The 144,179-nt window shown below is 36.0% G+C and overlaps 29 pseudogenes; 10 read left to right on the forward strand and 19 right to left on the reverse strand.

Moving 5' to 3' along the window:
• Positions 1 to 19,119: 19,119 nt before the first annotated feature.
• LOC148267482 (5S ribosomal RNA) lies at positions 19,120 to 19,236 on the reverse strand (annotated as a pseudogene).
• An 804-nt stretch (positions 19,237 to 20,040) lies between these two features.
• LOC148267483 (5S ribosomal RNA) lies at positions 20,041 to 20,158 on the reverse strand (annotated as a pseudogene).
• A 435-nt stretch (positions 20,159 to 20,593) lies between these two features.
• Positions 20,594 to 20,712, reverse strand: LOC148267484 (5S ribosomal RNA; annotated as a pseudogene).
• Positions 20,713 to 21,921: 1,209 nt separating this feature from the next.
• On the reverse strand, positions 21,922 to 22,039 carry LOC148267485 (5S ribosomal RNA; annotated as a pseudogene).
• A 5,330-nt stretch (positions 22,040 to 27,369) lies between these two features.
• Positions 27,370 to 27,487, reverse strand: LOC148267486 (5S ribosomal RNA; annotated as a pseudogene).
• Positions 27,488 to 30,398: 2,911 nt separating this feature from the next.
• Positions 30,399 to 30,517, forward strand: LOC148267487 (5S ribosomal RNA; annotated as a pseudogene).
• Positions 30,518 to 31,304: 787 nt separating this feature from the next.
• Positions 31,305 to 31,423, forward strand: LOC148267488 (5S ribosomal RNA; annotated as a pseudogene).
• A 321-nt stretch (positions 31,424 to 31,744) lies between these two features.
• Positions 31,745 to 31,863, forward strand: LOC148267489 (5S ribosomal RNA; annotated as a pseudogene).
• Positions 31,864 to 34,075: 2,212 nt separating this feature from the next.
• On the forward strand, positions 34,076 to 34,194 carry LOC148267490 (5S ribosomal RNA; annotated as a pseudogene).
• Positions 34,195 to 34,544: 350 nt separating this feature from the next.
• On the forward strand, positions 34,545 to 34,663 carry LOC148267491 (5S ribosomal RNA; annotated as a pseudogene).
• Positions 34,664 to 35,942: 1,279 nt separating this feature from the next.
• On the forward strand, positions 35,943 to 36,059 carry LOC148267492 (5S ribosomal RNA; annotated as a pseudogene).
• A 4,088-nt stretch (positions 36,060 to 40,147) lies between these two features.
• On the forward strand, positions 40,148 to 40,266 carry LOC148267493 (5S ribosomal RNA; annotated as a pseudogene).
• A 3,051-nt stretch (positions 40,267 to 43,317) lies between these two features.
• Positions 43,318 to 43,436, forward strand: LOC148267494 (5S ribosomal RNA; annotated as a pseudogene).
• Positions 43,437 to 45,873: 2,437 nt separating this feature from the next.
• On the reverse strand, positions 45,874 to 45,992 carry LOC148267495 (5S ribosomal RNA; annotated as a pseudogene).
• A 2,117-nt stretch (positions 45,993 to 48,109) lies between these two features.
• Positions 48,110 to 48,227, reverse strand: LOC148267496 (5S ribosomal RNA; annotated as a pseudogene).
• Positions 48,228 to 49,879: 1,652 nt separating this feature from the next.
• On the reverse strand, positions 49,880 to 49,998 carry LOC148267497 (5S ribosomal RNA; annotated as a pseudogene).
• Positions 49,999 to 51,248: 1,250 nt separating this feature from the next.
• LOC148267498 (5S ribosomal RNA) lies at positions 51,249 to 51,367 on the reverse strand (annotated as a pseudogene).
• A 941-nt stretch (positions 51,368 to 52,308) lies between these two features.
• LOC148267499 (5S ribosomal RNA) lies at positions 52,309 to 52,427 on the reverse strand (annotated as a pseudogene).
• Positions 52,428 to 53,171: 744 nt separating this feature from the next.
• On the reverse strand, positions 53,172 to 53,289 carry LOC148267500 (5S ribosomal RNA; annotated as a pseudogene).
• An 816-nt stretch (positions 53,290 to 54,105) lies between these two features.
• On the reverse strand, positions 54,106 to 54,224 carry LOC148267501 (5S ribosomal RNA; annotated as a pseudogene).
• A 3,497-nt stretch (positions 54,225 to 57,721) lies between these two features.
• Positions 57,722 to 57,839, forward strand: LOC148267502 (5S ribosomal RNA; annotated as a pseudogene).
• Positions 57,840 to 59,578: 1,739 nt separating this feature from the next.
• LOC148267503 (5S ribosomal RNA) lies at positions 59,579 to 59,695 on the forward strand (annotated as a pseudogene).
• A 1,532-nt stretch (positions 59,696 to 61,227) lies between these two features.
• LOC148267504 (5S ribosomal RNA) lies at positions 61,228 to 61,346 on the reverse strand (annotated as a pseudogene).
• Positions 61,347 to 62,164: 818 nt separating this feature from the next.
• LOC148267505 (5S ribosomal RNA) lies at positions 62,165 to 62,283 on the reverse strand (annotated as a pseudogene).
• A 981-nt stretch (positions 62,284 to 63,264) lies between these two features.
• Positions 63,265 to 63,383, reverse strand: LOC148267506 (5S ribosomal RNA; annotated as a pseudogene).
• A 1,260-nt stretch (positions 63,384 to 64,643) lies between these two features.
• Positions 64,644 to 64,762, reverse strand: LOC148267507 (5S ribosomal RNA; annotated as a pseudogene).
• Positions 64,763 to 65,568: 806 nt separating this feature from the next.
• On the reverse strand, positions 65,569 to 65,687 carry LOC148267508 (5S ribosomal RNA; annotated as a pseudogene).
• A 1,747-nt stretch (positions 65,688 to 67,434) lies between these two features.
• On the reverse strand, positions 67,435 to 67,553 carry LOC148267509 (5S ribosomal RNA; annotated as a pseudogene).
• Positions 67,554 to 67,901: 348 nt separating this feature from the next.
• Positions 67,902 to 68,020, reverse strand: LOC148267510 (5S ribosomal RNA; annotated as a pseudogene).
• Positions 68,021 to 144,179: the final 76,159 nt, after the last annotated feature.

Genomic DNA, 144,179 nt, shown 5'->3' on the forward strand with positions numbered 1-144,179 from the left:
CTTCTCCAAAACCAAAATTCCAATCACAAATTTTCAAGACTAATCATCACCCATCATACAACAACAAGCACTTTTGATAAGAGCATCTAATGCATGGCAACCACAGAACCTGAACAAATGACAACTAGTTAGAGAGCCTTGTCATCCACTACCACCATGCCTAGAGCCTCTGCAGATACTGCCGCCAGCACTGTAAGAATTTGTGTACTATGTGGTGGAAGATGGGACGTGCATCTAGATTCCAATTGAAGGTGGTGATCAAGCTCGGTCTATTAATAAAAAATATGGTCATGCAGTCTGGATTTTACGTATAGTCAACATAAAGTATGAAAGATAAAACTTCCAATCTGCATAATCATTAAGCCATAATGATGAATAGGAGAGATTAGAGCTATGCATTCTGCATATAATTAATGCAGGTGTGGGACTAAAAGTCCCTAAAGCGACACTTGTAGCAACCAAAGCAGACACAAGAGTTGCATTATGCATCTTGGATCTCTTGTACACCCTTTACAAATTATGTGACTTGCCCTTTCATCATCAGTATCACAGTTTAGCCTTTATAAACATATATACACACATTACTTAGCATAAAATATAGTGGATTTGTACATGAATATATACACATACAACTAGAAAAATGATAAAGATTTACCTCTCAAAAGGTCAAGCGAGGCACCTCCACCTTTTATTCGCCAAAGCATCATGGTAGAGCCTTTAATCCCTACTATTGCAGAGGTGGAAGGGTCGGTCCTTTTTATACCTTGTGTAGGTAATGAACTCACCTCGATTGTAAAACCCAATAAAAATTTTAGTTTGTATTTTTACTTTTATTTTTTATTTTTTTAATAAATATAATTATTTATTTATTTAATTTAATTTAATTTAATAAAAAATGGGTAAAATTATTGAGGATTAAATTGAAAATAATTTTGGGAAAAAGGGGTGAAAATTTTGATTCTGGGGGTATTTTTGAAAGAAAAATCGAAAACCAGAGGGTCAAAATGTAATTTAGTAAAATTACGCCACGTAAGACGCCCGGTCAGCAGCCCAGACTAATCAGAACACGCCAAGTGGTAGAGGCACTGACATAGGAGGCCACATGGGGGGAGCCACGTGGGCGATCCGCGTCCGCACAATTGAATGGCTGAGGTCTGTTCTCGCATGCACGAACGACCCATATTAAATCGCGCACGGACGACCCTTATTGAATCGTGATGATCGGCCCAGATTCACTCCCTATTTAATTGCGATTGGACGGTCCAGATCAAAAGCGATGGACGGCCCAGATGAAAAGCGGATGGGTATAAAAAACCCCATCCACACCCAAACTCTAACCCTAGCCGTCAAAACCCCTCGCCCGAAAAGATAACTCAGCCACTGGGGAGTCGACCACCGCCACCTGCCGCCGCACTGGAACCTTTTCCGATTGGCAAAAAAATAAAAATTTTCCCTTTTGCACACAATTTAATTTTAAACCCACACATGGCCAAATTGGAGTGAAAGAATCAGCCAATTGTCTGAAAGGCACCGCCGAAGCCTGGCGGTGCTGTCGCGAGGAATTTCACAAACCGCCTCTGATGAGGCCCTTCCTGATTCCCGTTTTGTGTAATTTTTCTACCGTTGTGATCACTGTTTTCCTCTTTACAAGTTGACCAAAGCGAAACACCCAACCGCAATGTGAGCCGGAGGAGCCCCCGCACCAGAGAGCCCCGCCGCCGGTGAGTTTTAGTTTTTCGTATTTTCTCGGCCCACCGAGGCCCTTGAACATGTGTGCTCGCAGGAATCAATGTAAAATCGACCGAATTTGGTCAAAAACAGCCAAAAATGGTTGACTTGAGGCGATGAGTTTTTGTTTTCTACATTTTTTCTGCCAACCGAGGGCCCTAAGTGTATTTTCTCACAGGAACTGATGTAAATTTGACTGAATTTGGCCAAAAATGACCAAAAACAGCCAATCCGACGTGGACAGCCGCCGTGTCGAATTTTTAAAATTGGCTAAGTAGGCCCTGGGACTGATTTTTGGTTTATTTGGGATATTTGTAGGTACTGTAAGCGCATTTTAGTTCCCAAAAAAAAATTCAGAGAACCCAGGGACTGCCCGTAAGCGAGGTAAACCATTTAACTTTTCGGCGTCAAATCAGGTAAGGACCCCTCACCCTATTTCCTATCATAGATTTGAAGTTTGAATAAATAATAATACGGTCTTTTGTACAAATTAAATAGATGTACATAATTAATTACGAATTGCTAAAGGAGCCCAAACTGGATATTGTTCCCTGTTAATTTCTGTTGATTTATTTTATAGTTTAAAAGCATGATGGTATCTGGTTTATCTATTTTAAAGTTTGAATGCATGTGTTACTGTCTTACTTGACCACTGCTTGATTTTGAGATTTGAGACATGATTGCATTACCTGATGCATATTTATTTGTTTATGTGATAATATTTGATTTGGTAACGGAGACTAAGGGAAAACATGAAAGGGGTGTGATCTAATAAACTGATAAGATGACAGCCTCACTAGATATCCTAGGAGATGGTGGACGGACTGGATTCACAGAGAACTCTACCGTGAACGTTGTCTCATACCGGATGAGGTATGGAGACTTGGTAATTTGGTGCTCACACCGGACGGGGTATGGGGACGACCCACTTCACCCTCATACCAGATGGGGTATTGGGGTTTATTATCTTGGCGCTCATACTGGACGGGGTATGGGATCGGCTATGTAATTAAGACTATTAAGGGAAAGGGTTCACGTGTAGCAAGGACACTCCTATGAATCCCCATGGATACTAATAGGCTGGTGAAACGAGAAACGGTTACAATTTCGTTTATTATTAATAAATGTGAATTTATGATATGTCCTATGTTGCTGGTCGTGTATGAAGTTATGATCTGTATGATATTATTGCTTCTATAATTTGTTTTCATAAATTCTCCAATGGTAAGTAAAAGGGTAAATGACTTTATTTTAAATAAATGTATTGGTTTAAATCTAATGCTCCATTGGTTGTTTTTATTTTCTACCAACTTTTACTTCTATGCCGGTGATATAATGTGATGTCCTTACTGGACTAGTGTAGCTCACCCTTTATTTAACTATTTCAGATCAAAAGGACCTGGTTCCCGAGCCCGATCTGTAAGAAGATTGTGAGTAGATGCTAGATACTTTATATTTTTCTTTACTTTTTTCATTTCTCGTGTTTCTTTTAGAGGATTCATTCCGTGATGTTTGTTTAGTACTTTTAAGTTATTGTGTAAGGGATGTAAACTTTAACCTTTTATTTCGCTTCCGCACTTAAATTATTATATATTTCCTTTTGAATTTCTGGGGTCTTTACAAAAAGAACGAACTTGATATGTTTGTTCCTAATCCATACAAGATTAAGTTTAACATGTTATCGGTTACAAGTTCAATGAGCATGAAATATAGCTGGTGAAATTTTTTCTAAGGAAAACAATCAACTTGGGAATTTTATTCTTATAACTCCTAAGAAAAATGCTCTTAAAATTGATAATAATGTTGCATATTATTATTGCAAGCTTTTCTATTCCTCGAGAGGTTCTAGACAAGCACAAATATCTATTTATGAGCCTTCCAACAATACTGATCATCTGTTTATTTAAATTTTACATATAATTGTTTATTTACTATTTTTTTAATGAACTATGATAAATAAATTCAATAAACCTAGTTTAAGCATATTAGATTAAATTACTAATAAGAAGTATTAGTTCAATATTAGTCGTCCTATTAGAAGAAATATTTTTTAAAAGAGTGATAAGATGTTATAAAACAGAGATAGTTTTTAGTGATAAATAAGACTTTAGAGTAACTTCAATAAAATTTTGAAAAAATTTCTTCTACTTATTTTACTATTTATATAGGATAAATTAATTTTTGAGTCTGAGATGATCTTTAACCATTTACCATTCTTTTGTGGTGGCTTACTACCAATCGATTTAATCATTTTATCTTTTATCTCCCAAAAAAATTTAATGATCTCATTTTTGTAGAACTTAAGAATTTTGCGTATTAGGAAAAACATCCAATTCTTTAATAAACCATTATTTTTTAGGAAATAATATCTGTATATATTTAAAATAAAGTTAATAACATATCACAAGTTTTTACTAAATCAGATTCTTTATTTCATTTAAGGATTTTGGTAAAATTCTCTTAAATAATAGGATTGTGATAAACAAAAAATAAATTCAAGGATACCTCACACTTCTTTTAAATATACTTTATATGTACATATTTTAAAAATATAAATATGAGTACTTAAACAATATGCAATATTATTGTCAGAGAATTTTTTAAATAGAAAAAGAATATACATATATACATATATCTTTTATTGTCCTTTAGTTCTTGTCTTATTAATTCCAAAGAGTTGTTTTTCTCTTCTCTAAAACCCAAATTCCAAACACAAATTTTCAAGTCTAATCATCACCCATCATACAACAACAAGCTCTTTTGATAAGAGCATCTAATGCACAGCCACTACAGAACCTGAACAAACAACGACTAGTTAGAAAGCCTTGTCGTCCACCACCTTCATGCTAGAGCCTCTACAGATGGTGCCACTAGCACTATAGGGATTTATGTCCTATGTGGTCAAAAATGGCACGTGCATCTAGATTCCAATTAAAAGTGATGATCAAGCTTGGGCCATTAATTAAAAAATATGATCATCTAGTCTGGAGTTTGTGTATAATTGACATAAAGTCTGCATAATCATTAAGCCAAAGTGATGATTATGGGAGACTAGGGTTGTGTATTCTACATATAATAAATGCAGGTGTGGCCCTGATAGTCCCTAAAGTGACACTTGTAGTAACCAAAGGAGACACAAAAGGTGCATTCTGTATTTTGGATCTCTTGTACACCCTCTTCAAGTTTTGTGACTTACCATTTCTCAATTAGCATCACAATTTATCTTTTAGAAACACATATATACACATTACTCTGCATAACATATAGTGAATTTGCACATAAATGTATATATATACAACCAAAATAATGATAAAGATTTACCTCTCATAATGCCAATCGGGGCACCTCCACTTTTTATTAGCTAAAATATCATGGTAGAGCCTATAATCACTAGTAGTGCAGAGGTAGAATTGCTGCTTTTTTTTACACCCTGTGAAAGTAATAACTCATCCTGATGGAACTGCCGCTTTCCACCAATGAGTCTTGATATGTTGTTAAAGTTTACAGCAAGCTTGTAGTTTTTGATTTTGTACTTCTATATAAATAGAAAATCTTATAGGTACTCCTTCTGCCCATAAAAGTCGTGGGACAAATGAAAAATTGAGGGATTTATTGCTTATATACAAATAGGATATCTTATACGAATTCTTTGTACCTATAAAAGTCGTGGGACAAATGAAAAATTGAAGGATTTATTGCTTCTATACAAATGAGAGATACTCAAACAAGCAAAGTAAGTTACAATGTTATAAAAGTAATCAATATCTTAATAGTAGTTTATTTTATCACAAGACTTAACATTTTGAAATAATACACATTGAATTGATAATTGCAGCTCTATTCCACCAATCCCACCTACTTAATATTAATTGATAATTTCATCTTTTTTATATATATAAATATTTATATACATCATTCATACATAATCTTAGGAAAAAATTGATACTAAAAATTAGTTTTAAGGCTAAAAAATAAGGTGAAAATAAAGAGACAACATAATGTGAGGAAAAAATGTTAACTGTGAGGTAAGAGGATGAGAAAACAAATTGATTATTTGAATAGAAAAACTTTCAAGGAGGATGAAATTTTCATTTTTAAGCTCTAATAAACCATATGGTGGAATAAATTTTTTATGTATAATTATCTTTTAAAATTTAGTACAAGGTAAGTAATAAGATAAAGGAAATCAAAAAACCTACAAATGTATTACATTAATTAAACTTACAAGATCAGTAACATAACTAATAAAATCAAATTTCATAAGCATTTTATATAAATTAAGTAAAATATCCAATAAATATAATAATATCACGTCTAAAATAGCCAAGGATTCTTTATTTAAGAAATAACATTTTAAAATAGTCATAATTCTTTATTTAATTTAAATAGTTTATGATTCTTTATTTTAGTTTAAAGTTTTTATAAGTTATAGTATAAAATAAGAGTTACATTTTTCATAGCCTGCACAAAATAATCAGTCCTATACAATTATACTCTTTTCACATTGTAATTATTCTTCAATAATTAGTTAGTCCTCTTCATTGATGCAAAGAGGAAGCATCATTAAAAGTTAGTTACCTTCTCTATGTATTTTATATTATTATAGTTATCGACTTATATTTTTATATTACACTCTACTTTCAGTAGGATGTTAAAGGGTATTTTAAAATTTTCATTAACAATTAGATCATGTTTCTAAGGTTAATTATTAATCAATCTTTATATATTGGTATATAAATACATGATTTAAAGTTGACATTTTTGTGTAACGTTACTTTTTACCTCATGCGGGGTTATAAACTTCTATCATTACCTCAATATAATTGTCTTTTTTAACTTTTTAAAAAATAAATGACAAATAAGTTCTTTAGCGCATGCATTTAAATTCAAAAATTAATTTCAAAACAGTTTGCGACCATAGAATTAATCAAATTAATGTTTCTAATTATTTTATATATATTAAGTAAGGTATCACATAAATATAATCAAATTGCGTCTCAAATTACGATGGATTCTTCATTTAAGTTCAAGATTTTAAAAAATGAAACAACTTTCTAAATAATCGTAGATTATTTTTTTAAGTTCAAAGATTTTACAAGTTATAGTATGATAAAATCTAAATTTTCCACAACCTATATAAAATATTCAATCGTATGTCATTTATCTACCTATTACAATTCAATTATTCATCACAGTGTTCTTGACTGGTACAACAAAAAAGTATAGCAAAAAATTAGTTTTCCAAATCCAACGTAACCTCTCAAGAAATTTATTATAGATTAAATCTAAGGATACGCTCTTAATCTCCATTCATTCAAAGAAAGAAAAAACATACAAGTTTCTTTTCGTTCTTCTTAATCTTCAAAGATAAATATAAAATCTAAATGCTCGATGTTAATATTTTCTACAATATAAATATGAGGTCATAAGGTTTAAAGGACGAAGCTTTGGAGAAGATCTGTAGCAGCAAAATCTTACAGGTCCCAAGACTATGTTGCACTCGTTTCCACTCCGTAAGGCTTCCCCTATGCCATCCATACCAACACCCTTTTCCATTGTAGATGTGTTTTTGTTGAATGAGTTTCTTTATAATAAATTAATAATTATATGGATAAATTTAAAATTATTACTGTAGCTGAATGACTTCAATTTCCTTCACACATCTCACTGAAAGCTTCACTAGAATAATGAACTTGGTATGTTTGTTCCTGATCCATATAAGATTAAGTTTAACAAGATATCAGGTCACAAGTTTGATGAGGATGAAATAGAGCTGGTGAAGTTTTTTTTAGGAAAACAATCAACTTGGAAATTTGGTTCCTGTAACTCCTAAGAAAAATGTTCTTAAAATTAATCTTAATGTTGCATATTATTATTGCAAGCTTTTCTATTCCTCAAGAGCATCGAAACAAGCTCGAATATCTGTTTATGAGTCTTCCAACAATAGTGATAATCTATTGATTTAAATTTGATATATATATATATGTCTATTTACTATTTGTTAATGAATTATGATATATGGATCCAATACGCATATTTTAAGCATATTAGATTGAATTACTAATGAGATATATTACTTCAATATTATTCATCCCATCAAAAGATATATTTTGTTTTAAAGAGTGATAAGATGTTATATAACAGAGATAGTTTATAGTGATAGCTAAGACTTATAGTCACTTCAATACAACTTTGAGAAAATTTCTTCTGCTTGTTTCACAATTTATATGGGATATACTAATTTTTTAGGTTGAGATGATCTTTGACCATGTACCATTCTTTGGTGGTGGCTCACTACTCGTAACATCCCAAAAACTTTGCGCTTAAATTGTAATGTAAACTCCTATTTATTCGGGCCCTCAGGCCATTTAAACATGAAATGATTTATATACATGGTAAATATGTATTGTTATTGGCATGCATAATTCATAAAGTATTTTGTTAGACTTTTTATATCTAAGGGATTTATATTTCTCCCCCATCTAGTTTGAAAATATGTGAGAGGACTGCTCCTTGTGGATGACAGTGTACCCTCTGACAAGAGTGGTGATGCGATATGATTATAGTGGTCATCGTTGGCAAAGTACAATTGTGGCTATAGTTAACATGTAGGACCACTGTGATTGGCACAGCCGTGGTCATAGATCGTGTCATGGTGTGGCAAACTGTAAATGTATTGTTGGTTTGGCAAGCCGCAAATTGCTGTTATAAATGAAATAAATTGGTCATTCCACATGGGTAGTCGAGAATCCATATTGCCTTCAATAGATGGAAGTCGGAACGATTTCGCGAAGAATGACATGAAAAATAGTGCATATCACGATTTGTTTAATTTTTTCTATTTTTAGAATGATATATTTGATTGATATGATATGACTATGATATGATGGTTTAATGATTTCTTTAATAAAATAAATTATTTTTATAATTTAATAAAGAACCTTGACAGTACTCATGATGGTAAGTGGTGATGATATTTTAAATTACCTTTGAAATCTTATGATGTTATTTAAATATTATTTTTCTTACTGAGTATATGGAACTCACCCCTTTCCACACCCCCTCCCCCCTTGATGAGGAAGATAGTGAGGAATCGATCGCTAACCTACCTTTTGAAGTCTTTGAGGATCCCATGAATCCATAAATCTTTTTGAGTGCATGATTTGTCCCGTACTCTTATGAGTCCTCTTACATAATAATCAAAGTGGCCCTTTTGTATTTTGATATTTTATATTTTATTGCCACTTCTAGCCTAAGTTATATATGTAATTGGGAACTCATATACTTTGTAAGAGATTTGTAATAAATTACACCACTGTATACATTTCTGTATCTGGCACCCTCATGCCTTACTAGCATTTGGGATATCATACTACCAATCTATTTAATCATTTTATCTTTTATCTCTTAAAAAAATTTAATGATCTTATTTTTCTAGAACCCAAGAATTTTGAGTATTAGAAAAAGTATCCAATTCTTTAGTAAACAATTATTTTCAAATAAATAATATCTGCATATATTTTTAAAAAAGCTAATAACATATCACTAGTTTTTACTAAATTAGATTCTTTATTTTATTTAAGAATTTTAGTAAAATTCTGTTAAATAATAGGATTATGATAAATAAAAAATAAATTCAAGGATACCTCACACTTATTTTAACTATACTTTATATTCACATATTTTACAAATATAAATTTTTTTACTTAAACAATATATTGTTATATAATTTTTTATATAGAAAAAATATATATATATATATGTACATGTATATATATCCTCTATTATCTTTTAGTTCTTCTCTCATTAATTCCAAAGAGTTGTCTTTCTCTTCTCTAAAACCCAGATTCCAAATACAAATTTCAAGTCTAATCATCACCCATCATACTGCAACAAGCACTATTGATAAGAGCATCCAATGAACGGCCACCACAGAACCTAAACAAACGATGACTGTCGTCCACCACCACCACTCCTAGAGCCTCTACAAATGTAGCCGCTAGTACTGAAGGGATTTATGTACTATGCAGTTAAAGATGGCAATGTGCATCCATATTCAAATTAAAAATGGTGATCAAGTTTTGGTCCTTAATCAAAAAACATGATCATGCAGTCTACAGTCTATGTATAGTTGATATAAAGTCTTAAAAATGAAAATTTTAACCTACGTAATCATTAAACTAGAGTGATGATTAGGGGTGATTAAGGCTATGCATTCTGTATATAATAAATGCAAGTGCGAAATTGACAATCCCTAAAGCGATACTTGTAGCGACAAAAGGAGACACATGAGATGCATTTTGCATTTTGGATCTCTTTTACATCCTCTGCAAGTTTTGCGACTTGCCCTTTCTTAATCACCATCATAGTTTACTCTCCATAACACATATATACACATTACTCCCCATAATATGTAGTGGATTTGCACACAAATATATACATATACAACCAAAAAATGATAAAGCTTTACCTCCCATAAGGCCAGTTGGGGTACCTCCACCTTTCATTAGCCAAAGCTTAATGGTTGAGCCTATAATCTCTTGTTGTGCGGAGGCAAAAACATTGTTCCTTTTTACACCTTGTGCAGGTAATAACTCGCCCTGATGGAACTAATATTTTTCACCAATGAGCCTTAATATATTGTTTAGTTCTATAGCAAGTTGTAGTATTTGATTTTGTACTTCTATACAAATAAGAGATCTTGTACGTATTCCTTCTACCTATAAAAGTCATCTGACAAATGATAGATACTCAAACAAGTAAACTAAATAACAAAAGTTATAAAAGTCACCAGTATCGTAATAACAATTTATTTTATCACAAGATTTGATGTTTTAGAATAGTACATATTGAATTACTAATTGCATCTCAATGCCACCAATCCTACCTACTTAATATTATTTGATAATTCCATCTTATATATATATATATCCATTTATACATAATGTGAGGAAAAAATTGAGGTGAAAATGAAGAGACAATATAATGTGGAAAAAAATGTTGACTATGAGGTAAGACGAAGAGATAACAAATTGATTACTTGAATAGAAAAGCATCTAAGAATGATGAATTTTTTATTTTTAAGCTCAAATAGACTATGTGGTGGAATATATTCTTTATATATAATTATCTTTAAAATTTTGTATGATGTCAGTAATAAGTTAAAGGTAAGTCAAAAAACTTACAAATGTATCACATTAATTAAACTTACAAATGTATCAGTAAAAAATTAAGTTAATATTACAAAGTAAATTTTCTACGAGTATACAATCATTTAAAAAGATCACAATGTGCTAAATATTATGACCATATTAACCTTTAGTTTACATTTTAAAATATTATCATTATTGACTTAGTTTTATATTACACTATGTAGGCTGTTAAAAAGTATTTTAAAATTTTCATTAACAGTTAAATTATTTTTTGATGTTAAATTTTAACCAATTTTTATATATTAGTATATAAATATATGATTTAAACTAAAATATTGCATTAAAATAACTAATCACATTATTGTAAAGTATAGTAAATTTTTTAAAAGGAACAAACAAATGTATCACATTAATTAATAAAAACCACGCAATCAATGAAAAGAAACAAAGAGAATTTTGGGTTGAAATAAAAAATTTAGCATGTTGATTAAGCATTCAACTTAACAAAAAAAAAAAGAATTAATGATTACATATTTAATGAAGCCAAGACTTTTGAATATTAGGAAAAATATCTAATTGTTTAATAAACTATTTATGTACAGTATGCTAAAGAAATGTGAAGAGGGTAGACTTGGTTAACTGTTATTATTAAATTGATCTCCTAAGACAAAAATTACGAAATTAAAAAATAGTTAGCGAAAAATATTTAAAGCTATTTCCATCTATCTCATTTTCCTTAATTCACTTTTTTTTTTTAGCTTCGTTGTTCCAATAGTACTCACCATTTTCATCTAGAATTTTTAATTCTCATAAAACTCATTTTTTTAAAATTGAAAAAAAAATATTGTGAAACTAAATAAATTTGACAGTGCCTAAAAACGACAACTATCACTTTGGGGTTTTTAAACTCGATGGTACGCTATCTAATCTAAGTTATTTTTTTATGTTTTGTTGCAGTATAGAATATAAGGACAAAACAAGGAAAAACAACATGAAAAGAAGAAGAGTTCGTAAAAAGAATCATTAGCCCAAAAACAAGCCTTGGGAAAAGCTTGGGTCCTACCCCAGACAACTTAGCCTTGGGTAAGCCTAAGAGTCGTGCACAACTATAGATTTAGATTAAAACGTGTGCTTTTCAAATATGTAAATTATTCAAGCTAAGATCTGGAGCCAAAAATCAAGGGAAAAATTTTCTGGAAGGCTTGGGATAAGCCAAAAATCAAGGAAAAGGATGTCAAAGCAGAATCATCATCTCTCTTCCTCCTGACGCTGCACACGGTAGCTTCTGCTGCTTCTGTAATTCTTTTTCATCTTTCTTCTTTCTTTCACTCTCCAAAAACTCATTTGTGTTGAAAAGCCCATCATGAGTGGTTGATTTATTTTCTTTTTCCTAGTTGATAGATCGAGCAAACTCCAGCAATGTACGTGTGAGATCTAATCGAATTAATTTGAATTTTATTTTAGAGCTGGCATTTATTTACTTGCTGCACCTATATATATTTATTGTTTTGAATTTGTTTGAACATGGTCCATCGCGAGAAGAAAAATCACAAGCAGCTAGTCGAACCCCTCAAATCCATAATTGTTTGAGTGGTTTTGGCACCAAGTAGCGGTCAATGCCACACTGAGAAGGTAAGTAATCTAGTTGACTTGTTCACGCGGATGAATCCAACAACTTGAATTAGGTCCTTCTAGCTCCCAAGGTCGTTGACAAATTAAATCCTATGTACATTTTTAGGACTGCTTGACAACGAAGAACCAACTAATGAACGTTTCTTGTTGGTTTAAGAATAAGGAAGGATTGGTTGTTGGAACATTTTTGACAACTATAACTGATTTGCCATATTTTGGGTAAAACGAACCCTTGCATTTATGATCAATTACGTTATTGGAGCGCGCTAAATGTTGTGACCATATAAACCTTTAGTCTACAATTTAAAATGTTATCATTATCGACTTATATTTTTTTATATTACACTATATAGGATGTTAAAATGTATTTCAAAATTTTTATTAACAATTAGATCATGTTTTTTATATTAAATTTTAACAAATTTCTATATATTAGTATGTAAATATATGGTTTAAATTAAAATATTGTATTAAAATAACTAGTTATATTATTGTAAAGTGTAGTAAATTTTTCAAAAGAAACAAAAAATGTGTCATGTTAATTGATAAAAACTACACAATCAATCAAAAGAAACAATGAGAATTTGAGGATGAAATAAAAAATTTAGTATGTTAATCAAGCACTCATACTTAACAAAAAAAAGAATTAATGATCACATTTTTTATGAAGCCAAAACTTTTGAATATTAGGAAAAATATCTAATTTTTTAATAAACTATTATTTTTCAAAAAATAACAAACGCATTTAAAGACAAAATAATCCAGTTGCATATCACAAATTTCTATCGAATAAGAATCCTGTTATCTTGTAAGGATTTTGATTAAGTTCTCTTATATAATAATGTTATAACAAAATTAAAAAAATAAATTCAACTTTACCATATACTTTTTTGTATATCCCATATGTGTATATAAAAAATATTAAACATTAGTAGCTTTGAATTGAAAAAATTAGCTAATTTTTGTAAAGTATTTTTTATTCTTAAATCATTAATTTAAAATAAAAAATTATTAAGTGATTGTGATCAGTTAAGTTTTGTTTATATAATTTTTTAACAAAAATTTATGGTATTATACTTGTATGGTCGACAAATTTTTTTATATTCTAAAGAAATTAACACTTAATTATCTAATTTTAATTAATTATCAAGGTAATAACTCTACATACATATGTATATACAGTGTGGTAAAGAAATGTGAAGAGGATAGACTTAGTTAACCGTTATCATTAAATTGATCCTCTAATAAAAAAATTAGAAAATTAAAAAGTAGTTAGTAGAAAATATTCAAAGCTATTTCCATCTATCTTATTTTCCTTAATGCACTTTTCCTTTTGAGCTTCATTGTTCCAATAGCACTCACCATCTTCATCCAAAATTCCCAATTCCCATAAAACGCATCTTCCAAAAATTGGCAAAATGTTGTAAAACTATATAAATTGTTAGAGCAATTCTCATATTAAAAAGACTATATAAATTTGTTGCTTATAAGTCAAAAGAAATTGCGGCGTGATAAACTTTTAACATTATCTTAATAAAATTATTTCTTACCTTTTAAAGTAAATTGCTTATAACTTCTTCCGCACAAAGATTAAATTTAATAGTAAATTTTATTTGAAGTGACTCATTTTGTACTATAATGGTAGCAAAAAAACTAATAAAATTAATGTTAATGAGAATTTTATATAAATTAAGTAAAATATCCAATAAGTATAATAAAATCACATCTCAAATAGCCATGAATTCTTTATTTAAGAAATCACATTTTAAATAGCCATAATACTTTATTTAGTTTAAATAGTTTATGATTCTTTATTTCAACTCAAAGATTTCATAAATTATAGTATAAAATAATCAACCTTACACAATTATTCTCTTCTCACATTGTAATTGTTCTTCAATTATTAGTTAGTCATCTTTATTGATGCAAAGAAGAAGTATCATAGAAAGTTGGTTATCTTCTCTATATATTTTATATTATTATCGTTATTGATTTATATTTTTATATTATACTATACTTTGAGTAGGATGTTAAAGTGTATTTTAAAATTTTTATTAATAATTAGATCATATTTCTAAGGTTAATTACTAACCAATCTTTACATATTGATATATAAATACATGATTTAAAGTAAAGATATTCACAAAAATAACTAATCACATTATTCCTAGGAGTTTGGGCGTTAGAAATACCTTAGTTTTTATTATCATTAGCATCTTTTGGCTTGATTTTGTCATCTCTTTTGAATTGGACAGCCTTGTTATCTCCCCTCCAATTCGGTCTCCAATTGGGATTTTGGGTGCGAATGGGGTTATTTATACCCATCCGCTTTTGATCTGGGACGTCCATCGCTTTTAATCTGGGTCATCCATCATTTTTAATCTGGATCGTTCGATCACGATTAAATAGGAAATGAATCTAGACCGTTCATCGCGATTCAATCTTGGTCGTCCGTGTGCGATTCAATCTGGACCGTCCGTGCGCGATGCAATCTGGGCCGTCCATGCGTGTTTTTGATCTGGGTCATCAGTGCGAGCGGGAACGGATCTCAGCCGTTTGATCGCACGCACGCGGATCGCCCACATGGCTCCCCCTCGCGTGGCCTCCCGCATTAGTGCCGCTGCCACCTGGCGCGTCCTGGTTGGTTGGGGCTGCTGACCGGGTAGTTGATGTGGCGTAACTCTTCTAAATTGTGTTTTGACCCCTGGTTTCTGATTTTTCTTTCAAAAATACTCCCAGAACCCAAATTTTCACCACTTTTTTCCAAAATTATTTTTAATTAAATCCCTAACCAATTTTTTACCCTTATTATTATTATTTTCATTAACTCAAATTAAAATAAATTAAATTAAATTAAAATCATATAAATAATAATTATATTTAAAAATAATAATAATTAAATATTTGGTGTTACAACTCTCTCCCCCTTAAAAGAAATTTGATCCCTCAAATTTGCCTCTTACTCTCGATCAAACAGTTGTGGGTATTGGGCTCTAAAGTCTGATTTTAGCTCCCATGTGGCCTCTATTGGTGTGTGGTTCTACCATATGACCTTCACAAAGGATATCTCCCGATTGTGGAGTAATCTGCTCTTTCGATCCGCAATGCCGACTGGTACTTCCTCGTAGGATAAATCCTCCTAGAGTGGAAAAGGTTCGTGGGCCAATACATGAGAAGGGTTCAGCTTGTACTTGTGTAGTATGGACACATAAAACATATTGTGGACCTTAGAAAGTTCTAGAGGCACTGCTAGTCTGTAGGCGGCGGTACCAATCCTGTCTAAGACTTCAAATGGTCCAATAAATCGGGGATTCAGTTTTTTTCTCTTGCCGACTCTACTGATTCCCTTAAAAGGAGTGACCTTAAAGAACACCCAATCGCCTTCCTCAAACGCTAAATCTCTCCTCCAAGTGTCCACATGACTCTTCTGCCTGCTCTGAGCCGTCTGAATATTCTTCTTGATCTAAACTATTTTGGATGTAGTCTCCTCTACCAGCTCCGAGCTGAATAATTTTCTATCGCCCACTTCTTCCCAACAAATCAGCGATCTGCATGGGCGCGCATATAATGCCTCATACGGAGCCATGCCAATACTCGCTTAGTAGCTGTTGTTATAGGCGAACTCTATCAAGGATAAATGGTCGTTCCAATAGCCCCCGGAGTCAAGGACACAAGCTTAGAGCATATCCTCAAGTGTATGGATTGTCCTTTCTGGCTATCCATCAGTTTGAGGGTGAAATGTAGTACTGAGGGACAGCTTCGTTCCCATGGCTAGCTGAAAGCTACTCTAAAATTGAGAAGTGAACCTGGGGTCCCTGTCGGACACCACTGTCACTGGGACTCCATACAATCTGACTATTTCTCGGATATACATTCTTACTAACTTGTCCAAGGGATCGGTCATCCTGATGGCCAAGAAGTGGGAAGACTTGGTAAGCCGGTCAATAATTACCCATATGGCATCATGTCCTAAGTGTGCCTTAGGTAACCCTGCCACGAAGTCCATGGTGATATGTTCCCACTTCCATCCTGAGATCGGTAATGGCTGAAGTAACCCGCCTGGACGCTGATGCTCTACCTTGACCTGCTGACATACCAAGCATTTAGACACAAAGTTAGCTATGTCTCTTTTCATCCCGTTCCACCAAAACTGGGGTTACATACTTTGGTATATTTTAATGCTTCTGGGATGCATGGCAAACTTTGAGCTTTGGGCCTCTGTCATGATGTCTCTCTTTAACTCACTGTCACCTAGAACACACACTCTGTCCTGGAATTGGAGTAACCCATCGGCAGAGACTCAAAATTCTGAGTTAACTCCCTGTTCTGCATTGTTCTTGAGGGCTACTAGGGCGGGATCAGCTGACTGAGTTTTTCTTATTCTCTAGATTAACTCAGACTGGACAGTCAGATGACCCAAACATGTGACTCTCCTCGAGTCCTGAAGTCGAACCTGCTGTGTGGCCCCAATTTGCCTGCATTCTGAAACCATCAAATGGGCTAAGATACCTGCACTTTTTCTGCTGAGTGCATCGGCTACCACATTGCCTTTACCCGGATGGTACAAGATGTCGCAATCACAGTCCTTAAAAAGTTCTATCCACCTTCTCTGACGCATGTTGAGATCCTTTTGAGTGAATATGTGTTTCGAACCCTTGTGATCGGTATAGATCAGAAAGGTCTCTCCATATAAATAATGGCGCCAAGTCTTCAAGGTGTGTATGATTGCAGCAAGCTCTAAGTCATGGCGGGATAATTTTTCTCATGACTCTTTATTTGTCTAGACCCATAGGCTATGACTTTCCCATGCTGCATTAAAACACAACCCAGGCCTAGATAAGAGGCATCATTGTAAACTGTATATCCCCCCGATCTACTCGGTAAGGCCAGCACAGGTGCAGTAGTCAGCCACTCTTTAGTTATGAAAAACTTCTTTCATAGTCCTCATTCTACTCAAACTTGGCATTCTTCTTTATGAGTCAGGTTAGGGGAATAGCTAGACTAGAAAATCCTTCAACGAATCTGTGGTAATAGCCCGCCATTCCCAGAAAGCTACGAATTTCTTTAATTGATGTCATTTTCTCCCAGTCGAGCACTGCTTCAACCTTTTCAGGATTCACTGGTACTCCATCCTTTGATATGATGTGTCCTAGGAAGATGGTCTGCTCAAGCCAAAATCCACACTTACTCAAATTTGCATATAACTTCTTTCTTCTAAGAACCTGCAAAACCTGAGCTAGATGGTGAGCATGTTCCTCTCTGCTTTTTGAATAGACCAGGATGTTATCGATGAACATGATAACAAATTGATGTAAGAATTGTCTGAAGACCCTGTTCATCAAATCCATGAAGATGGCTGAGGCGTTGGTTAGCCCAAATTGCATGACCAGGAACTCATAGTTTTCACTATGCGTGCAAACATCACCTCTGCTTCTAGTTCTAATATCAAGCGAAATGCTTCGGTGCCTCAACTCATGCTCAAATAAATGGACCACCCGCTGCACCTTTGTTTTCATTGTTGTACTAATTAAGATACTCGTAATGACACTCTTATCATGTGGTGGACTATAAATGAATGCATGAAAAATATTAAACAAAATGCCTAGGCACTGCAACTCATGCTGGCGAATGAACCAGTGAATCATGGCTTCGGTCGCGTATAATGTTTAACACCCCGTTCGTAAAAAGGCGGGTGCAACATGAAGGCTTCTAAGGAGGTCACCCATCTTAGTATTACTCTCGCTACGCTTAGCTGCGAGTTTTGATAGGATCCGAAAGATTAGTTCTCGTATGATTGCACCCGTCCCATTTCGCACTGCAACTGCATGTGTCCCTTCTCCGTCCCTCCCCCGTCCCATCATTTATTTCAGTGTGCGCGCAGACCTCACCTCTACTTCTAATTCTAATATCAAGTGAAAGATCTTGAAGCCTCAACTCATGCTCAGATGAATGGACCACCCGCCACACCTCTATTTTCATTGTTCTACTAATTAAGATGCTCATAATGACACTCTTATCACGTGGTCGACTATAAAAGAATGTATAAAAAATATTAAGCAAAATACCCAGGCGTCGCGACTAAAGCAAGTGAATGAACCGGCAGAATGTGGCTCCGGCCGCGCGTAATGTTTAACGCCCCATTCGAAAAAAGATAGGTGCAACACGAAGAATTTTCAAGAAGTCATCCATCTTTGTACTATTCTCGCTTAAGATCGCTTCTTTGCGACTTCTGATTGGATTCGGTGCATTAGTTCTTGTATGATTGCACTTGTCCTATTTCGCGCTGCAAATGCATGTGCCCATTCTCCTTACCTCACCCCTCCCATCAGTTATTTCACTATGCGCGCACACCTCACCTGTGCTTCTACTTCTAATATGAACTGAAATGCCCTGCCACTTAGACTCATACCCAGATGAATGGACAGCCTGCCGTACCTCTGTTTTTGTTGTTCTATTAATTAAGATGCTCGTAATGACACTCTTATCATGTGGAGGATTATAAATGAATGCAAAAAAAATATTAATCAAAATGTCCCGGCGCCGTGTCTCACACTGGCGGACTATGGTCTAGTGTCGCATAATGTTTAATGCCCTGTCCGAAAAAAAAAGGGTGCAACACAAGGATTTCCCAGGAGGTCACCCATCCTAGTACTACTCTCGCCCAAGCACACAATTACAGAGTTTTGATAGGATCCGGTGCATTAGTGCTGGTATGGTCGCACTCCTTATTATTTGCACAACAAATACATATACCCGTGCTACTTCCCTCTCCCCTCCAATTATTTATTTCATTGTGCGCGCACACGGCACCTCTACTTTTAGTTCTAATAATAAGCGAAATGCCCCGGTCCTTTGACTCATGCCCAAATGAACGGACCACCTGCCGCTCCCCCTTTTTCACTGTTCTAATAAATAAGATGCTCGTAATGACACTCTTATCACGTGGTGGACTATAAATGATTCACAAAAAATATTAAGCAAAATACCCACGCACCGCGACTCACGTCAGCGAACTATGGCTCTATTCGTGTGTAACATTTACCTCCCCATTCCCAAAAAGATGGGTGGAACACAAGAACTTCCCAAGAGGTCACCAATCTTAGTACTACTCTCGCTCAAGCACGCTTAACTATGAAGTTAAGATGGGATACGGTGCATTATTGCTGGTATGATCACACGAGTGCCATTCTGTGCAGCAAATATATATACCCCTTCTCCTTCCCTCCCCCCTCCCATCATTGGATTCACTGTGCGCGCACAACGCACCTCTCCTTATAGTTCTAATATCAAGAGAAATGCTTTGGTGCCTCGACTCAAGCCCAGATAAACGGACCGTCTGCCACACCTTTGTTTTCGCTGTTTTACTATGCAAGATACTCGTAGTGACACTCTTATCACGTTGTAGGCTATAAATGAATGCATGAAAAATATTAAGTAAAATGCCCTGGCACTGCGACTCACGTTTGCGAATGAACTTATGGACCATGGCTCTAGTCCCTCGTAATGTTTAACACCCTGTCTAAAAAAAAAGGTACAACACGAGGACTTCCCAAGAGGTCACCATCCTAGTACTAGTCTTTCCCAAGCACGCTTAACTTCAGATTTCTGATGGGATCAAGTGAATTAGTGCTGGTATGATCGCACCAAATCATTTCTACACTGCAAACACATATATCCCTTATTCTTCCCTCCCCCCACCCATCATTTGTTTCATTGTGTGTACACACCATACCTTTGCTTCTAGTTCTAATATAGAGCGAAATTCTCCAGTGCCTCAACTCATGCCCAGATGAACGGACCGCCTGTCGCATGTTTGTTTTCATTATTATACTATGTAAGATACTCATAATAACACTTTTGTCTCGTTATGGACTATAAATGATTGTACGAAAAATATTAAGTAAAATGCCCCGACGCTGGGACTCACTTCAACCAATAAACTGGTAGACCGTGTCTCCGGTCGCACGTAACGTTTAATGCCGAGTCCGAAAAAATACAGGCGTCGCGACTCACTTTTTAAATGAACCTATGAACCGTAGCTTAGGTCGCACGTAACATTTAATGCCTCGTCTGCAAAATGATAGGTGCAACAAGGAGACTTCCCAAGAGGTCACCCATCCTAGTACTACTCTCGCCCAAGCACGTTTAACTGCGGAGTTTTGATGGGATCTGGTGCACTAGTTCTGGCATGATCGCACCCATCCCATTTTGTGCTGTAGATGCATATACCCCTTCTCCTTCCTTCCCCCCTCCCATTATTTGTTTCACTGTGCGCGTACACCTCACCTCCGCTTTAAATTCTAATATCAAGCGAAATGCTTTAGCGCCTCGACTCAAGCCCAAATAAACGGACTTCCCGCAGCTCCTTTATTTTCATTGTTAAACTATTTAAGATAATCAAAATGACACTCTTATCACATGGTGGACTATAAATGAATGCATAAAAAATATTAAATAAAATGCCACGACACCACAGCTCATGCTGGTGAATGAACCGCGGACCGTGGCCCTAGTCCCGCGTAATGTTTAACACCACGTCTACAAAAAGACGGGTGCAACATGAGGACTTCCCAAGAGGTCACCCATCCTAGTACTACTCTCGCACAAACACGTTTAATCGCAGAGTTTTGATGGGATCTCGTGCATTAATTTTGGTATGATCGCACTTGTACCATTTATGCTTCGAGTGCATGTGCCCATTCTCCTTCCCTTCCCCGTCCCATCATTTGTTTCACTGTGCATGCGCACCTCACCTTTACTTCTAGTTCTAATATCAAACAAATGCCTCAGCGCATGACTCACGCCCAGATGAACTGACCACTCGCTACACCTCTGTTTTCATTGTTCAACTATTTAATATGCTCGTAATGACACTCTTATAATATGGTGGACTATAAATGAATGCACAAAAAATAAAAAACAAAATGCCCATCGCCACGACTCACGCCAGCGAATGAACCGATGGACCGTGGCTTCGGTCGCGCGTAATGTTTAATGCCTCATCCACAATAAGACGGATGCAATAGAAGGAGTTCTCAGGAGGTCACACATCTTAGTACTACTCTTGCCCAAGCACGCTTAGGTGCAAGTTGTAATGGGATCCAGTGCATTAGTGTTGATATGATCGCACCCGTCCCATTCTGCGCTGCAAATGAATATGCCCCTTCTCCTTCCCTCCCCCCTCCTATTCTTTGTTTCACTATGTGCGCACACCTCACCTCTAGTTCTAATTCTAATATCAAGCAAAATGCCCCAGTACCTCGACTCAAGCCAAGATGAACAGACTGCCCGCAGCACCTCTGTTTTAATTATTCTACTAATTAAGATAATCATAATAACACTCTTATCACGTGGTGGACTATAAATGAATGCACGAAAAATATTAAGCAAATGCCCCAGCGCAAAAAGACATGTGCAACACGAGGACTTCCCAAGAGGTCACCCATCTTAGTACTACTCTCGCTCAAGCACACTTAGCTGTGAGTTTTGATGGGATTTAGTGCATTAATGCTGGTATGATCGCACCCATCTCATTTCGCGCTCAAATGCATGTACCTCTACTCCTTCCTTCCCCTCCCATTATTTGTTTCGATGTGCACCCACATTGCACCTCTATTTCTAGTTTTAATATCAAGCAAAATTTTCAGGCACCTCAACTCACGCCCAGATGAACAGATCGTTCGTCGTACCTATTTTTTTGTTGTTTTACTATGTAAGATGCTAGTAATAACACTCTTATCATGTAGTGGACTATAAATAAATGCACAAAAAATATTAAGCAAAATACCCCAGCATTGTGACTCACGTTGGCAAATAAACAGGTGGACTGTATCTCCGATCGTGTGTAATATTTAATGCCACGTCCGCGAAAAGACGGGTGCAACAGGAGGACCTCTTAGGAGGTCACTCATACTAGTATTACTCTCGCCCAAGCATGCTTAATAGCGGGGTTCTAATGGGATCCAATGCACTAATGCTAGTGTGATTGCACCCGTTTGATTTTGCGCTGCAAATACATATTTTCCTTCTTTTTCCCTCCCCCCTCCAATCATTTGTTTCGTTGTGCGCACACACCGCACCTCTACTTCTAGTTCTAATATCAAACGAAATGCCCCGATGCCTCGACTCACGCCCAGATGAATGGACCAGCCGCCGCACCTCATTTTTCGTTGTTCTACTTGTAAAATAATTGTAATGACAATCTTATCATGTCGTGGACTATAAATGAATGCACAAAAAATATTAAGTAAATGCCCCGGCGCCATGACTCATGTCGGCGGACTGTGGCTCCGGTCACGTGTAATGTTTAACACCCCATCCGCAAAAATACAAGTACAATAAGAGGACTTCTCAAGAGGTCACCCATTTTAGTGCTACTCTAGTCAAAACATGCTTAACTATAGAGTTCTGATGGGATCAGTGCATAAGTGCTAGTATGATCGCACACGTCCCATACCGCATTGCAAATACATTTACCCATTTTCCTTCCCTCTACCCTCCCTTCATTTATTTCGTTGTGTGTGCACACCGTACCTTTACTTTTAGTTCTAATCTAGAGTGAAATGCCCCGAAGCATCGACTCATGCCCAGATGAAAGGACCACCCGCCGCCCCTCTATTTTTGTTGTTCTACTATGTAAGATACTCGAAATGACACTCTTATCACGTGGTGGACTATAAATGAATGCATGAAAAAGATAAAGCAAAATGCTCTGGCACCGTAACTCACGTTGGCGAATGAATCGGCGGACCGTGGCTCCCGTCATGCGTGATGTTTAATGCCCCATCCGTAAAAAGATGGGGGCAACACTAACACTTCCCAGTAGGTAACCCCCATTCTAGTACTACTTTCTCTCAATCACGCTTAACTACAGAGTTCTACTGGGATCTAGTGCATTAGTGCTGGTATGATCGCACTTGTCCCATTTCGCACTGCAAAATACATGTACCCATTCTCGTTCCCTCCCCCCTCCCATCATTTGTTCGTTGTACGCGTACATCACACTGCTGCTTCTAGTTCTAATATTAAGCGAAATACCCCAGCCGCATGATTCACGCCCAGATGTATGGATTGCCCGTCGTACCTCATTTTTTGTTATTCTATTATATAATATGCTCATAATGACACACTTATCATGTGGAGGACTGTAAATGAATGTACGAAAAATATTATGCAAAATACCTCGACACCACAACTCAAGAGAGTGGACTATGGTTCTCGTCATGCGTAACATTTAACGCCCCGTCAGCAAGAAAAAGGGTTCAATAGGAGGATTTCCCAAAAGGTCACCCATCCTAGTTTACTCTCACCCAAGCACACTTCACTATGGAGTTTTGATAGGATCTGGTTCATTAATGCTCGTACAATCGCACCCGTACCATTTCGCGCTGCACATACATATACCCCTTCTCCTTCCCTTGCCCCTTCCATCATTTATTTCACTGTGTGCACACACCGCACCTCTGATTCAAGTTCTAATATAGAGAAAAATGCCCCGATGCCTTAACTCACGCCTAGATTAACGGATCGTCCGACGCACCTCTACTTTAATTTTTTTACTATGTAAGATACTCGTAATGATACTTTTATCTTGTGATGGATTATAAATTAAAGCACGAAAAATAATAAGCACAATGCCCCGGCGCCATGACTCATGCTGGCGAATGAACTGATAGACCGTGTCTTCGGTCGCGCGTAATGTTTAACGCCCCGTTCGCAAAAAGACAAGTGCAACACGAGGACTTCCTAGGAGGTCACACATCCTAGTACTACTCTCGCCCGAGCACGATTAACTGTGGAGTTCTAATGGGATCCGGTGCATTAGTCTTGTATGATCGCACCCGTTCCATTCCACGCTGTAAATACATATACCCCTTCTCCTTCCCTCCTCACTACCGTCATTTTTTTTGCTATACATGCACACTGCACCTCTGCTTCTAGTTCTAATATCAAGTGAAATGCCCCAGCACCTCAACTCATGCCCAGATGAATAGACAGCCCGTCGCACCTCTGTTTCGTTGTTCTACTATGAAAGATACTCGTAATAACACTCTTATCATGCGATGGACTATAAATGATTACACGAAAAATATTACGTAAAATTCTCTGGTGCCGCAACTCACTTTTACGAATCAACTGTCAGACCATGGCTCCGTTTTCATATAATGTTTAATGCCCTGTCTGCAAAAGAAGGGTGCTACACGAGAACTTCTGAGGAGGTCACCCGTCCTAGCAGTACTCTCATCCAAGCACGCTTAACTATGGAGTTCTAATGGGATTCAATGCATTAGTACTGGTATGATTACAGTTGTTCCATTTTGCGCTATAAATACATATACAACTTCTTCTTCCCTCCCCCCTTCCATTATTTGTTTCACTATACGCACACATCGCACCTCTGCTTTAAGTTCTAATATCAAGCAAAATGCCTCAGTACCTCTACTCATGCCTAGATGAACGGATTGCCTACTGTACCTTATTTTTCATTGTTCTAGTATGTAAGATACTCATAATGAAGCTCTTATCACATTGAAGACTATAAATAAATACACAAAAAATATTAAGCAAAATGCCCTAGGGCCGCGCCTCACGCTGGTAGATTGTGGCTCCGGTCATGCGTAACGTTTAACACCCCGTCTGCAAAAAGATGGGTGAAACACAAGAACTTCCCAGGGGGTCACCATCCTAGTACTCTTGCACAAGCACACTTAACTGCGAAGTTCTGATGGGATCTAGTGCATTAGTGCTAGTATGATCGCACTCTTACTATTTCGCACTGTAAATGCATGTGCCCCTTCTCCTTCTCTCCCTCCTCCCGTCATTTCTTTTGCTGTACATGTGCACCGCACCTCTCCTTCTAGTTCTTATATCAAACAAAATGCCTCGATGCCTCGACTCATGCCTAGATGAACGAATTGCCTGCCGCACCTCGTTTTTTATTTTTCTATTATGTAAGATATTCATAATGACACTCTTATTACATGGTGAACTATAAATGAATGCATGAAATATACTAAGCAAAATGCCCTAATGTCACAAATCACGTTGGTGAATAAACCGACAGAGCGTGGCTCCGGTCCCGCATAACATTTTACGCCTCGTTGTAAAAAGACGGATGAAACACAAGGACTTCCCAAGAGGTCAACCATCTTACTACTTCTCTCACCCAACCACGCTTAACTGTAGAGTTCTGATCAGATTTGCTGCATTAGTTCTGGTATGATCGCACCCGTACAATTTTGCACTACAAATGCAAGTGACCCTTCTCCTTCTCTCCCCTCTCCCATCATTTCTTTTGTTGTGCGCACACACTGCACCTTTGCTTCTAGTTCTAATATCAAGTGAAATGCCCCGATGCCTCGACTCATGCCCAGACGAACGAATTGCCTGCCACAACTCATTTTTTATTTTTCTACTATGTAAGATACTCGTAATAACACTCTTATTTCATGATGAACTATAAATAAATGCACGAAAAATATTAAAAAAAATTACCTGAGCTGCGACTCACACTAGCAGACTATAACTCCAGTCACGCGTAACGTTTAACGCCTTGTCTGCAAAAAGACGGGGCCAACAAGAGGACTTCCCAGGAGGTAACCCATCCTAGAACTACTCTTGCACAAGCACGCTTCACTGCGAAGTTTTGATGGGATCTAGTGCATTAGTGCTGGTATTATCTCACCAGTCCATTCTGCACTGCAAATACATTTATCCCTTCTCTTTTCCTCCCCCCTCCCATCATTTATTTCTCTGTACGCGCACACCGCACCTCTATTTCTAGTTCTAATATATAGCGAAATGCCCAAATGCCTCGACTAACGCCTAGATGAACGGACCGCCCACCACATCTCTATTTTCGTTGTCTACTATATAAGATACTCGTAATGACACTCTTATCTCATGATGGACTATAAATGAATGCACCAAAAAGTTTAAACAAAATGACCCTCGAACTATGGCTCCGGTCGCACGTAACATTTAATTCCCTATCTGCAAAAAGACAGGTGCAACAAGAGGTCTTCCTAGGAGGTAACCCATCCTAGTACTACTATTGCACAAGCACGCATCACTGCGGAGTTCTGATGGGATCCAGTGCATTAATGCTAGTATGATTGCACCAGTCCATTATGTGCTATAAATACATATACCCTTTCTCCTTCCCTCCCCCCTCCCGTCATTTATTTCTCTGTGCGCGTATACTGCACCTCTATTTCTAGTTCTAATATAATGTGAAATGCCTCGAGGCCTCGACTAATGCCCGGATGAACAGACCACCCGCCGTAATGGCACTTTTATCATGTGGTGGACTATAAATGAATGCACAAAAAATATTAAGCAAAATGCCCCAGTACCACGACTCACGCTAGCGAATGACCGGCAGACCATGGCTCCGATTGCGTGTAATACAAAGACTTCCCAGGAGGTCACCCATAGTACTACTCTCTCCCAAGCACGCTTAGCAGAGAGTTTTGATTCCGGTGCATTACTACTGGTATGATCGCACCCGTCCCATTTTGTGCTACAAATGCATATACTCGTTGTCCTTCCCTCCCCCCTCCCATCATTTATTTCCCTATGCACACGTACCTCACCTCTACTTCTAGTTCTAATATCAAGCGAAATCCTTGGCACCTCAATTGAAGCCCAAATAGACAGACTGCCCGCCGTACCTCTATTTTCGTTGTTCTACTAATTAAGATAATCGTAATGACACTCTTATCACGAGGTGGATTATAAATGAATGCACAAAAAATATTAAGCAAAATGCTCCGACGCCGTCACTCAAGCCGTCTAATGATATGGCGGACCGTGGCTCTAGTCTCGTATAACGTTTAACCCCCTATCCACAAAAATACTTGTTCAACACGAGGACCTCCCAGGAGGTCACCCATCTCAGTACTACTCTCGCCCAAGCATGCTTAGCTTCGAGTTCTGATGGGATCAAGTGCATTAGTGTTGGTATGATCACACCCGTCCTATTCCATGCTCAAATACATGTACCCCTACTCCTCCCCCCCCTCCCATCATTTGTTTTGATGTGCATGCACACTGCACCTCTACTTTTAGTTATAATATCAAGCAAAATACCCCAACACCTCAACTCAAGCCCAAAAGAACGGAGCGCCTGTCACACCTCTTTTTTTTGTTGTTCTACTATGTAAGATGCTTGTAATGACACTCTTATCACGCAATGGAATAAATGAATGCATGAAAAAGAAAAAGTAAAATGCCTTGGCGACGCGACTCACACTGGCGAATGAACCGATAGACCGTAGCCCCAATCGCGCGTAACGTTTAACGCCCCATCCACAAAAAGACGGATGCATCATGAGGACTTCCAAGGAGATCACCCATCCTAGTACTACTCTCTCCCAAATATGCTTAACTGTAGAGTTCTTATGGGATCCGGTGCACTAGTGCTGATGTTATCACACCCATTCTAATTCGTACTGCAAATACATACACCCCTTTTTTATTCCTTCCCCCTTCCATCATTTGTATCCCTATGCACGCACACAACACCTCTGTTTCTAGTTCTAATGTAGAGCGAAATGCCCCGGTGATTCGACTCATGCTCAGATGAACGGACCACTCCCTGCACCTCTGTGTTCGTTGTTCTACTATGTAAGATACTCGTAATGACACTTTTATCCTGTGACAGACTATAAATAAATACATGAAAAATATTAGGCAAAATGTCCCGGTGCTGTAACTCACGCTGATGAATGAACCGGCGGACCGCATCTCTTGTCACGCATAACGTTTAACGCCCCATCCGTAAAATGACAAGTTCAACATGAGGAATTCCTAAGAACACCCATCTTAGTACTACTCTCGCCCAAGTATGATTAACTGCAGAGTTCTGATAAAATTCGGTACATTACTGCTGGTATGATGGCACCCTTTCTATTTCGCGCATCAAATACATATATCCCTTCTCCTTCCCTCCCCACTCCCATCATTTATTTCACTGTGCGTGCACATCGCCCCTCTACTTCTAGTTTTAATATAGAGCAAAATATCCTAGTGCCTCGACTCACGCCCAGATGAATGGACCACCCGCCGCACCTTTATTTTCTTTGTTCTACTATGTAAGATACTCGTAATGGTACTCTTATCACGTGGTGGACTATAAATGAATGCACAAAAAATATTAAGCAAAATACCCCAGCGCAGCGACTCATGCATGTGGACTGTGGCTCCAGTCGCGCGTAACGTTTAATGCCCTGTTCGCAAAAAGACGGGTGCAAAATGAGGACTTTCCGTGAGGTCACACCCATGCAACTACTACTTTAGCCCCAACATGCTTAACTGTGGGGTTCTGATGGGATCCGGTGTATTAGTGTTGGTATGATCGCACCTGTTCTATTATGCGCTGCAAATACATATACCCCTTTTCTTTTTTTTCCCTCTCCCGTCATTTGGTTCATTGTGGGTGAAAACCGCACCTCTACTTCTTGTTCTAATATTAAGAAAAATATCCCAGTGACTCGACTTACCCCCAAGTGAACGGACCACCCACCAAACCTCATTTTCTCATTGTTCTACTATGTAAAATAATTCTAATTACACTCTTATCACGTGGTGGACTATAAATGAATGCACAAAAAATATTAAACAAAATGCCCCGGCGACGTTAGTCACCCTGGTAGATTGGGGCTTCGGTTGCACATAACGTTTAATGCCCCATCTGCAAAAAGACAGGTACAACACGAGGTCTTCCAAGGAGGTCACCCATCCTAGTACTACTCTAGTCGAAGCATGCTTAACTGTAGAGTTCATATGGGATCCAGTACATTAGTGTTGGTGTGATTGCACCCACCTTATTTTGCGCTGCAAATTCATCTACCCATTCTCCTTCCCTCCCCACTCCCACCATTTGTTTCGTTGTGCATGCACACCGCACCTCTACTTCTATTTCTAATATCAAGCAAAATGCCGCAGTGGCTCGACTCACGCCTAGATGAAGGGATCGTATGCCATACCTCATTTTTTGTTGTTCTACTATGTAAAATGCTCGTAAGAACATTGTTATCACATGGAGGACAATAAATGAATGCACAAAAAATACTAAGTAAAATACCCCGGCACCGCAACTCACATTTATGAATGAACTGGCAGACCGTGGCTCCGGTCGCGTGTAACGTCTAACGCCCCAGCGCCTCGACTCACGCTTAGATGAACGGCCCACCCGTCGTGTCTTTGTTTTTGTTGTTCTACTATGTAAGATACTCGTAATGATAGTCTTATAATGATAGTCTTATCACGTGGTGTGATATAATTGAATGCACAAAAAATATTAAGCAAAATGTCCTGGCGCCGTGATTCACATTTGCGAAAAAATCATTAAATGTTATCCAAGACTAAAGTGACAGTCCACCAATTTATTTACAAACGTGAGTCACGGCGCTGGGGTATTTTGCTTAATATTTTTCGTTCATTCAATTAAAGCCCATCACGTGATGAGTGTTATTACGAGTATCTTATATAGTAGGACAATGAAAATAAATGTGCGACGGGCGATCCGTTCATATGGGCATGAGTCGAGGCGCTGGAGCATTTCGCTTGATATTAGAACTAGAAGCAGAAGTGAGGTGTATGCGCACAATGAAACAAACAACAGGGGTGGGGGAGAGGGAGGGAAGGAGAAAGGGTATATGTATATGTGACACGAACTGGAACGGGTGCGATCATACTAGCATTAATTCACTGGATCTCGAGGTACGGCAGGCGATCCGTTCATATGGGCATTAGTTGAGGCACCTAGGTATTTCGCTTAATATTAGAACTAGAAGCAGAGGTGAGGTGCACGCACAGCGAAACAAATGATGAGAGGGTGAGGGAGGGAGAAGGGGAATATGTATTTGGGGCGCAAACAAAAATGAGTGTGATTATACCAGCACTAGTTCACCAGATCGCATCAGAACTCCGTAGTGAAGCGTGTTTGGGCGAGAGTAGTACTAGGATGGGTGAACTCCTTGGAATTCCTCGTGTTGCACCCTTCTTTTTGCAGATGTGGCATTAAACATTACGCAGGATCGGAGCGACGGTCCACTAGTTCATTTGTAAATGGAAGTCACAGCGTCAGAGTATTTTACTTAATATTTTTTGTGCATTCAATTAAAACCCATCATGTGATGAGAGTGTCATTACGAGCATCTTAAATAGTAGAACAACAAAAAATAAGCATTAGTTGAGGCACCGGGGCATTTCGCTTGATATTAGAACTAGAAGCAGACATAAGATGCGCGCACAGAATAACAAATGACAGAAGGGGAGATGGAAGGAGAAGGCGCATATGTATTTGCAACACAAACAAGAAAGGGTTCGATCATACCAACACTAGTTCACAGGATCCCATCAGAACTCTGCAGTTATGCGTGCTTGGGCGAGAGTGGTACTAGGATGGGTGACCTCCTGGAAAGTCTTCGTGTAGCACCAGTCTTTTTATAAACGGGACATTAAACGTTACGCTGGATCTAAGCGACGGTCTACGGGTTCATTTGCAAACGTGAGTCACAGTGCTGGGGCATTTTACTTAATATTTTTTTCAAATTCAACTAAAGCCCATCACGTGATGAGAGTGTCATTGCGAGCATTTTAAATAGTAGAACAACAAAAAAAAGGTGCGGTGGGTGATCAGTTAATATGGGCATTAGTCGAGGCACCGAGGTATTTCACTTGATATTAGAACTAGAAGCAGAGGTGAGGTGCGCGCACAGCAAAAAAAATGACGGGAGGGGAGAGGGAGCGAGAAGGGGAATATGTATTTATGGCACAAACAAAAATTAGTGCGATTATACCAGCACTAGTTCACTGGATCCCATCAGAACTCCGCAGTGAAGCATGTTTGGGCGAGAGGAGTACTAGGATGGGTGACCTCCTGGGAAGTCCTCGTGTTGCACCCTTCTTTTTGCAGACCAGGCATTAAATGTTACGCGGGACTGGAGCGATGCTCTGCCGGTTCATTCGCAAACATGAGTCACGGCGTCAGGGCATTTTGCTTAATTTTTTGTGTGTATTAAATTAAAGCCCATCACGTGATGAGAGTGTCATTGCGAGCATCTTAAATAGTAGAACAACGAAAAATGGGCATGAATCGAGGTGGCGGGGCATTTCGCTTGATATTAGAACTAGAAGTAGAGGTGAGGTGCACGCACCGCGAAATAAATGACAGGAGGGGAGAGGGAAAGAAAAGGCGCATATGTATTTGTGGCACAAACAAGAAAGGGTGCGATCATACCAGCACTAGTTCACCGGATCCCATCAGAACTCCGCAATTATGTGTGCTTGGGCGATAGTAGTACTAGGATGGGTGACCTCTTGGGAAGTTCTCGTGTTGCACCCGTCTTTTTACAAATGGAGCGTTAAACGTTACGCGGGACCGGAGTGACGGTTCGCCAGTTCATTCACAAACAAGAGTCACGACACCAAGGCATTTTGTTTAATATTTTTTGCTCATTCAACTAAAGCCCATCACATGATTAGAGTATCATTGCGAGGATCTTAAATAGTAGAACAATGAAAAACGAGGTATGGCGGGCGATCCGTTCATATGGGCATTAGTCGAGGTGCTAGGGTATTTCGCTTGATATTAAAACTAGAAGTAGAGGTGAAGTGCGCGCACAGCAAAATAAATGAGGGGAGGGGAGAGGGAGGGAGAAGGGGCATATGTATTTGCGGGGCAAACAAGAAAATGTTTGATCAGCACTAGTTCACCGGATCCCATCAAAACTTTACAGTTAAGCGTGTTTGGGCGAGAGTAGTACTAGGATGGGTGACCTCTTGGGAGGTCCTCGTGTTACACCATTCTTTTTACAGACGAGGCATTTTATATTACGCAGGACCGAAGCGACAGTTCGTCGGTTCATTCGCAAACGTGAGTCATAACACTGGGGTATTTTGCTTAATATTTTTTGCACATTCATTTAAAGCCCATCACATGATAAGAGTGTCATTGCGAGCATCTTAAATAGTAAAACAACGAAAAATGAGGTGTGGCGTGCAATCCGTTCATATGGGCATGACTCGAGGCGCCGGGGCATTTCGCTTGATATTAGAATTAGAAGCAAAGGTGCAAGGTGCGGGCACAGCAAAAAAAATGATGGGCGGGAGGAGGGAAGGAGAAAGGGTATATGTATTTGCAGCGTGAAATGGAACGGGTGCGATCATACTAGCACTAATTCACTAGATCCATCAGAACTTCGTAGTTAAGTGTTTTTTGGCGAGAGTAGTACTAAGATGGTTGGCCTCTTGGAAAGTACTCATGTTGTACCCTTCTTTTTGCACACGAGGTAATAAATGTTACGTGCAACTGGAACCATTGTCTATCAATTCATTCGCAAACGTGAGTTGCGGTGTCAGGGCATTTTACTTAATATTTTTTGTGCATTCATTTAAAACCCATCACATGATAAGAGCGTTATTACGAGTATCTTACATAGTAGAACAACGAAAACAGAGGTGCGATGGGCGATCCGTTAATATGGATATGAGTCGAGGCACCGGGGCATTTTGCTTGATATTAGAACTAGAAGTAGAGCTGAGGTGTGCACGCACAACAAAATAAATGACAAGAGGGGAGAGGGAAGGAGAAGGGGTATATGTATTTACGGCTCAAACCAGAACGTGTGCATCATACCAGCACCAGTTCAACAGATCCAATCAGAACTCTGCAGTCAAGCGGGCTCGGGCGAGAGTAGTACTAGGATGGGTAACCTTCTGGGAATTCCCCATGTTGCACCCTTCTTTTTACAGACGAGGCGTTAAATGTTACAGGGGACAAGAGCGACAGTCCGCCGGTTCATTCCCAAACGTGAGTCACGGTGCCGAGGCTTTTTGCTTAATATTTTTTGCGCATCCAAATAATGCCCATCACCTGATGAGAGTGTCATTGCGAGCATCTTAAATAATAGAACAACAAAAAACGAGGTGTGGCGGGCGATCGTACATATGGGCATGAGTCGAGGCGACGGGGCATTTCGCTTGATATTAGAACTAGAAACAAAGGTGAGGTATGCGCATAGCAAAACAAATGATAGGAAGGGAGAGGGAAGGAGAAGGAGTATATGTGTTTGCAGCGCAAACCAGAACGTGTGCGATCATACGAGCACTAATTCACCGGATCCCATAAGAACTACGCAGTTTAACGTGCTTGGGCAAGAGTAGTACTAGAATGGGTGACCTCTTGGGAAGTCCTCATGTTCCACCCATATTTTTGCAGACAGAGCGTTAAACGTTACGCTGGACCGGAGTTATGGTCAACCAGTTCATTTACAAACTTGAGTCACAGTAACGGGGCATTTTACTTAATATTTTTTGCGCATTCAAATAAAGCCCATCATGTAATGAGAGTGTCATTGCGAGCATCTTAGATAGTAGAACAACGAAAAATGAGTTGCAGCGAGCGATCCGTCCTTATGGGCATTAGTCGAGGCGACGGGGCATTTCGCTTGATATTAGAACTAAAAGCAGAGGTGAGGTGCGCGCACAGTGAAACAAATGATGGGAGAGGAGAGGGAAGGAGAAGGGGCATATGTATTTGCGGTGCAAACAAGAAAGGGTGCTATCATACCAGCACTAGTTCACTGAATCCAATTAGAAGTTCACAGCTAAGTGTGCTTGGGATAGAGAAGTACTAAGATGGGTGACCTCTTGGGAAGTCCTCATGTTGCACCCTTTTTTTTTTGCAGACGGGGCGTTAAATGTTATACTGGACAGGAGCGACGATCCATCGGTTAATTCGCAAACGTGAGTCACGACTTCAGGGCATTTTGCTTAATATTTTTCACACATTCAATTAAAGCCCATCACGTGATGAGAGTGTCATTGCGAGCATCTTACATAGTAGAATAATAAAAAAAGAGGTGCGGCGGGTGTTTCATTCATATGGGAATTAGTCGAGACACCGGGGCATTTCGCTCGATATTAGAACTAAAAGTAGAAGTGAGTTGCGCGCACAGCGAAACAACTGATGGGAAGGGAGAGGGAAGGGGAAGGGGTATATGTATTTGCAGTGCAAACCAGAACGGTTGCAATCATACCAGCACTAGTTCCCCATATCCCATCAGAACTCTGCAGTCAAGCGTGCTTGGGCGAGAGTAGTACTAGGATGGGTGACCTCTTAGGATGTTCTCATGTTGCACCCTTCTTTTTGAGACAAGGCGTTAAACATTACACGAGACTAGAGTGACGGTCTACTGGTTCATTTACAAACATGAGTCATGGTGCCGGGGTATTTTGCTTAATGTTTTTCGTGCATTTAATTAAAGCCCATCATATGATAACAGTGTCATTACGAGTATCTTATATAGCAGAACAACGAAAATAGAGGTGCAGCGGGCGATCTTTTCATATGGGCATGAGTCGAGGCGTCGGAGCATTTTGCTTGATATTAGAACTAGAAGCAAAAGTGAGGTGTGCGCGCACAGCGAAAGAAATGACGGGAGGGGGAAGTGAAGTAGAAGGGGTTTATGTATTTGCGGCGCGAACTAGAATGGGTGCGATCATGCGTGTGCGATCATAATGGCATTAGTTCACCAAATCCAATCAGGACTCTGTAGTTAAGCGTGCTCTAACGAGAGTAGTACTAGGATGAGTGACCTACTGGGAAGTACTCGTATTGCACTCTTCCTTTTGTAGACGAGGCGTTAAACGTTATGTACAACCAGAGCCACAGTCTGCCAGCGTGAGTAAGGGTGCTGGGGCATTTTTTCTAATATTTTTTATGCATTCATTTATAGTCCACCACGTGATAAGAGTGTAATTATGACTATTTTACATAGTAGAATAATGAAAAATGAGGTTCGACAGGCGGTCCATTCATTTGAGCGTGAGTCAAGTCACCGGGGCATTTCGCTTGATATTAGAACAAGAAGCAGAAGTGTGGTTTTTGCGCACAACAAAACAAACGACAAGAGGGGGAAGAAAAGAAGAAGGGGTATATGTATTTGTAGCACAGAATGGAACAAGTGCGACCATACCAGCATTAATGCACTGGATCCCATCAGAACTCCATAGTTAAGTGTGTTTAGGCTAGAGTAGTACTAGCATGGGTGTGACCTCCCTGAAATTCCTTGTTTTACACCCGTCTTTTTGCAAACAGGGCGTTCAATGTTACGTGCGACTAAAGCCACAGACCACCGGTGTGAGTTGCAACACCGGAGTATTTTCCTTAATATTTGTTGTGCATTCATTTATTGTCCACCACATAATAAGAGTGTCATTACGAGTATCATACATAGTAGAACAATGAAAAGAGAGGTGTGGAAGGCGGTCCGTTCATCTGGGCCTGAGTCGAGGTGCCAGAGTATTTCGCTCTATATTAGAAATAGAAGCAAAGATGCGGTGTGCGCGCACAGTGAAACAGATGATGGGATTGGGGAGGGAAGGAGAAGAGTTATATGTATTTGATGCATGAAATGGAACGAGTGCCATCATACCAACACTAATGCACCGGATCCTATCAGAACTCCGCAGTTAATTGTGTTTGGCCGAGAGAAGTACTAGGATGGATAATCTTGGGAATTTCTCGTGTTGCACTCGTCAGTTTGCAGATGGGGCATTAAAAGCTATGCGTGACCGGAGATACGGTTTGTTAGTTCATTTGCTGATGTAAGTCGCGGTGCCGGGGCATTTTACTTAATATTTTTTGTGCATTTATTTATAGTACATCATGGGATAAGAGTGTCATTACGAGTATCTTGCATAGTAGAACAATGAAAATAGAGGTGCGGTAGGCGGTCTGTTAATCTAGGCGTGAGTCGAGGCGCCAGGGCATTTCGCTCTATATTAGAACTAGAAGCAGAGGTGCGGTGTGCGCGCATCGAAAAATAAATGACAAGAGGGGGGAGGGATAGAAAAGGGGTGTATGTATTTGCAATGCAAAATAGAACGGGTGTGATCATATCAGCACTAGTGCACTAGATCTCATAAGAACTCTGCAGTTAAGTTTACTTCGTCGAGAGTAGTATTAGGATGGGTGATCTCCTTGGAAGTCCTCGTGATGCACCCCTTTTTTGGTAGATGTGGCGTTGAACGTTACGCACGACCAGAGCTATGCTCGATCGATTCATTCGAAGGCATGAGTTGCGTTGCTGAGGCATTTTGTTTTTCTTTTCTATACATTCATTTATAGTCCACCACGTGATAAGAGTGTCATTACGAGCATCTTACATAGTAGAACAACAAAAAAAGAGGTGCGACAGGTGCTCTGTTCTTTTGGACATGAGTTGAGGCGCTGGGACATTTCACTTGATATTAAAACTAGAAGTAGAGGTGGGGTGTGCATGCACATCAAAACAAATGATGGGAGGGTGGAGGGAAGGAGTAGGAGTACATGCATTTGAGTGCGGAATGGAACGGGTGTGATCATAGTAGCACTACTGCACTAGATCCCATAAGAACTCGAAACTAAGCGTGCTTAGGCAAGAGTAGTACTAAGATGGGTGACCTCCTGGGAGGTCCTCGTGTTGCACAAGTCTTTTGTGGGCAGGGGGTTAAACGTTATGCGAGATTGGAGCTGCGGTTCGTCGATCATTAGCCGCCATGAGTCACGGCGCAGGGGCATTTTGCTTAATATTTTTTGTGCATTCATTTATAGTTTACCACGTGATAAGAGTGTCATTACGATTATGTTAATTAGTAGAACAACAAAAACATAGGTGCAGCGGGCAGTCCGTTCATCTGGGCTTTAGTCGAGGTGCCGAGGCATTTCGCTTGATATTAGAACTAGAAAAAGAGGTGATGTGTCTGCGGACAGCATAACAAATGATAGGAGGGGGGAGGGAAGGAGTACGGGTATATGTATTTACAGCACAAAATGGGACAGGTGTGATCATACCAGCACTAATTCACCGAATCCCATCAGAACTTACAGCTAAGAATTCTTGGGTGAGAGTAGTACTATTGGTGACCTCCTGGGAAGTCCTTGTGTTGGATCCATCTTATTGTGGACAGGGCGTTAAACGTTACACGCAATCGGAGCCATGGTCCGCCGGTTCATTCATTGGCATAAGTCGTGGTGCTGGGGCATTTTGCTTAATATTTTTCGTGCATTCATTTATAGTCCACCATATGATGAAAGTGCTATTACAAGAATCTTAAATAGTAGAAAAATGAAAACAAAGTTGCGGCGGGTGGTCTGTTCATCTGGACGTGAGTCGAGGCATCAAGGCATTTCACTTGATATTAGAACTAGAAGCAGAGGTGAGGTGCGGGCGCATAACGAAACAAATGATAGAACGGGGGAGGGAAGCAGAAGGGTCACATGCATTCACAGTGCGGAATGATACAGGTGTGATAATACCAGAACCAATGCACTAGATCCCATCAGAACTCCGTAGTCATGCGTGCTTGGGCGAGAGTAGTACTAAGATGTGTGACCTCGTGGGAAGTCCTCATGTTGTACTTGTCTTTTTACGAACGAGGCGTTAAACGTTACGCGCAACTAGAGCTACGGTCTGTCGGTTCATTCACAGGCATGAGTCGCATCACCGAGACATTTTGCTTTTTCTTTTTCGTGCATTCATTTATAGTCCACCATGTGATAAGAGTGACATTATGAGCATCTTACTTAATAGAACAATAACAAAAGAGATGCAGCAGGCACTCTATTCTTTTAGGTATGAGTTGAGGCGCCGGGGCATTTCGCTTGATATTTGAACTAGAAGTAGAGGTGCGTTGTGCATGCACATCGAAACAAATGATGGGAGGGGGGAGGGAAGGAGTACGAGACATGAATTTGAGCACGAAATGGGACGGGTGTGATAATACCAGCACTAATGCACTAGATCCCATCAGAACTTGAAGCTAAATGTGCTTGGGCAAGAGTTGTACTAAGATGGGTGACCTCTTAGGAGGTCCTCGTGTTGCACAAGCCTTTTTTCGAACAGGGGGTTAAAAATTACGCGAGACTTGAGACATGGTCCGCCGGATCATTCGCCGACATGTGTCACAGCGCCAGGGCATTTTACTTAATATTTTTCATGCATTTATTTATAGTTCACCACGTGATAAGAGTGTCATTACGATTATCTTAATTAGTAGAACAACGAATACAGAGGTGCGGCGGGCAGTCCATTCATCTTGGCTTCAACGAGGTGCCAGGGCATTTCACTAAATATTAGAATTAGAAGCAAAGGTGAGGTGCACGTGCATAGTGAAACAAATGATGAGAGGGGGGAGGGAAGGAGAATGGGTATATGCATTTACAGTGCGAAATGGGACGGGTGCTATCATACCAATACTAATGCATCGAATCCTATCACAACTCGCAACTAAGTGTGCTTGGATGAGAGTAGTCCTATGAGTGACCTCCTGGGAAGTCCTTGTGTTGCATCTGTCTTATTTTGGACGGGGCGTTAAACGTTACAATCGATCAGAGCCACGGTCCATCAGTTCATTCGCTAGCGTGAGTCGTGGTGCTGGGGTGTTTTGCTTAATATTTTTCGTGCATTCATTTATAGTCAATCACATGATAAAAGTTCTATTACGACCATCTTAAATAGTAAACAAATGACAAAAAATGTTTGGCGAGCGGTTTGTTAATCTGGGCGTGAGTCGAGGTGTAAGGACATTTTGATTCATATTAGAACTAGAAGCAGAGGTGAGGTGCGTGCACACAACGAAGCAAATGATAGGATGGGGGAGGGAAGCAGAAGGGGCACATGAATTCGCAGCGCAAAATGATATAGGTGCGACCATACCAGGACTAATGCACTAGATCCAATCAGACTTTCGCAGTTATACGCGCTTGGGCGAGAGTAGTACTAGGATGGGTGACCTCTTGGGAAGTCTTTGTATTGCACCTGTCTTTTTGTGAACGGGGCGTTAAATGTTACGTGTGACTGGAGACATTATACGCTAGTTCATTCGCGGGTGTGAGTCACGACATCGGGGCATTTTGCTTACTATTTTTTGTGCAATCATTTATAGTCTATCAAGTGATTAGAGTATTATTACGAGTATCCTAAATATTAGAACAATGAAAAAAAAGATACGTCAGGTAGTCCGTTCATCTAGGCGTTAGTCGAGGTGCCGAGGCATTTTCCTTGATATTAGAACTAGAAACAAAGGTGAGGTGCACACCTACAGCGAAACAAATGACCGAAGGGGGCAAGGAATGAGAAGCGGTATATGTATATGCAGCACGGAATGGGATAGGTGCCATCATACCAGCACTAATGCACCGGATCCCATAAGAACTCTGCAGTTAAGTATGCTTGGGGAGAGTAGTACTAAAATGGGTGACCTCCTAGGAAGTTCTCGTGTTAGACCCGTCTTTTTATGGACGGGGTGGGGTGTTAAACGTTACACGCGATCGAAGACACAGTCTGCTGGTTCATTTGCCAGCATGAGTAGTGGTGCCAGGACATTTATCTTAATATTTTTCGCGTGTTCATTTATAGTCCACCACGTGATAAAAGTGCTATTACAACCATATTACATAATAGAACAACAAAAATGGAGGTGCGACGGGTGGTCCATTTATCTTGGCGTCAGTCGAGGCGCCGGGGCATTTCACTTTATATTAGAACTAGAAGCAAAGGTGAGGTGTGCGTGCACAGTGAAACAAATGATGGAGAACGGAGGGAAGGAGAAGGAGCACATGTATTTGTATCGCGAAATGGGATGGATACGATCATACCAGCACTAATGCACCAGATCCCACCAGAACTCCGTCGTGTACCGTGCTTGGGCGAGAGTAGTACTATGATGGGTGACCTCTTGGGAAGTCCTTGTGTTGTACTCGTCTTTTTCTGGACAAGACGTTAAACATTATTCATGACTAGAGATGCAGTCCGCTGGTTCATACGCCGACATGAGTCGCGGCGCCGGGATATTTTGTTTAATATTTTTCGTGCATTCATTTATACTCCATCACTAGATAAGAGTCTCATTACGAGCATCTTACATAATAGAACAATGAAAACTGAGGTACGGCAGGCAGTCCGTTAATTTGGGCATGAGATGAGGCGCCGAGGTAATTCGCTTGATATTAGAACTAGAAGCAAAGGTGAGGTGTGCGCACACAGTGAAACAAATGATGGGAGGGGGGAGGGAAGGAGAAAGGACACATGCATCTGTAGAGCGAAGTGAGATGGGTTTGATCGTACCAGCACTAATGCTTCGGGTCTTATCAGAACTTCGCAATTAAACGTGCTTGGACGAGGGTAGAACTAGGATGGGTGACCTCCCGGGAAGTCCTTGTGTTGCACCCGTCTTTTTGCAGACGGGGCATTAAACATTATGCGACCATAGCCACAATCTACTGGTTCATTTGCAAATATGAGTCATGGCGCCGGAGCATTTTGCTTAATATTTTTCGTGCATTCATTTATAGTCCATCACGTGATAAGATTATCATTACAAACATCTTACATAGTATAACAACGAAAAATAAGGTGCAGGGGGCAGTCCATTCATCTTGGTGTTGAGACACCGTGACATTTTACTTAATATTAGAACTAGAAGCAGAGTGCGGTTTGTGCACACAACAAAACAAATGATGGGGAGGGGGGAAGAGAGTAGGGGTACATGCATTTTAGCGCAAAATTGGAAGGGTGTTATCATACCAAAAGTAATGCGTTGTATGCCATCAAAACCCCCCAGTTAAACATGGTTGGGCGAGAGTGATACTAAGGTGAGTGACCTCCTAGGAAATCCTCATGTTGCACCCATCTTTTTAGAGAGGGGACGTTAAACATTATGCGTGACCGGAGCCACGGTCCGCTATTTCATTCCCCATGATAAAAGTGTCCTTACTAGCATTTTAAATAGTAGAACAAAAAAAATAGATGTACAGCGAGCTGTCCGTTCATCTGGGCGTGAGTCTTGGCGCCATGACATTTCACTTGATATTAGAACTAGAAGCAGAGATGCGGTGCGCGCGCACATCAAAATAAATAATGGGAGGGGGGAGGGAAGGAGTAGTGGTACATGTATTTGAGCGCAAGATTGGAAGGGTGCAATCATACCAAAAGTAATGCATCAGATCCCATCAGAATTCTCCAGTTAAGCGTGCTTGGGTGAGAGTAATATTAAGATGGGTGACCTCCTGGGAAACCCTCGTATTGCACCCATCTTTTTGGGGACGAGGCATTAAACGTTACACGCGACTAGAGGCACAGTTTGCCAGCGTGAGTAAAGGCACCGGGGTATTTTGCTTAGTATTTTACGTGCATTCTTATATAGTCCACCACGTGATCAGAGTATAATTACGATTATTTTACATTGTAATACAATGAAAAATGAGGTTCGGCGGGTGGTCCGTCGATTTGGGTGTGAGTTGAGTCGTCGAGGCATTTTACTTGATATTAGAACAAGAAGCAGAGGTGCAGTTTTTGCGCAAAGCGAAACAAATGACGGGAGGGGGAGGAATAGAGAAGGGGTATATTTATTTGCAGCACAGAATGGAACATGTGCAATCATACCAATACTAATGCACCGAATCCCATCAGAACCCCACAGTTAAACGTGTTTAAGCAAGAGTAGTACTAGCATGGGTGTGACCTCCTACAAAGTCCTCATTTTTCACCCGTTTTTTGCGAACAGGGCATTAAACGTTACGCGTGACTAGAGCCACAGTCCACCAGCGTGAGTCGCAGCGCTAGAGTATTTTGCTTAAAATTTTTCATGCATTCATTTATAGTCCACAACGTGAAAAGATTGTCATTACGAGTATCTTACATAGTAGAGCAATGAAAGCAGAGGTGCAGCAAGAATTCCGTTCATCTGGGTGTGAGTCGAGGCACTGGGATATTTTGCTATATATTAGAACTAAATGTAGAGGTGCGATGTGCACGCATCGCGAAACAAATGACAGTAGTGGGAGGGAAGGCGAAGGGTATATGTATTTGTAGCACGAAATGGAATGGGTGCGATCATACCAGCACTAATTTACCAAATCCCATCAGAACTCCGTAATTGAGCGTGTTTTGGCGAGAATAGTACTAGGATGGGTGACCTCCTAGAAAGTCCTTATGTTGCACCCTTCTTTTTGTAGACGGGGCATTAAACGTTATGCGGGACCAGAGCGACAGTTTGCCAATTCATTCGTAAATGTGAGTCATGGCACTGGAGCATTTTGCTTAATATTTTTCGTACATTTAATTATAGCCCACCACGTGATAAGAGTGTTATTACGAGTATCTTACATAGTAGAACAACGAAAATAGAAGGGCAGCATGCGATCCGTTCATATTGGCATGAGTCAAGGCATTTTGCTTTATATTAGAACTAGAAGCAGAGGTGAGGTGTGTGCACACAGCGAAGCAAATGATGGGAGGGAGGAGGGAAGGGAAAGGGGCACATGCATTTGTAGCATGGAATGGGACGGGTATGATTAAACCAGCACTAATGCATTTAATTCCATAAGAATTCTGCAGTTAAGTGTCCTTGGGTGAGAGTAGTACTAAGATTGTTGACCTCTCGAGAGGTCCTCGTGTTGCATCTATTTTTGTGCACACGAGGAATTAAACATTGCACACAATCGAAACCACAGACCGTCGATTTATTCGTAAACGTGAGTCGCTATGCCAAGGCATTTTTTTTAATATTCTTTGTCATTTATTTATCGTCCACCACGTGATAAAAGTGTCATTATGAGCATCTTACATAGTAGAAAAATGAAAAACGAGGTGTGGCGGAGGTCCGTTCATCTTGGCATGAGTTGAGCCACCGGGGTATTTCATTTGATATTAGAATTAGAAGTAGAGGTGTGGTGTGCGCGCATAGCGAAACAAATGATGTTAAGGGGGAGGGAAGGAGAAGGAGTATATGTATTTGCAGCATAAAATAGAACGGGTGCGATCATACCAGCACTAATTCACCAGATCTCATCAAAACTCCCTAGTGAAGCGTGTTTGGGCGAGAGTAGTACTAGGATGAGTGACTTCCTGGGAAGTCCTCGTGTTGCACTCTTCTTTTTATAGACGGAGCGTTAAACATTACGAGTGACCGTAGCGATGGTTCGCCTGTTCATTCGCAAACGTGAGTCACGGCGCCAGGGTATTTTGCTTAATATTTTTCATGTATTCAATTATAGTCTATCACAAGAAAAGAGTGTTATTATGAGTACCTTATATAGTAGAACAACAAAAACAGAGATGCGGCAGTCGATCCATTCACATGTGCATGAGTCGAGGCGCTGGGGCATTTCACTTGATATTAGGACTAGAAGCAGAGGTGAGGTGTGCGTGCACAGCAAAACAAATGACGAAGGGGGGGGGGGGGGGGGGAAGGAGAAGGGGTATATGTATTTGCAGTGGAAACTAGAATGGGTGCAATCATACGAGCACTAATTCACCAGATTCCATTAGAACTCCGTAGTTAAGCATGTTTTGTGCTAGAGTAGTACTAGAATGGGTGACTTCATGGAAGTCCATGTGTTGTACCATTTTTTTTGCAGACGAGGCGTTAAACGTTACGCGGGACTGAAGTGACGGTCTACCAGTTTATTTACAAATGTGAGTAATGTCGCCGGGGTATTTTGCTTAATATTTTTCGTGCATTCAAGTATAGCCCACCACGTGATAAGATACTCGCTCAAGCATGCATAACTGTAGAGTTCTGATGGAATTCAGTATGTTAGTGCTGGTATGATCACACCTCTTCCATTTCGCGCTGCAAATACATATACCCCTTGTCCTTCCCTGCCCTCTCCTATCATTTGTTTCGCTGTGTGCGCATACCGCACCTCTGCTTCTAGTTCTAATATAGAGCAAAATACCCCAGCGTCTCGACTCACGCCCAGATGAACGGACCACCTGCCGCACCTCTGTTTTCATTATTCTACTATGTAAGATACTCGTAATGATACTCTTATCTCGTGATAGACTATAAATGAATGCACGAAAAATATTAAGCATAATTCCCTTGCGCCGTGACTCATGCTTGCGACTGAACCGACAGACCGTGTCTCTGGCTGTGCGTAACATTTAATGCCCCATATACAAAAAGACAGGTGCAACACAAAGACTTCCTAGGACGTCATCCATCCTAGTACTACTCTCACACAAATACGTATAACAGTAGAGTTCTGGTAGGATCCGGTGCATTAGTGCTGGTGTGATCACACCCATCTAATTCTACGTTGCGAATACATATAGCCCTTGTCCTTCCTTCCCCCCTCCCGTCATTTATTTTGCTGTGTTTGCACACTGCACCTCTGATTATAGCTCTAATATTAAGTGAAATGCCCCAGTGCCTCGACTCACACCCACATTAACGAACCACTCGTCGCACCTCTGTTTTCATTGTTCTACTATGTAAGATACTCATAATGACACTTTTATCATGTGGTTGGCTTTAAATTAATGCACAAAAAATATTAAGCAAAATTCTCCGATGCCACGACTCACATTTGCGAATGAATAGGCAGACCGTGGCTCTGGTCCCGCGTAACATTTAATGCCCTGTAAGCAAAAAGAAGGGTGCAACATGAGGACTTCCCAAGAGGTCATCCAACCTAGTACTATTCCCGCCAAAGTACCCTTAACTGTGGAGTTCTGATGGGATACGGTGCATTTGTGCAGGTATGATCACACCTGTCCCATTTTTAGCTCAAATACATATACCCCTTTTCCTTCCCTCCACCCTCCCATCATTTGTTTCGTTGTGCGCACACACCGTAACTCTCTTTCTAGTTCTAATATCAAGCAAAATATCCCGACGCCTCGACTCACGGCCAGATGAATAGACCGCCCGCCGCACCTTTGCTTTTCTTGTTATATTATGTAAGATACTTGTAATGACAATCTTATCACGTGGTGGGCTATAAATAAATGCACAAAAAATGCTAAGTAAAATGGCTCGGTGCCATGACTTACGTTTGTGAAAGAACCGGCAGATCATGGTTCTAGTCGCGCGTAATGTTTAACGCTCTATCCACAAAAAAAGGGTGCAACACGAGGACTTTCGAGGAGGTCACCTGTTCTAGTACTACTTTTTCCCAAGAATGCTTAACTACATAGTTCTAATTGGATCCGGTGCATTAGTGCTGGTATGATCGATCTATCCCATTCTGCACTGTATATACCCCTTCTCCTTCCCTCTTTCCTCCCATCATTTGTTTTGCAGTGCGTGCACACCGCACCTCTGCTTCTAGTTCTAATATCAAGTGAAATGCCTCGGTGCCTCGACTTACGACCAGATTAATGGACTGCCTATCGCACCTCTATTTTCATTTTTTTACTATGTAAGATGCTCTTAATGACACTCTTATCACTTGGTAGACGATAAATAAATGGATGAAAAAGATAAAACAAAATATCCCGGCACTGCGACTCATATTTGCTAATGAACCGGCGAACAGTAGCTCCGATCATAAATAATGTTTAACACTCTATCTGCAAAAAGACAGATGCAACACGAGGACTTCCCAGGAGGTCACCCATCCTAGTACTACTTTTGCCCAAACATGCTTAATAGCAGAGTTCTGATGGGATCTGGTGGATTAGTGCTGGTATGATCGCACCCCTTCAATTCTGTGCTGCAAATAGATATACATCTTCTCCTTCCCTCCCCTCTCCCATCATTTTTTTTATTGTGCGCACACACTGCACATCTATTTTTAGTTATAATATCAAGTGAAATGCTCTGATCCTCGACTCACGCCAGATTAAAAGACCGCCCGCCGCACCTCATTTTTTGTTTTTCTACTATCTAAGATGCTCGTAATGACACTCTTATCACATGGTGGACAATAAATGAATGCACAAAAAATATTAAGCAAAATGTCCCGACACCACGACTCACTTAGGCGAATGAACAGGTGGACTATGACTCCGGTCGCACGTAACGTTTAACAACATCGTCTGCAAAAAGACGGGTGCAACATGAGGACTTCCTAGGAGGTCACTCATCCTAGTACTACTCTCACCCAAACACGCTTAACTGCAGAGTTATGATGAGATACGGTGCATTAGTGCTGGTATGATCCCACCCGTCCCATTCCACGCTGGTCTCCTTCCATCCCCCCTCCTATCATTTGTTTCGCTGTGCGTGCATATCATAACTCTACTTCTAGTTCTAATGTCAAGTGAAATGCCCCGCTGCCTCGACTCACGGGTAGATGAACGGACCACCCACTACACCTCTATTTTGGTTATTCTACTATTTAATGCACAAAAAATATTAAACGAAATGCCACGGTGCTGCGACTCACACTCGCGAATGAACTGGTAGACTGTGGCTCCGGTCGCACGTAATGTTTAACGCCCCGTCTGAAAAAAAGACAGATGCAATATGAGAACTTTCTAAGAGGTCACCCATTCTAGTATTACTCTCACCCAAGCACATTTAACTGTGGAGTTCTGATGGGATACGGTGCATTAGTGCTAGTATGATTCCACCTCCCCCATCATTTGTTTCGCTGTGCACGCACACCATACCTCTGCTTCTAGTTTGAATATCAAGTAAAATACTCTGACGCCACGAATCACGCCTAAATGAACAAACCACTCACCGTAAATCCATTTTCGTTGTTCTACTCTTTAAGATGCTCGTAATGACACTCTTATCACGTGGTGGACTAAAAATAAATGCATGAAAAATATTAAGCAAAATATCTCGGTGCCATGACTCATGCTAGGGAATGAACCAGCGGATCGTGGCTCCAGTCGCGCGTAACTTTTAATGCCCCGTCTGTAAAAAGACAGGTGCAAGACAGGGACTTCTAAGGAGGTCACCCATCCTAGTACTACTCTTGTCCAGACACGCCTAACTGTGGAGTTCTGATAGGATCTGGCATATTAGTGCTGGTATAATTGCACCAGTTTCATTCTGCACTGCAAATACATAAACTCTTTCTCCTTTGCTCCCCCCTCCCATCATTTGTTTCGCTATGCACTCACACTTCACCTCTATTTCTAGTTCTAATATTAAACGAAATGCCCCTACTCCTTAACTTATGCCCAGATGAACGGACCGCCCACCACACCTTGTTTTTTATTTTTCTACTATGTAATATGCTCGTAATGACACTCTTATCAGGTGGTGGACTATAAATAAATACACAAAAAAGATAAAGCAAAATGCTCTGGCACCACGACTCACACTGGCAAATGAACCGGCGGACCATGACTCCGGTCACGTGTAAAGTTTAACTCCCCATCCACAAAAAGACGGATGCAACACGAGGACTTTTCAAGAGGTCACCCATCCTGATACTACTCTCGCTCAAGCATGCATAATTGTGGAGTTCTGGTGGGATCGTGTGCATTAGTGCTGGTATGATCACAACCCGTTCCATTTTGTGCTACAAATACATATATTTGTTCACCTTCCCTTCCCTCACCCGTCATTTATTTCTTTGTGCCCGCACACCACACCTTTGCTTTTAGTTCTAATATAGAACGAAATACTCCGGTGCCTCGACTCAAACCCAGATGAACGGGCTGCCTACAGCACCTCTGTTTTTATTATTCTACTATGTAAGATACTCATAATAACACTCTTATCTCGTGATGGACTATAAATGAATGCCCAAAAAATATTAAGTAAAATGTCCCGGCACCGCGACTCACATTAGCGAATGAACCGACAGACGGTTGCTCTGGTCGCGCGTAACATTTAATGCCCCCTCCGTAAAAAAATGGGTACAACACGAAGACTTCTCAAGAGGTCACCCATCCTAGTACTACTCTTGCCCAAGCACGCTTAACTGCAGAGTTCGATGGGATCCGATGCATTAGTGCTGGTATGATCGCACCCCTCCCATTCTTTGCTTCAAATATATATATCTCTCTTCTCCTTCCCTCTTTTCTCCCATCATGTTTTTTGTTGTGCACGTACTTCGCACCTCTATTTCTAGTTCTAATATCAACAAAATGCCTCGGCGCCTCGACTCATGCCCAAAGTAAAGGACCACCTGCCGCACCTTATTTTTCGTTGTTCTACTATGTAAGATACTCGTAATGACTCTCTTATCACGTAGTGGACTATAAATTAATGCACGAAAAAAATTAAGCAAAATGCCCCAGCACCGCGACTCATGTTGGCGAATGAACCAGTGGACTATGGCACCAGTTGTGCGTAACGTTTAACGCCCCATCTGCAAAAAGACGGGTGCAATACGAGTACTTCCCAAGAGGTCACTCATCCTTGAACTACTCTCACCCAAATATGCTTAATAGCAGAGTTCTGATAGGAGCTGATGCAATAGTACTAGTATGATCACACCCGTCCCATTCCGCGCTGCAAATGCATTTGCCTTTTCTTCTTCCCTCCCCCCTCCCATAATTTGTTTCACTGTGCGTGCACACCTCACCTCTGTTTTTGTTGTTCTACTATGTAAGATGCTCATAATAACACTCATATCACGTGGTGGACTATAAATGAATGCACGAAACATATTAAGCGATCTGACGCTGTGAGTCACATTGGTGAACGTGGCTCCGGTAGTGCATAACATTTAACACCCCCTCCGTAAAAAGATGAGTGCAACATGAGCACTTTCCAAGAGAACACCCATCCTATTACTACTCTCGCCCAAACACACTGAACTACAGAGTTTTGATGGGATACGATGATTAGTGCCAATATGATCGCACCCATACCATTCCACGCTGCAAATACATATATCCCTTCTCCTTCCCTCCCCCTCTCATCATTTGTTTCGCTGAGTACGCACACCGCATCTCTACATCTATTTTTAATATCTAAAAAAATTTTCTAGCGCCTTGACTCACGTCCAGATGAATGGACTGCCCGTTGCACCTCTTTTTTCATTGTTATACTAAGTAAGATGCTTATAATGATACTCTTATCACGTGGTGGATTATAAATGAATGCACCAAAAATATTAAGATGAATGTCCCAGTGCCGCGACTAAGATTGGTGAATGAACCGGCAGATCGTGGCTCTAGTCGCGCGTAACATTTAACCCCCGTCTGCAAAAAGACGGGTGCAACACGAGAACTTCCCAAGAGGTCACGAATCCTCGTACTACTCTCACCCAAGCATGCTTAATTGTGGAGATTTGATAGGATTCGGTGCGATAGTGCTGGTATGATCGCAGTAGTTCCATTTTACTCTGTAAATACATATACCCCTTCTCCTTCCCTCCCTCCTCCCATTATTTGTTTTTCTGTGCGCACAAACTGCACCTCTCCTTCTAGTTATAATATGAAGTGAAATGTCTCGGTGCCTTGACTCATGCCTAGATAAACAAACTGCCCACCACACCTCTTTTTTGTTGTTTTACTATGTATGATACTCGTAATGACACTTTACGTCGTGAAATATAAATGAATGCACAAAAAATATTAAGCAAAATGTCCGGTACTATGACTCACATAAGTAAATAAACTTGCGGACCATGGTTCCGGTTGCGCGTAATGTTTAACGCTCCATCCGCAAAATGACAGGTGCAACAAAAGTACTTCCCAAAAGGTCACCCATACTAGTAGTACTCTCGCCCAAGCACGCTTGACTGCAGAGTTCTGATGGGATCCAGTGCATTAGAACTGGTATGATCGCACCAGTCCTTTTTGCACTGCCAACACATATTCCCCTTCCCCTTCCCTCCCCTCTCCTACCATTTGTTTTGCTGTTCGTGCACACCGCACCTCTGCTTCTAATTTTAATATAGAGCAAAATGTGTCAGTGCCTTGACTCATGCCCAGATGAATAGACCACCCGCTTCACCTCTGTTTTTATTGTTCTACTACGTAAGTTACTCGTAATGATACTCTTTTCTCGTGATGAACTATAAATGAATGCATAAAAAATATTAAGTAAAATGCCCCAGCACCGTGACTCATACTTGCGGACTGTTGCTCTGGTCATGCATAATGTATAATGCCCCATCTGTAAAAAAACTAGTGCAAAATGAGAACTTTCCAAGAGGTCACTCATCCTAGTACTACTCTCACCCAAGTAAGCTTAACTGTGGGGTTCTGATGGGATCTAATGCATTAGTGCTGGTATGATCGCACCCGTAACATTTCGCGAAGTAACTACATATACTCCTTCTCTTTCCCTCAACTCTCCCGTCATTTGTTTCACTGTGCGCGCACACCGCACCTCTGCTTCTAGTACTAATATCAAGCGAAATGTCCTGGTGCCTCGACTCACATCCAGATGAACGAACCACCCGCCACACCTCGTTTTTCATTATTCTACTATGTAAAATGCTCATAATGACACTCTTATCATGTTGTGGACTATAAATGAATGCACAAAAAATATTAAGCCGAATACCCTGGAACTGTGACTCACACTGGCGGACTATGTCTCTTGTCATGCGTAACGTTTAACACCCCGTCTCATAAAAGGCAGGTGTAACAAGAGGACTTCCCAGGAGGTCATCCATCCTAGTATTACCATCACCCAAGCATGCTTAACCACGAACTTATGATGGAATTTGGTGCATTAGTGCTAGTATGATCACACCTGAAACATTTGGCACTGTAAATACACGTGCCCCTTCTCTTTCCCACCCCCTCCTATCATTTATTTCGTTCTGCGCACACACCGCACCTCTGTTTCTAATTCTCATATAGAGCGAAATGTCCTAGCATCTCGACTCACACCCCGATAAAAGAACCACCCGCCGTACCTCTCTTTTCGTTGTTTTACTATGTAAGATACTCATAATGTCACTCTTATCTCGTAATGCACTATAAATGAATGCACGAAAAATATTAAGCAAAATGCCCCAATGCCACGACTCATGCTGGTGGACCATTTCTCCAGTCGCGCGAAACGTTTAACACCCAGTCCACAAAAACAAGGGTGCAACGCGAGGACTTCTAAGGAGGTCACCCATCCTAGTACTACTCTAGTCCATGCATGCTTAACTGTAGAGTTTTGACGGGATCCGGTGCATTAGTGCTAGTATGATCACACCCATCCCATTCCGCTCTACAAATGCATGTGCCTCTTCTTATTCCCTTCCCCCTCCCATTGTTTGTCTCACTGTGCACGCACACATCATCTCTTTTTCTAGTTCTAATATAGAGCAAAATACCTCGGTGCCTCAACTCAAGCCCAGAAGAACAGACTGCCTGTCGTACCTCTATTTTTGTTATTCTATTATTTAATATGCTCATAATGATACTCTTATCACGTGGTGGACTATAAATGGATGCACAAAAAATATTAAGCAAAATGCTCCGCTACCGCGACTCACGCCGATAAATGAATTGGAGGACCGCAGCTCTAATCACGCATAGTGTTTAACACCCAGCCTTTTTGTGGTGAACTATAAATGAATGCACAAAAACTATTAAGCAATCCGGCACCATGACTCACGCTAGTGAATGAACCAGCAAAACGTGGCTCCGATAGTGAGTAACATTTAACACCTCCGTCTGCAAAAAGATGGGTGTAACCCAAGAACTTCCCAGGAGGACACCCATCTTAATACTACTCTCACCCAAGCACACTTAATTGTGAAGTTTTGATGGGATACGGTGATTTGTGCTGGTATGATCGCACCCATATCATTCCGTGCTACAAATACATATATGCCTTCTCCTTCCATCCTCCCTTCCATCATTTATTTTACTATGCGTACACACAACACCTTTGCTTCTAGTTCTAATATCAAGCAAAATGTCCTAGTGTCTTGACTCACCCCAAGATGAACGTAACCCCTCCCGCACCTCTTTTTTCATTGTTATACTATGTAAGATGCTCGTAATGATACTTTTATCATGTGGTGGATTATAAATGAATGCATAAAAAATATTAAGATAAATGCCCCGGCGCTGCAACTCACACTGGTGAATGAACTGGCATACTGTGGCTTCGATCACATGTAACGTTTAACATCTTGTTTGTAAAAAAATGGGTGCAACACGAGGACTTCGCAGGAGGTCACCCATCTTAGTACTACTCTCATCCAAGCACGCTTAGCTGTTGAGTTCTGATAGAATCTGTTGCATTAATGCTGGTATGGTCGCACCTGTCCCTTTTGTCGCTGCAAATATATGTACCCATTCTCCTTCCCTCCCCCCTCCCATCATTTATTTCACTATGCATGCACACCGCACCTCTGCTTGTAGTTCTAATATTAAGTGAATTGCCCCGGTGCCTCAACTGATGCCCCGATGAATAGACTTCCCACTGTGCCTCTATTTTTGTTGTTCTAATTTATAAGATACTTGTAATCATACTCGTATAACGTGGTGGACTATAAATGAAAGCACAGAAAATATTAAACTAAATGCCCGGGAGCCATGACTCACGTTGCCGAATAAACCAACGGACCGTGGCCTCGGTCGCACGTAACGTTTAACGCCCCATCTGCAAGTATGCTTAACTGTGGAGTTTTGATAAGATCTGGTGCATTGTGGTGGTATCATCGCACCAGTACCATTTCGCATTGCAAATGCAAATAACCCTTCTATTTCCCTCCCCCTTCTTGTCATTTGTTTCGCTGTGAGTGCACACTGCACCTCTGCTTCTAGTTCTAATATCAAGCGAAATGCCCCGGTGCCTCAACTCATGTACAAATGAATGGACCGCCCGCCGTACCTTATTTTTTATTGTTCCACTATAAAGATGCTCGTAATGAAATTATCATCATGTGGCGGACTATAAATGAACTCATGAAAAATATTAAGTAAAATGTTCCAGCACTGCGACTTACTCTTGGAGACTGTGACTCCAGAGTCTTGCATAATGTTTAACGTCCCGTCCACAAAAGGATAAGTGGAACATGAGGACTTCCCAAGAGGTCACCCATCCTAGTACTACTCTCGTCCAAGAATGCTTAACTACGAAGTTTGATGGGATCCGGTGTATTAGTACTGGTATGATCACACCCCTTATATTCTTTGCTACATTCACATATACCACTTCTCCTTCCCTCCCCCTTCCTGTCATTTTTTTGTTGTACGTGCACACTGAAACTCTGCTTCTAGTTTTAATATAAAGCGAAATATCCTAGCGCCTCGACTCACACCGAGATGAATGGATAGTACACCGCACCTCTATGTTTTTTGTTTTACTATGTAAGATACTCGTAATTATACTCTTATCTTATGATAGACTATAATTGAATGCACGAAAAATATTAAGCAAAATACGCCGACGCTGCGACTCACATTGGTGAATGAACTTGTGGATCGTGTCTTCGGTCGCACGTAACGTTTAATGCCCCATATGAAAAAAGACGGGTGCAACACGAGAACTTCCTAGGAGGTCACCCATCCTAGTATTACTCTTTCCCAAACACGTTTAACTGCAGAGTTTGATGGGATGAAGTGCATTAGTGCTGGTATGATTGCACCCCTTCCATTCTGCGTTGCAAATACATGTACCACTTCTCCTTCCCTCTCTCCTCCCTTCATTTGTTTCGATGTGCGCACACACCGCACCTCTTTTTCTAGTTCTAATATCAAGCAAAATACACCACCACCTCAACTCATGCCCAGATGAACAGACCGCCCGCCGCACCTCATTTTTCGTTGTTCTACAATGTAAGTTGCCCATAATGACACTATTATCACATAGTGGACTATAAACGAATGCACGAAAAATATTAAGCAAAATGTCCCGGCGACATGATTCACGCCGGTGAACTGTGGCTCTTGTCGCGCATATCTCGCGCATAACGGTTAACACCCCGTCCGCAAAAAGACGGGTGCAACATGAGGACTTCCCAAGAGGTCACCCATCATAGTACTATTCCTGCCCAAGCAGGCTAAACTGTGGAGTTCTGATGAGATCTTGTGCATTAGTGCTGGTATGATCGCACCCTTCCCATTTTGTACTTGAAATACAAATACCCCTTTTCCTTCCTTCCCCACTCCTATCATTTGTTTCGTTGTGTGCACAAATACGCAACTATGTTTCTAGTTCTAATATCAAGTAAAATGCCACAGTGCTTCGACTCATGCCCAGATGAATGGACTACCTGCCATACCTCTGTTTTCGTTGTTCTATTATGTAAAATACTCGTAATGAGACCCTTATCACATGCTGGACTATAAATGAATGCATGAAAAATATTAACGAAAATAGCTCAACACTGAGACTCAAGTTTGCAAATAAACCAGTGGACCGTGGCTCTGGTCCCTCCTAGTGTTTCATACCCCATCTGCAAAAAGACGATTGCAACACGAGGAATTCCCAAGAGGTCATTAATCCTAATACTACTTTTGCCCAAGCATAGTTAACTACAGAGTTCTGATGGGATCTGGTGACTAAGTGCTGGTATGATCGAACGACTTCCATTATCCGCTGAAAATACATATACTCCTTCTCCTTCCCTTCCCCCTCCTATCATTTGTTTCGCTGTGCATGCACACCGCACCTCTGCTTCTAGTTCTAATATAGAGCAAAATGTCCTAGCGCCTCGTCTCACGCTCAGATGAATGGATCGCCCACCACACCTATATTGTTGTTGTTCTACTATGTAAGATACTCGTAATGACACTCTTATCTCGTGATAAACTATAAATGAATGCATAAAAAATATTAAGCAAAATGCCCCCACACCGCGACTTATGCCGGTAATTGAACCAGCGGACCGTGTCTTTGGTCGCACATAACATTTAACGCTCCGACCGTAAAAAATCGAGTGCAACACGAGCACTTCTCAGGAGGTCACCCATCCTAGTACTACTCTCGTCCAAGCACGATGGGATTCGGTGAATTTGTGTTGGTATGATCGCACCCCTTCCATTTTTTGCTGCAAATACATATACCACTTCTCCTCCCTTCCCCCCTCCTATCATTTGTTTCGTTGTGCACGCACACTGCACCTCTGTTTCTAGTTGATATATCCAGCAATATACCCCGGCATCTTGACTCACGCCCAGATGAACGGACTACCCACCATACCTCTATTTTTGTTCTTCTACTATGTAAGATACTCGTAATGATATTCTTATCTCATGATCGACTATAAATGAATGCACAAAAAATATTAAGTAAAATGCCTCAACACCGTGACTCACGCTGGAGAATGAACTGACAAACCGTATCTCTAGTCACACGTAACATGTACCGCCCCATCTGTAAAAACATGAGTACAAAACGAAGATTTCAAAAGAGGTCACCCATCCTAGTACTACTCTTGCCCAAACATGCTTAATTGCGGAGTTCGATGGAATCCGGTGCATTATTACTGGTATGATCGCACCCCTTCCCCTCCCCGCTACAAATACATATACCACTTCTTCTTCCCTCCCCCCTCTCGTCATTTGTTTCACTGTGGGCGCACACTGTACTTCTGTTTCTAGTATAAATATCAAGTGAAATGGCCCGGCACATCGACTCATGCCCAGATTAAAGGACCGCTCGCCACACCTCATTTTCCGTTGTTTTACTATTTAAGATCCTCGCAATGACACTCTTATTACGTGGTGGACTATAAATGAATGCATGAAAAATATTAAGCAAAATGTCCTGGTGCCCCGATTCACATCGGCGAATGAGCTAGTGGACCGTGGCTACGGTCGCGTGTAATATTAACACTCTATCTGCAAAAAGATGAGATGCATCACCAAGACTTCCTAAGAGGTCACCCATCCTATTACTACTCTTGCCCAAACACGCTTAGATATAAAGTTTTGATGGGATCCAGTGCATAAGTGCTGGTATGATCGTACCAGTTCCATTTCGCACTGCAAATACATACACCCTTTTTCATTCCCTCCCCCCTCCTGTCATTTGTTTCGTTGTGTGCGCATACCTCACCTCTACTTCTAGTTTTAATATCAAGCGAAATGACCCAGTGCCTCGACTCACACCCAGATGAACGGATCGCCTGCTACATCTCTGTTTTTGTTGTTCTACTAATTAAGATGCTCGTAATGACACTTTTATCACATGGTGGATTATAAATGAATGCGCAAAAAATATTAACCAAAATACCTCATCATCGTGACTCATGTGGTCGAATAAACCAGCAGACCGTGGCTTTGGTCATGCATAAAGTTTAACACCGTGTCTGCAAAATGACAGGGCAACACGAGAACTTCCAAATAGGTCACCCATCTAAGTACTACTCTTGTCCAAGCACGCTTAACTGTGGAGTTCTTATTGGATCTAGAGCGTTAGTGTTGGTATGATCGCAACCTTTCTATTTCGCGCTCAAATCCATGTACCCATAATCATTCAATCTCCCCTCCCATCATTTGTTTCAATTTGCGTACACACAGCACCTCAATTTCTAGTTTTGATATTAAGTGAAATGCCTCGGTGGCCCAACTCATGCCCAGATGAACAGATCACCCGTCGCAGCTCTTTTTTCATTTTTATGCTATATAAGATGCTCATAATGACAATCTTATCATGTGGTGGACTATATGCACGAAAGATAAAACAAAATGTTTTGGCGCCACAACTCACGTTTTTGAATGGACTGACGGACCGTGGCTCCTATCGCGTGTAACGTTTAATGCTCCGTCCGCAAAAAGACGGGTACAATAGGAGGACTTCCTTGAAGGTCACCCATCCTAGAATTACTCTCGCCCAAGCACGCTTAGCTGCTGAGTTCTGATGGGATCTAGTGCATTAGTGCTTGTATTATCACACCTGTCCCATTCCGCATTTCATAAAAATATACCCCTTCTCCTTCTGTCCACCCTCCCATCATTTGTTTCACTGTGCACGCACACCTCACCTCTGCTTCTAGTTCTAATATCAAGAGAAATGACCCAGTACATCGACTCACGCCCAGATGAATGGACCGCCCACATCTCTGATTTTGTTGTTATACTATGTAAGATACTCGTAATGACACTTTTATCACATGTGTATTTACAGTGGAAAATGGATTGGGTGCGATCATACCAGCACTAATTCACCAGATCCGATGAGAACTCCGCAGTTAAGCGTGCACGGGAAAAAGTAGTACTAGGATTGGTGAACTCCTGATAAGTCCTCGAGTTACACCCTTCCTTTTACAAACAGGGCGTTAAACGTTACGCGGGACAAGAGCGATGATCCGTCAGTTCATTCGCAAATGTGAATCGCGGCACTGGGGTATTTTGCTTAATATTTTTCGTGCATTCAATTATTGCCCACCACGTGATAAGAGTGTCATTACGAGTATCTTACATACAAGAACAATGAAAATAGAGGTGCGGCAGGCAGTTCATTTATCTAGGCATGAGTTGAGGTGCCAGAGCATTTTGCTTGATATTAGAACTAGAAAGAGAGGTGTGGTGTGCGCGCACAATAAAATAAATTATGCGAGGTGGGAGGGAAGGAGAAGGGGTATATGTATTTGGAGCACAGAATGTGACAGGTGAAATCATACCAACACTAATGCATCGGATCCCATCAGATCTCTGCAGTAAAGCGTGTTTGGGGAGAGTAGTACTAGGATAGGTGACCTCCTAGGAAGTCCTCGTGTTTCACCTATCATTTTACAGTTGCAGCATTAAACATTACCCATAAATAGAGCCATAGTCTGCCGGCGTGAGTCGTGGTGCCAACATTTTACTTAATATTTTTTGTGGATTCATTTATAGTCCATCACGTGATAGGAGTGTCATTATGAGTATCTTATGTAGTAGAAATATAAAAAGCGAGGTGCGGCGGGTGGTTCGTTCATCTGAACGTGAGTCGAGGCGCCAGGGCATTTGGCTTGATATTAAAACTAGAAGAAGAGGTACGGTGTATGTGCACGACGAAACCAATGTTGAGAGGAATGAGAGAAGGAAAAGGGGAATATGTATTTACAGCGTGGATTAGAAGGGGTAGATCATTCCAGCACTAATGCACCGAATCCCATATGAACTCTATAGTCAAGTGTGCTTAGGTTAGAGCAGTATTAAGATAGGTGACCTCCTAGGAAGTCCTCGTTTTGCACCCGTCTTTTTACGGATGGGGCATTAAACGTTACCCGCGATTAGAGACTTGGTCCACCGGTTCATTCTCCGACGCGAGTTGTGGTGCAAGGATATTTTGTTTAATATTTTTTATGAATTTATTTATAATCCATCACGAGATAAGAATGTCAATACAAGTATCTTACATAGTAGAACAACAAAAACAGAGGTGAGGCGGGTGGTCTGTTCATATGGGAATGAGTCAAGGCGCGGGGCATTTTACTCTATATTAGAACTAATATCAGAGGTGCAATGTGCGCACACAATGAAACAAATGATGGGAGGGGTTTAAGGCATGAAGAAGGGTATATGTATTTGCAACGCAAATTATTATGGGTGCGATCATACCAGCACAAATGCACTGGATCCCATCAGAACTCCACAATTAAGCATGTTTAGGCAAGAACGGTACTTAAATGGGTGACCTAATTGGAAGTCCTCATGTTGCACTCGTCTTTTTATAGACCGAGTATTAAATGTAATGCGCGACAAGAGCCACAGTCTATTAGTTTATTCGCCAGTATGAGTCGTAGCGCCGGGACATTTTGCTTAATTTTTTTGTGTGCATTCATTTATAACCCACCACGTGATAAGAGTATCATTACGAGCATCTTAATTAGTAGAACAACAAAAACAGAGGTGTGGCGGGCGGTCCATCCATTTGGGTGTGAGTCGAGGCGTCGAGTCATTTTGCTTGATATCAGAACTAGAATTAGAGGTACGGTGTATGCGTAGAATGAAATAAATGATGGGAGGGGGGAGGGAAGGAGAAGGGGTATATGTATATATAGCGCAGAATGGGATAGGTGCGATCGTACAAGCTCCAATGCACCGGATCCCATCCGAACTCTGTAGCTAAGTTTGCTTGGGCGAGAGTAGTTCTAGGATGGGTGAACTTCTGGGAAATCCTCCCTTTTCGTTTTTTTTGTGGACGGGGCATTAAATGTTTCGTGCGACGGGAGACACAATCCGTTGATTCATTTACCGGCGTGAGTCGCGGTGCAAGGGAATTTTGTTTAATATTTTTTTTGAATTCATTTATAGTCCATCATGAGAAACGAATGTCATTACAAGTATCTTACATAGTAGAATAACGAAAATAGGGTGTGGTGGGCGGTCCGTTCATATGGGCATGAGTCGAGGTGCGAGGCATTTTTCTCTATATTAGAACTAATATCAGAGGTGCAGTGTGCGCACACAGTGAAACAAATAATGGGAGGGGGGGAGGGAATAAGAAGGGATATATGTATTTGCAGCGCAAAATGGGACAGGTGCGATCATGCCAGCATTAAAGCACCGGATCCCATCCGAACTCCATAGTTAAGCGTGCTTGGGCAAGAATAGTGCTAGGATGTGACCTCCTGGGAAGTTCTTGTGTTGCACCCGTCTTTTTGCCTACAGAACGTTAAACGTTACACACGGCTGGAGCCACGGTCCACTACTTCATTCGCAATCGTGAATTGTGGCATCAGAACATTTTACTTTTTCTTTTTCATGCATACATTATGGTCCATCAAGTGATAAGAGTGTCATTACGGGCATCCTATGTAGTAGAAAAAGGAAAAAAAAGGTACGGCAGGCGATCCGTTCATCTGGGCGTGAGTTAGGGAGCTAGGCCAATTTGCTTAATATGATAACTAGAAGCTGAGGTGCAGTGTGCGCACACAACGAAACAAATGATGGGAGGGGGATGGAATGATTAGGGATATATGAATTTGAGCGCAAAATGGGAAGGTTATGATCATACCAACACCAATGCACCAGATCCAATCAGAACTCCACAATTAAGCATGCTTGGGTGAGATAAGAGTGTCATTACAAGCATCTTAATTGGTAGAACAATAAAAACATAGGTGCGGTGGGTGGTCCGTTCATTTGGGCGTGAGTTGAGGTGTTGGGTCATTTCGCTTGATATTAGAAATAGAAGCAAAGGTTAGGTGTGCACACACAAAGAAAGAAATGATGTGATAGGGGAGGGAAAGAGAAGAGGCACATGTATTTGCATCGGGAAATGGGATGGGTGCAATCATACCAGCACTAATGTACTATATCTAATCAGAACTTCACAGTTAAACGTGCCTTGTCGAGTGTAATACTAGAATGGGTGACCTCCTTAGAAGTCCTCGTGTAGCACCCATCTTTTTGCAAACGGGGCATTAAATGTTATGCGCGACCATAGCCATGGTCCACCAGTTCTTTCACAAACATGAGTCACAACGCCAGGGCATTTTTATTTATATTTTTTGTGCAATCATTTATAGTCCACTATGTGATAAGAGTGTTATTACGAGCATCTTACATAGTAGAACAACAAAAATAGAGGTGTGGTGGGCGGTCCGTTCATCTTGGCATGAGTCGAGGCACTGGGGCATTTCGCTTGATATTAGAAATAGAAGCAGAGGTGCACTATGCACGTACAGCAAAATAAATGATGAGAGGGTGAAGGGAAGGAGAAGGAGTATATTTATTTGCAGCGCGAAATAGAACAGGTGCATACCAGCACTAATGCCCCGGATCCCATCAGAACTCTATAGTCAAGCTTGCTTGGGTGAGAGTAGTACTAGGTTGGGTGACCCCCTAGGAATTCCTCGTGTTGCACTCGTCTTTTTTTGAGCAGGACGTTAAACGTTACACGCGATCAGAGACACGGTCTGCCGGTTCATTCACCGGTGTGAGTTATGGTGTTGGGGCATTTTGTTTAATATTTTTCGTACATTCATTTATAGTCCACCACATAATAAGAGTGTCATTACGAGCATCTTACATAATAGAACAACGAAAAATAAGTTATGGTAGGCAATCCATTCATCTGGGTGTGAGTCGAGGCATCAAGGCATTAATGCCTCGCCACCACGACTCACGCTGGCGGACTGTGACTCTTGTCGCGTGTAACATTTAACGACCTATCCATAAAAAGATAGGTGCAACACGAGGGCTTCCCAAAGGGTAACCAATCCTAGTACTACTCTCGCCAAAGCACGCTTAACTACAGAGTTCTCATGGGATCCGGTGTATTAGTGCTGGTATGATCGCACTTATCCCATTCCACACTGCACAAACATATACCCCTTCTCCTTCCCTCCCCCCTCCCATCATTTGTTTCATTATGCGTGCACACCTAACCTCTTCTTCTAGTTTTAATATCAAGTGACATGACCCGGTGCCTCGATTCATGCCTTGATGAATGGAGTGTTTGCTGCACCTTTGTTTTTATTGTTTTATAATATAAGATGCTCGAAATGACACTCTTATCACGTGGTGGACTATAAATGATTACACAAAAAATATTAAGTAAAATGCCTCGGTGCCACGACTCACGTTTACGAATGAACCAGCGGACTATAAGTCTAGTAACACGTAATGTTTAACGCTTCATCTGTTAAAAGACAGGTGCAAAACGAGAACGTCGCAAGAAGTAACCCATCCTAGTACTACTCTCGTTCAAGGACACTTAACTATGGAGTTCTTATGGGATCCAGGATATTAGTGTTGGTATGATCGGACCTGTTCTATTACACACTGTAAATACATGTACCCCTTCTCCTTCTCTCTGCCCTCCCTTCATTTGTTTCGCTGTGCGCGCACACCGTGCCTCTTTTTCTAATCTAATATAGAGAGAAATGCCCCGGTGCCTCGACTAATGCCCAAATGAATGGACCGTTCGCTGTACCTCTATTTTTGTTGTTTTATTATGTAAAATACTCGTAATAACACTTTTATCTCCTAATGAACTATAAATAAATGCACAAAAAATATTAAGCAAAGTGCCCAAGAGTCGTGACTCACACTGGTGAATGAACTAGCGGACCGTGGCTTCGATCGCGGGTATCGTTTAATGTCCCATCTGTAAAAAGATAGGTGCAATATGAGGACTTCTTAGGAGGTCATCTATCCTAGTACTACTCTCGCCCAAGCACGTTTAACTATAGAGTTCTGATGGGATACAGTGCATTGGTGCTGGTATAATCACACCCATCCCATTATGCGCTGTAAATGCATGTGCCCCTTCTCCTTCCCTTCCCCCTCCCATCATTTGTTTCACTGTGCGCACACATCTCACCTCTGCTTCTAGTTCTAATATAGAGCGAAATGCCTCGGTGCCTTAACTGAGGCCCAGATGAACGCACCGCCCCCCGCACCTTTGTTTACGTTGTTTTTCTATGTAAGATGCTCATGATGACACTTTTATCACATAATGGGCTATAAATAATTGCATCAAAAAATATTAAGCAACATGCCCTGTCACTGCGACTCACGTTTGTGAATGAACTGGTAGACCGTGGCTCTGGTCACTAGTAATGTTTAGCACCCTGTCTGCAAAAAGATGGGTGCAAAATGAGGACTTCGCAAGAGGTCACCAATTCTAGTACTACTCTAACCCAAGCATGCTTAACATGCCCTGTCGTTGCGACTCACGTCTGCGAATGAATCGGCAGACCATGGCTCTGGTCACTGGTAACGTTTAATCCCCTATCTGTAAAAAGACAGGTGCAACACTAGAACTTCCCAAAAGGCAACCAATCTTAGTACTAGTATCGTCCAAGCACGCTTAACTATGAAGTTATTATGGGATCCGGTGAATTATTGCTGGTATGATAACACCCATCCTATTCTGCGCCGCAAATACATATATCCCTTCTCCTTCCCTACCCCCTCCTGCAATTTTTTTTCACTTTGCTCGTACACCACATCTCTACTTTTAGTTCTAATATAGAGTGAAATGCCTCAGCGCCTCGACTAATGCCCAGATGAACAGATAACCTGCTGCACATCTATTTTTGTCGTTTTACTATATAAGATACTCATAATGACACTCTTATGTCGTGATGGACTATAAATAAATGCACAAAAAATATTAAGCAAAATTCTTAGGCGCCACGAGTCACGTTGGCGAATGAACTGGCAGACTGTACCTTTGGTTGCGCATAACGTTTAAGGCCCCATCCGCAAAAAGACAGGTACAACATGAAGACTTCCTAAAAGATCACCGATCCTAGTACTACTCTCATCCAAGCACGCTTAAATTCAGAGTTCTGATGGGATCCGGTGCATTAGTGCTGGTATGATCGCAACCATCCTATTCTGCACTGCAAATGCATATATCCCTTCTCCTTCCCTCCCCCCTTCCATCATTTGTTTTGTTGTGCACACAAATTGCAACTCTACTTCTAGTTCTAATATCAAGCGAAATGCCCCTGCGCCTTCACTAACGCCTAGATGAACGGACTGCCCCCCCCCCCACTGTTTTTATTATTCTACTATGTAAGATAGTCATAATAATACTCTTATCACGTGGTAGACTATAAATGAATGCACAAAAAAGATAAAGCAAAATACCTCGGCCCTGCAACTCACGTTAGCGAATGAACTGATGGACCATAGATCCTATCGCGCATCACGTTTAACGTCTCGTCTGCAAAAAGACGAGCGCAACACAAGCACATCCCATGAGGTCACCCATCCTAGTACTACTCTCGCTCAAGCACATTTAACTATGGAGTTTTTATAGGATCCGGTGCATTAGTGCTTGTATGATCGCACCCGACCCATTCCGCGCTGCATATATATACCCTTTGCCTTCTCTCTCCCCCTCCCATCAATTGTTTTGTTGTGCGTGCACACCGCACCTTTGCTTCTAGTTCTAATATCAAATGAAACACTCCGGCACCTCAACTTAAGCCCAGATAAACGAACAATCCGTCGCACCTCTGTTTTCGTTGTTCTACTATGTAAGATGCTCGTAATGACACTCTTATCACGGGGTGGACTATAAATAATTGTATGAAAAATATTAAGTAAAATATCCTGGCGCCACAACTCATGTTTGCTAATGAACTGGCGGTCGTGCGTAACATTTAATGTCCCGTCTGCAAAAAGGCGAGTGCAACAGGAGGACTTCCCAACAAGTCCCACATCTTAGTACTACTCTCGCTCAAGCACACTTTATTGCGGAGTTCTTATAGGATCCGGTACATTAGTGCTTGTATGATCACACCCGTTCCATTGTGCGCTGCAAATACATATACCCTTTCTCCTTCCCTCCCCCTCCCATCATTTGTTTCGCTGTGCGCGCACACCACAGCTCTGCTTCTAATTTTAATATCAAGTGAAATGCCCCAGCACCTCGACTCACACCTAGTTGAACGGACCGCCTGCCACACCTCATTTTTTGCTGTTATACTATGTAAGATACTAGTAATGACACTCTTATTAGGTAGTAGACTATAACTGAATGCACAAAAAATCTTAAGCAAAATTCTCCAGCGTCGCGACTCATGCCGGCAGACTGTGGCTCCGGTCACACGTAACGTTTAGCACCCCATCCAAAAAACGACGGGTGCAACACAAAAAGTTCCCAAGAGGTCACCCATTCTAGTGCTATTCTCGCCCAAGCATTCTTAGCTACGGAGTTCTAATATGATTCGGTACATTAGTGCTGGTATGATCGCACCTGTCCCATTGCCTGCTGCGTATACATATACCCCTTCTCATTCCCTACCCTCTCCCATCATTTGATTCCTTATGCACGCACACCGCACATTTGCTTCTAGTTTTAATATCAAGTGAAATGACTTAGTGCCTCGACTCACGCCCAGATGAACGGACCGCCTACCGCACCTCATTTTTTGTTGTTCTATTATATAAGATGCTTGTAATGACATTCTTTTTATGTTGTGGACTATAAATGAATCCACAAAAAATATTAAGCCAAATGTCCCGGCACCGCGACTCACGCCGGCAGATAGTGGCTCCGGTTGCACGTAACGTTTAACGTCTCGTCCGAAAAAAGACAGATACAACACAAAAATTTTTCAGGAGGTCACCCATCCTAGTACTACTGTCACCAAGCATGCTTAATTGCAGAGTCATGATGGGATCCAGTGCATTAGTGTTGGTATGATCGCACCTGTCCCATTCTGCATTGCATATACATATACCCCTTTTCCTTCCCTTCCCCCTCCCATCATTTGTTTCACTGTGTGTGCACATCTCACCTCTTCTTCTATTTCCAATATCAAGCGACATGACCTGACACTTTGACTCATGCCCAAATGAACGGACCTCCTGCTGCACTTTTGTTTTTGGTGTTCTGCAATATAAGATGCTCGTAATGACACTCTTATAACGTGGTGAAATACAAATGATTGCACAAAAAATATTAAGCAAAATGCCCTAACATTGCGACTCACGTTTGTGAATGAACCAGCAGACCATAAGTCTGGTCACGCGCAATGTTTAACGCCCCATCTGGAAAATTACTGGTGCAACATGAGGAATTCTCAGGAGGTCACCCATCCTAATACTACTCTCGCCCAGGCACGCATAGCTATGGAGTTTTGATGGGATCCTGTGCATTAGTACTGGTATGGTCATAACAATCCCATTCCGCACTGTAAATGCATGTGCCCCTTCTCCTTCCCTTCTCCCTCCCATCATTTGTTTCACTGCACGTGCACACTTCACCTCTGCTTCTAGTTCTAATATAGAACGAAATGCCCCACCTCGTCGACTAATGCCCAGATGAATGGACCACTTGCCACACTTTTATTTTTGTTATTCTACTAAGTAAGATACTCGTAATAACACTCTTATCTCATGATGGATTATAAATGAATGCACAAAAAATATTAAGCAAAATACCTCACCGTCGAGACTCACGCCAGCGAACTGTGGCTTTTGTCGCGCATAACATTTAACGACCCATCTGCAAAAAGACGGGTGCAACACGAGGACTTTCTAAATGGTAACCAATCCTAGTACTACTCTCGCACAAGCACACTTAACTACGGAGTTCTAATGGGATTCAGTGCATTAGTGTTGGTATGATCGCACCCCCCATCCTATTCTGCACTATAAATACATATATCCCTTCTCCTTTCCTGCTCCCTCCTACCATTTCTTTCGCTGTGCATGCAAGCCACACCTCTACTTCAAGTTTTAATATAGAGCAAAATGCCTCGGTGCCTCGACTAACGCCTATATGAACGGACCGCCCACTGTACCTCTATTTTTGTTATTTTACTATGTAAGATACTCGTAATGACACTCTTATGTCGTGATGGACTATAAATAAATGCACAAAAAATATTAAGCAAAATGCCCAGGCACCGTGACTCACGCTGGCAAATGAATTAGCAGATCGTGGCTTTGGTCGCACGTAACGTTTAATGCCTTGTCTGCAAAAAGACAGGTGCAACACAAAGACTTCCCAAAAGGTACTAATCCTAGTACTACTCTCGCCCAAGCAAGCTTAACTTCGGTGTTCTTATGGGATTTGGTGCATTAATATTGGTATGATCACACTCATCCTATTCTGCACTACAAATACATATGTTCATTATCCTTCCCTCTCCTCCTCCCACCATTTATTTTGTTGTGCATGCACAACGCACCTCTGTTTCTAGTTCTAATATGGAGCGAAATGCCCTGGTGCCTCGACTAATGCCCAGATGAACGGACCTCCTGCTGCACCTCTATTTTTATTATTCTACTATGTAAGATACTCATAATGACACTCTTACTCATGATGGACTATAAATAAATCCACAAAAAATATTAAATAAAATGCCCCGGTGCCACCACTCACACCGGTGAATGAATTGGGGGACCGTGGCTTTGGTCACGGGTAATGTTTAACACCCCGTCGGCAAAAAGAAAGGTGCAACACGAGGACTTCCCAAGAAGTCACCCATCCTAGTACTACTCTCGCTCAAGCACGCTTAACTGCAGAGTTTGGATAGGATCCAATATATTTATGCTGGTATGGACGTACTAGTTACATTCTATGCTGCAAATACATGTACCCTTTTTTTTGTTTCCCCCCTCCCATCATTTGTTTCGTTGTGCGCGCACACCTCACCTCTACTTTTAGTTCTAATATAGAGCAAAAAAACCCGGTGCCTCGACTGAGGCCCAGATGAACGGACCGCCTTCCTCACCTCTTTTTTTCGTTGTTCTTCTATCTAAGATGCTCGTAATACCACTCTTATCACGCAATGGACTATAAATAATTGTAAAAAAAAATATTAAGCAACATGCCCCGTCGCGGTGATTCACATTTACAAATGAACTAGCGGACCGTGGCTCTGGTCACTGGTAACGTTTAACACCCCATCTACAAAAAGACGGTTCAACACAAGGACTTCCCAAGAGGACACCCATCTGAGTACTACTCTCGCCCAAACATGCTTAACTACGGAGTTCAGATGGGATCTGGTGCATTAATACTGGTATGATCACACCTGTTCCATTTTGCGTTGTAAATATATATCCCTTTTCCTTCCCTCCCCCCTCCCATCATTTGTTTCACTATGCGCACACACCTCACCTCTGCTTCTAGTTCTAATATAGAGCGAAATGCCCCAGCACCTCGATTAACACCTAGATAAATGGACCACCTGCCACATCTTTGTTTTCATTGTTCTACTATGTAAGATACTCATAATGATACTCTTATCTCGTGATGAACTATAAATGAATGCACAAAAAATATTAAGCAACATGTCCTACCGCCGTGACTCACGTTTGTAAATGAACTGGCAGATCGTGGCTCCGGTCACCAGTAACGTTTAATGCCCTGTTTACAAAAAGACGGGTGCAACACAAGGACTTCCTAATAGGTCACCCACCCGATTACTACTCTCGCCCAAGCTTACTTAACTGCAGAGTTCAGATGGGCTCTAGTGCATTAATACTGGTATGATCGCACCCGTTCCATTTCACGTTGCAAACACATATATCTCTTCTCCTTTCCTCCCTCCTCCCATCATTTGTTTCACTGTGCGCACACACCTCACCTCTGCTTCTAGTTCTAATATAGAGCAAAATGCCCCGGTGCCTCGACTAACCCCCAGATGAAAGGACCGCCCGCCACACTTTTATTTTCATTGTTCTACTATGTAAGATACTCATAATGATACTCTTATCTCATGATGGACTATAAATGAATGCACGAAAAATATTAAGCAAAATGCCCCGCCACTACGACTCATGCTGGCGAATGAACTAGCAGACCATGGCTTCGGTGGCGTGTAACGTTTAACGCCCCGTCCGCAAAACTCAAAAAACTTACAAATATATCATATTAATTAAACTTAAAATAATTAGCAATAAGTTAAGTTAATATTAGAAAGTAAAATTTGTGCGAGTATACAATCATTTAAAAGGTTCACAAGGTGCTAAGTGTTGTAACCATATAAACCTTTAGTTTATTGTTTGAGATGTTATCATTATCGGCTAATATTTTTTATATTACAGTATGTAGGATGTTAAATGTTATTTTAGAATTTTAATTAACAATTAGATAATGTTTTCGATGTTAAATTTTAATCGATTTTTATATATTGGTATATAAATATATAATTTAAACTAAAATATTGCATTAAAATAACTAATCACATTATTATAAAATATAGTAAATTTTTCAAAAGAAACAAACAAGTGCATCATATTAATTAATAAAAACCATAAAATCAACAAAAAAAAACAATGAGAATGTAGGTGATGAAATAAAAAATTTAACATGCTGATCAAGCATTCATTTTTAACAAAAAAAAAGAATTAATAATCAATTTTTTCATGAATCCAGGACTTTAGAATAATAGAAAAAATATCCAATTGTTTAATAAACTATTGTTTCTCAAAAAATAACAAACGCATTTGAAGACAAAAAAATCTAGTTGCATATCATAAATTTCTATCGAATAAGAATCTTGATATCTTGTAAGGATTTTGATGAAATTCTCTTATATAATAGTATTATGAAAAAATCAATAAAATAAATTAAACTTTACCACATACTTTTTTATATATACCATATGTATACATAGAAAATGTGAAACATCTGTAGCTTTGAATTTAGAAAATTAGTTAATTTTTGTTATATATTTTTTATTTTTAAATCACTAATTTGAAATAAAAAATTATTAAATGATTGTGATTCTTTAAGTTTTGTTTATATAATTTAAAAAAAAAAATTTATGGTGTCGTACTTGTATGGTCGACAAATTTATTTATATTTTATAGCACTTAACACTTAATTATATAATTTTAATTAATTATCAAGATAATAACTCTACATACATATGTATGTACAGTACAGTAAAGAAATGTAAAGAGGATAGACTGAGTTAACTATTATTATTAAATTGGTGTTTTAAAGACAAAAATTAGGAAATTAGAAAGTAGTTAGCAAAAAATATTCACAGCTATTTCCATCTATCTCATTTTCCTTAATTCACCTTTCCTTTTGAGCTTTATTGTTCCAATAGCATTCACCATCTTCATTCAGAATTTTGAACTCCCAAACTCATCTTCTAAAAATTGAAAAAAAGTTGTAAAACTATATAAATTGTTATAGGTTTTTTAGATTAAAAAGACCATAAGATTGTGTTGTTGTTGCTTATAATTCAAAAAAATATATTACGACATGATAAACTTTTAACATTATCTCAACAAAATTATTTCTTAAGTTTTAAAGTAAATGGCTAACGAGTTCTTCAACATAAAAATTAAATTAAAAAAAAATTTATTTGAAAAAACTCATTTTGTACCATAATGGCAGCCATAAAACTGATAAAATCAATATTAATAAGCATTTTATATAAATTAAGTAAAATATCCAATAAGTATAATAAAATCACGTCCCAAATATAAATGGATTCTTTATTTAAGAAATCACATTTTAAATAGCCACAATTCTCTATTTACTTTGAATATTTTATGATTCTTTTTTTGAGTTCAAAGATTTCATAAGTTATAGTATAAAATAAGGCTTACATTTTTCACAGCTTGTATAAAATAATCAACCCTAACATTTATTCTCTTCTCATATTATAATTGTTCTTCAATAATTAGTTAGCCCTCTTAATTGATGCAAAGAAGAAGTATCATGGTTACCTTCTCTATTTATTTTAAATTTTTATTGTTATCGACTTATTTTTTTATATTACACTATACTTTGAGTATGATGTTAAAGGGTATTTAAAAATTTTCATTGACAATTAGATCTTTTTTTTAAGGTTAATTACTAACAAAATTTCATATATTGGTATATAAATACATTTCTAAATTAGAGATATATTATTAAAAAAACTAATCACATTATTATAAAGTAAAGTTAATGTTTTTTTGTAATGTGACTTTTTACCTTATGCGTGTTGATAAACTTCTATTGTTATCTCAATAAAATTGTCTTTTTTAACTTTTAAAAAAATAAATGACAAATAACTTCTTTAGCGCATTGATTAAAATTAAAAAGGTAGCTCTAATACAGTTGGCGACCATAGAATTAATTAAATAAATATTTTTAATTATTTTATATATATTAAGTAAGATATCACATAAATATTATAAAATTGTATCTCAAATAGCGATGGATTCTTCATTTAAGTTAAAGATATAAAAATTAAAAAACTTTCCAAATATCCATAGATTATTTATTTAAGTTCAAAAATTTTATAAGTTATAGTATAATAAAATCTACATTTTCCACGACCTATATAAAATACTCAATTGTATGTCATTTATCCTCCCATCACAATTAAATTATTCTTCAGTTAAACTTAGAATTCTTGACTGGTGCAACAAAGAAGTATAGAGAAAGGTTTGTTTTCCAAAATCTATATAACCTCTCAAGTTATATATTATAGATTAAAGTCAAGGATACGTACTTAACCTCCATTCATTTGAAAAAAGAAACAAAAAAGTTCCTTTCCATTCTTTTTAATCTCTAGGCACAAATATAAAATCTAGATATTCGATGTTAATAATTTATATAGTCTAAATCTCAAGTCATAAGGTTTAAAGGTGGAAGCTTTGGAGAAGATCTGTACTAACAAAATTTTACGAGACCCAAGACCATGTTGCCCTCATTTCCACTTGACGCCCAGAGCCTCTTCAAATGCGGTGGAAGATGGCATGCGCATCTAGATTCCAATTGAAGGTGGTGCTTAAGCTCGGGTCATTAATAAAAAAAATTCATCAGTCTGAATTTTACATATATTAGACATAAAATCTGAAAGATAAAAACTCCAATCTACGTAATGATTAACCTAGAGTGATCATTAGGGGAGATTAGGGCTGTCTATTCTGCATATTATAAATGTAGGTTTGGCACTGACAGTCCCAAAAGTAACACTTGTAGCAACTAAAGCAGACATAAGAGGTGCATTCTGCATTTTTGATCTCTTGTATACCCTTTGTAAATTTTGTGACTTACCCTTTCTTCATCGGCATCATAGTTTATCTTTTAGAAACACATATATAAACATTACTTAGCATAATGTATAGTGAATTTGCACATAAATATATACATATACAACCAAAATAATGATTAATATTTACCTCACATGAGGCAGTTTGGGGGACCTCCATCTTTTATTAGCGAAAGCATTATGGTAGAGCCTGTAATCCCTAGTAGTGCGGAGGCGAAAGTGTCAGTCTTTTTTACACCTTGTGCAGGTAACGAACTCCCCCCAACAGAATTGCTTCTTTCCACTAATGAGCTTTAATATGTTGTTTAGGTTTACAGTAAGCTTGTAGTATTTGATATCTTACTTCTACACAAATAGAAGATCTTGTAGATATTCCTTCTTCCCATAAAAGTATTGGAACAAATGAAAATTTTAATAATTTTTTACTTTTATACATATAGAAAATCTTGTACGTGTTCTTTCTACCTATAAAAGTTGTTTGACAAATGACAGATACTCAAACAAATAAACTAAGTCACAAAGTTATAAACGTAATCAACATCTTACTAGTAGTTTATTTTATCACAAGACTTAACATTTTAGAATTGTACACATTGAATTGCTAAGCAGGCTATAAGAAGACAAACTAATTTGAGTGCTTAAAAATTGACAATGTCGAGCCTAGGACATTAAATAAGGGCACTTGATGGGAGGCAGCCCATCCATTTTTCTTCATTCTTTTTTAATTTTTGTTATTTGCATTACTAATTTCAAGTTATTTAAAATATTTTTCTCTGAGTTAACATGAGTTCTTTGGTGATTAGAATGCAAGGATAGGAAATTCAAGGGCTGGAGTAAAAAAAAAAACTAAACTCTGGAATAGCCAAACAAGCCTTACCCAAGGCTAGTGTCAGGCCCATAAGACACGGTTGTGTGCTCGGGAGACATGGCCGTGTGACGTGCCTTATCCATATGACACGGTTGTGTATTACCACCAAAGCATTTCTGTAAGGGAAACACGACCATGTGTTTGCCCAACATGGTTTTGTGTCAATCTACACATGAGCCTTGCCCAAGGCTTGTGCCAAACTCTTAAGACACGACTGTGTGTTACCACAAAAGCTTTTCTGTAAGGAAAACACGGTCATGTCGTGTCTACAACAAGATAATCAACGAAATCCCAAAAAAAATAAGTCCTATGCATGCCTAACATGACCATGTGTCATTCCCCACAAAGCCTTGCCCCAAGACTTATATCACCTGGCAACACATTTGTTGGTTATCAAAAGGTGATGTTTCCCAATGTATCCCACCTCCAAGTCAAGTAACCCAAGGAGTTAATATGTCACTTCATTTTTATTTTATATTATTTGCGTCACATTGGGGATAATGTGTAGTTTAAGTGTGGGGGAGAGGCATTCTGCATTCTGTATCTTAGGTAGCTAATTTTCTTTTTAGCATCTCATTTTAGGTATTTAGACCTTGCCTAATTTTTGCCACGCCTCACATACATCTCCAATAATTTTTTTTGCTCCAATCTTTACAACTATCTCTATTATTTTTAAACAACTCTAATGGGGCATTTCAAAAGTTGATTTGCACTTATAACCATCTCCTAGGAATTATAGCTTGTTTTTCATCTTTTCACACTATAGATGGTTATCTTTTATTACATAGTGAACATGACTTGTTTGTGAGTTGCTTATGTAAAAAAAGTAATTAATTTTCTCTTATATTTGGGTGAAAATCAATACTTGAAAGAACTCCTCTAAAACTTGTCCAGAATTATGTGCTTTAAATGAATAAATCAAATTATCTCTCATGTGATGAGTAGGACGGAACATAAAACACACTCACTTTAAAAAACGGTTGGAGTAAAAGTGTGAGATAAAGTATAAAATGCACTCACAATGGAAGGAAAAAAAAAACAAGAGAGCACGAATAATAATCTACTCCTTTAGTCAAATGACTACGAGTAGCTCTAGTAGCTACTTGAAACTAGTGACCAATTGAGTAACTGGGTGCATTCATCATAAATGTTTTCCTTTGCATCAAAAGGTTGGTGAAATTTCAAGCAAGCAAAGGTGCTCAAGCTTTTTTATTTTTAGCATGAACTAATTACATGAATCCTTATATCTAGATAGTTTTGGTGGCTATTCTACTATGTATTGGCTATTCCCCTCAATGAAATTTTTATGTGCTAAATTTCTAAAACTCTCTCATGTCGTGTTTGGATGTTGTCAAAGTGGTTATTTTTTGGTGTGGTTATATGAAACTCAATCCTAAAAATTTGATAATACTTAAAAAAAACATCATTATCACCCACTATTAGGTTATTAAACTTGATGGTGCATTATCTAATCTGAGTAATTTTCTATACTTTGTTGCAATACGAGATATAAGGAAGAAATGAGAAAAAATAGCATGAAAAGAGGAAGAGTTTGTGAAAAGAGTCGTCAGCCTGGAAAAAAGCCTTGGCCAAAGTTTGACACCTACCCCAGACAACTTAGACCTGGGCAATAAATAGAGTTGTGCACAGCAGCAGATTTAAATTAAAATGTGTGCTTTTCAAATCTATAAAATAGATATTATTCAAGCAAAGATACGGGGCCAAAAATAAAGGGCAAAATATTGTGGAAGGCTTGGGATATGCCAAAAATAAAAAAAAAATTATCCTAATCAACAAAAGAAGAAAATCCTAGTTCCTTTTCTTTAAAGAGGGTGGTTATCAAAATAGAATCATCACCTATCTTCTTCCTGACATCGTATATAGTAGCTTCTGATACTTTTGCAATTTTTTCTTCATCTTTCTTTTACTCTTCAAGAACTCATTTGTGTTAAAAACACACCATGAGTGACTAATTTATTTTCCTTTTCCTAGTTGATAGATCTATCAAACTCCAACAATGTATTTGTGAGATCTAATCAAACTAATTTAAGTTTTGTTTCAAAGCTAGTATTTATTTATTTCATGCACCTAAACGTAATTGTTATTTTGAATCCATTTAGACAGGGCCTGTCATACAAGAAGAGAAATCGTAAGTAGCTAGCCAAAGGCCTCAAATCTGTAATTGTTTGAGTGGTTCCGACACCAAGTAGCGATCAATGCCCGATTGAGGAGGTAAGTAGTCTAATTAACTAGTTCACGCAGATGAATTTGACAACTTGAACCAGGTCCTTCTAGCTCTTAAGGCATTGACAAGTTAAATCTTGTGGATGTTTCTAGGATTTCTTGATAGCGAAGAACCAACTAACAAATGTTTCTTAGTTGGTTTAGGAATAAGGAAGGATTGGTTCTTAGAACATTTTCGACAACTATAACTGATTTTCCATATTTTGGGTAAAATAAGCCTTGGCATCTATGATACGTTACTGGAACTAGCTATTTCGTCAACTAGAAATTCTTCTTACAATTGTTTTAGTTTCTAATTTGCATCCGAAAGAAAATTGGGTAAAACAAACCCTTTTCCCTTATTTGTTTTTTGCTCGTTGGTCAAAACATAAAATTAGTTTCTAATTCCCTGTGGGTTTAACCCTTCTTACCACTATTACAATATTGTTTTATTAGTTAATTAGGACTTTATTTTCAGTGGATTCGACACTTATCAAAATTTTTAACATTATCTCAACAAAATTATTTCTTACCTTTCAAAGTAAATGACTAATAATATGTAGCATTATTGTTAGAAAACTTTTAAGATAGAAAAAGAATATACATATATACACACACACACACATATATATTCTCTATTGTCCTTTAGTTCTTCTTTCATTAATTCTAAAAGGTTTTCTTTCTCTTCTCTAAATCTCAAATTGCTAATACAAATTTTCAAGTCTAATCATCACCCATCACACAACAATAAACACTTTGGATAAGAGTATCCAATGCATTACCACCATAGAACCTAGGAAAATGATATTAGAGAGTTTTGTCATCCACCACCCCACACTTAGAGCCTCTATAGATGTTGCCGCCACCATTGTGGGAATTTATGTACTATGAGGTGGAAGATGGTACGCGCATCTAGATTCCAATTGAAATCAAGATCGGGCCGTTAATCAAAAACATGATCATGCAATTTGGATTTTACTTATAGTTGACATAAATTCTGAAAGATGAAACTTCCAATCTGTATAATCATTAAGACGGAGTGATGATTAGGAGATATTAGGGTTGTGCATTCTATATATAACTGATACAGGTGAGGGACTGATAGTCCCTAAAGTAGCACTTGTAGCAACCAAAGTAGACATAAGAGGTTCATTCTGTATTTTGGATCTCTTGTACACCCTCTATAAGTTTTGCAACTTCCCCTTTCTTCATCAACATCACAGTTTATCTTTTACAAACACATATATACACATTACTCAGCATAACATGTAATGGATTTACACATGAATATATACATATACAACAAAAATAATGATAAATACTTACCTCTCATAAGGCCAATCGGGGCACCTCCACCTTTTATTAGCCAAAGCATCATGGTAGAGCCTATAATCCCTAGTAGTGTGGAGGTGGAAGAGTCTGTCCTTTTTATACCTTGTGAAGGTAATGAACACCCCCCGATGGAACTGCTGTTTTCCACCAATGAGCCTTCATATGTTGTTTAGGTTTATAGAAAGCTTGCAGTATTTCATTTTGTACTTCTAAACAAACAAGAGATCTTATAGATATTCCTTCTATTCATAAAATTCATGGGACAAATAAAAAATTGAATGACTTTTACTTCTATAAAAATAGGAGATCTGGTACATATTTCTTCTACCCATAAAAGTCACGTGACAAATGATAGATACTCAAAAATGTAAACTACGTCATAAAGTTATATAAGTAATTAGTATCTTAATAGTAGTTTATTTTATCACAAGACTTAATGTTTTGAAATAGTATACATTGAATTACTGATTGCTCCTCTCTGCCACCAATCCAACCTGCTCAATATTAATTAATAATTCCATCTTTTATATGTACATACACATCAATTTATACATAATGTGAGGAAAATATTGAGGCTGAAAATTAGTTTGAACACTAAAAATTGAGTTGACAATGAAGAGACAACATCATGTGAGGGAAAAAAAAAAGTTAACTGTGAGTTAAGAGGAAGAGAGAAGAAGTTGATTACTTGAATAGAAAAGCTTTCAAGGAGGATGAATTTTTCATATTTAAACTCTAATAGACCATGTGATGGAATAATTGTTTTACGTTTAATTATCTTTTAAATTTTCGTATCAGGTCAGTAATAAGTTAAATATAAATTAAAAAGCTTACAAATATATCACATTAATTAAACTTAAAAGATCAGTAATAAGTTAATTTAATATTACAAAGTAAAGTCTGTACGAGTATACAATCATTTAAAAGGCTCACAAGGTGTTAAATGTTGTGACCATATAAACCTTTGGTTTACAATTCAAAATGTTACCATTATCGACTTATATTTTTTATATTACACTATGTTGGATGTTAAAAGGTATTTTTGGAATTTTCATTAACAATTAAATCATATTTCTGATATTAAATTTTAACCTATTTTTTCATGTTGGTATATAAACATATGATTTAAAGTAAAATATTGCATTAAAATAATTAATCACATTGGTACACAAACATATGATTTTAACCTACTATGTAGGCCTACTTTGGAGATGATGCCCGTATAGGGCGCACAAAGCTACGCCCATCTGTGTGCGATGGGAAATGTGCGCAGACTGTGCCTCCCGCCCTGCGCGTACGGGACGTGTGCACAGTGTGCAGGTCCTGCACTAGCCACGCGACATGTGAAGCTCGTGCAGGCTTGATCCTTCCTACGGGATTTTCTACCTTTTTCTTCATTTTTTCCCTGAAATATTTTTGAATAATAAATAAAATGAAATTTTCCTATGATAAAATAAAATAATTAATTTCAAGAATTATTTAACTGAATAAATATGAAATATGATATTCATCTGGAAAATTGAAATTACGAAATATTAAGGAGTTTTAAATGTTCTTAGGGTCTGAGTAAATAGGTTTTCATATTACAAATTAAGCACGAAGGTTTTACGGGTGTTATAGGCACTTTGGTTAGCATTTTTCTATAGCTCCATTTATCATTTTAATTAAACAAAATGCCCTAAAGATAGCCTGCATGTAATAGAACATGTTTGAAGTTCAAATTAAACCAAAATAAATCCATGCATGCATGCATGAAAAATCGCATGCAAGTTTTGGGTTTATCACTAACTCGAGAAGGAATTTTTCCCAGCAATTTTTTTCTCAACTTTGGGGACATTTTTGGAGCTCAAATAATTTTGTAGGGACTTCAAAATTGTAAGTATAATTAATTGGTAACACGAAGCCTTCATAGCATCAGTTTTTATTGAATTGCGTTAACCGAATAAGAATTTACAAGCTTGCAAAAAGGGGTTGGTGCACTTGGTTTAAAACCCATCTAGGAACCTATCTAGGCAGTTCAAACCACTGGAAAAAGTTTAAAAAGGTTTTGTTTGAGTTTTTCTTGAATAATTTTAACTCTATTTGCTTTATTTTATTTTTACATGTAACACCCAGCCCATCACTGTGCCCAATTAGTTTAAGCATATTAGATTAAATTACTAATAAGATATATTACTTCAATATCAGTCGTCCCATTTAAAGAAAGATTTTTTTAAAGAGTGATAAGATATTATATAATAGACATAGTTGAGTGGCTTCAATTTCTTTCACACATCTCACCAGGAGCTTCACTAGAAGAAAGAACTTGATATGTTTCTTCTTGATCCATATAAGATTAAATTTAACAATAAATCAGGTTATATGTTTTAAGAGCATGAAATAGAGCTAGCAATGTTTTTTCTGAGGAAAATAATTAACTTGGAAATTTAGTTCTTGTAACTCCAAAGAAAAATGCTCTTAAAATTTATTGTAATGTTGTATATTATTACTGCAACCTTTTCTATTCATCGAGAGCATCAAAACAAACTCAAATATCTATTTATACTGATTTCATTATTTTATTTTATTTTTATTTATTAATATTAATATTATTTGTTATGTTTTTATTAAAATAATTTTTAGGAGAAAAATTAAGAAAAAGGGGAAAAATCCTGCAGGAAAATGCCCGCAGAAAAGGCCCGCCCGTGTGGAGTGCGCGCGTGGCCAGTGCTGGACGTGCGCACTTGCACAGGTCCTTTCTGCACGAGGCACAAGGCCGGTCTGTGTGCACATTCCATCGTGCGGAGAGAGGCCAGTCCGCTCGAGTCACATCACGCGCGGCTAGGGCCAAGTGTCATGCACCCTGTGCGCGCGCCATCCACCCAGTAGGTCTCCGTAGCGCACATGGGCCTGCGTGCTATAGGCCTTGCACCCAACAGGATGGGTCAGTGCCTACAGGTTAGGCCTACAATGTGTGGCCAGCTTAGGGAGGCGAACTGCTTCCCCTTGAGAGTCGTGCGCCTCCATGGGTGTGTGCCGCTGCTACTTTGGGTGGAGAGCCACTACCAGTTGGAGTATTCTTCCTTCCTTTTTTATATTGCCATTACGTCGGATCATATCACTCATCTTTCACTCAACTTTCTCTTTTTTCACCAGATTTTGCCACTTAGTACAAATCCAACGGTCCCCATTTTTTGTAAATTAGGACCCCTTTCTTTCATTTTCCTCATCACATCTATTTCATTCTTCCATCCTCTAAGAGCTTAGAGAGGGAACGAGTGATCTAGAGAGAGAAGGAGAGGAGAAGAAGAAGAAAGGTGTAGGAAAAGTTCAAGGTTTCGATCAAAAATTTAGTATTTCCTTAAACATCTTAATTAGCATTTCTAGAAATCAAAATTATGAAATTTGGGTTTTATGTTTTGCACTATTTATGTTTAATAGTTACAATAAAATAATTTGTTCTTGATTAAGTATACTATGTGATTTTATAAGCACTTGATGATTTACACGTAAATTAAATAATATGAATCTGGTGATAATTTTTTGAAATAAAAAAGAAAAAGGGGAATGAGCTTGTAATAGTCTGAAAAATAAATGTACCTGTATTGACATGCATAATGCATCAAGTGTCTTGTTAGGTTTTTTATCTCTGAGAAATTTATGTTTCCCCCTCCCCAATCTAGTATGGAAAGACATGAGAGGACTGCTCTCTGTGGATGATGGCGTACCCTCTAACAAGAGTGGTTATGCGAATATCTATTAGGGGTCACGTTTGGCTAAGTACTGTTGTGGTTATAGAATATCTAATAGGACCACTGTGGTTGGTACAGTCGTGGTAATAGATTGTACCATGGTTTGGCAAGCCATAAATGTGTTGTGAACAAATTACTATTATATATTTGATCTGGTGATTCCACATGGGCAGTCAGAAATCCATATCTGCCCTCAGTAGATGGAAGTCATAACAACTTCGCGAAGAATGACACAAAAGTCTAAGCATTTAATGATTTATTTTATTTTCTCTATTATCAACATGATTTGATTTGATTGATATGATTATTATGCGATGGATCTGCCCCTAGATGAGGAATATAGTGAGGAACCGATCGCTGACCTACTCCTTGAAGTCTATGAGAATCTTGTAGATCCACCAACCTTGAGTGCATGGCTTGTCCCGCACTTTGATGAGTCTATTCACATAGTGAAAGAAGTGGCCCTTTTTGTATCTTGATATCTTGTATTGTGTTGCTACCTTTGGCCTCAGTTATATATGTGTAATTAGAACTTATATATTTTGGTAAGGGATTTGTAATAATTTGCTATGCTGCATATAGTTTTTGTCACGCACTCAAAATCTGTTTCTGTATCTGGCACTCTTATGTTTTAATTAGCATTAGGAATGTCACAATTTTATAAATTTTAGTATACTAATATCTACAGTTTTTATAGCCTATATAAAATTCCTAACCGTAAGTCATTTACCCTCCCATCACAATTCAATTCTTCTTCAATTAAAATCAGCCTTCTTAACTAATGCAATAAAGAAGTATAGGAAAAAGTTAGTTTTCCAAAGCTTATATAACTTCTAAAGTTATTTATTATAGATTAAACTCAAAGGTACGCACTTAACCTTCATTTATTTTAAGAAAGAAAAAGAAAACAAGTTTCTTTTCATTCTTCTTAATCTTCAGGCAGAAATACAAAATCTAGTTGTTTGATGTTAATATTTTCTACAGTTTAAATCTTAGGTCATAAGGTTTAAAGGAGGAAGCTTTGGAGAAGATTTGTGCTAGCAAACTCTTACAGGACCGAATACCATGTTGTACTCATTTTCACTCGGTAAGGCTTCCCTTGTGCCATCCATACTATCATCCTTTTCCACTATAGATGAGTTTTTCTTGGATGGTTTTCTTTATGATAAATTACTAATTATATGGATAAAATTAAGATTAATACTGCAGCCAAATGACTTCAATATCCTTCACACATTTCATGTAACACCCAACTTTTCTTTTTTCTTTTTTAATTATTATTATTATTTTATATATATATAAATATAATTATTATTTATATGATTTTAATTTAATTTATTTAATTTTAATCTGATTTAATGAAAATAATAATAATAATAATAATAAGGGTAAAAATTTATTGGGATTTAATTGAAAATAATTTTGGAAAAAAGGGGTGAAATTTTGGGTTCTAGGGGTATTTTTGAAAGAAAAATCAGAAACCAGGGGTCAAAACACAATTTAAAAAAGTTACGCCACGTCAGCTATCCGGTCAGCAGCCCCGAAAAACCAGGACACGCCAGGTGGCAGAGACGCTTACGCGGTAGGCCACATGGAGGAGAGCAACGTAGGGGATCTGTGTGCGCGCGATCAAACGGCTGAAATCTGTTCCCGCGAGCTCGGACGGTCCAGATTGCATCGCGCACGGATGACCCAGATTGAATCGCGATGAACGGCTCAGATTCACTCTCTATTTAATCGCGATCGGACGGTTCAGATTAAAAGTGATGGACGGCCCATATCAAAAGCGGATGGGTATAAATAACCCCATCCGCACCCAAACCCTAACCCTAGCCACTAGAGCCCCTCGCTGGAGAAGACAGCCCAGCCGCCGGGGAGCCGACCGCCACCACCTGCCGTCGCACCGGAGCAATTTTTGACCGCCAAACGAGGTAAAAATTTCCCTTCTTACACGAAATTTAATTTTAAATGCACCCATGACCAAATCAGAGTGAAAGAACCGGCTGATTGGCTGAAAAACGCCGCTGAAGCTCGGCGGTGCTGCCTAGGGGTGTTTCAAAAAAACCTTCGATGAGGTCCTTCCCGATTCCCATTTGATGTGATTTTTTCACCGTTGTGACCACTGTTTCCTTCTCTATATGTTGGCCGAAGCAAAACAGCCAACCACAACTTGAGCCGGAGGAGCCGCCACACTAGAGAGCCCCACCGCTGGTGAGTTTCAATTTTTTGTATTTTTTCGGCCCACCGAGAGCCCTAAGTGTGTTTTTTCGTGGGAACCGGTGCAAATTTGGCTGAATTCGGTCGGAAATTAAAAAAAGAAATGCATATAATAATTTGAGTACGGAAGCGAAATAAAGGTTAAGGTTAACATCGCTTATACGATAACTCGAGAGTACTACCAAACATCACGAAATAAATTTTCTGAAAGAAATACGCAAAATGGAAAAAAATAAAGGAAACTATAAAGTATTTAGGGTCTACTCGTAGCCTTCTTGCGGATCAGCCTCGGGAACCGGATCCTCCTGATATGAAATTATTAAATAAGGGGTGAGCTACATTAGCTCAGTAAGGACATCACAATATATCGCCATCAGAAAAATAAAGGTTGATAGAAAACTAAAAAACAACCAATGGAGCACAAATTTTAAACAAATTCATTTATCAATAATAAAACCATTTACCGTCCACTTACCGCAGTGAGATTTATAAAAACAACCTATGGAAACAATAACATTATAAATATCATGATTTCATATATAATCTGCAACATAGTACATATTATACTGTCATATTCAAATCATTAAACAACAATTGCCCTTTTTATCAGCCTACTAGTATCCATGGGGATCCATAGGGGTGTCCACGCTATACGTGAACCATTTTCATTAATATCCTTAATTCCAGGGCCGTCCCCATACCCCGTCCGGTATGAGTGCCAAGACATTAAACCTCAATACCTCGTCCGGTATGAGGGTGAAGCGGGTTGTTCCCATGCCCCGTCCGGTATGAGCGCCAAATGACCAGGTCTACATACCCCATCCGATATGAGATAACGTTCATGGTAGGGTTCCTTATGAACCCGGTCCGTTCACTATCTCCCAGGATATCTAGTGAGGCTGTCACCTTATCCATTTATCAGATCACATCCCTTTCCTATTTATCCTTAATATCCGTTACCAAATTAAACACAATCACATAAACAATGAACATGTACTCGGTAATACATTCATATCTTAAATCACACAGTGGTCAAGTAATACAGTAATACATGCATTTAAAACTCTAAGACCAGATACCATCATGTCTTTAAACTGTAAAATAAATCAGCAGGAATCAACAGAGAATAATGTCCAGTTCAGGCTCCATTAGAAATCCGTAATTAATTATGCACATTTATTTAATTTGTACAACATACTGTATTATCATTTATTTAAACTTCAATTCTATGATAGGAAATAGGGTGAGGGGTCCTTACCTGATTCGACGCCGAAAACTAGATGGTTACTGCGCCTACAGGTGGTCCCTGGGTTCCTTGAATTTTTCTTCGGGAACTAAAATGCGCTTACGGTACCTACAAGTGTCCCAAATAAACCCAAAAATCATACCTAGGGCCCACTCGGCCAATTTCAGAATTTTGGCACGGTAGCTCGACTGTGCTCTGGTGACGGCACCGGTTCCTATGAGAAAACACACTTAGGGCCCTCGGTAAGCTGAAAAAACACAGAAAATCGAAACTCACCGACGGTGGGGCTCTCCGATGCGGCGGCTACTTCGGCTCATGTTGCGGTTGGGTGTTTTGCTTTGGTTAACCTGTAGAGAAGTAAACGGTGGTCACAACGGTGAAAAAATCACATTGAACGAGAATCGGGAAGGGCCTTATCGTAGGTGTTTTCTGAAACACCCTGCGGTGGCGCAGCCGAGCTTTGGCGGTATGTTCCGGCCAATTGGCCGGTTCTTTCACTTATATTTGGCCATGGGTGCGTTTAAAGTTGAATTTCGTGTAAGATGGGAAATTTTTACCTCGTTTAGTGGTCAAAAATTGCTTCGGTACGGCGGCAGATGGCGGCGGTCGGCTCCCGAGTGGCTGGGCTGTCTTCTCCGGCGAGGGGCTCTGGCGGCTAGGGTTAGGGTTTGGGTGCAGATGGGGTTATTTATACCCATCCGCTTTTGATCTGGGTTGTCCATCGCTTTTAATCTGAACCGTCCGATCGCGATTAAATTGGGAGTGAATCTGGACCAGTCATCGCGATTCAATCTGGGTCGTCCGTGCGTGCAGGAACGGATCTCAGCCGTTCGATCGTGCGCACGCGGATCGCCCATGTGCCTCCCGCGTCAGTATCTTTGCCACCTGGCGCGTCCTAGTTAGTCGAGGCTGCTAATCGGGCAGCTGACATGGCGTAACTTTTCTATACTGCGTCTTGACCCCCCGATTTCTAATTTTTCTTTCAAAAATACCCCCAGAACCCAAATTTTCACCCATTTTCTCCAAAATTATTTTCAATTATTTTCATTAAATCAAATTAAAATTAAATAAATTAAATTAAAATCATATAAATAATAATTATATTTATATATATATAAAATAATAATAATAAAAAAATTTAAAAAGAAAGGTCGGGTGTTACAACATAATACGAGGAAAACAAATGTTGACTGTGAGCTAAGAGGAGAGAGAACAAATTGATTCCTTGTGGTGGAATAATTTTTTTATGTATAATTATCTTTTAAATTTTCGTATGAGTTCAGTAATAAGTAAAAACTATCTCAAAGAACTTATAAATGTATCACATTAATTAAACTTGCAAGATCAGTAATAAGTTAAGTTAATATTACAAAGTAAAGTTTGTACGAGTGTTCAATTATTTAAAAGACTCACAAGGAGCTAAATGTTGTGACCATATAAATCTTTAATTTACAGTTTAAAATGTTATCATTGTCAACTTATATTTTTTATATTACACTATGTAGGATGTTAAAAGATATTTTAAAATTTTTATTACCGATTAGATCATGTTTCTAATATTAAATTTTAACAAATTTTTATATATTAGTATATAAATATATGATTTAAATTAAAATATTGTATTGAAATAACTAATCACAATATTGTAAAGTATAGTACATTTTTTAAAAGAAACAAAAAATGTGTCATGTTAATTAATAAAAACTACACAATCAATCAAAAGAAACAATGAGAATTTGGGGATGAAATAAAAAATTTCATATGTTAATCAAGCACTCATACTTAACAAAAAAAAAAGAATTAATGATCAATTTTTTATGAAACCAAAACTTTTGAATATTAGGAACAATATTTAATTTTTTAATAAACTATTGTTTCTCAGAAAATAACAAACGCATTTGAAGACAAAAAATAATCTAGTTGCATATCACAGATTTCTATCGAATAAGAATCCTGTTATCTTGTAAGGATTTTGATTAAGTTCTCTTATATAATAGTGTTATAACAAAATTAAAAAAATAAATTCAACTTTACCACACACTTTTTTTACATACCCCATATGTGTATATAAAAAATATTAAACATTTGCAGCTTTGAATTTAAATAATTAGCTAATTTTTGTAATATATTTTTTATTCTTAAATCACTAATTTGAAATAAAAATTATTAAGTGATTGTGATCCGCTAAATTTTGTTTCTATAATTTTTTAGCAAAAATTTATGGTATTATAGTTGTATGGTCGACAAATTTATTTATATTCAAAATTAATACTTAATTATCTAATTTTAATTAATTATCAAGGTAATAACTCTACATACATATGTATGTACAGTGTGTTAAAGAAATGTGAAGATTATAGACTTAGTTAACCATTATCATTAAATTGGTCTTCGAAAGACAAAAATTAGTAAATTAAAAAGTAGTTAGTAGAAAATATTCAAAGCTATTTCCATCTATCTCATTTTCCTTAATGCACTTTTCTTTTTGAGCTTCATTGTTTCAATAGCACTCACCATCTTCATCTGAAATGCTCAATTCCCATAAAATGCATCTTTTAAAAATTGACAAAATGTGATAAAACTATATAAATTGTTAGAGCATTTCTCATATTAAAAAGACTAGAAGGTCAAATTTTTGTTGCTTATAAGCCAAAAGAAATTGTAGCGTGATAAACTTTTAGCATTATCTCAACAAAATTGTTTCTTACTTTTTAAAGTAAATTGCTTATAAGTTCTTCCATACAAAGATTAAATTTAATAGTAAATTTTATTTGGAGTCACTCATTTTGTACTATAATGACAGCAACTAAACTAAGAAAATCAATGTTCATCAGAATTTTATATAAATTAAGTAAAATATCTAATAATTATAATAAAATCATGTCTCAAATAATCATAGATTCTTTATTTAAGAAATCACATTTTAAATAGTCATAATACTTTTTTTACTTTAAATAGTTTGTGATTCTTTATTTCAATTCAAAGATTTCATAAGTTATTGTATAAAATAATCAATCTTACACAATTATTCTCTTCTCACATTGTAATTATTCTTCAATAATTAGTTTGTCATCTTCATTGACGTGAAGAGAAAGTATCATGGAAAGTTGGTTGTCTTCTCTATATATTTTATATTATTATCGTTATCAATTTATATTTTTATATTACACTATATTTCGAGTACGATGTTAAACGGTATTTCAAAATTTTCATTAACAATTATATCATATTTGTAAGGTTAATTACTAACAAATCTTTATATATTAGTATATAAATACATGATTTAAAGTAGAGATATTGCACTAAATTACTAATCATATTATTGTAAAGTACAGTCGATATTTTTGTATAACGTGACTTTTTAACTTATGCATGTTGATAAACTTCTATCATTATCTCAATAAAATTGTCTTTTTTAACTTTTAAAAAAAAATGACGAATAACTTCTTTAGTGCATGGATTAAAATTCAAAAGGTAACTTTAATATAGTTGGCGACCATAGAATTAATCAAATAAATATTTTTAACTATTTTATATATATTAAGTAAGATATCACATAAATATTATAAAATTGTGTCTCAAATAACGATGGATTCTTTATTTAAGTTAAAGATTTCAAAAAAATGAAACCACTTTCTAAATATCCATAGATTATTTATTTAAATTCAAAGATTTTATAAGTTATAGTATAATAAAATCTACATTTTCTATAGTATATATAAAATACTCAACCGTATGTCATTTATCTTCCTATCACAATTCAGTTGTTCTTCAATTAAAATTAATCTTCTTGACTAGTGCAACAAAAAAGTATAGCAAAAAGTTGGTTTTCTGAAGCCTACATAGCCTCTCAAGTAATTTGTTATAAATTAAACTAAAGGGTACTTATTTAATCTCCATTCGTTCAAAGAAAGAAAAAATGAACAAGTTTCTTTTCATTTTTCTTAATCTTCAAGAACAAATATAAAATCTAGATGCTTGATGTTAATATTTTCTACAGTCTAAATCTCTGGTCATAAGGTTTAAAGGAGGAAGCTTTGGAGTAGATCTATACCAGCAAAATCTTACGGGTCCCAAGACCTTGTTGCACTCATTTCCACTGGGTAAGGCTTCCCTTGTGCCTTCCATACCAACACCCTTTACCATTGTAGATCTATTTTCTTGGATGATTTTCTTTATGATAAATTACTAATTATATGGATAAATTTAAATTATTACTGCAATAAAATGACTTCAATTTCCTTCACACATCTCACTAGGAGCTTTACTAGAAAAAAAAATTGATATGTTTGTTCTTGATCTATACAAGATTAATTTTAACAAGATGTCAGGTTATAAGTTTGATGCACATGAAATAGAGCTGGTGAAGTTTTTTCTAAGGAAAGCAATCAACTTGGGAGTTTGGTTCTTGTATCTCCTAAGAAAAATACTCTTAAAATTGATTTTAATATTGCATATTATTATTGCAAGCTTTTCTATTCCTCGAGAGCATCGAGACAAGCTCAAATATCTATTTATGGGCCTTCCAACAATACTGATCATCTGTTGATTTAAATTTGATATATAATTGTCTATTTACTATTTTGTAGTAAATTATGATAAATAAATCCAATACGTTTAGTTTAATCATATTAGATTTAATTACTAATCAGATATATTACTTTAATATTAGTCATCCCATCAAAAGAAAGATTTTGTTTTAAAGACTGATAAGATGCTATATAAAAGAGATAGTTTTTAGTGATAGTTAAGACTTTATAATCACATCAATAGAAGTTTCAAAAAATTTCTTATGTTTGTTTTACCATTTATATAGGATATACTAATTTTATAGACTGAGACAATTTTGATCACGTACCATTCTATGATGGTGGCTTATGGCCAATCTATTTAATCATTATATCTTTTATCTCTCAAAAAAATTTAATGATCTCATTTTTGTAGAACCTAAGGATTTGGAGTATTAGGAAAAGCAAAGTCTTTAATAAACCATTATTTTTCAAGAAATATTATTTACATATATTTAAAAGAAAGATAATAACATATCACTAGTTTTTACTAAATCATATTCTTTTTTTTCATTTAAGGATGTTAGTAAAATGCTCTTAAATAATAGGATTATGATAAATCAAAAAATAAATTTATGTATACCGCACACTTCTTTTAAATATACTTTATATTTATATATTTTATAAATATAAATATACCTATTTAAACAATATATGACATTATTGTTAGAGAATTTTTGAAATAGAAAAAAAATATACATATATACATATATATATATATTCTCTATTATTCTTTTATTCTTCTCTCATTAATTTCGAAGAGTTTTCTTTCTCTTCTCCAAAACTCACACTCCAAACACAAATTTTCAATTCTAATCATCACCCATCATACAACAACAAACACTTTGATAAGAGAATCCAATGCATGGCTACTAGAGAACCTTAACAAAGAAGGACTAGTTAAAGAGCCTTGTTGTCCACCACCTCCATACCCAGATCCTCTGTAGCTGCTGCCATGAGCACTATAGGATTTATGTACTATGCGGTCGAAGATGGCCCATGCATCCAAATTTTAATTAAAAGCGTTGATCAAGCTCGAGCTGTTAATAAAAAATTTGATCATGTAGTCTGGAGTTTATGTATAGTCAACATAAGTCTGAAAGATGAAACTTTTAGGGCAGATTAGGGCTATGCAATCTACATATAATAAATGCAGGTGCGGCACTTACAATCCTTAAAGCGACACTTGTAGCAACCAAATGAGACACAAGAGGTGCATTATGCATTTTGGATCTTTTGTACACACTTTGTAAGTTTTGCAACTTGATTTTTCTTAATCAACATCACAGTTTATCTTTTAAAAACACATATATACACATTACTCTGCATAACATGTAGTAAATTTGCACATAAATATTTGTACATACAACAACAAAAAATGATAAAGGTTTACCTCTCATAAGGCTAGTCAGGGCATCTTCACCTTTAATTAGCCAAAGCATCATGGTAGAGGCTGTAATCCCTAGTTGTGTAGAGGCGAAAGTATCGATCCTTTTTACACCTTGTACAGGTAGTGAACTCACCCTGATGAAACTGATGTTTTTCGCCAATGAGCCTTGATCTGTTGTTTAGGTCTACAGCAAGTTGTAATATTTGATTTTGTACTTCTATACAAATAAAAGATCTTTTATGCATTCCTTCTGCCCATAAAAGTTGTGGGACAAATGAAAAATTGAACAATTTTTTACTTATATACAAATATGAAATCTTGTGTGTATTCTCTTTACCTATAAAAGTCATCTGACAAATGATAGATACTCTAACAAGTAAATTATGTCACAAAGTTATAAAAGTAATCAGTATTTTAATAGCAGTTTATTTTATCATAAGACTTGATATTTTGGAATAGTACACATTGAATTGCTAATTGCATCTCTATGCCATCAATCCCACCTACTTAATATTAATTGATAATTCCATCTTTTATATATATTTATATGCATTCATTTATACATAATGTGAGCAAAACATTGAGATGAAAATAAAGAGATAACATAATGTGAGGAAAAAAAAAGTTGACTGTGAGCTAAGAGGAAGAGAGAACACATTTATTACTTGAATAGAAAAGCTTCGAAGGAGGATGAATTTTTCATTTTTAAACTCTAATAGACCATGTGGTGGAATAATTTTTTTATGTATAATTATCTTTTAAAATTTCGTACGAGTTCAGCAATAAGTTAAAGGTAACTCAAATAAATTTATAAATGTATCACATTAATTAAACTTAAAAGATCTGCAATAAGTTAATTTAATATTAAAAAGTAAAGTTTGCATGAGTATACAATCATTTAAAAGGTTCACAATGTGCTAAATGTTAGGACCATATAAATCTCTAGTTTACAATTTGAGTAAAATATCCAATAAGTATAATAAAATCACGTCCCAAATAGAAATGGATTCTTTATTTAGGAATTCACATTTTAAATAGCCATAATTCTCTATTTACTTTAAATATTTTATGATTCTTTTTCTGAGTTCAAAGATTTTAGAAGTTATAGTATAAATCACAACTTGTATAAAATAATCAACCCTACACATTTATTCTCTTCTCATATTATAATTGTTCTTCAATAATTAGTTAGCCCTCTTAATTGATGCGAAGAAGAAATATCGTTGTTACCGAACTATGTATTTTATATTTTTATTGTTATCGACTTATTTTTCTATATTACACTATACTTTGAGTATGATATTAAAAGGTATTTAAAAATTTTCATTAACAATTAGATCTTGCTTCTAAGGTTAATTACTAACAAAACTTTATATATTGGTATATAAATATATTTCGAAAGTAGAGATATATTATTAAAAAAAGCTAATCACATTATTGTAAAGTAAAGTTAATGTTTTTTCATAACGTGGCTTTTTACCTTTTGCGTGTTAATAAACTTCTATCATTATCTCAATAAAATTGTCTTTTTTAACTTTTTTAAAAAATAAATGACGAATAACTTCTTCAGCGCATGGATTAAAATTCAAAAGGTAATTTTAATACAGTTGGTGACCATAGAATTAATCAAATAAATATTTTTAATTATTTTATATATATTAAGTAAGATATCACATAAATATTATAAAATTGTGTCTCAAATAGCGATGGATTCTTCATTTAAGTTAAAGATTTCAAAAAAATAAAACCACTTTCCAAATATCCATAGATTATTTATTTAAGTTCAAAGATTTTATAAGTTATAGTATAATAAAATATATATTTTTCACGACCTATATAAAATACTCATTGTATGTCATTTATCCTCCCATCACAATTCAATTATTCTTCAGTTAAACTTAGAAGTGTTGGCTGGTACAACAAAGAAGTATAGTGAAAGGTTTTTTTTCTAAAGCCTACATAACCTCTCAAGTTATATATTATAGATTAAAGTCAAGGATACATACTTAACCTCCATTCATTTGAAAAAAGAAACAAAAAAGTTTCTTTCCATTCTTTTTAATCTCTAGGCACAAATATAAAATCTAGATATTCGATGTTATATATAGTCTAAATCTCAAGTCATAAGGTTTAAAAGTGGAAGCTTTGGAGGAGATCTGTACTAACAAAATTTTACGAGAACCAAGACCATGTTGCCCTCATTTCCACTCACTAAGGCTTCCTTTTTGCCATCCATACCAACATCCTATTATTATTGCAAGCTTTTTTATTCCTCGAGACTAGCTTGAATATCTATTTATGTGCCTTCCAAAAATACTCATCATCTGTTGATTTAAATTTGACATATAGTTGTCTATTTACTATTTTTGTAACAAACTATGATAAATGAATCCAATACAATTAGTTTAAGCATATTAGATTGAACTACTAATGAGATATATTACTTCAATATTAGTAATCCAATCAAAAGAAATATTTTTTTAGAGAGTGATAAGATGTTATATAATAGAGATAGGTTTTAGTGATAGATAATACTATTTAGTCACTTCAATAGAACTTTGAGAACATTTCTTCCGTTTGTTTTACCATTTATATAAGAGATACTAAATTTTTAGGCTGAGATAATCTTTGACCATGAACCATTCTTTGGAGGTGGCTTACTACTAATCTATTTAACAATTTGATCTTTTATCTCTAAAAAAAAATCAATAATCTAATTTTTCTAGAACCCAAGAATTTTGAGTATTAGGAAAAATATCCAATTCTTTAATAAACTATTATTTTTCAAGAAATAATATATGCATATATTTAAAAGAAAGCCAATAGCATATCACTAATTTCTACTAAATTAGATTCTTTACTTCATTTCGGAATTTTAGTAAAATTCTCTTAAATAGTAGGATTATGATAAATTAAAAAATAAATTCAAGGATTATGATCAATCAAAAAATACATATATACATATGTATATCCTCTATCGTTCTTTATTTCTTTTTTCATTAATTCCAAAGAGTTTTTTTTCTCCTCTCAAAAATCAAATTTCAAACACAAATTTTCAAGTCTAATAATCACCCATCATATAACAACACCCAAAGCCTCTTCAGATGCTACTACTAGCACTGTAGAGATTTGTATACTATACAATGGAAGATAACACGTGCATCTAGATTCCAAATGAAAGTGGTGATTAAGCTCGGGTCATTAATCAAAAAACATGATCATGCAGTCTGAATTTTACATATAGTTGAAATAAAATCTGTAAGATAAAAATTCTAATCTACGTAATGATTAAGATAGAGTGATCATTAGCAGAGATTAGGGCTGTCTATTCTGCATATTATAAATGTAGGTGTGGCACGATAGTCCCTAAAGCGACACTTGTAGCAACCAAAGCAAACATAAGAGGTGCATTCTGCATTTTGGATCTCTTGTATACCCTTAGTAAATTTTACGACTTTCCCTTTCTTCATCAGCACCATAGTTTATCTCTTATATACCCTTAATAAATTTTGCGACATTCCCTTTCTTCATTAGCACCATAGTTTATCTCTTGTATACCCTTAGTAAATTTTGCGACTTTCCCTTTCTTTATCAGCACCATAGTTTATCTTTTAGAAACATATATATAGACAATACTTAGCATAATGTGTAGTTGATTTACACATGAATATATACATATGCAACCAAAATAATGATAAATATTTACCTCTCATAAGGCCAGTTGGGGAACCTCCACCTTTTATTAGCCAAAACATCATGGTAGAGCCTATAACATGATCATGCAGTCTTAATTTTACGTATAATCGACATAAAATCTGAAAGATAAAACTTTCAATTTGCATAATTATTAAGCCAGAGTAATGATTAGGGAAGATTAGGGCTGTGCATTCTGCATATAATAAATGCAGGTATGGCACTGACAGTCCCTAAAGCGACACTTGTAGCAACCAAAGGAGACACAAGAGGGTGCATTCTGCATTTGGATCTCTTGTATACCCTTTATAAATTTTGTGACTTGCCCTTTCTTCATCAGCATCATAGTTTATCTTTTAGAAACACATATATAAACATTACTTTGCATAATGTGTAGTGAATTTGCACATGAATATATACATATACAACCAAAATAATGATAAATATTTACCTCTCATAAGGCCAGTTGGGGCACCTCCACCTTTTATTAGCCAAAGCATTGGTAGAGCCTATAATCCCTAGTAGTAGAAGGCAGACTTGTCGGTCTTTTTTACACCTTGTGCTGGGTAATGAACCTCCCCTGATGGAACTGCTTCTTTCCACCATTGAGCTTTAATATGTTGTTTAGATTTACAGTAAGCTTGTAGTATTTGATATTGTACTTCTAGACAAATAAGAGATCTTGTAGATATTCCTTCTGCCCATAAAAGTATTGGAACAAATGAAAAATTTAATAATTTTTTACTTTTATACAAATAGGAGATCTTGTATGCATGTTTTCTACCTATAAAAGTTGTGTGACAAATAACAGATACTCAAACAAATAAACTAAGTCACAAAGTTATAAAAGTAACAAGCATCTTAATAGCAGTTTATTTTATCACAAGAATTAACATTTTAGAATCGTACACATTGAATTGTTAATTGCATCTTTATGCCAAATATTCCCCCTGCTTAATATTAATTGATAATTCCATTATATATATTTTTATACATCCATTTATACATAATGTGAGGAAAAATTTGATGTTAAAAATAAGTTTTAAGGCTAAAAATTGAGGTGAAAGTAAAGAGAACAAAATGTGGGGAAAAAAAGTTTATTGTGAGCTAAGAGGAAGAGAGAACAAATTTATTATTTGAATAAAAAAGCTTCCAATGAGGATGAATTTTTCATTTTTAAGCTTTAATAAACTATGTGGTGGAATAATTTTTTTATGTACAATTATCTTTTCAAATTTCATGCGAGGTAAGTAATAAGTTAAAATTAACTCAAAAAACTTGCAAATGCATCACATTAATTAAACTTACAAGATCAGTAATAAGCTAATTTAATATTGAAAAGTAAAGTTTGCACGAGTATACAATCGTTTAAAAGGCTCACAATGTGCTAAATGTTGTGACCATACAAACCTTTCATTTAGAGTTTAAAATGTTATCATTATCAACTTATATTTTTTATATTACACTATGTACGATATTAAAAGGTATTTTAGAATTTTTATTAACAATTAGATCATTTTTCAATATTAAACTTTAACCTATTTTTATATATTGGTATATAAATATATGATTTAAACTAAAATATTGCATTAAAATAATAATGACATTATTGTAAAGTATAGTAAATTTTTCAAAAGAAACAAACAAATGTATCAAATTAATTAATAAAAACCATGCAATCAATAAAAAAAAAACAAAGAGAGTTTAGGGATGAAATGAAAAATTTAGTATGTTGGTCAAGCATTCATACTTTAAAAAAAGAGGTAATGATCACCTTTTTCATGAAGGCGAGACTTTTATGTATTAGAAAAAATATCTAATTCTTGAATAAACTATTATTTCTCAAAAAATAACAAATTCATTTGAAGACAAAAAATCAAGTTGCTTATCACAAATTTCTATCTAATCATAATCTTGATATTTTGTAAGTATTTTGATGAAGTTCTATTATATAATAGTGTTATATGAAAATCAAAAAATTAAATTCAACTTTACCACAAACTTTTTTATACTATATGAGTACATAAAAAAAGTGAAATATTTATACCTTTAAATTTAAAAAATTAGATCATTTTTGTTACATATTTTTAATTCTGAAATCTCTAATTTGAAATAAAAAATTATTAAGTGATTGTGATCCTTTAAGTTTTGTTTCCATAATTTTTTGACAACAACTTATACTATTATACTTGTATGATCAATAAATTTATTTATATTTTAAAGCACTTAACACTTAATTATCTAATTTTAATAAGGTAATAACTATATATACATATTTATGTACAGTATGATAAAGAAATGTGAAGAGGGTAGACTTAGTTAACTGTTATCATTAAATTAGTCTTCTAAAGATGAAAATTACGAAATTAAAAAATAGTTAGCAGAAAATATTCAAAACTATTTTCATCTATCTCATTTCCCTTCCTTCACTTTTCCTTTTGAGCTTCATTGTTCCAATTGAACTCACCATCTTCATCCAGAATTCTGAATTCCTATAAAACTCATTTTCTAAAAATTTTAAAAATATTGTAAAACTATATAAATTTTCAAGATTATCTCAACAAAATTATTTTCTACTTTTCAAAGTTAATGTCTTATAAGTTCTTCCACACAACGATTAAATTCAAAAGTAAATTTTATTTGAAGTGACTTATTTTGTACTATAATGGCGGATATAGAACTAATAAAATAAATGATTTCATAAGAATTTCATATAAATTAAATAAAATATCTAATAAGTATAATAATATTAAGTCCCAAATAGCCATGCATTCTATATTTAAGAAATAATATTTTAAATAGTTACAATTCTTTATTTACTTTAAATAATTTATGATTCTTTATTTGAGTTCAAATATTTCATAAATTATAGTATAAAATAAGACTTATGTTTTTCACAGCCTGCACAAAATAATCAACCCTACACAATTATTCTTTTCTCACATTGTAATTGTTCTTTAATAATTAGTTAATCCCCTTTATTAATGCAAAGAAGAAGTATCGTGCAAAGTTGGTTGCCTTCTCTCTATATTTTACATCGTTATAGTTATTGACATGATTTTACATTACATCATACCTTGAATAGGATGTTAAAGGGTATTTCAAAATTTTCATTAATAATTAGATTAAGTTTTTAAGGTTAATTACTACCTAATCTTTATATATTAGTATAAAAATACACGATTTATAGTAGAGATATTGCATTAAAATAACTAATCACATTATTGTAAAGTACAACCGAAGTTTTTGTGTGACGTGGCTTTTTATCTTATATGTAGTGATAAACTTCTATCATTATCTCAATAAAATTGTCTTTTTTAACTTTTAAAAAAATAAATGATGAATAAATTTTTTATCACATGGAGTAAAATTAAATAGTTAATTTTAATACAGCTTGCGACCATAGAATTAATCAAATCAAAATTTTTAATTATTTTATATATATTAAGTGAGATATCACATAAATATAATAAAATCACGTTTCAAATAGTGATGGATGCTTGATTTAAGTTAAAGATTTCATAAAACTAAACCACTTTTCAAATATCCATCAATTATTTATTTAAGTTCAAAAATTTTATAGTTATAGTATATTAAGATCTACTTTTTCCACGACCTATATAAAATACTCAATTGTATATCATTTATCCTCCCATCACAATTCAATTATTCTTTAATTAAACTTAGTCTTCTTGACTAGTGCAACAAAGAAGTATAGTGAAAAGTTGGTTTTCCAAAACCTAAATAATCTCTCAAGTTATATATTATAGATAATAGTCAAGGGTACGCACTTAACCTCCATTCATTTGAAGAAAGAAAAAAAAAGTTTTTTTCTATTCTTTTTAATCTTCAGACCCAAATATAAAATCTAGATATTCAATGTTAATATTTTCTATAGTATAAATCTCATGTCAAAAGATTTAAAGGAGAAAACTTTGGAGAAGATCTGTACCAACAAAATCTTACAAGACCCAAGGCCATGTTGCACTCGTTCCCACTCGATAAGGCTACAGTTGTGCCATCCATACCAAAATCCTTTTCCATTAATTTTATTGTAGATGTATTTTTCTTGGATGGTTTTCTTTATGATAAATAACTAACTATATAGATAAAATTAAAATTATTACTATAGCTGAATGACTTCAATTTCCTTCATAGATCTCACTAGGAGCTTCACTAGAAGAACGAACTTGATATGTTTGTTCCTTATCCATACAAGATTAAGTTTAACAAGATATTAGGTTATAAGTTTGAGTAGCATGAAATAGAGCTGGTGAAGTTTTTTTGAAGAAAAATAATCAACTTAGGAATTTGGTTCTTATAACTCCTAAGAAAAATGCTCTTAAAATTGGTCGTAATGTTGCATTTTATTATTGCAAGCTTTTCTATTCCTTGAGAGCATCGATACAAGCTCGAATATCTATTTATGAGTCTTTCAACAATATTAATAATCTATTAAATTTTATATATAATTGTCCATTTACTATTTTTTTAACAAACTATGATAAATGAATCCAATACGCTTATTTTAAGCATATTAAATTGAATTACTAATGAGATATACTATTTCAATATTAGTTGTCCCATCAAAAGAAAGATTTTTTTTTAAAAAGTGATAAGATGTTATACAACAGAGATGGGCTTTACTGATAGTTAAGATTTTATAGTTATTTCAATAGAAATTTAATAACATTTTTTTGCTTATTTTATCATTTATATATGATATGCTAATATTTTAGGCTAAGATGATCTTTGACCATGCACCATTCATTGGGGGTGGCTCACTACTAATCTATTTAATAATTTTATATTTTATCGCTAAAAAAAAAAAGTAAGTATATCATTTTTCTAGAACCCACAGATTTTGAGTATTAGGAAAAACATCTAATTCTTTAATAAATCATTATTTTTTAGGATATAATATCTGCATATATTTAAAAGAAGCTATTATCATATCACTAGTTCCTACTAAGTTAGATTCTTTATTTCATTTAGGAATTTTACTAAAATTCTCTTAAATAATAGGATTATGATAAATCAGAGAATAAATTCAAGGATACCTCACACTTATTTTAAGTATACTTTATATGCCCACTTAAACAATATGTAGCATTATTGTTAGAGAACTTTTTAGATAGAAAAAGAATATATATATATATACATATATATAATCAATTATCTTTTAGTTCTTCTCTCATTAATTTTAAATATTTTTCTTTCTCTTCTCTAAAACTCAAATTACAAACACAAATTTTCAAGTCTAATCATCACCTATCATACATCAACAAACACTTTTGATAGGAGCTTCTAATGCATGGCCACCACAGAACCTGAACAAATGACTAGTTATAGAGCTTGTTGTTTATCACCTCCATGCCCAGATCCTCTGCAGATGTTGTTGCTAGCACTGTAGAGATTTGTGTACTATGTAGCCGAAGATGGCAGTGTATCCAGAATCCAATTGAAAGTGGTGATCAAGCTCGAGCTATTAATAAAAAAACATGATTATGCAGTCTAGATTTTACGTATAGTCGACATAAAGTTTGAAAGATGAAACTTCCAATTTGCATAATCGTTAAGCAAGAGTGATGATAGGGAGATTAAGGTTGTGCATTCTGCATATAATAAATGCAGGTGCAGCATTGACAGTCTCTAAAGCCACACTTATAGCAACCATAATAGACACCAAGAGATGCATTCTTCATTTTGGATCACTTGACACTCTCTACAAGTTTTGCGACTTGCCCTTTCTTCATCAGCAACACAGTTTATCTTTTAGAAACACATATATACACATTACTCATAACATGTAGTGGATTTGCACATAAATATATACATATACAACAACAATAATGATAAAGGTTTACCTCTCATAAGGCCAGTCGGGGCACTTCCACCTTTTATTAGCCAAAGCATCACGGTAGAGGCTGTAATCCTTAGTTGTATAGAGGCAAAAATATCAGTCTTTTTTACACCTTGTTCAGGTAATGAACTTGCCTCGATGGAATTGTTGTTTTTTGTCAATGAGCCTTGATATGTTGTTTAGGTTTACAACAAGTTGTATACAAATAGGAGATCTTGTACGTATTCCTTCTGCCCATACAAATCATGGGACAAATGAAAAAATTAAATAATTTTTTAGTTCTATTTAAATAGGAGATCTTGTAGGTATTCGTTTAACCTATAAAAGTCGTCTAACAAATTGTTGATACTCAAACAAGTAAACAAAGTCACAAAGTTAAAAAAAGTAATCAGTGTTTTAATGGCAATTTATTTTATGAGAAGACTTGACGTTTTAGAATAGTACACATTGAATTGCTAATTTCATCTTTTTGTCACCAATCCCACCTATTTAATATTAATTGATAATTCCATCTTATATATATATATATATGCATCAATTTATACATAATGCGATGAAAAAATTGAGGCTAAAAATTGAGGTAAAAATGAAGAGATAACATTATGTGAGAAAAAAAAAAGTTGACTGTGATCTAAGAGGAAGAGAGAACAAATTGACTACTTGAATAAAAAAGCTTCCAAAGAGGATGAATTTTTTATTTTTATGTTCTAATAGACCATGTGGTGGAATAATTTTTTTTGTATAATAATTTTTTAAATTTCGTACGAGGTCAGTAATAAGTTAAAGGTAACTCAAAAAAGTTACAAATGTATCACATTAATTAAACTTACAAGATAAGTAGTAAGTGAAGTTAATATTACAAAGTAAAGTTTATAGTATATAATTATTTAAAAGGCTCGAAAGGTACTAAATGTTGTGACCATATAAACCTTTAGTTTACAGTTTGAAATGTTATCATTATGGACTAATATTTTTTATATTACACTATGTAGGATGTTAAAAGTTATTTTAAAATTTTAATTAACAACTAGATCATGTTTATGATGTTAAATTTTAACTGATTTTTATATATTGGTATATAAACATATGATTTAAACTAAAATATTGTATTAAAATAACTAATCACATTGTTATAATGTGTAGTGAATTTTTTAAAAGAAACAAACAAATGTATCGCATTAATTAATAAAAATGACGCAATCAATGAAAAAAAAATAAGAATTTAGGAATTTTGATAAAGTTCTCTTATATAATAGTATTATATCAAAATAAAAAAAATAAATTCAACTTTACCACAGATTTTTTTATAGCATATGTGTACATAAAATATGTGAAACATTTGTACCTTTAAATTTAAAAAATTAGCTAATTTTTGTTACGTATTTTTTATTCTTAAATCACTAATTTTACATAAAAAAATTATAGAGTGATTGTGATCGTCTAATTTTTATTTCTATTATCTTTTAACAAAAATTTATAGTATCATACTTGTGTTATCCACAAATTTATTAATATTCTGATGCACTTAACATACATATTTATGTACAGTGTTATAAAGAAATATGAAGATGGTAGACTTAGTTAACCGTTATCATTAAATTAGTCTTCTAAGAGTTTGGCACAAGCCTTGGGCAAGGCTTATGTGTAGATTGACACACGACCGTGTTGGGCGAACACATGGTTGTGTTTCCCTCACATAAATGCTTTGGTGGTAACAAATGACTGTGTCATGTGGATGAGGCATGTCACACGGCCATGTTTCCCAAGCACACGGCTGTGTCTTATGAGCCTGACACTAGCCTTGGGCAAGGATTGTTAAGCTATTCCAAAGTTTGGTTTTTTTTTTGTACTTCAGCACTTGAATTTCCTATCCCTACATTCTAATCACCATAGAACTCATGTTAACTCAGAGAAAAATATTGTAAATAAATTGAAATTAGTAATGCAAATAACAAAAATTGAAAAAGAATAAAGAAAAATAGATGGGTTGCCTCCCATCAAATGCCCTTGTTTAATGTCCTAGGCTCAACATTGTCAATTTTTAAGCACTCAAATCAGTTTATCTTCTTATAGCCTACTTAGCTCGTTAAAACTTATTACCAAAATGGTCTCTTGTCCTGCTAAGAACACATATTTCAAATGTTCAGGTGGCGGTTTGAGCTCTAGTTTTGGTGCTTGCAAAATAAAAGGTGGATGTTCTATGTTAGAAATAGAAAGGTCAACACACGATGCATTGCTCCTTTGAGGTTTATGTGACTCCAATTCGAACACCATATCTTGTGAATTCTTCTTAACAACAAGATCCTCTTCTAAAATTTTAAGTTGTCCACATCAAAATTATTAGAAAACATGATGTTCAGCTTATCATCATGGCTTGAACCAAAATATCTTTGACTTATTAGATCTATAGTATCAACACCATACACACAATATGCATCACTAGGATACTTCATATCATCATAAACATTAAATTTTACAATTTTTCCATCTAATTCCATAATGAGTGGACCATCCTAGACATCTATCTTCATTTTAGTTGTACTAAAGAGAGGTCTTCTTAGCAAAATGTTAGAGGGATTAGATAATTTATCATCATCCATGTCTAACACATAAAAATCAGTAGAAAAAATAAGATTGTCAACTTTGACAAACACATCCTTTATAACTCTTTCAAGATAAACTACTGATCTATTAGCTAGCTGAAGTATAACACATGTTTTTTTTAATGGACCAGCATTTAACCTTGAATAAATAGATAAAGGCATGACATTTATTGATGCTCCTAAATCACACATGGTTTTCTTTATTTCTAAAGTGCCTATCTTGCAAGAAATAGCAAACATACTTTGGTCCTTGCATTTGGAGGGTAGTCTTCTCTGAATTATAGCTTAAACATTTCCCCCCACACTTACTCTTTCATTACAGCTTAGCTTTTTCTTGTTGGTGCATAGCTCTTTTAAAACTTGGTATACTGAGGTACTTGTTTAATTATATTAAGTAAAGGAATGTTTACTTCAACTCTGTGAAAAGTTTATAGGATCTCCTTGTCTTCTCTTTATTTCCTTAATTGTGCAAATCTTTGTGGACATGGTGGAAGGATTATGAACGATGTGGCCTAGTTAGAGTTTGTCTTTGTTCCATCTGTCTTGCCATCAACTGTAGCTTCAGATTCTGTATCTTTCTGTAAGCCTTGGTTTGATATGGTAATTAGTCTTTGGATTCCAACCTACTCATAGATGCTGTTAATTGGGTCATTTGGATCTCTAAAAAAGGCAATTTTATTGAGATAATGACAGAAGTTTATCACCACGCATAAGGTAAAAAGTCAGGTTGTAAAAAAATATCGACTATACTTTACAATAATGTGATTAGTTATTTTAGTGCAATATCACTGCTTTAAATCATGTATTTATATACCAATATATAAAGATTGGTTGGTAATTAACCTTGAAAACTTGTTCTAATTGTTAATAAAAATTTTAAAATATCCTTTAACATCCTACTCAAAGTATAGTGTAATATAAAATCATAAGTCGATTATGATAACAATGTAAAATACATAGAGAAGGTAACTAAATTTTCACGATACTTCTTCTTTACATCAATAAAGGGGATTAACTAACTATTGAAGAACAATTACAATGTGAGAAGAGAATAACTATGTAGGGTTAATTATTTTGTGCAAGTTGTGAAAAACGTAAGTCTTATTTTATACTATAACTTATGAATTATTTGAACTCAAATAAAGAATCATAAACTATTTAAAGTAAATAAAGAATTGTGGCTATTTAAAATATTGTTTCTTAAATAAAGAATCAACAATTATTTGAGACTTAATATTATTATACATATTAGATATTTTATTATAGTTATTAACATTAATTTTGTTAGTTCTATGGTAGCCATTATAGTACAAAATGAATCACTTAAAAAAATAATTTACTTTTGAATTTAATCTTTGTGGAAAAGAAACTTATTAGCCATTTAATTTAAAAAGTAGGAAACCATTTTGTTGAGAAAATGTTAAAATTTTATATAGTTTTACAACACTTTTTTCAATTTTTAGAAGATGAGCTTTATAGGAATTTAGAATTCTGGATGAAGATGGTGAGTGCTATTGGAACAATGAAGCTCAAAAGAATAAATGAAGGAAAAAAAATGAGATAGATGGAAATAGCTTTAAATATTTTCAGCTAACTATTTTTTAATTTCAAAATTTTTATCTCTTAAGACACGACTGTGTTACCACAAAAGCATTTTTGTAAGGGAAACACGGTCGTGTCATGTCTACAACAAGGAAATCAATGGAATCCAAAGAAAAATACAGTCGTATGCATGCCCGATAGGCCATGTGTCATTCCCCACATAAGCCTTGCCCCAAGGCTTATATCACCTGGCAACACATTTGTTGGTTCTCCAAAAGTGATGTTTCCCAATGTATCCCACCTCCAAGTCAAGTAACCTAGGGAGTTAATATGCCACTTTATTTTATTTTTTATTATTTGCATCACATTGGGGACAATGTGTAGTTTAAGTGTGGGGGAGAGGCATTCTGCATTCTGCATTCTGTATTTTAGGTAGCTAATTTTTCTTTTTAGCATCTCATTTTAGGTATTTAGACTTTGCCTAATTTTTGCCACACCACACATACACCTCCAATAATTTTTTTGCTCCAATCTTTATAACTATCTCTATTATTTTTAAACAACTCTAATGGGGCATTTTAAAAGTCGATTTACACTTATAACCATCTCCTAGAAACTGTAGCTTGTTTTTCATCTTTTCATACTATAGATGGTTATCTTTGACTACATATTGAACATGACTTGTTTGAGAGTTGCCCATTCAAAAAAAATTAATTAATTTTCTCTTATTATATCAATACTTGAAAGAACTCCTCTAAAACTTGTCTAGAATTGTGTGCTTTAAATGAATAAATCAAATTATCTATCATGTGATGAGTAGGATTGAGCGTAAAACACACTCTCTTTCAAAAATAGTTAGAGTAAAAGTATGAGATAAAGCATAAAATGCAATGACAATGGAAGGAAAAAAAACAAGAAAGCACGAATAATAATCTATTCCTCTAGTTAAATGACTACGAGTAGTTCTAGTAGCCACTTGAAACTAGTGATCAACTGAGTAAATGGGTGCATTCATCATAAATGTTTTCCCTTGCGTTAAAAGGTTGGTGAAATTTCAAGCAAGCAAAGGTGCTCAAGCTTTTTTATTTTTAACATGAACCATTTGCACGAATCCTTATACCTTGACAGGTTTAGTGGCTATTCTATTATGTATTGGCTATTCCCCTCAATGAAATTTTTGTGTGCTCAATTTGTAAAACTCTCTCATGTCGTGTTTGGATGTTGTTAAAGTGGTTATTTATTGGTGTGGTTATATGAAACTCAATCCTAAAAATTAGTAGTTGATGGTTATTTTTGCAATTTGAGGGTTGAGGTGTAACATGCGGGTTGTGATGAAATGATTGGGAGTAAGTGAGTTGAAGGTGAAGAAATGGGGACTGATGGAGTGTATTATGTAGTGCTTGAGGGCAAAAACAAGTTAAGTGTGGGGGAGTTTGATCGCACTTAAAAACAACATCATTATCTGCCACTTTTAGGTTATTAAATTTGACGGTGCATTATCTAATCCGCGTAATTTTCTATGCTTTGTTGCAATACGAGATATAAGGAAGAAACAAGAAAAAATAGCATGAAAAGAGGAAGAGTTTGTGAAAAGATTCGTTAGCCCAGAAACAAGCCTTGGGCAATGATAAGAGTCACTCACAGTAGCAGATTTAAATTAAAACGTGTGCTTTTCAAATCTGTAAAATAGATATTATTCAAGTAAAGATATGGGGCCAAAAATAAAGGGCAAAATATTCTTGAAGGCTTGGGATATGCCAAAAAATAATAAAAAAATTATCCTAATCAACAAAAGAAGAAAATTTGGTTCCTTTTCTATAAAGAGGGTGGTTATCAAAGTAGAATCATCTTCTCTCTTCTTCTTGACACCGTATATAGTAGCTTCTGCTACTTTTGTAATTTTTTCTTCATCTTTCTTCTACTCTTCAAAAACTCATTTGTGTTAAAAACACACCATGAGTGGCTAATTTATTTTCCTTTTCCTATTTGATAGATCTATCAAACTCCAACAATGTATTTTTGAGATCTAATTAAACTAATTTAAGTTTTGTTTCAAAGCTAGTATTTATTTACTTCATGCACCTAAATATATTTGTTATTTTGAATCCATTTGGACAAGGCTCGTCATTCAAGAAGAGAAACCGCAAGCAGCTAGCCAAAGGCCTCATATATGTAATTGTTTGAGTGGTTCTGGCACCAAGTAGTGATCAGTGCCCCATTGAGGAGGTGTGTTGCCCAGTTCTCGTAGATGAATTCGACAACTTGAACCAGGTCCTTCTAGCTCTCAAGGTCGTTAACATGTTAAATCTTGTGGATATTTTCAAGATTGTTTGACAGTGAAGAACCAACTAACAAACGTTTCTTAGTTTGTTTAGGAATAAGGAAGGATAGGTTCTCGGAATGTTTCCGACAACTATAACCGATTTGCCATATTTTGGGTAAAACGAACCATGGCATCTATGACCAATTACATTAATAGAGCTAGCTATTTCATCAAATAGAAATTCTTTTTACAATTGTTTTAGTTTCTAATTTGCATCTAAAAGTTTGTTTAATATTATTATGCTTACTATATATTTTATATTTTGCGTATTGGATTTTACGAAACCCTTTCCCCTTGTTTGTTTTTTACTTGCTGGTCAAAAAATAAAATTGGTTTCTAATTCCCTGTGGATTCGATCATTCTTACCACTACTACAAAATTGTTTTATTAGTTAATTAGGACTTTATTTTTGGTGGATTCGGCACATATAAAAAATTTTAACATTATCTTAATAAAATCATTTCTTACTTTTCAAAGTAAATGACTAATAAGTTCTTTCGCACAAAGATTAAATTCAAAAATAAATTTAACTTAAAGTGACTCATTTTGTTCTATGGTGGAAGCCATAGAACTAATAAAATCAATGTTAATAAGAATTTTTATAAATTAAGTTGTAACACCCACCAATTTTTTTTTTTAAAATTAATAAATATAATTTTTTTATTTAATTTATTTTATTGTATTTTATTTTATTTTAATTTAATGTAAAAATGGAGTAAAATTGATGGAAGATTAAATTGAAAATAATTTTGGGAAAAAGGGGTGAAAAATTGAGTTCTGGGGATATTTTTGAAAGAAAAATCAGAAATCGGAGTCAAAACGCAATTTAGAAAAAATTTGCCACGTTAACGCCCGGTCAGCAGCCCCGACCAATAAGGACGCGCTAAGTGGCAGAGGCACTGACACGGGAGGGCCACGTGGGCGATCTGCGTGCGCGCAATCGAACGGCTTAAGTCCGTTCTCGCGCGCACGGACAGCCAGGATGCACTCCCTCCCAAACGTAATCGAATGGCCAGATTAAAAGCGATCGGACAGCCCAGAGTAAATCACAATGGACGGTCCAGATTGGATCGCGATGAATGGCCCAGATTCACTCCCTATTTAATCACGATCGGATGGTACAGATCAAACGCAATGGATGACCCATATTAAAAGCGAATGGGTATAAATAACCTCCATCTGCAAAAAACCCTAACCCTAGCCGCCAGAACCCCTCGCCGGAGAATATGACCCAGCCGCCAGGGAGCCGACCGCAACCACCCGCCACAGCAACGGAACCCTTTTTTACTACCAGAAAAGGTAAAAAATTCTCCTTTTGTACGAAATTCAATTTTAAACTCACCCATGGCAAAATCAGAGTGAAAAGACCAGCCAATTAGCTGAAAAATACCGACGAAGCTCGGCGGGCCGCCGCGGGGAATTTCACAAACTGCCTCCAATGAGGCCCATCCCGATTCCTGTTTCGCATAATTTTTTCACCGTTGTGATCACTGTTTTCTTCTCTACAGGTTGATCGAAGCGAAACACCCAAACGCAATGTGAGTCGGTGGAGTCGCCACACGAAGAGCCCCGCCACCGGTGGGTTTTAATTTTTCGTATTTTTTTGGCTAAACGAGTCCCTTTAACATGTTTGCTCGTAGAATTGATGCAAAATCAACTGAATTCGGTTGATAATGGCCAACCTGAGCCAGACCACCATCGCAAACGGTGGCTCCATCGCCAGAGCACGTTGAAGCTGCCTTGCCAAATTTTTTAAATTGGTTGAGTGGGTCCTGGGGCAAATTTTAGGTTTATTTGGAACATTTGTAGGTACTATAAGCGCGTTTCAGTTCCCAGAGAAAAATTCAGGGAACCCAGGGACCGCCCGTAGGTGGAGTAAACTGTTTAGCTTTTCAGCGTCAAATAGAGTAAGAATCCCTCACCCTATTCCCTATCATAGAATTGAAGTTTAAATAAATAATAATACGGTATTTTGTACAAATTAAATAGATGTGCATAATTAATTACGGATTGTTAATGGAGTCCGAACCAGACATTATTCTCTGTTGATTTATTTTACAGTCTAAAAGCATGATAGTATCTGATTATTCTATTTTATGGTTTGAATGCATGTATTGCTGCCTTACGTGACTACTATTTAATTGGAATTTGAGATATGATTGCATTACCTAATGTATGTTTATTTCTTTATATGATTATGTTTGATTTGGTAATGGAGACTAGACTGAAAAAAAGGAAAAGTTGTGTGATCAAATAAGCAGATGGAATAGCAGCCTTACTAGATATCCTGTGAGATGGTGCACGGACCGGGTACATAAGGAACCCTACTGTGAACGTTGTCTCATACCGAACGGCATATGGAGACTTGGTAATTTGACACTCATACCGGACGGGGTATGGGGACAGCTCGCTTCACCCTTATACCACTGGGTATTGGGGTTTAATGTTTTGGCGCTCATACCGGACGGGGTATGGGGACGATCCTATAATTGAGATTGTTGAAGGAAAGGGTTCACGTGTAGCGGGGACATCCCTATGAACCCCCATGGATACTAATAGGCTGGTGAAAAGGGAAACAGCTATGATTTGGTTTATTGTTAATAGATATGAAGTTATGATATGTTCTATGTCACTGATTGTTAATGAAGTTATGATCTGTATGGTATTATTATCTCTATAGGTTATTTTTATAAATTCCATTGTGGTAAGTGAACGGTAAATGGTTTTATGATTGATAAATGTATTGGTTTAAACTTAATGCTCCATTAGTGGTTTTCGATTTTATACCGACCTTTGCTTATGTGCTAGTGATATAGTGTGATATCCTTACTGAGCTAGTGTAGCTCATCCTTTATTTAACCATTTCAGATCAAGAGGACCAGGTTTCAGAGCCCGATCTACAAGAAGAGTGCGTGTAGATGCTAGATATTTTTTATTTTCCATTTGTTTCCTTATTTCTCACGTTTTTTTTCAAATAATTAATTCCGTAATGCTGTTAAATATATTTAAGTTATTGTGTAAGGAATGTAAACCTTAACCTTTTATTTCGCTCCCGCACTTAAGTTATTATATATTCCCTTTTGGATTTTTGGGGTCGTTACAGTTGGTACCAGAGCCGCGTTCCACGGACGAATTCCTTACACAATAATACTTAGGGAAACACCAAAACAATGAATTATCACTCAACTCTTCCTTGTGAAATGCAGGTACAGAAAGATGAGGAGAGGAAGACCCCCACTAAACCGAGCAGCCTGGGATGGTTCGCTTAGGGAAGATGTTGACCAGATATTTGAGATGTTAAAGAGACTTATTGCTGCCCAGAGGGCCAAAAGGGGAGGAGGGAGCTACCTGACCCTCCCCGTTGCAATAGGTTGAGCCACCCCTCCAGTGAGAGCATCCCAAGCCACCCCAGTACGACCCTACTCCTCCCCAGTACCACCGCAGTATAATTCGGTGCCCAAGCCACAGTACCACCCGGCACCGCCACAATACAATCTAGTGCCCCCATCGTATCAACAAGTATCACCACAGGGCCCTCAGTCTATCCTCAGCATGGCCTAGTCCCTCTTCCATGGGACCCAGTTCCTTCCATGATTGACCCAGGCTACACAGAGAGGTACAAGAGACTAAACCCATCTACTTTTACAAGGGGATCCTCTTTTGAAGATGCCGAGTACTGGTTAGTAGAGATAAAAAAGGTCTTCAAGACCCTAGGAGTGACTCCCGAATAGAAGGTCACCCTTGCTACCTACATGCTAGTGGGAGAAGCAAACTGCTGGTGGAAAATCAAATAGACCTACTTGTTCTAGTTACTTGGAAATAGTTCCTAGCAGCCTTTCATCTAGAGTGCCTTCCAGAGCATCTCCGACATATGAAGGAGATAGAGTTTGTCCAGTTGGTCCAAGGAAATATGATTGTCTCAGAATATGCTCGCAAGTTCCTGGAGTTGGACTGATACTCCCCTCAGACATTGTTGGATGAAGGTAGGAAGGCTAGGAGGTTCGAGTGGGGTCTCCGCCCAGAGATCAGATAGTATTTGTTTGTGTTGGAGCTCAGGACTTATTCGGCTATTCTAGCCAAGGCACAACTAGTGGAGACGAGCTTCCGCACCGTCTCTCATGCAGCAGGGAATGTCAGACCCTCAGCTCCACCCCGCAGACCAGCACATACAGTGTCTGTTTAACAGAACAAGAGGCCTAGACCGGTGATCCAGGCTCCCTGTCAGGCTCTAGTGGCAGGACGTGGTAAGATCTGTCAGCATTGTGATAGGGATCATGGGGACCGACCTTGCTACCACCTCAACAACACCTGTCGCATATGTGGTAGTGCCCAACATTAAGTGAGGGAGTGCCCAAGGAACCAGAATCAGGGCAGACCTCCTATCTAGGGCAGAGCTTATAATCTCACCCAGGAGGATGCAAAAGCTAAACCGGATATGGTACATGGTATGTACACTATCTGTAACTATCTTGCTCATGTTTTGATTGATACTGGTGCATCGCATTCATTTGTTTTACCTATTTTTGCATCAAAATTTAATGTATTGCCTGATAAACTTGATTCTATATTGTTTGTGTCTACTGTTGGGAGTATGACACTATTAGGAGAAGTTGTCTACAGGGCTTGTGTCGTAGATATAACAGATAGGAAATTGAGTGTGGAGCTAATAGAATTAGACACGGGAAATTTTGATGTAATTTTAGGAATGAATTAGCTAGCGGTGTATCATGCCACCGTAGATTATTTTAGCACGAAAGTTGTATTCAATCCTCCTAATGAGGAGCCATTTACAAATTAACAAAATCATTTAGCATTTATTCCTTCATGGGAAATTTTCTTATTCGTCAAGTACTTTAACCCTGTTGTTTTCTCTAACTAGGCAAACCCAAGAAAGATATTTGTATTCAAGAAATTTCAATAGTCCGGGACTTTTCAGATGTGTTTTTGGATGAGCTACCTAGACTGCTAGTGGACAGGAAAGTCAAATTCACCATAAACCTCTAGCCAGGCACCCAGCCTATTTCGGTTGCTCTTTACTGCATTAGTCGTGTTGAGATGGAGGAACTGAGGAAACAGATCACTGAATTACAAGACAGTGATTTTATCCGACATAGTGTGTCCCCTTGGGGTGCTGGTGTCACCTTTGCCAGAAAGGGAGATGGGACATTGAGGTTATGTATTGATTACAGAGGGTTGAACAGAGTCACAATCAAGAACAGGTATCCCCTCCTTAGGATTGATGACCTCTTCGATCAGTTGTAGGGTGCCCAACTCTTCTCCAAAATAGACCTATGTTTAGGTTACCATCAGGTGAAAATCAGGACAGAAGACATCCCCAAGATAGCCTTTCGAACTAAGTACGGACACTATGAGTTCCTAGTAATGCCATTTAGACTAACCAACGCCCTAGCCATCTTCATGGACTTGATGAACAGAGTCTTTAGGCAATTCTTTGATTAGTTTGTTATTGTGTTCATCCATGACATCCTGATTTATTTAAAACACAGAGAGGAACATGCTCACCATCTAGCTTAGGTTTTACTAGTTCTCAGAGAAAAGAAGCTGTATGTAAAGTTGAGTAAGTGTGGATTTTAGCTTGAGCAGACCACCTTTTTGGGATACATCATATCAAAGGATGGAGTGTCAGTGAACCCTGAAAAGGTTAAAGTAGTGCTCAGCTAGGAAAAATTGACATCAGTGAAGGAGATCCCTAGCTTTCTAGGAATGGCAGGCTATTACCACAAGTTTGTGGAAGGATTTTCTAGTCTAGCTGCTCCCTTGACCCAACTCACAAAGAAGAATGTAAAGTTTGAGTGGAATGAGGATTGTGAAAGAATTTTTTCAGAACTAAAGAAGTGGCTGACTACTGCACCTGTTTTGGCCTTACTGAGTGGACCGGGGGGATATATAGTTTACAGTGATGCCTCTTATCTAGACCTGGGTTGTGTTTTAATGCAGCATTGGAAGGTCATAGCCTAGGGGTCCAGACAGTTGAAGAGTCATGAGAAAAGCTATCCCACCCATGACTTGGAGCTTACCGCAATCATACACGCCTTGAAGACTTTGTGCCATTATTTGTATGGAGAGACCTTTCAGATCTACACCGATCACAAAAGTTTGAAACACATATTCACTCAAAAGGATCTCAACATGCGTCAGAGAAGGTGGATAGAACTTCTTAAGGACTATGATTGCGACATCTTGTATCACCCAGGTAAGGGCAACGTGGTAGCCGATGCACTCAGCAGAAAAAGTGCAAGTACATTAGCCCATTTGATTATTTTAGAATGAAGGTAGATTGGGGCCACACAACAGATACAGCTTCAAGACTTGAGGAAAGTCACATGTTTGGGTCACCTGACCGTTCAACCTGAGTTAATCCAGAGAATAAGGGAAGCTCAGTCTGCCGATTTTGCCCTAGTAGCCCTCAAGAGAGATGCAGAACAGGAAGTTAGCTCAGAATTCTGAGTCTCCACCGATGGGTTGCTCAGATTCCAGGACAGAGTGTGTATTCCAGGTGACAGTGAGTTAAAGAGGGACATCATGACAGAGGCCCATAGCTCAAAGTTTTTCATGCATCCCAGGAGCACTAAAATATACCAAAGTATGCGACCCCAATTTTGGTGGAACGGGATGAAAAGAGATGTAGCTAACTTTGTTTCTAAGTGTTTGGTATGTTAGCAGGTCAAGGCAGAGCATCAACGCCCAGGCGGGCTACTTCAACCATTACCGATCCCAGAATGGAACTGGGAACATATCACCATAGACTTCGTGACAGGATTACCTAAGGCACGCTCAGGACATGATGCCATCTGGGTAATTGTTGACAGGCTTACCAAGTCTTCCCACTTTTTGGCCATCAGGATGACCGATCCCTTGGACAAGTTAGCAAGAATGTATATCCAGAAAATAGTCAGATTGTATGGAGTGTCAGTGACAGTAGTATCCAGCAGGGACCCTAGGTTCACTTTTCGGTTTTGGAATAGCTTTTAGCAAGCCATGGGAACGAAGCTGACCCTTAGTACTGTATTCCACCCTCAGACCGATGGACAGTAAGAAAGGATAATTCGTACACTTGAGGATATGCTCCAAGTTTTGTCCTTGACTCTGGGGGCCATTGGGATGGCCATCGCCTACAACAACAGTTACCAAATGAGCATTGGCATGGCCATGTATGAGGCGTTATATGGGCGTCCATACAGATCACCAATTTATTGGGAAGAAGTGGGCGATAAAAAACTGTTTTGCCCAGATCTGGTAGAGGAGACTACATCCAAAATAGTTAAGATAAGGAAGAACATTCAGACGGCTCACAGCAGGCAGAAGAGTTATGCGGACACCCGGAGGAGAGATTTGGAATTTGAGAAAGGTGATCGGGTATTCCTTAAGATCACTCCTTTCAAAGGAATCAGTAGGTTCGGCAGGAGGGGGAAACTGAACTCCCGATTTATTGGACCATTTGAAGTCTTAGACAGAATTGGTACTGGTACCTACAGACTAGCACTGCCTCCAGAACTTTCCAAGGTCCACAATGTGTTTTATGTGTCCATGCTACACAAGTACTACTCGGACCCCTCTCATGTCTTGGCCCATGAACCTCTTCCACTCCAAGAGGATCTGTCCTACGAGGAAGTACCAGTCGGCGTTATGGATCGAAAGAGCAGGTCACTTCACAACTGAGAAATCCCCTTTGTAAAGGTCGTATGGCAGAACCACACACTGAGGGAGGCTACATGGGAGCTAGAATTAAACTTTAGAGTATAATATCCCTGTCTGTTTGATTGAGAGTGAGAGACAAAATTTGAGGGACCAAATTTCTTTTAAGGGGGGGGAGTTGTAACACCGACCAAATTTTTTTTTAATTAATAAATATAATTTTTTTATTTAATTTATTTTATTGTATTTTATTTTATTTTATTTTAATGTAAAAATAGAGTAAAATTGATGGAGGATTAAATTGAAAATAATTTTGGGAAAAAGGGTTGAAAAATTTGGTTCTGGGGGTATTTTTGAAAGAAAAATCAGAAACCAGAGGTCAAAATACAATTTAGAAAAAATTTACCACGTCAGACGCCCGGTCAGCAGCCCCGACCAACCAGGACGTGCCGAGTGGCAGAGGCGCTGACGCGGGGGGGCCACGTGGGCGATCCATGTGCGCGCGATCGAATAATTGAGGTCTGTTCCCACACGCACGGATGTCCTGGATGCACTCCCTCCCAAATGCAATCGAACGGCCAGATTAAAAGTGATTGAATGGCCCAAAGTGAATCGCGATGGACAGCCCAGATTGGATCGCGATGAACGGTCCAGATTCACTCCCTATTTAATCGCCATTGGACGGTCCAAATCAAACATGATAGACGGCCCAAATCAAAAGTGGATGGGTATAAATAACCTCCATCCGTACAAAACCCTAACCATAGCCACCAGAACCCCTTGCAGGAGAAGACAACCCAGCCACCGGAGAGCCGACCACTACCACCCACCATTGCACCAGAACCCTTTCCGACTGCCAAAAAAGGTAAAAACTTTCCCTTTTGCACGAAATTTAATTTTAAGCTCACCCATGGCCAAATCAGAGTGAAAAGACTGGCCAATTGGCCGGAAAACACCGACGAACCCTGGCGGTGCCGCCGCGGGGAATTTCACAAATCACCTCCGATAAGGCCCTTCCCGATTCCCGTTTTGCGTAATTTTTCCACCGTTGTGATAATTGTTTTCTTCTCTACAGGTTGACAAAAGCGAAACACCAACTGCAATGTGAACCAGAGGAGTCGCCGCACAGGAGAGCCCCGCTGCCGGCGAGTTTCAATTTTTTGTATTTTTTTCTACCAACCAAGGCCCTTTAACGTGTTTACTTGCAAAATCGATGCAAAATTTGCCGAATTCGACTAAAAACAACTGAAAATGGCTGACTCGAGGCAGACTGCTGCTGTCGACGACGGTACCGTCACTAGAGCGGCATGCCGGATTTTCAAAATTTGTCGAGTGGGTCCTGAGGCTAATTTTAGGTTTATTTGGAACATTTGTAGGTACTATAAGCGCCTTTCAGTTATTGAAAAAAAAATCAGGAAACACAGGGACCGCCCATAGGCGCAGTAAACCGTTTAACTTTTCAGCATCAAATCGAATAAGGATCCCTCACCCTATTCTTTATCATAGAATTGAACTTTAAATAAATAATGATACAATATTTTGTACAAATTAAATAGATGTACATAATTAATTACGGATTGCTAATGGAGCCCGAACTGGACATGGTTCTCTGTTAATTTATTTTATAGTCTAAGAGCATGGTAGTATCTGATTATTCTATTTTATGGTTTGAATGCATGTATTGCTGCCTTATGTGATTATGTTTGATTTGTGTTCATTATTTATAATTAATGTTTAGTTGTTTATGTTATATAAACTAAATAAATTTATATCTAGGTTTAATTATTCGTATTTATAATCTAATTTTTGTTCACCTATATAAATGTATATTTTTTCTAGTTCTTATTATTTAAAATAATAGCAATTTTAAGAAGTTATAATTTTTATCAAAGTACCCTAATTGAGAATATGCCTTTCTTTGAAATTGTATAGGTTTATTCTCCTATTTTAGAGCAACTGTATTTAAATTGTTAATTCATTTTTATTTCTTTTTATTTAAATTAGAGAATATAATATTTATTTTACATTAATAAATAAATTACATGATTAAAAATTTTTATTAAACCAAGTATATGGTGTAATACAGTTGACTGTTACAAAAAAGTATTTTAGAATTTTATTAACAATTATATCGTATTTTTTATATTATATTTTAACCAATTTTATATATTATTATATAAATATATGATTTAAACTAAAATATTGTATTAAAATAACTAATCACATTATTGTTAAGTATGGTAAATTTTTCAAAAGAAACAAATAAATGTATCGCATTAATTAATAAAAACCATGTAATAAATGAAAAAAACAATGAGAATATAGAGATGGAATAAAAAATTTAGCATGCAGATCAAGCATTCATGCATAATAAAAAAAAAAATTAATGATCACATTTTTCATGAAGCCAAGACTTTTGAACAAACAACCAGTTAGAGAGCCTTGTCATCCACCACCTCCATGCCCAGAGCCTCTGCAAATGCTGCTGCCAGCAGCATAGCGATTTGCGTACTATACGATAATGGCACGTGCATCCAAATTCTAACTGAAAGTGGTGATTAAGCTTGGGCCATTAATTAAAAAACATGATCATGCATTCTAGAATTTATGTATAGTCAATATAAAGTTTGAAAGATAAAACTTCAAATATGCACAATTATTAAGCCAGAGTGACGATTAAGGGAGATTAGCGTTGTGCATTATGCATATAATAAATGTAGATGTGACATTTACAACCCCTAAAGCGACACTTGTAGCAACCAAAGAAAACATATAAGGTGCATTCTACATTTTGGATCTCTTATACACCCTCTACATATTTTTCGACTTTCCCTTCCTTCATGAGCATCACAGTTTGTCTTTTAGAAATACATATATACACATTACTCAACATAACATGCAGTGAATTTGCACATAAATATATGCATATACAACCAAAATAATGATAAAGTTTTATTTCTCATAAGGTCAGTCGAGGGACCTCCACCTTTTATTAGCCAAAGCATCATGGTCGAGCTTGTAATCCCTAATAGTGCAGAGGTGAAATCGTCAGTCCTTTTTACATCTTGTGTAGGTAATGACCCTGCTTCGATGGAATTGCTGCTTTCCACCAATGAGCCTTGATATGTTATTTAGGTTTACAGCAAGCTTGTAGTATTTGATTTTGTACTTCTATACAAATAGGGGATCTTGTAGGAATTCCTTATGCCCACAAAGGTCGTGAGATAAATGAAAATTGAATGATTTTTCACTTCTATATAAATAGGAGATCTTGTACATATTCATTCTCTCTATAAAAGTCGTGTGACAAATGACAGATAGTCAAACAAGTAAACTAAGTTATAAAGTTATCATAGTAATTAGTATCTTAAAATTAATTCATTTTATCACAAGATTTAACGTTTCGGCATAATACACATTAAATTGCTAATTGCATCTCTATGCCACCAATCTCACCTACTTAATATTAATTGATAATTCCCTTTTTTTATATATTTATATATTTATGTACATCCATTTATATATAATGTGAGGAAAAATTTGAGACTAAAATTTGGTTTTAAGGTTTAAAATTGAGTTAAAAATTAACAGACAACATAATGTGAGGAAAAATATATTGACTGTGAGCTAAGAGGAAGAGAGAACAAATTAATTACTTGAGTAGAAAACTTCCAAAGAGGATAATTTTTTCATTTTTAAGCTCTAATAGATCATGTAGGGAATAATTTTGTTATGTATAATTATCTTTTAAAATTTCCTACAAGGTTACTAATAAGTTAAAGCTAACTTAAAAAACTTACAAATGTATTACATTAATTAAAATTACAAGATCAGTAATCAGTTAAATTAATATTACAAAGTAAAGTTTGTACGAGTATACAATCATTTGAAAGACTCACAAGGTGCTAAATGTTGTGACCGTATCAACCTTTAGTTTATAGTTTAAAATGTAACAAACCCTAATCTATAATGGTTGAGGCGACTTGGGTTCAAGTACAGATCATCACAATAATCTTCACTTTAAAAAACTTCCTATATTTATTTAGCTAAAATGTCCATTACACGTGTATGTAAAAAAGAGCAAAACCTTCTCCAGGTGTTAACATATCTAGCACGTGTATCTCATATCATTCATACTATAGTCTAGAGAGTAACAATAGTGTACTTACACATGTATGTAAAATTTAACTACTACGTTGGTGTGTGTAACTTAGCGTCAATGCTGTATATTTCCTTATATATCTAGCTCCATTGGTTGTAATGCCTGTACTGGTTCATGCTTCACAGCATGTTCAAACAAACAACAATGAGCCTACACATGCCCAAGAAGTCAAATGTAAATTTAAAACATAGCAGTAATAGATTATAAATCAAGTGTCACACACCTTTCGACCAACCATTGGGCAACATTTATTTTTAATGAGCAATACCATAAAAACAGGGAGAAGAAACAGCAGATGTTGTGGCTAGAGGATGATACAATGTTCGACCACTATTTGGCCACTCATACAACCCCGTGTCATACACCTTTCGACCAACCATTGGCCTGTCATTCTTTTATTCAATAATTTTAAAAAATTTATATCAAGGCAATACATTTAAGCATAAAGAAAATCAGAAGGTGGTATGGTAAAAAACAATGAAATATCTGACCCATATTAGGCCATACACATACTCACAACTACTTGCATAGCACACAATTCACATAAGCATTGTACAAAATTTTTAGAACCACAGATGAGGCATTTCCATTTTTATGCTCCATCTAACAATCATTCAGTCCCATTTTTTCTTAAGGTTTAATAGTACTTCCGTACGGTTCCAGTTTTTTTTTTTAGAAGGTCTATTATCCTAATACCCAGTCCTCTCCAAAGATGACCCACTCCTTTTCTTTCCTTACCTCATCACCCTCTTTTCTATTTCCCTCATTTCTCATAAATCTTCTTCTTCCACTTCTTTCACTTCAATACAGATCTAATCTTCTCAATCAATGTAGGATAGTACTTGTATTTTGATCTACCTCTATTTACCCATCTGCTATCTACCAAGAACTTCTTTCACCTTGATCCCATTACTCTCTTGCTACATCATTACACAATTATATATATCTATATATACACATTGTGGGTGTAACCCCTGATCATGCATGATCTAATTTTCCACCACCTGATTAAGTCCCAAATCATTTTCCAACCCAAATCATGCATACATTCTCCATAAGAAGGAATTTAAATTATGAATCTCAACTTTGCTGTTTGATATTCAAATTCGTCTCACCTCTAGCTTCCATTTGTGTTCGTTGCAGCAATTGTTCTCTCAGACTTTTCCTCTTTGCCGACTTTAGATGAGGGATGTCCTCTTAAATCTTTCTTTAAGTCCTTTGTCTATGTTCCCTTCGATTATACTCTCTACTCTCACTCTCCTCTCCCTCCTGTGTCTCCCTCGCAACCCGTCTCTCCTTTTATGTTGGGTCTGGCTAACATCATAGCCGTTGGAGGAAATCAAGCCATCTCAGCCATTCCTTATGGTATTTCTCCATCAGCACCGTTCGACGTGCTTGGTCAGAACCACGTGGCTTCATCCAGATCATCCTTCATTTGGTTGTTGTGCTCTAATGCGATCTGTATACCTATCAATGCCTAATTTGTTATACAGCTCCTCATTTGCTGGTCTATTTGTTTGTTGGGAATTTCCCATTTTCCTCGATTTGTTTCTTCTCATGCGTTTAGTTTTTATTTAATCGTTTAGTATTATTATTAATTTAATTAATTATCCTAACTAATTCTCATACCTTCCTTTCTGTGTCGAAATGTGGATCAAAGTTTAATTTTCATAATTTTCATAACTTACATAGGTCATTTTCCTATATAGTTATATTTTGCTTGATTCCCTGGAGTGTTACACAAAATGCTATCATTATCAACTTATACTTTTTATATTACACTATGTAGGATGTTAAAAGGTATTTTAGAATTTTCATTAACAATAAGATCATGTTTCTGATATTAAATTTTAACCAATTTTTATATATTGGTATATAAATATATGATTTAAATTAAATATTATATTAAAATAACTAATCGCATTATTGTAAAGTATAGTAAATTTTTCAAAAGAAACACAAATATATCACATTAATTAATAAAAACCACGCAGTAAATGAAAAGAAACAAAGAGAATTTAGGGATGAGAAAAAGATTTATCATGTTGATCAAGCATTCTACCAAATTAGAATCTTGACATCTTGTATGAATTTTGATTAAGTTCTCTTATATAATAGTATTATAACAAAATTAAAAAAATAAATTCAACTTTACCGCACACTGTTTTTATACACCATGTGTGTACATAAAAAATATGAAACTTCAATATCTTTGAATTTAAAAAATTAGCTAATTTTTGTTATGTATTTTTATTCTTAAATCACTAAGTTGAATAAAAAAATTATTAAGTGATTGTGATCCTGTAAGTTTTATTTCTATAATTTTTTAATAAAAATTTATGGTGTCATAGTTGTATGATCAACAAATTTATTTATATTCTAAAGCACTTAAAACTTAATTATCTATTTTTAATCAATTGTCAAGGTAACAGCTGTACATACATATGTATGTACAGTGTGGAAAAGAAATATGAAGAGGGTAGACTTGGTTAACCGTTATCATTAAATTGATCTTCTAAAGATAAAAATTACAAAATTAAAAAACAGTTAGCAGAAAATATTCAAAGCAATTTCCATCTATCCCATTTTCCTTCATTCACTCTTCCTTTTGAGCTTCATCATCCCAATAGCACTAACCATCTTCATCCAGAATTTCAAATTCCCATAAAACTCATCTTCTAAAAATTAAAAAAGTATTATAAAACTGTATAAATTGTTGGAGGATTTTTTAGTTTAAAAAGATTAGAAAATTGAGTTTTTGTTGCTAATAATTAAAAAAAATATATTGCAGCACGATAAATCTTTAACATTATCTCAACAAATTGTTTCTTACTTAAAAAAATGGCTAATAAGCTCCTGCATACAAAGGTTAAATTTAAAAGTAAATTTTATTTGAAATTACTCATTTTGTACTATAATGGTAGCCATATAACTGATAAAATCAATGTTCATAAGCATTCTATATAAATTAAGTATAATATCAAATAAATATATTAAAATTAAGTCTCAAATAGCCATGCATTCTTTATTTGAGTTCAATAATTTTATAAGTTAAAGTATAAAATAAGACTTACGTTTTTCACAGCCTGCACAAAATAATTAGACCTACACATTTATTCTCTTCTCACAATGTAATTGTTCTTCCATAATTAGTTAGTTCTCTTGCTTGATGCAAAGAAGTATCGTAAAAAATTTGTTACCATCTCTATGAATTTTACATCGTTATCGTTAACGACTTATGATTTTATATTATACTATACTTTGAGTAGGATGTTAAAGGATATCTTAAAATTTTCATTAACAATTAAATCATATTTTTAAGGTTAATTACTAACCGATCTTTATATAATGGTATATAAATACATGATTTAAAGTAGAGATATTACCTTAAAATAAATAATCACATTATTGTAAAGTATAGTTGATGTTTTTGTGTAATGTGGTTTTTTACCTTATCCCTGGTCATAAACTTATGCCATTATATCAATAAACTATCTTTTTTAACTTTTAAAAAAATGAATGATGAATAAGTTTTTTATCGCATGGATTAAAATTCAAAAGTTAATTTTAATATTGTTGGCGATCATAGAATTAATTAAATCAATATTTTTAATTATTTTATATATATTTAGTTAGATATCACATAAATATAATAAAAACGTATCTCAAATAGAAATGAATTCTTCATTTAAGTTAAGGATTTCAAAAAATGAAATCACTTTCCAAATAGCCATAGATTCTTCATTTAAGTTCAAAGATTTTGTAAGTTATAGTATTATAAAATCTACATTTTCCACGGCCTAAATAAAATACAAAACAGTATCTCATTTATCCTCCCATCACAATTTAATTATTCTTCAATTAAGCTTAGTCTTCTTGACTAGTGCAACAAAAAAGTACAGTGAAATGTTGTTTTTCCAAAGCCTACATAACCTCTCATGTTATTTATTATAGATTAAACTTAAGGGTACGCACTTAACCTCCACTAATTCGAAGAAAGAAAAAAAAAATAACTTTCTTTCCGTTCTTCTTAATCTTCAGGCACATATCAAATATAAAATCTACAGTCTAAATCTCAGGTCATAAGGTTTAAAGGAGGAAGCTTTGAAGAAGATCTGTACCAGCAAAATCTTACAGGACCCAAAACCATGTTGCACTCATTCCCACTTGATAAGGCTTCACTTGTGCCATAAATACCAAAATTCTTTTCCATTAATTTTATCGTAGATGTGTTTTTCTTGGATAGTTTTCTTTATGATAAATAACTAACTATATTGATAAAATTAAAATTATTATAGTAGCTAAATGGCTTCAATTTTCTCCACAAATCTCACTAGGAGCTTTGCTAGAAGAATGAACTTGATATGTTTGTTCCTGTCAATGCAAGATTAAGTTTAACAAGATATCAGGGTACAAGTTTGATGAGCATGAAATAGTACTAGTGAAGTTTTTTTTTTTAGGAAAAGAATCAACTTGCAAGTTTGGTTATTGTAACTCATAGGAAAAATACTCTTAAAATTTATCGTAATGTTGCACATTATTATTGCAAGCTTTCTATTCCTCAATAGCATCGAAACAAGCTCGAATATCTTTTTTTGAGCCTTCAGATAATGCTAATCATCTGTTGATTTAAATTTTATATATAATTGTTCGTTTACTATTTTTTTAATTAACTATAATAAATGAATCCAATATGCTTAGTTTAAGCATATTAGATAAAATTACTAATTAGATATATTACTTCAATATTATTTGTTCCATCACAAAAAAGATTTTTTTTAAAAGAGTGATAAGATGATATATAACGAAACTAGTTTTTAGTAATAGTTAAGACTTATAGTCACTTCAATTGAAGTTTGAGAAGATTTCTTCTACTTGTTTTACTATTTATATAGGATATACTAACTTTTTAGACTAAGACAATCTTTAACCATGTGCCATATTTTGGTGGTGGCTTACTACCAATCTAGTTAATAATTTTATCTTTTATCTCTCAAAAAAAAATTTAATGATCCCATTTTTCTAGAAGCCAAGAATTTTAAATATTAGGAAAAATATCCAATTCTTTAATAAACTATTATTTTTCAGTAAATAATATTTGCATATATTTAAAAGAAATCCAATAGCATATCATTAGTTTCTACTAAATCAGATTTTTTATTACATTTAGAGATTTTATTAAAATTCTCTTAAATAATAAGAGTATTATAAATCAAAAAATAAATTTAAAGATACTTCATACTTCTTTTAAATATACTTTACATGTACATACTTTGCAAATATAAATATGTGTACTTAAATAATATATAACATTATTATCAGAGAAAATTTTAGATAGAAAAAGAATATACATATATACACACATATATTTATATATATATATATCCTCTATTGTCCTTTAGTTATTTTCTCATTAATTCCAAAGAGTTTTCTTTCTCTTCTCCGAAATCCAAATTCAAAACACAAATTTTCAAGTCTAATCATTAACCATCGTGCAACAACAACAAATTTTGATAATAGCATCCAATGCATGGCCACCAGAGAACCTAAACAAATGATGACTAGTTAGAGAGCCTTGTCATCCACCACCTTCATGCCTAGTGCCTCTGTAGATACTGCCGCCAACACTGTAGAAATCTATGTACTATGCAATGGAAGATGGCACATACATCCAAATTCCAACTAAAAGTGGTGATCAAGCCTGGGTCGTTATTAAAAAACATGATCATGTAACCTATATTTTACATATAGTCGACATAAAGTCTAAAAGATGAAACTTCAAATCTGCATAATCATTAAGCCAGAGTGATGATTAGAGGAGATTAGGACTGTGTACTATGGATATAATTATTGCACGTGCAGGACTAACAGTCCCTAAGCGGCACTTGTAGCCACCAAAGCAGACACGAGAGGTGATTTCTCCATTTTGGATCTCTTGTACAAGCTCTACAAATTTTGCGACTTTCCCTTTCTTTGTTGACATCACTTTTTATCTTTCATAAACACATATATACACATTACTCAGCGTAAAATACAGTGGATTTGCAGATGAATATATACATATACAACAAAAATAATGATAAAGATTTACCTCTCATAAGGCCAATCAGGGCACCTCTATCTTTTATTAGCCAAAACATCATGGTAGAGTCTATAATCCCTAGTAGTACAGAGGAGGAAGAGTCTATCCTTTTTATACCTTGTGCAGATAATGAACTCGCCCCAATGGAACTGCTACTTTTCACCAATGAGCCTTATTATGTTGTTTAGCTTTACAGCAAATTTGTAGTACTTGATTTTTTATTTCTATACAAATAGGTGATCTTATAGGTATTCCTTCTGCCCATAAAAGCCATGGGATAAATGAAAATTTGAATATTTTTTACTCCTATACAAATAGGAGATCTTGTACATATTCTTTCTACCTATAAAATTCGTGTGACAAATGATAGATACTCAAACAAGTAAACTTTTTCATAAAGCTATATAAGTAATTAGCATCTTAATAGCAGTTTATTTTATCACAAGACTTAATATTTTAAAATAGTACACATTGAATTATTGATTGTATCTCTATGTCACCAATCGCACCTACTTAATATTAATTGATAATTCCATCTTTTATATGTATATATACATCCCTTTATATATAATGTGAGAAAAAAATTGAGGCTAAAAATTAAGTTGAAAATTAAGAGACAACATAATGTCACGAAAAAAAAAAGTTGATTATGATATAAGAGAAAGAGAGAACAAATTGACAACTTAAATAGAACAGCTTTCAAGGATGATGAATTTCTCATTTTTAAGCTCCAATAGACCATGTGATGGAATAATTTTTTTATGTATAATTATATTTTATAATTTCGTACGAGGTTAGTAATAAGTTAAAGCTAACTTAAAAAATTTGCAAATGTATCACATTAATTAAACTTACAATATCAGTAATAAGTTAAGTTAATATTACAAAGTAAAGATTGTACGAGTATACAATCATTTAAAAGGCCCACAAGGTGCTAAATGTTTTCACCATATAAACTTTTACTTTACAAATTAAAATATTATCATTATCGAATTATATTTTTTATATTACACTATGTAAGATGTTAAAAGTTATTTTAAAATTTTAATTAACAATTAGATTATGTTTTCGATATTAAATTTTAATATATTATTATATATTGGTATATAAATATGTGATTTAAACTAAAATATTGCAGTAAATTAACTAATCACATTATTGTAAAGTATAGTAAATTTTTCAAGAGAAGCAAACAAATGTATCACATTAATAAAAAAAATCACACAATAAATGAAAAGAAACAAAGAGAATTTAGGGATGAAATAAAAAATTTAGCACGTTGATCAAGCATTTATACTTAACAAAAAAAGAATTAATGATCAAATTTTTCAAGAAGCCAGGTGTAGAGGCTCGGAACTTTAAAGAAAATAAAGACATGAATTGAATGCGGAAGCGGAATAATAGAGTTAGGGTTTACATTCCTTACACAATAATTTGAAATACCCAATAGGGCTACGAGAATATCTCTTTTAAAAGAACAAATAAAAATTAAAGAAATAAACAAAAAGTAAACAACTGGGCATCTTAGGACGACCTTCACTAGCTTTTGAAGGAGTCCGGGTGGTGAATTATTTACAACCTTCTTGTTCATTGGGATCTGGGTCTTGGTCCTCTTGATCTGAAAGAGTTAATGAAAGCGTGAGCTACACTAGTCCAGTAAGAATATCACCCTACTCATCGATACATAAACTAAAAGTTGGTAAAAATCATAAAAATAACCAATGGAGCTCTTGATTTAAGCAAATTCATTTATCATAAGGAAAACTATTTATTGCATGTATTTACTATTACGAGATTTCCAAAATCGACCTATAGAGACAATAACCCAAATAACATTCTAATCTCACATTCAAGTGAGCAAGAACAATAAATTTTACTTTTTATTTGCCTACTGGTATCCTTGGGGGCCCATAGGGATGTCCCACTATTCGTGAACCATTATTCAACATTGTCAACTAACCGGCCATTCCATTCCTTGTATTGTATGAGCGCAAAGAATACCATCCCTACATACCTTGTCCGATATGAGGATAAAACGTCCCGATACCACGTCCGGTATGAGCACAAAAAATACCAATCCTTGATACCCCGTTTGGTATGAGGCGACGTTCACAGTAGGTTTCTTTATGTATCCAGTTTGTCTACCATCTCACAGGATAACCAGTAAGGCTACCATTCATTCATTCACTTAATCAATCAATTTTCTATTTTACATTTAATTTTCAGTTTCAAAATTTAACCATAAATCAATGCAAGACAAACAATACAAGCATCAAGGAAACACAACTGAATTATTTTACCAATTTCAATATATTATCATGCATTTAAAGCTGTCAAATCTAAAAATCAATTAAACAAGATAAACAATAATAAATAACCAGTTCTGCCTCCATTAGTAACCTGTAGCTAATTCTCAAAGTTTTTTAAATTAAGTAAAATACCGTATTGTTGATAATTAAACTTCAATTCCATAACAGGGAATAATGTGAGGGATTCTTACCTGAATCGATGTCGAAATACCAAACTTTTAGTTGTGCCTATTGGCGGTCCTCGGGTTTCCTGAATTTTTCTACGGAGATTAAAACATGCTTCACGTACGTAAAAATACTCTAAAAAATCTAAAATAGGTGTTAAAAACCTTTTTCGGCAAATTTCAAAATTTCGGCACGACGGCACCCCCTTTCTCCAGCGACGGCACTACTGCCCGCAGTGGCAATTTGCCTCAACTTGACCATTTTCAGCCGGTTTTATACCCATCTCTGCGAGAAAACATGTTAGGGGGCCTCGGTTGGCTGAAAAAAAAAATCAGAAAACAAAAACTTACCGACAAGGGGATTTTTTGGTGGGGTGGCTCCGCCGACTCACCTTCGTAGCTTGGCATTTTTTCTTCGGTCAACCTGTAGAAAACATAATGGTGAACACAATAGTGAAAAAATTGCATGATACATGAAACGGAAAGGGGCTCATCAGAGGCGATTTTGGGTTTTGCCTGCGGTTTTTTGCTCATCCACCATTCTTTTTGCTTCGATTTGGCCATGGAGGTGTTCGGAATCAAATTTCGAGCGAATAGGAGAATTTTACCCATTTTGGCTTTCGAAGGTGGCTCCAATGCGGCGACAGGCGGCGGGCAGCTCCCTTCTCTAGCGACTGGTTCTTCTTCTCAACAGGAAGCTGGTGGCTAGGGTTTGAGTTTGGTGTGATGCGAGATATTTATACCCATCTTCCTTAAATCTGGACCGTTCATCGCATTTGATCTCGATTGTCTGACCACATTTAAAGAGAAAATAAATCTAAACCGTTCATCGCGATTTGATCTCGACCATACGATCGCATTTAAAGAGGGAACATATCTTGATCGTTCACCGCGTTTAATCGCGACCGTTTGATCGCGCCTGAGGAGGGAATAGATTTGGACTATCCACGCATGCGGGAACACATTTGGGCCATCCGATCACAGGCATGCAGATTGCCAGCATGGCCTCCCGCATGGCACCGAGTCAGCGTGCCTTGCAACACAGCGCGCTCCGGTTCGTCAGGGTTGCTGACTTAGCGGTCCTACGTGGTGCAATTTTCTTTAATTATGTTTTTCCCAAAATTATTTTCAATTTCATTCTCAACTATTTTTTTCTTAATTTTACATTAAATAAAAATTTATGAATTTAAAAATTATATTTTTATACATTTTTTTAATTTTTAAAATTAATTCCGGCCAAATTATGGGCCCAAGTATTACACCAGGACTTTTGAGTACTAGGAAAAGCACCAAATTGTTAAATAAACTATTGTTTCTCATAAAATAACAAATACATTTGAACACACAAAAAATCTAGTTGCATATCATAATTTTCTATCAAATCAGAATCTCAATATCTTGTGAGGATTTTAATGAAGTTCTTTTATATAATAGTATTATGACAGAATCAAAAAAATAATTTTAGCTTTACCACACATTTTTTTTATACCATATGCGTACATAAAAAATGTGAAACATTTATACCTTTAAATTTAAACAATTAGTTAATTTTTTTTCACGTATTTTTTGTTCTTAAACCACTAATATAAAATAAATTTTTTTTAAGTGAATGTGATCTTTTAAGTTTTGTTTCTATAATTTTTTAACAAAAATTTATGGTGTTATACTTTTATGATCAATAAATTTATTTATATTATGAAGTACTTAACACTTAATTATCTTATTTTGATAAGGTAATAACTGTACATACATATTTATGTACAGTATGCTATAGAAATATGAAGAGGGTAGACTTTGTTAACTATTATCATTAAATTGGTCTTTTAAAGATAAAAATTACGAAATTAAAAAATAGTTAGCATGAAATATTCAAAGCTAGTTCCATCTATCTCATTTTCCTTCCTTCACTTCTCCTTATGAGCTTTATTGTTCCAAGCACTCACCATCTTCATCCAGAATTCTCAATTACCATAAAACTCATTATAAAAATTGAAAAAAAGTTATAAAACTATATAAATTGTTGGAGGATTTTTTAGATTAAAAAGACTAGAATGTCAAGTTTTTGTGGTTTATAATTAAAAACAAATATATTGCAGCGTGATAAATTTTTAACATTATCTCAACAAAATTATTTCTTACTTTTTAAAGTAAATGGCTAATAAGTTCTTCCATACAAAGATTAAATTCAAAAGTAAATTTTAGTTGAAGTGACTCATTTTGTACAATAATGGCAGCCATAAAACTAATAAAATAAATGTTTATAAGAATTTTATATAAATTAAGTAAAATATATAATAAGTATAATAAAATCAAGTCCCAAATAGGCATGGATTCTTTATTTAAGAAATCACATTTTAAATAGTTTATGATTCTTTATTTGAGTTCAAAGATTTTGTAAGTTATAGTAAAAAATAAGACTTACGTTTTTCAGAGGCTTCACAAAATAATCAACCCTAAACATTTATTGTCTTCTCATATTGTAATTGTTCTTTAATAAGTAGTTAATCCTCTTGATTGATACAAAGAAGTTGTATTGTTATTTCTATCGACTTATGATTTTATATTACACTATACTTTTAATAGGATGTTAAAGGATATTTCAAAATTTTCATTAACAATTATATCATGTTTCTAAGATTAATTACTCACCAATCTTTATATATTAGTATATAAATACTTGATTTAAAGTAGAGATATTGCATTAAAATATAAAATCTAGATCTTCGATGTTAATATTTTCTATAGTCTAAATCTCATATCATAAGGTTTAATGGACGAAGCTTTGGAGAAGATCTGTACTACCAAACTTTTATGGGACCCAAGACCATGTTGCACTCATTCCCACTCAGTAAGGCTTCACTTATGCCATCCATAGCAAAATCCTTTTCCATTAATTTTATTGTAGATGTGTTTTTCATGGATGGTTTTCTTTATGATAAATAACTGACTATATGGAAAAAAATTAAAATTTTTACTACAGCTGAATGGCTTCAGTTTCCATCACACATCTCGCTAGGAGCTTCACTAAAAGAACGAACTTGATATGTTTGTTCTTGATCAAGACAAGATTAAGTTTAACAAGATGTCATGGTAAAAGTTTGATGAGCATGAAATAAAGCTAGTGAAGTTTTTTCTGAGGAAAACAATCAACTTGGGAATTTGGTTCTTGTAACTCCTAAAAAAAATGCTCTTAAAATTTATCGTAATGTTGCATATTATTATTGCAAGCTTTTCTATTCCTCAAGAGCGTCGAAAAAAGCTTGAATAACTATTTATCAACCTTCTAAATATATATAATTATTTGTTCACTATTTTTTTAACGAATTATGATATATGAATTCAATATACTTATTTTAAGCATATTAGATTGGATCAGTAATAAAATATATTACTTCAATATTATTCGTCCCATTAAAAGAAAGATTTTTTTTAATGAGTGATATATAACAAAAGATAGTTTTTAGTGATAGTTAAGACTTTATAGTCACTTCATTAGAACTATGAGAAATTTTTTTCTACTTGTTTTAACATTTATGTAGGATATACTAATTTTCTAGGCTGAGATGATCTTTAACCATGTGCCATTCTTTGGTGGTGGCTTTTGACCATTCTATTTAATATTTTTATCTTTTATCTCTCAAAAAAAAATTTCATGATCTCATTTTTCTAGAATCCAAGAATTTTGAATATTAGAAAGAATATCAAATTCTTTAATAAACCACTATGTTACAGGAAATAATATATGCCTATATTTTTAAAAAAGCCAATAACATATCATTAGTTTCTACTAAATTAGATTCTTTATTTCATTTGGGGATTTTAGTAAAATTCTCATAAATAATAGGATTATGATAAATCAAAAAATAAATTTAAGGATACCTCATAATTTTTTTTAAATATTCTTTATATGTACATATTTTACAAATATAAATATGCCTATTTAAATAATATGTAGCATTATTGTCAAAGAATTTTTAAGATAGCAAAAGAATATACATATACACACACACACACACATATATATCCTCTATTATCCTTTAGTTCTTCTCTCATTAATTCCAAAAAGTTTTCTTTCTTTTCTCCAAATCTAAAATTCCAACCATAAATTTTTAGTTCTATTCATCATCCATCATACAACAATAAATACTTTTGATAAGAGCATCTAATGCATGGCCACCACAGAACCTGAGAAAATGACACTAGAGAGTCTTGTCATCCACCACCTCCACACCTAGAGCCTCTAGAGATTCTGTTGCCAGCACTGTATAAATTTATGTACTATGCGGTGGAAGATGACACGTGCATCCAGATTCTAATTGAAAGTAATGATCAAGATCGGGCCGTTAATCAAAAACATAATCATGCAGTCAAGATTTTGTATAGTTGACATAAAGTCTGAAAGATGAAGCTTCCAATTTGTGTAATCATTAAGACAAAGTGATGATTATGAGAGATTAGGGTTATGCATTCTACATATAATTAATACAAGTGCGGGACTAACAGTCCCTAAAGCGGCACTTGTAGCAACCAAAGCAGACATAAGAGGTTCATTCTGCATTTTGGATCTTTTGTACACCCTCTGCAAGTTTTGCGACTTTCCCTTTCTTCATCAGCATCACAATTTATCTTTTAAAAACACATATATACATATTACTCAGCATAACATGTAATGGATTTACACATGAATATATATATATATAACAAAAATAATGATAAGATTTACCTCTCATAAGGCCAATCGGGGCACCCCCACCTTTTGTTAGCCAAAACATCTTGGTAGAGCCTATAATCCCAAGTAGTGTGGAGGTTGAAGAGTCAGTCCTTTTTATACCTTGTACAGGTAATGAATTCCCCTTGATGGAACTGCTGCTTTCCACGAGTGAGCCTTCATATGTTGTTTAGGTTTTTAGAAAGCTTGTAATATTTCATTTTGTACTTCTAAACAAACAAGAGATCTTATAGGTATTCCTTCTACCCATAAAAGTCATGGGATAAATGAAAAATTGAATAATTTTTTACTTTTATAAAAATAGGAGATCTGGTACGTATTCTTTTTACCCATAAAAGTCACATGACAAATGATAGATACTCAAAAAAGTAAACTACGTCATAAAGTTATATAAGTAATCAGTATCTTAATAGTAGTTTATTTTATCACAAGACTTAATGTTTTGAAATAGTACACATTGAATTACTGATTATTTCTCTCTGCCACCAATCCCATCTACTCAATATTAATTAATAATTCCATCTTTTATATGTACATACACATCAATTTATACATAATGTGAGGAAAACATTGAGGCTAAAAATTAGTTTTAAGGCTAAAAATTGAGTTGAAAATGAAGAGAGAACATAATGTGAGGAAAAAAAAAAAGTTAACTGTGAACTAAGAGAAAGAGAGAAGAAGTTGATTACTTGAATAGAAAAGCTTCCAAGGAGGATGAATTTTTCATATTTAAACTCTAACAGACCATGTGGTGGAACAATTTTTTTATGTATTATCTTTTAAATTTTCTTATTAGGTCAATAATAAGTTAAAGCTAACTTAAAAAGCTTACAAATATATCACATTAATTAAACTTAAAAGATCAGTAATAAGTAAAGTTAATAGTACAAAGTAATGTTTGTATGAGTATACAATCATTTAAAAGGCTCACAAGGTGCTAAATGTTGTGATCATATAAATCTTTGGTTTACAATTCAAAATGTTACCATTATCGACTTACATTTTTCGTATCACAGTATGTTGGATGTTAAAAGGTATTTTAGAATTTTCATTAACAATTTAATCATATTTCTGATATTAAATGTTAACCTATTTTTTTATGTTGGTATATAAACATATGATTTAAAATAATTAATTACATTGGTATATAAACATATGATTTTAACCTACCACGTAGGCCTACTTTGCCGACGATGCCTGCATAAGGCGCATGGAGCTGCGCTTATCTGTGTGCGGTGGGAAGTGCGAGCAGACTGTGCCTCACGCCCCGAGTGGATGGGACATGCACACAGTGCACACATCCTGTGCTGGCCGCACGGCATGCGAAGCTCGCGCAGGTTTGATCCTTCCTGCGGGATTTTATGCCTTTTTCTCCGTTTTTTCCCTAAATAAAATAAAATTTTCCTACGATAAAATAAAATAATTATTTCAAAAATTATTTAACTCAATAAATATGATATTCATCTAGAAAAATAAAAAATATTAAGGAGTTTTAAACGTTCTTAGGGTTTGAATAAATAGGGGTTCACATTACAAATTAAGCACAAAGGATTTTGGGGTGTTACAGGAACTTTGGTGAGCATTTTTCTATGGCTTCATATATCATTTTAATTAAACGAAATGCTATAAAGATAGCCTGCATGTAATAGAACATGTTTGAAGTTCAATTAAACAAAAATCAAGCCATGCATGCAAGTTTTAGGTTTATCACTAACCTGAGAAGGAATTTTTCCCTGCAGTTTTTTTCTCAACTTTGGGGACATTTTTGGAGCTCAAATCATTTCATAGGGTCTTCCAAATTGTAAGTATAATTAATTGGTAACATGAAGCCTTCATAGCATCAATTTTTATCGAATTGCGTTAACTAGATAAGAATTTACAAGCTTGCAAAGAGGGGTTGGCTAGCTAGTTTTAAAACCCATCTAGGAACCTATACAGGCAGTTCAAACCACCGGGAAAGGTTCTAAAAGGTTCTATTTGAGTTTTTCTTGAATGATTTTAACTCTATTTGCTTTATTTTATTTGTACATGTAACACCCCACCCATCACTGTACTCAATTAATTTGGAAAACCCTATTTATTCAGGCCTTTAGGCCGCATTGAACTCATTTAATTTACTCCGCATATTATTTATCGTAATTTGTGAATTTTTATTGATTTTTAATTATTTTGATTTTATTTAATTTTAATTTTTTTCTATTTAATTCTAATTTAATTGCAATAATCTTATTTATTTTATTTCATTACAAAAAAATAGAATTTTGAAAAAACGGTGAAACAAAAAAAATCATGTGAAAAAATCTCGTGCGGAAGGGGAGCTGTCTGCGCGGGAAGCCTGCACACTGTGCAAGTGCACATGTCCCATCCCCACGCACCGCGTGGCGTCAGAACCTGTGTGCATCTTGTCATGGACAGGCGGGCCATCCGCGCATCACCTTGCGCGCAAACAAGCGCCACATACTGTGCACACGTCGTCCGAGCAGTAGACCTGCGCAGATAGGCCCCTGTGCACGTGGGGCCTGCACACAGTAAGCTTGCGTGCACGCACGACAAGAAGCTTTTGCGCTTGTAGGCCAGCCTGCAACGCGCTGAGCGGGTCACTGCTGCCTCAGTTAGTACCCTGCAGCCGCCGACAGAGGAGACTTTCCTCCTTCGTTTTTCATGCTGTGCATCTTTTTCCTCTCTCTCTTCACCAGATTTTACCACTTGGCGTGAATTCGATGGTTCTTAATTTCTATAAATAAGTCTTCCCTTCACAGTCTTCCCCACACTTCTATTCTTTTATTTTTCAAGAATTAAAGAGAAAAAAAAAGAGAGAGAGTGATCTAGAGAGGATTGGAGAGAATGAAAAGGAGAACGATGAAGGAGAAAATATCAAGGTTTTAGTAAGAAATTTAGTATTTCTTTAGACATCTTAAGGAGTATTTGTAGATAAAGAAAATTATTAAATATGATAATTGTGATTTTTCCTGTTATGCATGCTTTTGTGTTTGTAGGTCTTGTAAGCTGAATTGTTCTTATTTTCAAGCATGCTATGTGATTTATAGATACTTGATGATTTGCATATAATAAAAATAATATGAAGTCAGTATTATTACTTGGAAAAATAAAAGAAACAAAAAAAAAGAAAAAAAGAAAGAGAAAAGTAGAATGAAGCATGAATGGTCTGAAGTGTGTATCTGTATTGACATGCATAATGCATCAAGTGTCTCGTTAGACTTTTTATCTCTGAGAGGTATATGTTACCCTAACCCCATCCGGGGTATCTATTTTTTCCTCCCCCATCTGGTCTTAAAAGATGTAAGAGGACCGCTCCTTGTGGATGATGGTGTACCCTCTAACGAGAGTGGTGATGCAAATATCTATTAGGGGTCACTTTTGACTAAGTACTGTCGTGACGGTAGATATCTGATAGTACCACTATGGTTGGTACAGCCGTGGTCGTAGATTGTACCATAGTTTGGCTAGCCAGAATTGTGCCTGAGCAAATTATCGTTATTTGTATATGATCTGATCATTCCACATGGGTAGTTGGAAGTCTGTATCTGCCTTTAGAGATGGAAGTCGTAACGAATTCGCGAAGCATGACACAAAAATCTGAGCATTTCATGATTTATTTAGTTTTCTCTATTATTTGGCATGATGTATGTTTATTTGATTATATTAACGTATTGTTTTCCTAATAAATAAATTATTTTCATAGTGTAAGTTAGGCCTATGAAGTAGCCAAATAGTAAATATTTATGTTAGAATAATTTACCTTTAAAACCTTATGATGTTATTTAGTTATTGTTTTTTTTTACTGAGCATATTAAACTCACTCTTTCTATGCTCCCCCCAGATGAGGAAAAAAATGAGCAACCGCAAGCTGACCTACTTATTGAAGTCTATGAGGATCCTGTGGATTCAGAAAACTTGAGTGCAAAATTGTTCCCGCACTCTGATGAGTCTAATAGCATAGTGAAAGAAGTGACATTCTTTTGTATTTTGACTTTTTATTTTGTAGCCACTTCTGTCCTAACTTATATGTATGTAATTAGAACTCATATATATTTTTAAGGGATTTGTATTAATTTGTTACCCTGCATAATATTTCATCATGCACTCGTTATTCTATTTTTGTATTTGACACCCATTTGCCTTAAGTAGCATTTGGGATGTTAGAGATTGTATCAGAATAGAATTACACGAATCAAATCCCTTACATTGAGGCTTAGGTAGAAAGACCCTTAATACCTAGGAAGAATAAGTCCTCTTATAAAAAATTATCCCACCAACTCGTGTCTTCCTTTCTTTTGTAGGAATGACACGAGGAAGACCATCTGTAGAGCATACTGAGTGACCTAAAGCCTCGGATCACCCGACCAAGGCTGAATTTGTCGAACTCTTTCGAGCCATCCAAGGATTGACTGCACCCTTAGGACAAAATCAAGCCAACCTCTATCCACTTCCTACCCCCAAATACTGAATAGCTGAGAGGTCCATCTCCTAAAACATATCAGAGTTTAGGAAGCTTAATCCACCACATTTTAAAGGTGGCCCTGACCCTTAGTAACTGAAGCCTGGATCTTCTAGATAGAGAAGCTTTTCTTTGTCCTAGGCCTGACTAAGGAATAGAAGGTTCCCCTAGTAGTTTTTATCCTCAATGGTGAAACCGAACACTGGTGGCAACTCAAGAAGGAAGTCTTACCTACCCCTACCACCTGAGAAGTTTTCATGGATGCATTCTTTGATAACTTTTTCCCTGCCTATGTCTGAAAAAAGAAGGAGTAGGAATTTCAGTAACTCCGCTAAGAAAATTTAACGGTTGCCCAGTATGCAATCCATTGTGTCCAACTGTCTAGGTTTGCTCCTCTAATGGTCACACCACAAAAGTCGAAAAGGTAGGAAGTCTCTAAAAGGCCTTTATGCCAACATCTATGATCGGGTCGTGATGCTAAGACCTAGCTCGTATATGGAGGTGCTAGAACATGTCCAATTGGCTAAAGACCTCATCTCGGCCAAGCTCCAATACATTGCCTGAATCCGTACCCAACAACATCCCCAACAACATAGGAGGAGATTGCCTGATCCAGTAAGTAGCCACCCCAATAAATGAACTAGAGTTGCTCTTCCCCCTACCTTACCTCCACCTACAGTTCGACCTACCCAACCTAATAAACCCTATTAGCATTGTGGTCACTTGCATGGTGACCTACCCTGTCGTCGTATCAATCACGCTTACTATCAGTGCGGAAGCACCCAACATCTCATTAAAGGAAGCCCCCTACGACCAAAGGACATAGCCAGGCCTGTAATTGGTGCGAAAACACCCTTTTCTATTCCTCGAGAGCATTGAGACAACTCGAATATCTATTTATGAGCCTTCCAATAGTACTGATCATCTCTTTGTTTAAATTTGACATATAATTATCCATTTACTATTTTTTTAATGAACTATGATAAATGAATCTAGTACGCTTAGTTTAAGCATACTAGATTGAATTACTAATGAGATATATTACTTAAATATCAGTCATCCCATTAAATGAAAGATTCTTTTTAAAGAGTTATAAGATATTATATAACAAAAATAGTTTTTAGTGATAGTTAAGACTTTATAGTCAGTTCAATAGAACTTTGAGAAACTTTCTTCTGCTTGTTTTACTATTTATATAGGATATACTAATTTTTTTAGGCTGAGACGATCTTTGACCATGTACTATTCTTTGGTGGTTGCTTACTACCAATTTATTTAATAATTTTATTTTTTATCTCTCAAAACATTTAATGATCTTATTTTTTTAGAAACCAAGAATTTTTAGTATTAGGAAAAACATCCAGTTCTTTAATAAACTATTATTTTTTATAAAATAATATCTATCTATATTTAAAAGAAAGCCAATAGCATATCACTAATTTATACTAAATTAGATTCTTTATTTCATTTAAGGATTTTAGTACAATTCTCTTAAATAATAGGATTATGATAAATTAAAAAATAAATTCCAGGATACCACCCACTTCTTTTAAATATACTTTATATGTACATATTTTATAAATATAAATATGCCTACTTAAACAATATGTAGTATTATTGTTAGAAAAATTTTGAGATAGAAAAAGAATATACAAATACACACAAATATTTATGTATATATATATACACATAACAAGTTTATTTTCATTTTTCTTAATCTTCAAGCATAAATACAAAATCTAAATTTTTTATATTAATATTTTCTACAGTCTAAAACTGAAATCATAAGGTTTAAAGGATGAAACTTTTGAGAAGATTTGTACTAGCAAAATCTTGCAGGACCCAAGAACACGTTCTACTCACTTTCACTCAATAAGGCTTCCCTTGTGCCATCCACACCAACATCCTTTTTTATTGTAGATGTGTTTCTCTTGGATAGTTTTCTTTATAATAAATTACTAACTATATGGATCAAATTAAAATTATTACTGTAGCTGAATGGCTTTAATTTCTTTCACACATCTCACTAAAAGCTTCACTAGAAGAACAAACTTGATTTGTTTGTTCTTGATCCATACAAGATTAAGTTTAACAAGATATTATGTTACAAGTTTGATGAGCATGAAATAGAGCCGGTGAAGTTTTTTCTAAGGAAAACAATCAACTTGGGAATTTGTTTCTTGTAACTCACAAGCTCGAATATCTGTTTATGAGCCTTCCAATAGTATTGATAATCTATTGATATAAATTTGACATATAAGTATACATTTATTATTTTTTTAACAACATATAATCAATGAATCCAATTCACTTAGTTTAAACATATTAGATTGAATTACTAATGACATACGTTAGTACAATATTAGTTGTCCCGTCCAGAAAAAAGACTTTTTTTTAAAGAGTGATAAGATGTTATATAATAGAGAGTTTTTAATGATAGCTAAGACTTTATAGTCACTTCAATAGAATTTTGAGAAAATTTCTTCTGCTTGTTTTACCATTTATATAAGATATACTAATTTTTTAGGTTGAGACGATCTTTTACCATGGACTATTCTTTGGTGATGGCTTACTACCAATCTATTTAATCATTTTATCTTTTATCTCTTAAAATAATTAAATGATCTCACTTTTATGGAATCCAAGAATCTTAAGTATTAGGAAAAAACATCCACTTCATTAATAAGCCATTATCTTTCAGGAAATAATATCTGCATATATTTAAATTTAAGGCAATAACATATCTCTAATTTTTTTAAATCATATTCTTTATTTTATTTAAGAATTTTAGTAAAATTTTCTTAAATAATAGGATTATGATAAATTAAAAAATAGATTCAAGGATACCTCGCACTCCTTTTAAATAAACTTTATATGTACATATTTTACAAATATAAATATGCCTACTTAAACAATATGTAGCATATTGTTAGAGAATTTTTAAAATAGAAAAAAATACACGTATATACATATATATCCTCTATTGTCCTTTAGTTCTTCTCTCATTAATTCGAAAGTATTTTCTTTCTCTTCTCCAAAACCCAAATTCCAAACACAAATTTTCAAGTCTAATCAACACCCATTATATAGGAACAAAGAATTTGATAAGAGCATTCAATGCATGGCTACCACAGAACTTGAACAAGCGACAACTAGTTAGAGAAATTTATCGCCCACTACCTCCACTCCCAGAGCCTCTGCAGATATTGTCGCCAGAATTGAAGGGATTTATGTATTATGTGGTCAAAGATGGCAACGTGCATCCAGATTAAAATTAAAAGTGGTGATCAAGCTCGGGCCATTAATAAAAAAATATGATCATGCAGTCTAGAGTCTATGTATAGTCGACATAAAGTCTGAAAGATGAAACTTTTAACCTGGGTAATCATTAAACCAGAGTGATGATTAGGGTTGATTAGAGCTATGCATTCTATATATAATAAAAATGCAAGTGCGGCACTAACAATCCCTAAAGCAACACTTATAGCAACAAAAGGAGACACAAGAGGTGTATTTTGTATTTTGGATCTCTTGTACACCCTCTTTAAGTTTTATGACTTGCCCTTTCTTAATCAGCATCACAGTTTACTCTCCGTAACACATATGTACACATTACTCTCCATAACATGTAGTGGATTTGCATATAAATATATACATATATAACAAAAAAAATTATAAAGCTTTACCTCTCATAAGGCCAGTTGGGGCATCTCCACCTTTTATTAGCCAACGCTTAATGGTTGAGCCTGTATCCCTAATTGTGTGGTGGCAAAAGCATAAGTCCTTTTTATACCATGTGCAGGTAATCAACTCATCCTGATGGAACTTTTATTTTTTGTCAATGAGCCTTGATATGTTGTTTAGTTCTACAACAAGTTATAGTATTTGATTTTAGACTTCTATACAAATAGAAGATCTTTTACGTATTCCTTATGCCTATAAAAGTCGTGGGACAAATGAAAGATTGAATGATTTTTTGCTTCTATACAAATATGAGATCTTGTAAGTTCTATCTATAAAAGTCGTCTGACAAATGATAGATACTCATCAGAGGCAATTTTTAGCTTTTCTCGCGGTGGCACCACCAGGCTTTACCTGTAGTTTTTGGCTCATTCACCAATTCTTTTGCTCTAATTTGGCCATGGGGGTGTTCAAAATCAAATTCCAAGTGAATGGGAGAATTTTTACCTTTTTTGGCGATCGGAGGTGGCTCCGACATGGCGGGGGACAGCGGTTGGCTCCTTTCTCCAGCGACTGGTTCTTCTTCTCCGGCGGGGGGCTGGCGGCTAGGGTTTGAGTTCAGTGTAAAGTGAGATATTTATACCCGTCTCCCTTAAATTTGGGCAGTTTATCATGTTTGATCTCGGTCATCCGATTGCATTTAAAGAAAAAATGAATATGGACCGTTCATCACAATTTGATCTGGACTGTACGATCACGTTTAAAGAGGCAACGAATCTGGGCTATTCATCATATTTAATCACAACGTTCGATCGCACTTGAGGAGGAAACAGATCCGGACCGTCCACACGTGCGGGAATGCATTGAGGCCGTCCGATCGTGGTCACGCGAATTGCAAGCGTGGCCGCCTACGTGGCACCGAGTCAGCATGCCTTTCCATGCGACATGCTTTGATTCGTCAGGGCTACTGACTGAGCAGTCCTACGTAGCACATTTTTCTTTAATTATATTTTGACCCCAAGTTTCTGATTTTTCTTTCAAAAACACCCCCCGAACCCAAATTTTCATCTCTTTTTTCCAAAATTATTTTCAATTTCATCCTCCACCTATTTTTTTCCTAAGTTTTCATTAAATAAAAATTTATAAATTTAAAATTTATATTTATATATTTTTTTAATTTTAAAATTAATCCCGGGATAAATTTTGGGTCGGGTATTACATCCAAAGCCTACATAACAATTCAAGTAATATATTCTAGATTATAGTTAACAGTATGCACTTAACTTCCATTCATTTGAAGAAGTTTCTTTCCATTCTCAAGCCCAAATATAAAATCTAGATGTTCGATGTTAATATTTTACGCAGTCTAAATCTTAAGTTAGAATGTTTAAAGGAGGAAGCTTTAGAGAAGACCCGTACCAGTAAAATCTTACGGGACCCAAGACTATGTTGCACTCATTTCCACTCGGTAAGGCTTCATTTGTGTCATCCATACCAAAATCCTTTTCCATTAATTTTATTGTAGATGTGTTTTTCATGGATGGTTTTCTTTATGATAAATAACTAACTATATAGATAAAATTAAAATTATCACTGTAACTGATGGCTTCATTATCCATTACACATCTCACTAATAGCTTCACTAGTAGAATGAACTTGATATGTTTGTTCCTAATCCATACAAGATTAAGTTTAACAATATATTAGGTTACAAGTTTGAGTAGCGTGAAATAGAGCTAGTGAAGCTTTTTCATAGGAAAATAATCAACTTGGGTTAGTTCTTCTAACTCCTAAGAAAAATGTTCTTCAAATTGGTCGTAGTGTTGCATATTGTTATTGCAAGCTTTCCTATTCCTCGAGAGCATCGATAAAAGCACAAATATCTATTTATGAACCTTCCAACAATACTGATAAGCTATTAATTTAAAGTTTACATACAATTGTCTATTTACTATTTTTTTTAACAAACTATGATAAATGAATCCACTACGCTTATTTTAAGTATATTAGATTGAAGTACTAATCAGATATATTACTTCAATATTAGTTGTCCCATTAAAAAAAAGATTTTTTTTAAAGAGTGATAAGATGTTATATAACAGAGGTAGTCTTTAGTGATAGTTATGACTTTATAGTCCCTTCAATATAAATTTGAGAAACTTTTTTCTACTTGTTTTACCATATATATAAGATATACTAATTTTTTAGGCTGAGACGATCTTTGACCATACACCATTCTTTGGTAGTGGCTTACCAACGATCTATTTAATAATTTTATATTTTATCTCTAAAAAAGAATTGAAGTAACTTATTTTTCTAAAACTCAAGAATTTGAGTATTAGAAAAAATATCAAATTCTTTAATAAATTATTATTGTTCAGGATATAATATCTGCATATATTTAAAAGAAACCTATTATCATATCACTAGTTCCTACTAAATCAGATTATTTATTTCATTTAGGGATTTTAGTAAAATTCTCTTAAATAATAAGATTATGATAAATCAGAAAATAAATTCAGGGATACCTCACACTTCTTTTAAGTATACTTTACATGTACATATTTTACAAATATAAATATGTTTACTTAAACAATATATAGCAGTATTGTTAGAGAATTTTTTATATAGAAAAAGAATATACCTATATACATATATATGTATAATCTATTGTCCTTAGTTCTTCTCTCATTAATTCCAAAGGATTTTCTTTCTCTTCTCAAAAACTCAAATTCCAAACATAAATTTTCAAGTCTAATCATCACCCATCATACAACAACAAGGACTTTTGATAAGAGCTTCCAATGCATGGCCACCACAGAACATAAACAAACGACGACTAATTATAGAGCCTTGTTGTCCACCACCTCCATGCGTAGAGCCTCTGCAGATGCTGTCGCTAGCATCGTAGATATTTGTGTACAACACAGTGGAAGATGGCACGTGCATCCAAATACTAATTAAAAGTGATGATCAAGCTCGAGCCATTAATCAAAAAACATGATCATGCAGTCTAGATTTTATGTATAGTCGACATAAAGTTTGAAAGATGAAACTTCCAATCTGCGTAATCATTAAGCAAGAGTGATGACGAGGAGATTATGGTTGTGCATTTTGCATATAATAAATGCAGGTGAGACACTGACAGTCTTTAAAGAGACACTTATAGTAATGAAAGGAGACGTAAGAGGTACATTATGCATTTTGGATCTCTTCTACACCATCTGCAACTTTTGCGACTTGGCCTTTCTTAATCAGCATCACAGTTTATCTTTTAGAAATAAATATATACACATTACTCTACATAACATGTAGTGGATTTCATTAATATGTGCATATACAACCAAAAAAATGATAAAGGTTTACCTCTCATGAGGCTAGTCAGGGTACCTCCACCTTTTATTAGCCAAAGCATCATGGTAGAGGCTATAATCCCTAGTTGTGCGGATATAAAAGCATCGGTCATTTTTACACCTTGTGCAGGTAATGAACTTGCCCTGATGGAATTGTTGCCTTTTGCCAATGAGCCTTAATCTGTTGTTTAGGTCTACAACAAATTGTATTATTATTTTTTTACTTGTATGCAAATATGAGATCTTGTACGTATTCCTTCTACCTATACAAGTCGTGGGACAAATAAAAAATTGAATAATTTTTCACTTCTATACATTTAGGAGATCTTTTAGGTATTCGTTTTACCTATAAAAGTCATCTTACAAATGATAGATACTCAAACATGTAAACTATGTCACAAAGTTATAAAAGCAATAAGTATCTTAATAGCAGTTTATTTTATCATAAAACTTGACGTTTTGGAATAGCACACATTAAATTTGTAATTGCATCTCTATGCCCCCATTCCCACCTACTTAATATTAATTGATAATTTCATCTTTTATATATATATATATATATTTATATACATCCGTTTATACATAATGTGAGGAAAACATTGAAATAAAAATAAAGAGAGAACATAATGTGAGGAAAAAAATGTTAACTGTGAGCTAAGAGAAAGAGAGAACAAATTGATTACTTGAATAGAAAAGCTTCCAAGGAGGATGATTTTTTCATTTTAAAGCTCAATAGTCCATGTGGTGGAATAATTTTTTTATGTAGAATTATCTTTTAAAATTTCTTACGAGTTCAGTAATAAGTTAAAGCTAACTCAAAAAACTTACAAATGTGTCATATTAATTAAACTTAAAAGATTAGTAATAAGTTAAGTTAATATTGCAACGTAAAGTTTGTATGAGTATACAATAATTTAAAAGGTTTATATGGTGTTAAATGTATTGACCATATAAATCTTTAGTTTACAGTTTGAGATGTTACCATTATCGACTAATATTTTTTATATTATAGTATGTAGGATCTTAAATGTTATTTTAGAATTTTAATTAACAATTAGATAATGTTTTTTATGTTAAATTTTAACTGATTTTTATATATTGATATATAAATTTATGATTTATATCTAAAATATTGTATTAAAATAACTAATCATGTTATTGTAAAATATAGTAAATTTTTGAAAAGAATCAAACAATTGTATCACATTAATTAATAAAAACCATGCAATCAATGATAAGAAACAATGAGAATTTAGGGATGAAATAAAAAAATTTAGCATGTTGAACAAGCATTCATACTTAACAAAAAAAAAGAATTAATGATCACATTTTTCATGAATCCAAGACTTTTGAATAATAGAAAAAATATCCAATTATTTAATAAACTATTGTTTATCATAAAATAACGAACACATTTGAAGACAAAAAAATCCAATTGCATATCATAAATTTCTACAGAATAAAAATCTTGATATCTTGTAAATATTTTGATGAAGTTCTCTTATATAATAGTATTATGACAAAATCAAAAAAATAAATTAAACTTTACCACACTTTTTTTTTTATATGTAAACCATATGTATGAATAAAAGATGTGAAATATCTTTAGCTTTCAATTTAGAAAGTTAGCTAATTTTTGTTACGTATTTTTTATTCTTAAATCACTAATTTAAAATAAAAAATTATTAAGTGATTGTGATTTTCTAAGTTTTGTTTATATAATTTTTTTTTAAAAATAATTATGGTGTCATACTTGTATGGTCGATAAATTTATTTATATTCTAAAGCACTTAACACTTAGTTATGTAATTTTAATAAATTATCAAGGTAATAACTCTACATGCATATGTATGTACAGTATGGCAAGGAAATATGAAGAGGATAGACTTAGTTAACCGTTATCATTAAATTGGTGTTCTAAAAACAAAAATTAGGAAATTAAAAAGTAGTTAACAGAAAATATTCAAAGTTATTTCCATCTATCTCATTTTCCTTAATTCACTTTTTCTTTTGAGCTTCATTGTTGCAGTAGTTTCCATCTATCTCATTTTCCTTAATTCACTTTTCATTTTTGAGCTTCATTGTTGCAATAACACTCGCCATCTTCATCCAATATTTTGAATTCCATAAAACTCATCTTCTAAAAATAGAAAAACAATTGTAAAACTATATAAATTGTTATAGGTTTTTTAGATTAAAAAGACCATAGGATCTCTTTTTTGTCGCTTATAATTCAAAAATATATATTATGGCATGATAAACGTTTAACATTATCTCAATAAAATTGTTTCTTACTTTTTAAAACAAATGGCTAACGAGTTCTTCCACATAAAAATTAAATTCAAAAGTAAATTTTATATGAAATAACTCATTTTGTACTATAATGGCAGCCATAAAACTAATAAAATTAATATTCATAAGTATTTTACATAAATTAAGTAAAATATCCAATAAATATAATA

The sequence above is a fragment of the Carica papaya genome, chromosome 3, assembly GCF_054855325.1.
Source record: "Carica papaya isolate Zhongbai chromosome 3, ASM5485532v1, whole genome shotgun sequence".
Taxonomy (NCBI): domain Eukaryota; kingdom Viridiplantae; phylum Streptophyta; class Magnoliopsida; order Brassicales; family Caricaceae; genus Carica; species Carica papaya.